This window comes from Balaenoptera ricei, chromosome 8 (genome assembly GCF_028023285.1).
Source record: "Balaenoptera ricei isolate mBalRic1 chromosome 8, mBalRic1.hap2, whole genome shotgun sequence".
Lineage (NCBI taxonomy): Eukaryota > Metazoa > Chordata > Mammalia > Artiodactyla > Balaenopteridae > Balaenoptera > Balaenoptera ricei.
The window spans coordinates 113,663,046-113,802,725 of NC_082646.1; the positions used below are offsets into that span (position 1 = coordinate 113,663,046).

General features: G+C 59.4%; 3 protein-coding genes across 7 annotated transcripts in view; 2 read left to right on the forward strand and 1 right to left on the reverse strand.

Moving 5' to 3' along the window:
- Nucleotides 1-16,822: 16,822 nt before the first annotated feature.
- On the forward strand, nucleotides 16,823-42,939 carry MUC6 (mucin 6, oligomeric mucus/gel-forming). The gene is made up of 35 exons (XM_059929983.1): nucleotides 16,823-16,880; nucleotides 20,084-20,146; nucleotides 20,554-20,794; nucleotides 20,864-20,990; nucleotides 21,292-21,382; nucleotides 21,463-21,572; nucleotides 21,746-21,953; nucleotides 22,141-22,263; nucleotides 22,699-22,819; nucleotides 22,927-23,065; nucleotides 23,154-23,258; nucleotides 23,402-23,474; nucleotides 23,562-23,699; nucleotides 23,979-24,140; nucleotides 24,219-24,313; nucleotides 24,406-24,538; nucleotides 24,625-24,874; nucleotides 24,952-25,004; nucleotides 25,096-25,205; nucleotides 25,660-25,811; nucleotides 25,960-26,101; nucleotides 26,198-26,308; nucleotides 26,659-26,844; nucleotides 26,929-27,168; nucleotides 27,292-27,448; nucleotides 27,619-27,762; nucleotides 27,989-28,051; nucleotides 28,306-28,317; nucleotides 29,036-29,269; nucleotides 29,365-29,592; nucleotides 32,764-33,275; nucleotides 33,372-33,849; nucleotides 39,805-40,209; nucleotides 42,333-42,435; nucleotides 42,762-42,939. Exons 1-35 carry the CDS (start codon nucleotides 16,823-16,825, stop codon nucleotides 42,937-42,939), a joined length of 5,745 nt encoding a protein of 1,914 aa, XP_059785966.1.
- Nucleotides 42,940-45,449: 2,510 nt separating this feature from the next.
- On the reverse strand, nucleotides 45,450-108,207 carry AP2A2 (adaptor related protein complex 2 subunit alpha 2). 3 transcript variants are annotated; one of them, XM_059932355.1, is made up of 22 exons: nucleotides 108,112-108,207; nucleotides 82,327-82,395; nucleotides 73,967-74,109; nucleotides 72,383-72,576; nucleotides 69,247-69,376; nucleotides 66,123-66,224; nucleotides 62,994-63,102; nucleotides 61,526-61,676; nucleotides 60,463-60,631; nucleotides 59,190-59,327; nucleotides 58,021-58,203; nucleotides 57,373-57,470; nucleotides 56,752-56,983; nucleotides 56,470-56,643; nucleotides 53,263-53,423; nucleotides 50,589-50,671; nucleotides 49,000-49,091; nucleotides 48,205-48,326; nucleotides 47,139-47,255; nucleotides 46,981-47,050; nucleotides 46,702-46,836; nucleotides 45,450-45,849 (listed from the first exon to the last, which is right to left on the reverse strand). In XM_059932355.1, exons 1-22 carry the CDS (start codon nucleotides 108,170-108,172, stop codon nucleotides 45,772-45,774), a joined length of 2,811 nt encoding a protein of 936 aa, XP_059788338.1. In that variant the 5' UTR covers nucleotides 108,173-108,207; the 3' UTR covers nucleotides 45,450-45,771. The 3 variants fall into 3 exon arrangements, with proteins under 3 accessions (XP_059788338.1, XP_059788337.1, XP_059788335.1); XM_059932354.1 differs by lacking the exon at nucleotides 108,112-108,207 and adding an exon at nucleotides 107,565-107,764 and having other exon boundaries at nucleotides 61,526-61,673; XM_059932352.1 differs by lacking the exon at nucleotides 108,112-108,207 and adding an exon at nucleotides 107,565-107,764.
- Nucleotides 108,208-116,369: 8,162 nt separating this feature from the next.
- Nucleotides 116,370-139,680, forward strand: part of CHID1 (chitinase domain containing 1) — a 24,331-nt gene continuing 1,020 nt past the window's right edge. Inside the window, exons 1-11 of one of the 3 annotated variants that reach the window (XM_059932371.1) lie at nucleotides 116,459-116,552; nucleotides 119,250-119,403; nucleotides 119,928-120,077; nucleotides 120,337-120,469; nucleotides 121,024-121,068; nucleotides 121,860-121,966; nucleotides 122,380-122,441; nucleotides 125,438-125,530; nucleotides 131,534-131,635; nucleotides 132,161-132,316; nucleotides 139,552-139,680. The exon at nucleotides 139,552-139,680 is cut by the window's right edge and continues 392 nt beyond it. In XM_059932371.1, coding sequence (XP_059788354.1) covers nucleotides 119,293-119,403; nucleotides 119,928-120,077; nucleotides 120,337-120,469; nucleotides 121,024-121,068; nucleotides 121,860-121,966; nucleotides 122,380-122,441; nucleotides 125,438-125,530; nucleotides 131,534-131,635; nucleotides 132,161-132,316; nucleotides 139,552-139,680 — 1,088 coding nt within the window. In that variant the 5' untranslated portion in view covers nucleotides 116,459-116,552; nucleotides 119,250-119,292. The other 2 variants (XM_059932370.1, XM_059932369.1) reach the window with 2 other exon arrangements.

Genomic DNA, 139,680 nt, shown 5'->3' on the forward strand with positions numbered 1-139,680 from the left:
GCCCGTGTGCCTGCCAGGGCTGTATAATCCCCCACTCCCCCATAAGCTCCCCCTGTTCTTCATAAATCTCATAGTGCTGTTCTTCTTGGCGTGGAAAATACATATTCAGATTCAACACAGATTCTTCACTGGGTCTCTCAGGTGTACACCAGGCAATTCAGATTCATGAGCATTTGAATAAAAGAAAAAAAAATCAAAAAAAAAAAAAAAAAAAAATAACATTTTTACCCCCCAAAAGTATATTTTCAAAAAAAAAAAAAAATTCAGTAAGAAGAGTGGCATGAATACACGTTTCTGCGAATCTCCCTGACATCAGGCTTCTCAGCGGCAGCTGGACGTCGTCACCACGTCTGCCTTCGGTCAGTTGCGAAACGTCGTCTTGGTCGAAGCATCCGGAGAAAATCCGGCCTCGCCCAGACTTGCAGCTGGAAAGGCAGGAGCACGTGAACAGCCTTTTGGGATCCTCGCGGACTTTCTCCTCTGCTCCGACACCAAACCCCGGCACGTGGCGTCTCTCGGGGCGGCTGCAGTCTGGACCGGGAGCCCACCCCGTGCACGGCTCACTGGGGCCCCGGGGACCCTCGGTCCATCTCGCCCCGTGGACGGGTCTCTGGCCGCCGTGATGCTGTAACATCGCGCATCGGTCGTTTGGAAAACGCTGGTTCAGAGTCTCCCATTCCATGTCCATGTGGAACTCACACTTACATCACAAGCTTGGAGAAAGGCCTTCAGGTCGGGAAGCTGTCTCGCTGATGCTGGCAGGTTCCAAAATTCTCATTCCCACTAGAGAGCTCGAGTTTACCGTGGCAACAAAGACTGTCCACTGTTTTTCTCGTTTTGGAGAAAACGTCTGCCAAGAACCCCGGTGTGAACAACCACGGCCCGTCGGTCAGTGGTTCTCACCCCTCGCCCGTCGCCCGAGCCCAGCGCAGCGGGACGCTCGCGCCACCCGACTCCTCACGCGCCAGGGCCCAGACTGAAGTCAGTTAAATTAGGAACGTTTGCTGAAAGCGCTTCTTTCCTTGGGAGTGTGTGGTGAGGAAGACGGGGGGCCCTGCCCCGTGGCGACACCGGGATCCTTGCTGAGGAGCCAACAGCTTTGCACACTGGGGCTTTTGCACCGTCTGTGCCACGGGAGCCCAGTGAAAAAGGCAGATCACTCGGTCTTGTTATGAAAATAGTTTAGAGCTCTCAGCCTTCCCCCAAAAAATGTCTCGGGGACCGTGCTGGGGAGTGGCTGAGACGATGCATCACCTGATAATATTATTAGAATCACCCAGGTGAACACTGATGCCTGGGTGGGGACCCTGTCCAGGGGCAGTCAGCAAGGAGCTGGAAGAAACACTATAACCTCCCCCGATGTGGCCCCTTTCCAGACTAAAATATGAAAGTGATCATTTCTGCCTCAACTGACCCCACCTTCCTCAATCCAAGACGAGGCCAGGCCATGGAAGGGATGGACCCCGGGCCCTGATCCCAGCTCAGGGCTGGCCAAGTGGACACACGCAGGCCCTGCCTTTTCTGGGCCTGTTTGCCTGCCTGGTCACTCTCCAGGCCTGTGCCCCACTGTTGGGTTGGGGGGGGGGCCTGTGTCTGCAGCCCCAGGGCCCCCAGGGGAGCCCCAGCCCCCACCGGCCCCCTCCCCAGGCCCACAGAGGAGCCTGCCAGGGCTTGGGCAGGCAGGCAATGCCACCCACACTCTCAAGGAACAAACAAAGGTGGCCATTCCTGGGAAGAGCTGACAGCTGGGGGCCAGGCTGGGGGCAAAGTCCGCCAGGGAGGGTCAGCAGTCCACGCCAAAGCCCCCACCCCGCCTGTTTATGGCCAGGTCCTGTTGGGGCACAGGTCCAGCGCCACCACCCTCCCTCCTCCCGGCATCTTCCAGAAGCCAGCCGGGGATCCCGGGGGCCAGGAGGCCCCGGCCAGGAGGACACCCACTTCTCACTTCCCAAAGATGGAGGAAACAGCCAGCTGTACCCCCATCCAGCTCACAGAATCGGGGGCAGTGTCACAGAGAGCAGAGGACAGGTGCTCCCATGGTCCAGGCTGCCCTCCGCCCCGGGTGGACGCGGGGAGCAGACGTCCTGGACGAGGCACATGGTCACACACTTGGGGTGCAGCCACAGTGGGGACCCACCTGCCTCCCCTGAGCCTCCATGTGTTAAGTCAGCTGAGGCTAGGGAAGAGGTGGATAGGGGAGGGTCCGGAGAATTGGGGGATCAGCCCAGAGTGCTGGGGGGGGTGGATTTAGGGAGGGAGGTGAGAATGGGGTTGGGGGTTAAGGGGTACAGCTTTGGGCACAGGGCAGGGTCTGAGGGCTACAGTGTTAGAGCCAAGGGGACCTGGGGTGGGAACTTAGGGCAGGTGTAGCAGGGGTGAATTCCCCCTGAATTCCCTGAAGGGGGGGAATTAGGATCCAGAACCCGGGGTCACCGTCACCCACTAAATGACGGGACGCACTGCTCTGGGAAGCAGTGAGGGCAGCAGGGTGGGACCCAGGCGCCCACCCCTGCGGCAGGGCCTCCAGTGGTCAGCTGGGGGGGGGCCTCCTCGTCCCTGCATCCTTCGCGAGGGCGGGGGAACGCCAGCCACATCCAGCCGACCCCTCCCTTCAGCCAGGGCCCAGGCAGCCACCGGGAGACCAGCTGCCCTCGGGCCCAGAGCCACCAGGTGGGGGCCACCAGGCATCTCCTTAACAGCTGGATGGGTCCTTGGTGCCTAGGCAGCCCATCTTGGCTCTGCCCCAGGGCGGGCCTGAGATGCAGAGCCTGGTGGCCCCACTTCTCCAGCCACAGGTAAGATCACCGGGGAAATCATTTCCTCCAGGCCCATCTATGGGCTGGGGCCGGGGGGACGATGACCATACCCACTCCCAACACCGCCCCCCACCCCGAGGCTCCTGCAAGTATCTCAACCAGGCAGCCCGCAGGGGCACCAAACAGCTGGGGTAAGGTGGGAGGGGGAGGGGGGGAGAGGAGCTCCGCCCAGGCGGCCCGGGTTGGGAGTGGACGTCTGGGGGGGATTCTGGAACCGCAGGTCCTCGCCGGCCCTCAGAGCCACACAGCCCGCTGGTCGAGCCCGGGCTCCCACCCTCAGCGTGCTCTGCGTCCAGCTGGCACTCAATAAAAACCTGAGGTTTCGGACGGCGGAGGGCGGTTCCATTGCACACTGTGGCACTTCCGGGCCCCCGTGTGGGCTGCCACTTCGTGCCCCCACCTGTGCCCTCTGGCCAGCGAGTGGCCCTGGGAGTGCGGGCAAGCTGCAGGGAGGGAACAGGGTCCTGGGGGGGAATCCCCGCAGACTCAGGCGGAACCTTAGTCTGGGGTGCAGGGGCGGGGGCTGCTGCCAGCCTGGGGGTCTTCAGGGACCTGGCGGTGGATGGGGGTCAGCTCTGAAACCGCACGTCACCCTGGGGGGGCCATGAGCAGCGGGGGCGGGGAACCGGCCTCCTGTGTCTGCGGTCTGGTTGGTAGCTGCCCCTTCTGCACGTTCACAAGCAAGGGGGGGCTCGGCACAGCCATGGGGAACTTGGGACCCCCCCACCCTGGAGCCCGACACAGGGCCCGCCAGGCCCAGAGGTCCCAGGAGCCGGGCGGGCCCTTGCCCCCCACCCCCGGCGCCACCTCGTCTGCCCACCTCAGTGCTTCCTCTGGGCACTGGGCGCTGCTGCGGCCACACGTGCAGGGAGCTCGCCCCCCTCCCAGTCCCGGGTGTGCAGGAAGGGTCTCAGCATCCGGGAAGGCCCACACCTCGGCCCGCGTGACCGGCCCACGGAAGGTTCGGGAGGCGGGAGGCACGCGGGATGCCGATTTTGTGCAGCAGGTGGCGCCCAGCGTCCGCACATCTTCCGGGAGGAGAGCTGCGCGTGCGCCCTCGTGTGCCGGAGCGTGGGCGGGCCCGAGCGTGTGTGGGTGTGGCTGTGACTGAGCGGGTCACGCCCACTCGGACGGACCTTCGTGGGTGTGGCTCGAGTGGAACACGCCCACTCGGAGGTCCCCTGCGTCTGCATCTGGGCCTCAGTGGCCCTGGAACGGAGTGGGGGGCGGTCGGTCAGAGGGCTTCCCGCGGTCACCTGACCCCACCTGTCTCTGCACCGCGGCCCCTGTGACAGGTGGGCGCCGTCTGCTGCCGGGTCTGCGTCCTGCATGCGAGGCAGGCACACAGGCTGGGCCGGAGGGAGTCGGCCCCTCCGCTTCCTCCTGCCCGAACTTGGCCTCTCTCATCTGCACAGTGATGGTCAGGAAGCATCAGTCACTCTAAGCATTACACCCGGTGGGGACCCTTCCCCAGCTGGGCAGCCCTGCCCGTCCTGGCCCTGAGCCCTCCCTGCCTGGCCCTGCCCCACAGAGGGCCGCCCATCTCTGACCCTGTGCTTGGGGAACTGGGCGGCAGCGGGCAGGTGCAGGGGAAACTCCTGACGTTCGGCCAGATGAGCGCACGGAAGGCCATTGGGCATCCTGGCGGCCTCCCTCCTCCAGAGGGGAGCCCTACTCCACCCGGAGGCCCTGGGGCTCTGCCTGCAGCCCCCTGGGGATAGTCAGGGCTCTGAGGCCTCAGCCCACACCCTAGAAGGCCCTTCATGACCAGGCTACCTGGGGCCCACCTGGCCTGAGCCCTTCCCTGGGAAGCCAGGGGGCAGGATGAAGGCAGAAGGGCCACGCTGGTGGCCAGCCCCTGGGGCAGGGGACGCGGGAGGGTTCAGAAGTGCCCAGAATGATAGCCCCAGCTCTGGGGGTGGGAAGAGGTGGGACCCTGCCTGGAGTCGGCCACAGCGCCAGCCCCGCCCGTGGGCTGTGAAGCTTGGATGACTGGAACCTGCCCCTCCTTCCCTCAGAAAGGGCGCCTGTCCTCCCCAGGTGTGGCCACGTCTGGCCTCGGCACAGCGGCCGTACAGAGAGCCTCTGGTGTCCCAACTTCCTATGGTGGGGAGTGCAGCTGTGAGTGGTGACCCCCCAGGAGGGGCCAGAGCCCCGCACAGCAGGCCCAGAGCTGGACCTGGAGCCAGGCCTAGTGACGCAGTGCCGCGGGAGCAGGGACATGCCTTGTGCGCAGGCCTCGAGGAAGCGGATCTGGCCTCTGCACTAGCCGATTACAGAGCTGCCGAGGGGTAGAGTCAACAGAAAGCTCTCAAGGAGCCGCTGGGGGGGACTGCCCTACCCGTCACCTGTGGGCCAGAGTCACTCCGGGGGCAGCAGCACAGGAACGGGGCCCAGCGGGCAGGGCCGGACTCCAGGTGCCCCCACCAGCCACAAACACTCAAAGGGCAGAGCCCGGCGCAGGGCTGTAAGCGTGGACTGCAGTGGCAGCCATTGCCGTGTTTCTTGTTATTATTGCTGGGAAGCCTACCCTTGTTCTACAAGCCGTGTGTGCCCAGTGAGGCTACAGCCAGAGGGCTGGGGGCTGACTCAGGCCAGCAAGGCCCAGGCCTGGGGGCACCGCATTCATCTCAGTGATACCCAGGAGGAGGGGAGGGGAGACTCCTACCCTGCGTGGTCCCCCAGCAGGTGGGGAGGCCCGAGGGAGAGAGATCCAGCTCAGAGGGTGTATCCATGGCCTCTGGAGGCCCCCCAGCAACTTCGGGCAGGACCCCCTGAGATGGGCATCTCCTTCGGGAGAGTGGTCCAGGATGTTGGCAGGATGGAGGGTACGGGCAGAGCCTTGGGAAGAACGGGCCTGCCCCACCCGTTCCCCACAGAGATGAGCAAGGTGCACAAGGTAGCCCCCCAAACAGTCTCCAAAGGAGAGAGGAGTCCCTGTACGTGGCCTCCTGTGGAAATGCACAAATTTCCAGGTCGAAGTCCTGACCCCCAGCACCTCAGAATGGGACCTGACGTGGAGGTAGGGTCCTTGCAGATGTAATTGCTTAAGATGAGGTCACACTGGAACAGGTGGGCCCTAATCTATACGAGTGGTGTCCTTATAAAAAGAGTGAACATTTTAGTCAGACACGCACACGTGGAGAAGGCCACGTGAAGATGCAGGCAGAGATGGGGGTGATGTGTCCACAGGCCATGGAACTCCAAAGGTAGCCAGGAAGCAGCAGGAAGAGGAGGGCTGTGGACCAGATGCTCCTCCCAGCCCCAGGGGACCCAAATCTGTTGACCCCTGATCTCAGACTTCAGCCTCTGGAACCGGGAGACAATAAATTCCAGGCATTCGAGGCACCCTGGAAAAGTAAAACAGGTGTCACGACAGTGCTGCCCAGCGTCTCACACACAGAAGACAGCCAGGAGGAGACACCGCAGAGGGCTAACGGCTAACAAACAGGGCGTGGGTGTGGGCAGAGGGACCCCGCGGGGCAGTGCTTCTCTTCTGGCTACTTTTCTGCATTTGCCCACATTCTGTTAGTGACTATGAACCACATTATAAGGTTTTTAGATTCCATCTCTTCAAGTTCTTCCAGCTCCAACCTCCAAAAAGAGTAACACAGGCTGAATGCACTCCCGCCTGAAACAACTAAAAGATGGGACGAAACATGGGAAACAACAGTGGTCAAGATGCTGGACATCAGGCAATGAAGAACAGGGATCCCAGGGGAGATGGGGCATGCACCAGGGGCGCCCTACAATTTCCCGGGTCACTGCCCTGAGATAGCTTCCAGGACAAGGTGCAGGGAGGGGACCAGGAGGAGCTCAGCTGAGGCCCCTGGACACCAAGGTAGCTGGAGTTCAGGGGATGCCGGAGAGGACAGGGCTGCAGAGAGTGAGCCCTGGGTGGGCAGAAGCTGCCCGAGCCCCACGGGGCAGGACACACAAGGGAGGATATGCCCGGGCTGGGAGGAGCCACTTGCGGGGACCGGAGAGAGCAGTGGTCGGGGCTCCCACAGGCAGGGAGCAGCCACCACCTCCCCCCGAACCAGGCAATGCTGGAAAACCTCAGCATCACAGTGCAGCTGGTAGACACTCCCCAGCCCTGCCTGGACAGAGCACTGCTCCAGCCCCATCTGATGGTTCACAAAAGTAAGAGCTGAAAGACCGAACTGCATCCACGTACCTTAACCGTGTCCCAGAACAAAGCTCAAGAAGACAAAAATATCCAGCCCCCACAAGGTAAAATTCACAATGTCTGGCATCCAATCAAAAAGTACCAGGAAGGCAGAGGAAAAGGACAATTCAACCCGCAATCAGGAGAAAAATCAGTCATTCGAAACCAGCCTAAATCTGACATGGATGTTAGAATGAGCAGACAAAGACATTAAAACAGTTATTATAACTGTATTCCCTGTGTTGAAAAAGCCATAGAAAAGACTGACCATGTTAAGCAGAGACCAGAAAGATATATAGATAGATGGATGGATAGATAGATAGATGGACGGATAGATAGATAGATGGATGGATGGATGGATGGATGGATGGATGGATAGATAGATAGATAGATGGATAGATAGAGATATATTTTAAAGATCCAAATTACAGTTCTAGGGATGAAAACCATGACCACGTATGAGATGAAAAATGCACTGGAGGGGTTAATGTCCAATTAGACCTGACAGAAGAAAAGATTCGTGAACCTGAAGACACAGCAATAGAAACTACCCAAAATGAAACACAAAAGACAAAAGATTCCAAAAACAAACAGCTCATGAGTGAACAGTGGGGCAAATTTAAGCAATTTAATTTACATGTAACTGGTTCCGCAAAGGAGAGAGAGACAGAAAACAGACTGAAGAAATAATGGCCAAAATTTGTTCAAAATAATGAAAACCAGAAGCCCACAGATGCTCAACACTCCCCAAGTACAAGAAACATGAAGAAAACTACACGAGACAAATCATCAAATTGCTCAAAACCAGTGATGAAAAGAGAATCTTAAAAGAATCCAGAGGGGGGAGCACACAGATGACGACGGAAACCAGCAGAGAAAAGGACAAAGAAGCGACCATCCTGAAAAGTATCTTCCAAAAACAGAGGCAAAGTGACAGTGTTCACAGATGTGCCACCATCACACAGGAGAGGTTCAGGCAGAAGGAAACAACACCTGATGGTTGCGCGGGTTCACACAGAAATGGAAGCAGCTGGAATGGCAATTACACAGGTAAATATATAGGATATAGGATTTTTTGCTTATTTTATTTAAATCTCTTTAAAAGATAACCGACTAAACAAAAATAATAACCACGTAGCTAGTGAGGGTCTATAACATGTGGAAGTAAAGTGCACACAGAGCACAGGAGGAGGGAGAAGGGGGCACAGCACTGTGGGTTCTCATCCCACATGCTGTGTCTCTAAAGGTGGGATCTGACAAGTTAAGGCAAACACTATAACCCTGACGGCGACAAAAATAACAAGACGAAGGATTCCAGCAAAGAAGGCAGCAAAGGAGGTAAAGTGGATTGTGAAAAACTGCTCAGTGGATCCAAAACAAGGCAGAAGAGATGGAAGAAATAGAAAACAAACAGCAAGATGGTGGGTTTTAACTGAACTGTGTCAATAATCATATTCAGTGTAGCCTCTGAAACCCCAGTAAGAAGGTATGTGTTGTCAGCATAAAAAAGCAAGGCTCCTCTATCAGCTGCTCACTAGTCATTCAAAGTAAAAGGATAGAAAAAGACATGCAAACAGATGGGAGGAAAATGGAGCGGCAATGTTAACATCAGACAGAGTAGATTTCAGAGCAAAGGGTATCACCAGGGATAATGGAGGTCACTTCATCATGATAAAATCCGATTTCTTAGACGCAACGCTGGAAAAGCACAATCCGTAGAAGAAAACTTGGTAAATTGGGTTTTGTCAAGATTAACAACGTCTGCTCTTTGAAAGATACTATTCAGGATAAAAAGACAAGCCACAGACTAGGAGAAAATCTTTGCAAAGCCTCTATCTGGTAAAGGACTTCTATCCAGAATAGATAAAGAACCCTCAAAGCTGAATAACAAGTAAATAATCCAATTTTTCTAATGTGGAAAGATTTGAAGGACACGTGACCAAAGAAGACATATGGATGGCGAGTAAGCACGTGAATGCGAGACACCACTATCTGTAAGAATGGCTAAAATTTGAAAGACTGAGGTTGTCAAGTGCTGACGAGAATGTGGAGGAACCAGAAATCTCATCCGTGGCTGGCAGGGATGCAGATGGTGGGGTCACCCTGGAAAACAGTTTGGCTTAAAAACTCCAACAGATGCCAAACGTGCAATCCAGCCATGCCACCCCCGGGTATTTACCCGAGAGAAACAGGAGCATATGCCCAAGTGAGACCAGACACACCTGTTCCAGCAGCTCTATTTGTAATGGCCCCAAACTGGAAACATCCCAGTGGCCACCAGTGTGGGACAGAGAAGCAGGCCGGCTCACCCAAACCACTAAGTACTGCTCAGTGATAAAATGGAGCCAACGATTGGATCAAACTACGACATGGATGAATCTCAAAATAATTTCACTCAAAAAGCTGAGTCAAAGAAGCCAGAGCAAAAAGGTACATATTGTATGATTCTATTTACATAAAATTCTAGAAAATGCAAACAAATCTGCAGTGACAAAGAGCAGGTCCACAGCTGCTGCGGGTTTCGGACGGGTCGTTCCCAAGGGCACTGGACACTTCTGGGGATGGAGGTGACTGCTGTCCTGGTGGCGGTGATGTTTTCCCGGGTGTGTGCTTGGGTTGAAGCTGATCACACGGAACTCTTCAAGGACAGGCAGACTCATTTTATTGAGCTTGGCAAATATCACACTTTTTTTTTTTTCTTCTAAACAAACTAAAGGTTTGAGGCAACCCTGCGCCGAGCCAGCCTATTGGCGCCATTTTTCCAACAGCATTTGCTCACTTTGTTTCTCCGTGTCACATCCTGGTAATTCTCGCAGTATTTCAATCTTTTTCGTTATTATATTTGTTGTGGTGACCTGTGATTAATGATCTTTGCTAAGGGCTCCGATGATGGTTAGCATTTTTTATCAATAAAACATTTTTTCGTTAAGGTATGTGTAACGTGTGTGTGTCAGAAATCATGCTGTTGCACACTTAATAAACTACAGTAGACCATCCCTAAACTCTAAGATCACAGGGTCACAGGGACCCAGCTCCAAGCCTGGAGCAGACCGGGCAGCAGCTGGGAGGGGGCGTGTCGTGCCTCTGCAGCTCGGCTGGGACTGGGGCCCCAGCAGCCCCTGAGCCCTCCTGCACCTGCCTCCCATCTGAAACTCTGTGGAGTGAGGCCACGGCTTGTATACAGCAGGTGCTAGTGCCCCGAGCCAGGTTCCCAGGTGAACCGGCCCCCCAGGTCCCAGGGCTGGGCCATGGGGCTGCCTTCCCTGCGGCCCAGGCTTGGCCCTCCGGTCCCGCGAGCGCTGGAGCCCCTGGCAACTGCCTCCGTGCCCACAGCCCAGCGGCCACTCGCTGTCTGAGGCCTGCAGGTACCTGCATGACACCTCCCCCAGGTGACCAGAGTGACACCATGGCCGCTGGACAGCAAGTCTGGGCCCCAGGACTCCCCTGGGCCAGTGCCTGGCATGAGTGGCCCCGGAAGTCCACCTGGTCCCATATGGCACGTGCTGAATCCCCATGATCAGCCAGGCAGACTGGCCATTGTAAGCCTGGGAGCCTGGACCTGGGATCCTCCCCACCCGGCCCGGCCTGCTCTCCCTGCTTCCTGCCGGGTACCTGGATCGCTGCCCCACCACTTTGTGCAGGCCCCCCACCCTGCCATTCATCCGCAGTTTACCCACTTCTCCCAGCTCACGCTAGGCCCAGGACACCCTCTGGCCTGGCCCCGGCCCCCTCACCAGTGTCTCCACAGCTAAGCAGGCACTTCCGGCCTCGGCAGGGCCTCTCCCCACCCCAGATCCAACCCTGGGCCTTGAGGGTCTGGCTGCCCCTCCTCTAGCCCACCTCCTCCAGGAAGCCTTCCCGGGCTGCTCAGGGCCCTCCCAGCTCTGAGCTGTGTCTGCCCTCAGAGACCACTTGACTTGTGCTTCTGGGGTTCCTACCGGGCCCTCCAACCTGACAGCCCTCCACAACCTGGTACCACCCGTTTGGGGCTGCATGTTTGTGTTTCCCCAAAATTCATACGTTGAAGCCCTGACCCCAGGGTGATGGAATCGGGCCTTTGGGAGGCGATGAGGTCGTGAGCGTGGGGCCCCATGATGGCATCAGTGCCCTCCCCCCTCTTCCCACCAGACCCAGGAGGAGCCCTCACCAAAGCCCGGTCCCGGGGGGACCCTGACCTCGGACCTCAGTGTCCAAGGACTGTGAGAAGCGGTGTGTGTGGGCGAGCCACACGGTCCGGGGCTCTGTTCAGCAGCCCGACTGACCTGGACACCCTGCTGAGAACGCCCCCCATGTGCTCCCCACCGCCCTCCCACCCCCCAACGGAGGGACGGATCGTGTGCACCAACCGGCACCACCACCTGGCCACCAGCTCCCAGGTCACACCCACGGCGGCCGGCAGCCCCTCACGGCCACCAGCGGAGGGCAAACACTCAGTACCCGCCACGTCCGCACCTGGAGCCACAAGCAGCCCGATAACCCCGGCCTGGTGTGAGGCTCCCGTCCCGCTGCTCCTGACCAACCTTATCTGTTTGCTTTTCACCCAACATCCGCTGGCACTCAGCACAGCACAGCACCGGGCGGGGCGCCGGGGGAGCCCGCTCAGCCGGGGGGGCCAGGGCGCGCTCTGAGCCGGCCCACAGCTGAGGGGCCGAGGGGGCAGGGGGCAGAGGGGGCAGGGGGCTCTGGCCAGAAGCTGAAGACGTCATAGTCTCCTCCGGCACCTTGGAGGTGGAGACTTCGGGACCCTCAGCTCAGGGCTGGAGGCGGGTGGGTGGCAAGCCAGGCCCAGGAGAAACGTGACTCGGAGCCCCTGAGGGGCAGCCCCGGGTCCCCGAGTGGGGTGGGAGTGGGAGTGGGTGCTGGTCAGGAGGGGCCACTCCACCGCCGTGGGGTCAGAGGTGCCCAGACTCCGAGTGGAGGAAGGATCGTTCAGAGCACAGGCCGGGGCCGGGGGGCACCCCGGGTGCTGACCGAAGAGCTGGGCCGGGCACTGCCTCCTGGGAGCACGTCTCCCCGACCCCAGCGCCGCTCCCCCCTGGCGGGAGGGGCAGGTGGCCAGGCCCCCATCCGGCCGGAGCTGCCTGGGCAGCAGATGGGCATCCAGCCCCAGGCCTGCTTTCCCAGCCCACCGTGTCTCAACCTGCCCCTCGGTCCCCTTGTGGTCCCCCCATCAGGCCCCAGCCCGGGGCCAGGCACCTAAAATATACACAAAGGACCAGAGGCCCTGGCCAGGAGCGGGGCGGAGGTGAGCCCGTCCAGGAGCACGGCTCCACCAAGCCTGTGGCAGTGACTCCCCCACCCCGGACCCCCTAACCTGTCCCAGCGCCAGTCCCGCGCCTCAGCCCCGCGCCTCAGCCCCCTCCTGCTGCCGCAGCCGTGAAGTTCTGCCCGTCTGACAGCTACACGATGGGGCTGTGGGCGGCAGTCAGCACTGGGGCTGCCCTGCAGGGGCCCGCGTGGTGGGGGCAGCACACCCCCCAAATCCAGGCCCAGGAATCTGGGGGGAGAGCTGGGGCCCAGGGGTAGGCGCTGGGCTGGCGGGGAAGCCCTGGGCCCCCGGAGGAACGGCCTGCCCCAGCCCCTTGCAGCACCCTCCCTGGGTGCCCAGGCCGCTCGCCTGTGGCCCTGGCTCAGTGGTTTCACTTCTGCCCGGCAGGGTTGATCCCAGCAGCTCAGGATGGCGGTCTGGAAGGGCCAACGGGAAGCAGGAGTTGGCCGGGGAGCGGACAGGAGGCCAGGGAGCTGCAGGTAAGGTGGCTGGGACGTGGCGGGGAGAGCCTGGGTCACCCTCTCAGCCCTCAAGCGGCTGCTCCCAGCTGGCTCCAGGGTGGGGGTCTCGAGGAAGGGGCTGCAGGTGACTGGGGATCAAGAGCAACAGTGGGGAGGGGGGCCGGCCGGGACCCCAGCGGAGCAGCCTGACCAGGACCTGCCCCCCCGGCCACACACAGGATGTTAGGGCAGGGCTGGGGCTGGGGTGGCTGGTGACTCCACCCCCAGGCCGAGGCCCCTCGGGGAATCTTTGCTCCGGCTACTCTGGACCCAGGGTCTCCTGGTCTGCACCATCTTCCCAAGCATCAGCTCTCAGGAGGGGCCCAGGCTCGGGGCACTGGCCACTCGAGGTCTCACAGCTCCCGCATGGCAAAGGCTCAGCCAGCCAGCCGCTCAGCGCTGGCCTCAACGCCGGGGTCCAGGACAGTTGCAACCTTGTGTCCCGACTCAGCAGGAAGTCACTGCTGGCTCTGCAGTGAAAGGCCCGTCATCCCAGCGCTCCTGTCCTTACAGTCCTACCTGCCACCCGGCCCACTCCCCAAACAGGCAGTGGCCACAAGGCTGACTCCCCTCCAGGCTGAAATCTTGCCCCAGCATGTGCTGAAGCCACCGCCCTCAAGCCTCAGAGGTTGAAGCCCCCCTGCCCTCCCCCAGGACCACCGCATGTGCGGGGGGCGCCCAGAGGGGAGCTTCTGGAAGCACCTGCTGGTGTCCCCACCCAGGCCCTCGGCCCCAATCCCAGGGAGCCACGGCCTAGGGGACAGGGCCCACCCTCCCAACTGAGCCAGGAAGCTGGAAACGGTGTGTAGGGCCCTTTTCCTGGACAGGAAAAGGCTCTGGGGCTGGGGGTAGGCTCAGGGCAGGCTTCGGCCAGGGCTCAGGCCCCCTCGGGCTCCCTGCCTCATGGCGCCGGCGGGAGCCCTGGGGTGACCAGCGCTGCTCAGGACCGGCCACACAGGCGGAGGGAGCGAGGGCAGACAATCACCCGTGTGTCCGGGGTTCCGCTCCCCGAGGCCGGCCAGCGGGACGCACTCCTGTCGCCCAGGCTGCAGGGGCACGATGGCGAACAATGGCCACACACATGCTTATCTCCCCGCCACTGTTTGCTCAGCGCATTCCAGCGCCCCCAGGTCAGCAGGCAACAATGCCATGCTCTGTGGTTTCCCGCCAAACCACTGTGTAGAAAGGGAAAAGGGGCCTCAGCCCTGCCTTGCTGGGATGGAACTGAACCCGGGTGCCAGCAATGCTGAAAGGTCAGAGCTGTCCGCTAATTTCAGGGCCTGGGCCGCCTGCGGTGACAGATCCTGGACCGCACGGCATAACTTTCCCAGGAAACTCAAACCAAGTCACACGCACACATACACGGGCCTCTGATCCAGGCCCCGGGGGCAGCCGATTGCAATCCGGTGACATCCCACACCAGCAAGGGCCACGCCTGCAACCCTCAGGCTGCTGGGAGGTGACCCTGGGCCCCAATGAGGGAGCCCCTTGCCTGCCACAAGCCCCGCCCCACCCAGGACACAGGAGTGTCCGGAGACCACAGTCTGCCCCACCTGTCCCCTGATGTGTCCCGAGGCGTGGGCCCCCTGCAGGTGCTGGGACACACTGAGAACAGGCGGATGGGCCCGTGGGGGGAGGACCTGCTGGGAGACACAACAGCACCCAACGTGCAGGGTGCAGTCTGGAGAAGGGGACAGAGAAGGCTGTCAGGGGGGAGGGGAGGAGCCAGGGGACATCTGGGGGCCGTGTGCAGGACACCAAGGGCAGCAGACGCCAAGGCCCTGTGGTCGGGCGCCTGCTGGGCAAGGGCTGAAGCAGCTGGGGACCCGGAAGGGTCCGGGCAGAGGGATGGAACGGGGGCCATGAGAGAGAAAGGCTTGGGGCTTGATTCCACAGCCAGTCCTGGTGGCAGGGGGACCTCTGGGGGACAGCCCCACCCGGCCCATTCTGGAGCCTCGAACTGCCCACCGTGGGCTGCACCCAGGCCCCGGGGATGGCTTTGCCTGGTGGGAGACGGCCCCGGGTGGCCTTTGGAGCCCCTGATTCCCTGCTTGTCCCGAGGCCCGATGGGCCGTCTCCCTGCAGCCCCCCAGTGTGCTCACCCTCGCGGGGCCCTGGCCAGGGCTGAGGCCGGAAGGGAGGGCCCAAGGGCCCACCCTCTTGCCCCTGAGAGCCCCCACCCACCAGCCTTCCCTGGCCCTCCGTCTGGAGCTGCATGAGTCCCCCTGTGAGCGGGAGCTCCCCGAGGGCAGGGGGAGCCCCCACGGAGGCCCCTCGGCAAAGCCCGGGCAGATGGCCACGTGAGCCCACTCATGCTCAGACCACAGGCCCCTTTCAGCACCATCCCTCCTGCAGGGACCCCAGCCAGGAGGGTCCGGGGTAGGGGCACCCAGGGGGGCCTCCCTGGGACCCCCTTTGCCCAGCCCTGCCTGGGCCGGGAGCATTCCTAGGCCTGGGGTTCTCCAAATGGGGTGCCAAGAGCATGGAGGAGAAATGACAGAGAACTGGGTCCCCAGAGCAGCCCACGTGCCCGCCCGCCCACCAGGGCTGAGGCACCCCCCAGGCCAGCAGCTTGCCGAGAGCGGTTTCCTGTTAAAACAACTTTCTATTAAAACTAAAATGTATTTAAGGTAAATAACACATAATCTTCTGCATCTGTGAGCCAGGAGGGGGTGGCCCCGCAGAGCTGGGTGGTCTGTGAGGTATGGGAAGGCCCCAGACACAGAGTCTCTGTGGAAGGAGCCCAGGTCCACGTGGGGCAGAACCGCCCCAAGAAGGCGGAAGCCCCCTGTGCCAGGCCCCCCGGGCTCCTACTCAGGGTCAGGATGCCCTGGAGAGGTCGGACCCACCCTGCTCCCTGACTGCGAGACGGTCCCGTGGAGAATTCAAAACACCTGTGCCCCGACCCTCGCCTCACCCTGACCCTGACCCTGATCATGACCCTCACCCTGACCCCTCGCATTGCGGGCGTGTGAGCTGCCCGTGGACAAGTGCCCACTGGCCCCACCCGCCTCCTGCTCCCCAGGGTGCCTCCCCCAGGAGCCATGTCCTTCTGTCCTTCTCCCCTGGGGGTGTGGGCACAGCCCCTGCTCCTCTGCCTGAGCGGGCTGGGCACCCTGAGGCTGGCACAGGAGATGCCCCCCCAAGGCCGCCTCACTCCTGCTGTGCCTGAAGCAAGCAGCTCAGAGCCATGTGGGTTCAGACAACCGTAATTAGGGGGCCCCAGGGTCCAGCAGGACCACTCTGCCCCTCCCACGACCCAAAGTCCCAGGGGGCCAGCTGAGAAGGGGGCCTCCAGCAACGAGCTGGCCAGCCAGGGCCCTGCACCCCAGGGATGTGGTGTCAGCCCCACAAGCTCCTCAGGCCTCCAGGGAGGCATCCATCTGAGTCCCAAGGCCAGCGGCCCATGCATGAGAGCCCCCAGCCTGGACCCCACCCCGAGGGGCAGTCTGGACTGGCTTGCCCTCTGGAGAGTCCCTGCCACTGGGCAGTCTTTCCTCCCAGGGTGGGGGTGGGACCCAGTGTGCTGGCACCTTGTAGGGGTCCTGGGTCCAGGTGAGGATGCAGCGCCCCGCCAGGAGCTCTCTGTGTAGCACCCTGGAGGGGGTGCCCAGGCGTCTCCCCCCACATGTCCTGGACAAGCCCCCTCTCAGTCCCCAGGTGCCCACGCTGACTCCCTGGACTGAACCCCAGGGAGACCCCTGGCAATCGAGGTTTACCCCTCGCCTCGAGTAAACACCGGAGATGTTTGCAGGACCCCGGAGGGTGTGTGCCAGCCCCCTGCTCAGAGGTGAGTGACAACGGGGCCGCTGCCCGCTGAAGAATTTTCCAAAGGCCAGGTCCTGATAAAGCAGCGCCCCAGATCCTGTTTGGCCACCACTGGACTGGCTGTCCGTGGCAATTACCGGACGGGAGCGTGGGGGACAAGCAGGCGTGGCGGGGCAGGGCCCTTGGCCCCTATATAAGGCGTCGGGGGAGGCCACTCAGGCCGCACAGGTGCGGCGAGCCTGCCCAGTGTCCCGCAGTGGGAGGTGTCGGGTCCGGCAGTGACCGCTCTCCTCTCCGCGCCATGCTCGGGCCCCGGCTGCTGCTGTTCCTCTCCTGCGGGGGTGCCCTGCTCAGCGCCGGTGAGTGGGGGGGGGGCCTGCAGGCCGTGCACCAGGGTTGGCCAGACACCCTCCGAGGGCCCCTGCGCGTGGGAAGTTCTCCCAGGCCTTCTCGCCTCTGCGGCTTGGCCGTGGGGACACTGACGAATGGGAACGGGAGGGGAAGCCGGGCCCAGGAGGCCTCTCCTCGCTCCGTGGCTGCCCCACACTTGCCGAGGCCCCGGTCTCCGCCGGCGGCCTCGGAGCCTGGCCCAGCCCGTGGGAATCAGAGGCGACAGACAGTCTCCTCCACAGTAGTGGGTGCGGCAGGCACGGGCGTGCGAGGCAGGGACAGTGCTGGGGCCTCAGCGCTCAGAGCCTGGCCCTGTCACTCTCCCCACTGGGCCCTGGGTCCCGAGATGCCTCTGGGGGTCCCCAAGGGGCAGCCAGAGGGCATGTAGGGGGCCTTGTGGGCCTTGAAGTCAAAAGACTGAGGAGAGATCCCGGCTCCACCGGGTCCTGGCTGCGAACAGACAAACCACGATGTGGGCTCTGGGCCTCAGTTTCCGGGTCTGTACAAGCGCGGGCGACGCCTCCCTTTTGTGTGGCTGCCGGGAGGATTGAAGACCTGGGAGGCTGGAAGGGGCCGCCCCGCCCGAGTGCCCCCAGCCTCACCCATCAGGCTGTTGGGACGGGGGTCCCCTTCCTCCTCCCACAGGTCCCTTCGGCCAACTCCCCCAGGCACGGCAGATGCCGCAGGCCTAGGAGGCGCTCACCCCGGCCCCGCCCCCCAGGAGGGGCCAGCCCCAAGGGGTCCCCAATGGCCAGGGGGGAAGCCCCTTCCCGCTGACCGCAGGCACCCGCCCCAGAGCCCCGGTCTCCGAGCCAGCGGGACTCGCTCCTGCCTGCCTCATAGGTCCTTGCCCCGCTGCCCTCTCCTTGGCGGCCCCAGAGCCCCACCAGCCTCAGCTAGGAGCCAGGGAGAAGCGCCAGGCCTGCCGTCTGGCCATGGCCCAGGCGCTGGGGGCAGGCTGGGGGCTCCGAGTAGAGCAGGCCCCCCCGGGCCCATTCCACCCCTTGCCTCCCACGAAGCCCCTTCCCCGCCCCCCAGGCACCAGCTTTCCCACCAAGGGTGGCTCTGAGCACTCAGGACCCCTGCCCATCTGAGGCCACCTCCCTGGGCCCACCCCGGGCCCTGGGGACCCCCAGACCTGGACCCAGAACCAGGGCGAGGAGGGAGGTGCCCAGGAGCCACGCAGGGCGGGCTGTAGGCCAGCAAGTGTAGTGAGGGGCGTGGCTTTGGGGAGCCACGGGGGTCCAGGCTGTGAATGCTGCACGGGGCGGGGGGGGACAGGGGCCTCTCCACATTTCAGCAAACACTCTTGGAGCACCGATTCCGTGCTGGCATCAGGGGGAGCGAGAGGCAGGCCCTGCCCTCCTGGACCAGAGGCCTCAAAGCACCGGTTCAGACATCAGGGTCTTGGGGGCTGGGGATTCCGGGACAGAGGCCCCTGAGCAGGGCCAGGGTTGACCCAGAACGGGCAGGCCACGCAGGGCTGCCAAGCGTGCAGAAGGAACAAACAGCGCGTGCCCCAGCCACCACAGGGCCCGTCCAGGGGCTGAGAAAGGCCAGGGGTGGCGGACCAGCCCGCCCTGCAGGCCCCGCGGGTCCCAGCCAGGGACCTGAGCGCGATGGGAAGCTCAGACAGTCCTAGGCGGGCAGCAGCAACGCTGCTGGGGGGCTGTTGTTCAGACGGTGGGGCCGCAGGGCCGGGCGGGGACTGGGCAGAGCCGAGGGCCGGAACGCAACAGGGCTCGGGACGCTGGTGCTGGGTGACAAGGCGGAGAAAGGAGGAGCCGCTGCGAGGGGGCACCTGGAAATGACCCTCGGGGGCACAGTGGACGCGACTCTAGGCATCGTGGGGGCCAGCGGTGAGCCGAGAGGCGGGGCCCCAGGCGTGGACGTGCGTGGTGGGCACTGCAGAGGAAGGGGGCCAGGTGTCACCACCCGCCCAGCCTAGGGACCCTGTGCCATCGGGCAGGCACCCCTGCTCCCTGGCGTCACCCAGAGAAACAACACTGGCAGCGACCAGCACCGTGACTCGGGAGGTCAGTGTCACCCAGGAACGCACAGACCCCGGGGAAAAGGGGGCGCGGTGGGGAGCAGGAGGGACGGGACCCCGGGGGGCCGCTTTCAGCGGATGACCCTGCCGCCCGCCAGCACCGGGCCTCATCTCCCACGGGGCCCACGGGGCCCACGGGGCCGCAGGGAGGACTGCAGCAGGGCAGGGATGGGGGAGGCGAGGCTGGGCCCGTGCTTCCTGTCCCGACAGTCACCGTGAGCAGCCTCACCGGGCATTTCTCTGGCGATGGCCAGCGCGCCGGGAGGTTGACAGGGAGGAAGGAAGCAAAGAAACAGCCACTTTTAGGGCCCAGAAGAGGGAGAAGTCCTCCGTGGGCCTCAGCCTCACTCAGCCTCTGAGCTGGCGGCAGAGCGGGCACGGACCCCAGAGGGAGTGGACCCGAGGTGGGCTGAGCTGGGAACTCGGCGGGTGTAGCCGGACAGCGGCACGCCGCCGGCCAAGTCACCCACCGACGCCCGGGCACCCCTGCCCAGCTCTCCCTGACCCTCCCGCCGCTTGCAGACCACCGAGCCCCTCTGGGCTCAGGGCTCCTCACCCCCACCTGCAGCTACCGCCCCCCACGAGGCCCACACGGGAGCCCACTGGGAGCCAGCGCAGCCGGGAGCCCCTTTATCACGCGCCACCTGCGTGCGCAGTGCCCGGGCTTCTCTGGGGAGCGAGCCAGTGCCTGGAGCCCGGCAGGCAGACCTGCAGGTGCTGCGGGCCAGACGCCACCACGGACAGCCGGGGCGCAGCTCGCCCAGCCCTGAGCCCCACGCTCGGGACCCCGTCTCCCCAGGGACCTCCCGGCTCCCAGCGCCTGCGGCTGCCCCCTCCTCACCCTCTGGCCCCACTCACCACCCTTCCACGCGTGCGTGTGCCTGGGGGCAGGGCCTCATCCCCACTGTGTCCCCAGCCCCAGCAGGTGACAGCTCAGAGAGGTCCCTCTGAGGCGACCAAAGGAAGGGACGGCGGGGACGGCGGAGCTTGTGCAGCCCAGGAGCGGCCCCGCTGGCGCTCCCCGCCGTGCCCCGGGCCCGGCTCACCCCAACCACGCTGCCGGCCACAGCCCTCGAGCAGGGCTGGGCAGCCCCACACTGACCGCGGGCCCTGTCCACGCAGGTCTGGACGACAGCTCCTTGGTGCCCCCAGGCCTCCAGAGGCTGAAGGACTCCCCGCAGACAGGTGAGGGTCACGGCAGCCCCCTGTCCCCGTGTCCACCGGCCACGGTCCTGCTACAGGGTAACCGTGTCTGGGGTTTCCACGAGAGGCTCCAGCTATGGAAGAGCCTCAGACCACCCTCGCCTGGGGGAGACAAGCCCCTGCTGCCCCTGCTGGATGGGGGCTAAGTTGCAGCTTCATGTCCTACAGACCCCAGGGCTGATGGCGCCATAGACCCCAACCACAACAGAGGCCTGCGCTCCCGTAGGCAGGGGATGGGTGTGTGGGGCGGGGCCTTCTCCCGCCCACCCTAGGAGGGCCTAGAAATTGGGAAGCCTCTTGTCTCCCAGTGTGGGCTCCCCGGGGCCCCAGACCTGCCCCACCAGCCGGGAGGACGCAGGGCTCCGAGACCCCGCCCGCTCTCTCCGCAGCTCCAGACAGGGGCTGGTGCTCCACATGGGGGGCCAGCCACTTCTCCACCTTCGACGGCCACGTGTATGATTTCTCGGGGACCTGCAACTACATCTTTGCGGCCATGTGCAAGGATGCCTCGTCCACCTTCAGCGTGCAGCTACGGCGAGGGCCGAGCGGGAACATCTCCCGGGTCATCGTGGAGCTGGGGGCCTCTGTGGTCACTGTGGAGAAGGCGGTCATCTCCGTCAAGGACATGGGGTAGGCTGCAGAGCCGGGCCGGGCGGCTGGGGGCCCGAGGGGCGCCCGCTGACTGCTGTCACCCTGCAGGGCCGTCAGCCTGCCCTACACCAGCAACGGGCTCCAGATCACACCCTTCGGCCAGAGCGTGCGGCTGGTGGCCAAGCAGCTGGAGCTGGAGCTGGTGGTCATGTGGGGTCCGGGCACCCACCTCATGGTGAGGACGCGGCAGGGGTCGGGGGACCGGGCTGCGGAGCTGCCCTCCTGGGGATGGGGGCCCTGACCCCGGCCAGGAGCCTGGGCTTTTTGTTGGCTCAGTTCCCTCCATCGAGCAAGAATGGAGGTCCCCTGGGAGGAGCCGGGCGGGCAGACCCTGGGGTGGCGTGGCGCCAGGACCCTCCCCGTGAGGGGTGCTCTGGGCCCCTGGAGCAGGCGTGAGCAGCTTCCGAGGGGTCCTGGGGCCCTGGGAGCCCTGTGCGCCTCCCCGCCCACCCGACGGCGGTGCCCGACCCCTCCAGGTCCTGGTGGAGAAGAAGCACATGGGCAAGATGTGTGGGCTGTGTGGGAACTTCGACGGTGAGAAGACAAATGAGTTTCTGAGCGAGGACGGTAGGTAGGGGGAAGTGGTGGGGAGACCCGTCTGTGGCCCAGCAACCATGGTGCTGACCTTGCCCCACCCCACACCGCAGGCCGACCCCTGGAGCCCCCCAAGTACGCCGCCCTCCAGCAGCTGGATGACCCCAGCGAGATCTGTGCCTATGAGGCCAGCCCCAGCCCCCGGGTCCTGCAGGCAGGGAACGTAAGTGAGGCGGTCAGGCTCCCCGGGGCCGAGGGGGCCCTTCAGCCAGGGTGGGGCCGGCTCACGGGATCTGGCAGGGTCCCGAGGCCAACGACGCCCCCAGACTTCCAAGTCACATGCGTGGTGTGGGATGTGGCCTTGACCCCTATGACCCTGAGTGTCCCTGTGCCCAGGCCCAGACCTGCATCCAGCTGCTGACCCTGGTGTCCCCCGAGTGCAACGTGCCCAAGGAGCCCTTCCTGCTGAGCTGCCGGGCGGACATGGCCACGTGTGCCCAACCCGGCCGGCACAACTGCAGCTGTGCCACGCTATCTGAGTACTCGCGCCAGTGCAGCATGGCCGGCCAGCCCGTCAACAGCTGGCGGGGCCCTGGCCTCTGTTGTGAGTCCTGGGGAGGGTCGGGGGGAAGGGCCAGGGCTCCAGACACGATGCCCCCAATCCCCCCTTGTCTGTGAGACAGAGGAGATCCAGGTGGAGGAGCGGCTGGCCTAAGTCCTCGGCCAGGGTGGGGCGGGTGGCCAGGCCCTGGGCGCCCGACCCCTCTCACGAGGGCCACACGGGCCTGCAGCTGTGGGCCAGTGCCCAGCCAACCAGGTGTACCGGGAGTGCGGCGAGACCTGCGTGAGGACCTGCTCCAACCCGCAGCACAGCTGCTCCAGCTTCTGCACCTTCGGCTGCTTCTGCCCGGAAGGTGAGGACAGCTGCTCTCCCAGGACCCTTGGAAAGGAGCCCAGAGACAGGGCATCAGCTCCGCCCACACCCATGCACGGAACCCCCGGACCCTCTGCTAGGACTTAGCCCGGGGAGGGCTCTGCCTGCACTGTGCTCACAGCCGCCCCGGGCCACGGCCGCATGTGCCCGTCCACGGGGAGTAAGGTGGTGGGCAGAGGCGGGGTCGGAGCTGGACAGGGCCCGCTGCCCAATGAGGAGCCGCACCTAGCACGAGGGGGCGGGAGTCTGCGAGGCAGGCGGGGCTGAAGGCGGAGGCTCTCCTGGGGCACGCCCCCAGCCCCGCCCCAGCCCCGCCCCCAGCCCCCACCGCAGGACAGGGTGGGGGAGGGGCTGCCCAGCAGGAGGGCGGGAGGGGTCTCCTTGCCCGCGGCCCCAGGGAGCCCCTCTCCTGCAGGTATGGTTCTGGACGACATCTCCAAAAACCACAGCTGCGTGCCTGTCCCCCAGTGCCCCTGCATGCTCCGCGGGGTGGTCTACGCCCCTGGGGAGGTCACGACAGCCGCCTGCCAGACCTGGTGAGTGCAGGGCAGCAGGAGAGGCGTGCAGGCAGGCAGGGGACAGGGACGGGGACGCGGCGGCCTCAGCCCCGGGGGCCACCTGGGTCATGCCTCCTCGCCCACAGCCGGTGCTCCGGGGGCCACTGGGAGTGCGTGGAGCGGCCCTGCCCCAGGCGCTGTGCCCTGGAGGGCGGCTCCTTCGTCACCACATTCGACGCCAGGCCCTACCGCTTCCACGGCACCTGCACCTACATCCTCCTCCAGGTAGGACACGGCCTCCGCCCGGGGGCCCGCCACGGGGGGTCGCCGTGAGCACGCCGGGCCCCCTGTGCTGAGCCGCCCCTCCTCCCAGAGCCCCCAGCTCCCCGACGGGGGCTCGCTCATGGCCGTGTACGACCAGTCTGGGTACTCACGCTCGGAGACATCGCTGGCCGCTGTCATCTACATGTCCAGCCAGGTGAGGCCACCCCGCCTGCCACCTGCGCCCACCCAGGGCCCCGAGCAGATGCGTCCCAGCTTCCCCTTCACCCTGCCTGGCCCACGGGAGGCGGAGGCCTCCGCAACTCCTGGCCCCCCGTAACTCAGCCACCCTCCCCGCAGGACAAGATTGTGATTTCTCAGGACGAGGTGATCACCAACAACAGGGACACCAAGTGGCTGCCGTATAAGACTCGTACGTCCTCAGCCCCCACCCGGCACCCAGGGCCCCACGAGCCGGGTCCCAAAGCAGGCCGCCTGCTGAGGCCCCCTATCCCCTCAGGCAACATCACAGTCTTCAGGCAGACATCCACCCACATCCAGATGGTCACCACCTTCGGGATGGAGCTCGTGATCCAGCTGTGGCCCGTGTTCCAGGTGTACATCACTGTCGGGCCCCAGTTCAGAGGCCAGACCAGAGGTGAGTCCCTCCCCCGGCTGCCCAGGGTCGGCCCAGCTGCCCCGTCCCCACCCGGCTCGGCCACTCCAGAGGAGGAGGGGCCCAGCAGAGCCCTGCACTGACCCAATGTGTCGGGCGCTCACGGCCCAGGCCGGCTCCACCTAGCCGGCTGGTCCTCCCAGGGGTGTAGCCAGCCATGGCCTCTCACCCTGGGCGTGGTTAGGGGCGAAGACGGGCTTTGGGGAGGGCGAGGCAGGACAGGGGCATGGGCCAGTCCACCCTCACGCCCGGCCGGCCCAGGGCTCTGCGGCAACTTCAACGGGGACACGACGGACGACTTCACAACCAGCGTGGGCATCGCCGAGGGCACCGCCTCGCTCTTCGTGGACTCCTGGCGGGCAGGAAACTGCCCAGCCGCGCTCGAGCGTGAGACTGACCCCTGCTCCATGAGCCAGCTCAACAGTGAGTGCCGTCCAGGAGGGCTGCGGGGTGGGCGGGAGACCCCAGCGGACGGCTGACCCACGCCGGCCTGCCCCCCAGAGGTGTGCGCGGAGACCCACTGCGCGGTGCTGGTGAAGAAGGGCACGGTGTTCGAGAAGTGCCATGCCGCCGTGGACCCCAAGCCCTTCTACAAGGTGGGCGGCCCCGTGGGCAGCGGGGGTGTGGGGGGCGCGGGGGGCACCCTTGGGGTCCTGGGTGGGCACCCACGGCCCCTGTCTGCCCACAGAGGTGCGTGTACCAGGCCTGCAACTACGAGGAGACCTTCCCGCACATCTGCGCCGCCCTGGGCGACTACGCCCTCGCATGCACCTCGCGGGGCGTCCTGCTCCAGGGCTGGAGGAGCAGCGTGGACAACTGCAGTGCGTACGGGCCGGCGGGGCTGGCGGGGATGGTGCCACCCCCCCCACACACACACACACCGGGCCTGACTCCGGGTCCCCCGCAGGCACCCCTTGCACAGGCAACCAGACGTTCAGCTACGACAGCCAGGCCTGCGACCGCACGTGCCTGTCGCTGTCCGACCGTGAGGCTGAGTGCCACCCCAGCGCCGTGCCCGTGGACGGCTGCAACTGCCCCAAGGGCACCTACCTGAACCACAAGACCGAGTGTGTGCGTAAGGCCCAGTGTCCCTGCCTCCTGGACGGCTCCAAGTTCATCCTGGCCGACCAGTCCACCATGGTCAATGGCATCATCTGGTGAGCGAGGGGTCCAGAGGGCGGCCCCCGGCCTGCAGCCCAGCCCAGGCGGCGCTCACCGGGCCTCTCTCCCGCAGCTACTGCGTCAACGGGCGGCTGAGCTGCCCGGCACAGCCTCAGATGCTCTTGGGTACGTAGCTGCGGCCGAGGCTGGCGGAGCTGGACTGTGGGTGCCTCGGCTCCTCCAGGCCCGCCTCACCCCAGGCCCCTTGTCTCTGCAGCAACCTGCTCGGCCCCCAAGACGTTCCAGTCCTGCAGCCGGTCCTCGGAGGACAAGTTCGGGGCGGCCTGCGCCCCCACCTGTCAGATGCTGGCCACCGGCACCCCCTGTGTAAGACCGGTGGAGCGAGGGGCACGCGCGCTCCTCAGAGGGCAGGTCCCACTGCCTGGGGGTGCCGGGGACACCCTGGGCTAGATATTCCCACGGCAGACGCCCCAACATCTTCTCCTTGGCCCACAAGAAGATTCCCACAGACCCCTCATGAAAGGCGGGCCGTGCTCCATTCCCACCATCCCGTGATGCACGTGACCGGTGGCGTGGCCGCCGTGTGCTCCTTTGTGAGCTCCCTGAGGACCGTGGGCCCTGCCAGTTTGGGGAGGGCATACAACAGCCCAGCCATGACGCAGAGGTGACGCCCCTCAGAGAGGGGCAGCTGTGCTAAGGGAAGGCCCAGAGCAGGATGGACGCAGGGAGCAGGTCTGGGGAGAATGCCGGGGAGTCTCAGAAGGTCCCAGGGCTGCAAGCAGGGCCACCCTCCAGGGGCCACTGACCCTCCTCCCTGCAGGTGCCCACCAAGTGTGAGCCTGGCTGTGTCTGTGCCAAGGGGCTCTACGAGAACGCCAACGGGCAGTGTGTGCCCCCCGAGGAGTGCCCGTGCGAGTTTGCAGGCGTCTCCTATCCCAAGGGCGCCGAGCTCCACACGGACTGCAAGAGCTGGTGAGCCGCAGCCCTACCCGCAGACCCTGGTGGCCCAACTGCCCGTGAGCCCTTGGGGCGGGCAGGGGTCCCTACCAACCCGTGAGGTCAGGGCCCTGCGGGGGTGCGTGTACCCCGGTCACCCCAGAATGCCCTGCTCCTCCCACAGCATCTGCTCTAGGGGGACATGGTCGTGCCAGCAGAGTGCCCACTGCCCATCCACCTGTACCCTCTACGGGGAGGGCCACGTGGTCACCTTCGACGGGCAGCGCTTCGTGTTTGATGGCAACTGCGAGTACATCCTGGCCACAGTGAGTGCCGGCCTGGGCCCCAGGGGACCACAGGAGGGCCACGGGGGGCCCGGGGGGCCGCAGGGCCGGCTCCTCCTCAGCGCCGTCTCCCCACAGGACAGCTGCGGTGCCAGCGACTCGCAGCCCACCTTCAAGATCCTTACAGAGAACGTCGTGTGTGGGAAGTCAGGCGTCACCTGCTCACGGGCCATCAAGATCTTCCTGGGGGTGAGCAGGCGGGTGGCCTTCCCAACCTCCCCCTGGGGCCCCAGGGCCTGGCCTCTCGGGGCCCTCACGGCCCTGTGCCCTGGCCTCCACGTCCACATCACGGCAGCAGTGTCCCCGGAATTGGACAACCGTGCAGCAGGGAGGGGTTCTCCCACAAGCCTGACCCTCAGCCCTTGGCACAGTTTCCAGTATGTTCTGGAACCTTCTGCCGGCAGCAGGCTCTAGAGGGCAGACCCCCCAGGCCAGGGCTGGCCCTGCCACGGAGAGCTCAGGCCGGGAGGCAGAGCCCAGCGGCACTTAGCGGCCACCCAGGACGTGGGCAGGCATCCTGTGACAGCCGCACCCCACAGGGCCTGTCCATCGTGCTGGCGGATAGGAACTACACGGTCAGCGGGGAGGACCCCAGCATGCACTTCCGGGTCAAGGCCAGCTCCCTGCACCTGGTGCTGGATGCCACCATCAGCAGCACATACCACCTGACCCTCATCTGGAACAAGCACATGACCGTCTTCATCAAGATCGCCCGTGCCTCCCAGGTACCGCCGCCCCTGCCCCACAGCCCCAGGGAGTGGTGAGTCCCTGCCTGCCGGCCACCTGACACCTGACACCAGCCCCCGCAGGACGCCCTCTGCGGCTTGTGCGGCAACTACAACGGGAACATGAAGGACGACTTCCAGACACGCAGCAAGTACCTGGCGTCCAGCGAGCTGGAGTTCGTGAACTCCTGGAAGGAGAGCCCGCTGTGCGGGGACACCACCTTCACGCTGGACCCCTGCAGCCTCAACACCTTCCGTCGCTCCTGGGCTGAGCGCAAGTGCGCCATCATCAACAGCCAGACCTTCGCCGCCTGCCACGGCCAGGTGCCCCCCCAAGTGCCCCGTCCTGCCCTGGCCGGCGCCCCGGGCTCCGCGGCCAAGCCGTCAGGGGAGGGGTGGCCGCGAGGAGCTTGGCCCCGGCCTGACGCTGAGGGCCGGCCCCCACAGGTGTACCGCCTGCCTTACTATGAGGCCTGCGTGCGCGACGCGTGTGGGTGTGACGCCGGTGGGGACTGCGAGTGCCTGTGTGACGCCGTGGCCGCCTACGCCCAGGCCTGCCTGGACAAGGGCGTGTGCGTGGACTGGCGGTCCCCAGACTTCTGCCGTGAGTCCCGCGCCTGCCCAGAGGCCCCCGCGGGGCCACAGGCGGCATGTCCGGCTGCAGCGCTTCTCCCGGGCGGGCGGCACCCCCAGGGAGGCACAGGCGCCTGGGGCCCGCTGGCAGGTGCGGGCTCCCGGGCCAGCTCTGCCGCCTGATGGTGCCCTTCCCCCCAGCCATCTACTGCGACTTCTACAACACCCACACGCACGTGGGCGGCGGCAAGTACCAGTATGCCCAGGAGGCCAACTGTACATGGCACTACCAGCCATGCCTCTGCCCCGAGTGGCCGCAGAGCGTCCCGGGCGCCAACATCGAAGGTACTGGGCGCAGAGAAGGAGACGGGAGGAGGGGCGGGCCTGGAGGGATTGGGAGTGCTGGCGGGCAGGATGTGGAGGCGTGTCGGACAGTGGGGACCCGGGCGGGCACCTGTGCCTGGGGATCGGGGGAGAGGCCGGCAGAGAGAGGGGAGGGACCAGGCCTGGGGAAGAGGGGCTTCTGGCTCTGGACACTGAGGTCTGCCTGTTCTCTGCACGCCCCCCTCAGGCTGCTACAACTGCTCCCAGAACGAGTACTTCGACCACGACAAGGGGATGTGCTTGCCATGCAGTAAGCTCAGCCCACTGCCCAAGAGCCCCCCATGCCCCCCCCACAGAGCTCCCAGCTCCAGCCCAAACCTCTGGCCAGCCCCCCGGCACCCCCACTCCCCAGGGGCACAGCCAGAGACCAGGGCAGCCAGAGACACAGGGAAAGGGGTTGACCCTCGCCTCCCCTCCCCTCCCCAAACATCCACTCACCCAGCCTGCGGCCACAGGGCACACCCGGGTCCTGCCAGCCTGCTGGGGTGTGTGGGTGCAGAGCAGGACCTCCTGGGAGTTCGGCAACAGGCGGCCTGGTGGGCACTGGACACTACCTGCAGCTACCCTTGGGCAGCACCCCGGCTGGCCCCTCCACTCCCTGCCAGGCCCATCAATGCAGAGGTGGGGGGAGGGGAGAGAAGATGGGGAGGGGAGGAGGGTGGGGAGCAGGGGTCCCGGCACGTCTGCGGTACGTCCATCCCCCGTGTCCTCTGACTCACACCCTGGGGACACAGCCGAAGGCTCTGAAGGGCCCAGGCAGGCGGAGGCGGGGCGGGAGGAAGCACCCCCGACCACCCCTCCTCTTGCAGCGTCATCGCCCACCGTGCCGCTGCCCACAGCAGGTGATTGCACACATGCAAGGTGCCAAGGTGAAGCAGGCTCTCTCCCAGGGCTCTTCCCCGGCTCCACCAGCCGGCCTGCAGCCGGCCCAGCCTGTGTCTGTCCGCCCAGCGGCAGCAGCCAGGCTTGTGGGTGTGGGGCGGGGCAGGGTGTACCTGGGCTGGCCCTGGGCTGCTCGGCACCGTGGGGCCAGCAAGTGCTGACCAGGAAGTCAGACAGGAGGGGCTCGGCAGGCCCCACTGGGCCCTGTTGCCTGGCCACCGAGCACAGCAGGGCCAAAGGACACATGCCCTGCCAGGGACCCCCACTGCCCTGAGGGCTCCTGCCCAGCCTGCGTGGCTTGGGGGCCCAGCAGGGAAGCGAAGGGCTCCTCCCAAAGGGAGTGCCAGAGCAGCTCCCTACCCCACAACAACAGCATGTGTGCCACACTCAGGCTTGCCTGGCACAGAAACCAGGCCCACCACAGCCACGGCCAGTACCACAGTGACCCCCAGCACCACTGGGCTGAGCTCCCCCAGACCCTCGCCAAGCTCCCCGGCCACACCTGAGGCCCCGACCCGGACACCCAGCCTTCCGGCCACAGCCACAGCCCCCACCACCCGGACACAACCAACATTCTCCTCGGGAGGTAAGGCCCCCGGGCCAGGGCCCCGGGGTGGGTGAGGAGGCGCCCGCGGCAGTGCGGACGGGGCTGAAGGGGATGTCGGGCGTTGTTCTCTGCAGAGTCGTCTCGAACCACCTCCACTGTCACCACACGGGCCACAGCAGCGCCGACCGCCACGGCCACTCGAAGGTCGACAGCCACAGCACCCACCGTGACCCGGGCCACAACGCAGCCCACAGGATCCTCCCCCAGCACAGCCACGCGGTCCACAGCTCGGTCCACGGCGCGAACCACAGCAGCCCCGCCAACCCCGGCAACATCAGGGACCTCCACAGTGTCCCCCGCAAGTAAGCATGCCACCACTGCCTGTCCCCACAGAGGGGCCTCGGCGGGGCAGCCCCAGCGCCCAGCCCAAGCTGTGTGGGGCCGCGTGGAAGACGGCAGCCTTGGGCCACCCCCACGACCACACAGGGCTGGCTCAGGCCCAAAGGAGGGGGCAGCCTGGCTGGCTAATCACACTCCTCTTTGCACATCTCCCCAGCCACAGCACCCAAGCCCCCACCCACCACGGCCACCCCCACCAAGGGAGTCCACAGGCCCCAGGGCAGACCAGGGCTCCAAAAGGCCCCTGACCCAAGTGCAGGCACCGACCCTGGGGCAGGGCCACAAACCTCCGATTCCCCTGACAGCAGGCGAGAAGAGAAGCCCTTTCCCGAGGCCAGTGGCAGGGGAGCCATGGAGGGACAGCCGAGCCCACCCGAACAACGGCCGCCCTGAGAGCAGCGTTGAGGGGGCAGAGCCATGCAGGGCTGCTGGGGAGGGACCCCAAAACCCACTACAAGCAGCTAAGATGCAACAAGGGTCCACAGAGAATGCCGGGGTGGGGTTTGGGAGAGGAACGAGATAGTCATTCAGAAAACTCCTGGACACACCACCAGGGACACACAGAAGCCACATGTGAGAAAGACGATGTGGAAGGTGTGGGTGATGAACAGGTCACACCCCAAGATAGGGTAACGAGGAGGAGGGAGTGAACTGACCACCACTGTTTTCTACAGCGTCCTCAACACACCGTTGGACCCCTGAAACCCCCGTCAGCCAGGAGACACAGCAGACGGACGCTCCACAACCCCCGGAGAGCACCACAGGCCACAGCACAATGCACACCAGTCCACTGTCAAGAGCCACCACTGCTAGGGCCGAGGAGAACACCAGTCACACCACACACTCTGCATCCAACCCCCTAACACACACCACCACGGCCACACCCACCACGCCACACATCCCTTTCAGGACTCACTCCACCCCCACCCGTTCTGTCCCCACTACCACCCACACAACAGGTCCGCCCACGGGAACGCCTTTCTGGACCACCACCACCTACCCCACCCCATCACACCCAGAGACCCTTCCCATCCACGTGTCAACATCTGCCACTTCCTCGGCGGCTTCAACCTCTCACCAAGTCATCACCCCAACAGAGTCCCATGCTACCTTCTCCACCCCAAAGCCAACTGTCACCCCACCCACATCGACACACGTCCCTGTCACAGAAACAGAGCCCACACCCAGAACCCCGCCACGGACAAAGACCACAACAAAGACCGCCACACCCACAGCCCCACCACTGACAGAGACCACAACAGGGACCGCCACACCCAGAACCCCGCCACTGACAAAGACCACAACAGGGACCACCACACCCACAGCCCCGCCACTGACAAAGACCACAACAGGGACCGCCACACCCAGAACCCCGCCACTGACAAAGACCACAACAGGGACCGCCACACCCACAGCCCCGCCACTGACAAAGACCACAACAGGGACCGCCACACCCACAGCCCCGCCACTGACAAAGACCACAACAGGGACCGCCACACCCAGAACCCCGCCACTGACAAAGACCACAACAGGGACCGCCACACCCAGAACCCCGCCACTGACAAAGACCACAACAGGGACCGCCACACCCAGAACCCCGCCACTGACAAAGACCACAACAGGGACCGCCACACCCAGAACCCCGCCACTGACAAAGACCACAACAGGGACCGCCACACCCACAGACCCGCCACTGACAAAGACCACAACAGGGACCACCACACCCACAGCCCCGCCACTGACAAAGAGCACCACACCCAGAAACCCGCCACTGACAAAGACCACAACAGGGACCGCCACACCCACAGCCCCGCCACGGACAAAGTCCACAACAGGGACCGTCACACCCAGAACCCCGCCACTGACAAAGATCACAACAGGGACCGCCACACCCACAGCCCCGCCACTGACAAAGATCACAACAGGGACCGCCACACCCACAGCCCCGCCACTGACAAAGACAACCACACCCAGAAACCCGCCACTGACAAAGATCACAACAGGGACCGCCACACCCAGAACCCCGCCACTGACAAAGACCACAACAGGGACCGCCACACCCACAGCACCGACACTGACAAAGACCACAACAGGGACCACCACACCCACAGCCCCGCCACTGACAAAGACCACAACAGGGACCACCACACCCAGAACCCCGCCACTGACAAAGACCACAACAGGGACCGCCACACCCAGAACCCCGCCACTGACAAAGACCACAACAGGGACCGCCACACCCAGAACCCCGCCACTGACAAAGACCACAACAGGGACCGCCACACCCACAGACCCGCCACTGACAAAGACCACAACAGGGACCACCACACCCACAGCCCCGCCACTGACAAAGAGCACCACACCCAGAAACCCGCCACTGACAAAGACCACAACAGGGACCGCCACACCCAGAACCCCACCACTGACAAACATCACAACAGGGACCACCACACCCACAGCCCCGCCACTGACAAAGACCACAACAGGCACCGCCACACCCAGAACTCCACCACTGACAGAGACCACAACAGGGACCGCCACACCCAGAACCCTGCCACTGACAAAGACCACAACAGGGACCGCCACACCCAGAACCCCGCCACTGACAAAGACCACAACAGGGACTGCCACACCCAGAACCCCGCCACTGACAAAGACCACAACAGGGACCGCCACACCCACAGACCCACCACTGACAAAGACCACAACAGGGACCGCCACACCCAGAACCCCGCCACTGACAAAGACCACAACAGGGACCGCCACACCCACAGACCCACCACTGACAAACACCACAACAGGGACCGCCACACCCACAGCCCTGCCACTGACAAACACCACAACAGGGACCGCCACACCCAGAACCCCGCCACTGACAAAGACCACAACAGGGACCGCCACACCCAGAACCCCGCCACTGACAAAGACCACAACAGGGACCGCCACACCCACAGACCCACCACTGACAAAGACCACAACAGGGACCGCCACACCCACAGCCCCGCCACTGACAAAGACCACAACAGGGACCGCCACACCCAGAACCCCGCCACTGACAAAGACCACAACAGGGACCGCCACACCCACAGACCCACCACTGACAAAGACCACAACAGGGACTGCCACACCCACAGACTCGCCACTGACAAAGACCACAACAGGGACCACCATACCCAGAACCCCGCCACTGACAAAGACCACAATAGGGACCACGCGAGCCCAGAACTCGGTCAGCACAGCCACAACCTCCACGGCCCCGGTATCACACTCTACTTCAAATGCCCTCCATGTAACCACGTCCCCACCATTCACCACCAACTCCCGTAAATCCACCACTAGAGGTGCAGGCGTGACACACACCACCACCGCCATCCACACTGGGCCACACACCCCTTTCACCACTCACTCCACCCCTACCCGTTCTGTCCCCACCACCTCCCAAACAACAGCTCCATCCACGGGAACACCCTTCCAGACCACTACCACCTACCCTATCACATCACACCCAGAGACCCTCCCCATCCATGTGTCAACATCTGCCACTTCTTTGGTGACTCCAACCTCTCACCGAGTCATCACCCCAACAAGGTCCCACACTACCTCCACCACTCCAAAGCCAACTGGCACCCCACCCACATCAACACACGTCCCTGCCACAGAAACAGAGCCCACACCCACAGCCACACCATTGACAAAGACCACAACAGAGACCACAACACCCACAACCCCGCCACTAACAAAGAGCACAACAGGGACCGCCACACCCACTGCCCCACTGTTGACGAAGACCACGACTGGGACCACGCGAGCCCAGAACTCGGTCAGCACAGCCACAACCTCCACGGCCCCGGTATCACACTCTACTTCAAATGCCCTCCATGTAACCACGTCCCCACCATTCACCACCATCTCCCTTAAATCCACCAGTAGAGGCACAGGGACACCCGTGACACACACCACCACGGCCACCCACACTGGGCCACACACCCCTTTCACCACTCACTCCATCCCCACCCGTTCTGTCCCCACCACTTCCCACACAACAGCTCCATCCACAGGAACACCCTTGCAGACCACTACCACCTATCCCATCACATCACACCCAGAGACCCTTCCCATCCACGTGTCAACATCTGCCACCTCATCGGTGGCTCCAACCTCTCACCGAGTCATCACCCCAACAGAGTCCCATGCTACCTCCTCCACCCCAAAGCCAACTGGCACGCCACCCACATCGACACACGTCCCTGTCACAGAAACAGAGCCCACACCCAGAACCCCTCCACTGACAAAGACCACAACAGGGACCGCCACACCCAGAACCCCGCCACTGACAAAGACCACAACAGGGACCGCCACACCCACAGCCCCGCCACTGACAAAGACCACAACAGGGACCGCCACACCCAGAACCCCGCCACTGACAAAGACCACAACAGGGACCGCCACACCCACAGCCCCGCCACTGACAAAGACCACAACAGGGACCGCCACACCCAGAACCCCGCCACTGACAAAGACCACAACAGGGAACGCCACACCCAGAACCCCGCCACTGACAAAGACCACAACAGGGACCGCCACACCCACAGCCCCGCCACTGACAAAGGCCACCACACCCAGAACCCCGCCACGGACAAAGACCACAACAGGGACCGCCACACCCAGAACCCCGCCACTGACAAAGACCACAACAGGGACCGCCACACCCACAGCCCCGCCACTGACAAAGACCACAACAGGGACCGCCACACCCACAGCCCCGCCACTGACAAAGACCACCACACCCAGAACCCCGCCACAGACAAAGACCACAACCGGGACCGCCACACCCAGAACCCCGCCACTGACAAAGACCACAACAGGGACCGCCACACCCACAGCCCCGCCACTGACAAAGATCACAACAGGGACCGCCACACCCACAGCCCCGCCACTGACAAAGACCACAACAGGCACCGCCACACCCACAAGCCCACCACTGACAAAGACCACAACAGGGACCACCACACCCAGAACCCTGCCACTGACAAAAACCACAACAGGGACCGCCACACTCACAGACCCACCACTGACAAAGACCACAACAGGGACCGCCACACCCACAGCCCCGCCACTGACAAAGACCACAGCAGGGACCGCCACACCCAGAACCCCGCCACGGACAAAGTCCACAACAGGGACTGCCACACCCACAGCCCCACCACTGACAAAGTCCACAACAGGGACCGTCACACCCAGAACCCCGCCACTAACAAAGATCACAACAGGGACCGCCACACCCACTGCCCCCCCACTGACAAAGACCACAACAGGGAACACCACACCCACAGCACCACCACTGACAAAGACCACAACAGGGACCACCACACCCAGAACCCCGCCACAGACAAAGACCACAACAGGGACCGCCACACCCACAGCCCCGCCACTGACAAAGTCCACAACAGGGACCGCCACACCCAGAATCCCACCACTGACAAAGACCACAACAGGGACCGCCACACCCAGAACCCTACCACTGACAAAGACCACAAAAGGGACCGCCACACCCAGAACCCCGCCACTGACAAAAACCACAACAGGGACCGCCACACCCACTGCCCCGCCATTGACGAAGACCACGACAGGGACCACGCGAGCCCAGAACTCGGTCAGCACAGCCACAACCTCCACGGCCCCGGTATCACACTCTACTTCAAATGCCCTCCATGTAACCACATCCCCACCATTTACCACCATCTCCCTTAAATCCACCAGTAGAGGTGCAGGGACACCCGTGACACACACCGCCATGGCCACTCACACTGGGCCACACACCCCTTTCACCACTCACTCCATCCCCACCCGTTCTGTCCCCACCACTTCCCACACAACAGCTCCATCCACAGGAACACGCTTCCAGACCACTACCACCTATCCCATCACATCACACCCAGAGACCCTTCCCGTCCATGTGTCAACATCTGCCACTTCCTCAGTGACTCCAACCTCTCACCGAGTCATCACCCCAACAAGGTCCCACACTACCTCCACCACTCCAAAGCCAACTGGCACCCCACCCACATCGACACACGTCCCTGTCACAGAAACAGAGCCCACACCCACAGCCACACCATTGACAAAGACCACAACAGAGACCACAACACCCACAACCCCGCCACTAACAAAGAGCACAACAGGGACCGCCACACCCACTGCCCCACCGTTGACGAAGACCACGACTGGGACCACGCGAGCCCAGAACTCGGTCAGCACAGCCACAACCTCCACAGCCCCGGTATCACACTCTACTTCAAATGCCCTCCATGTAACCACGTCCCCACCATTCACCACCATCTCCCTTAAATCCACCAGTAGAGGCACAGGGACACCCGTGACACACACCACCACGGCCACCCACACTGGGCCACACACCCCTTTCACCACTCACTCCATCCCCACCCGTTCTGTCCCCACCACTTCCCACACAACAGCTCCATCCACAGGAACACCCTTCCAGACCACTACCACCTATCCCATCACATCACACCCAGAGACCCTTCCCATCCACGTGTCAACATCTGCCACCTCCTCGGCTCCAACCTCTCACCGAGTCATCACCCCAACAGAGTCCCATGCTACCTCCTCCACCCCAAAGCCAACTGGCACCCCACCCACATCGACACATGTCCCTGTCACAGAAACAGAGCCCACACCCACAGCCCCACCACTGACAAAAACCACAACAGGGACTGCCACACCCAGAACCCCACCACTGACAAAGACCACAACAGGGACCGCCACACCCAGAACCCCACCACTGACAAAAACCACAACAGGGACCGCCACACCCAGAACCCCGCCACTGACAAAGACCACAACAAAGACTGCCACACCCAGAACCACGCCACTGACAAAGACCACAACAGGGACCGCCACACCCACAGCCCCGCCACTGACAAAGACCACAACAGGGACCGCCACACCCAGAACCCCGCCACTGACAAAGACCACAACAGGGACTGCCACACCCAGAACCCCACCACTGACAAAGACCACAACAGGGACCGCCACACCCCCAGCCCCGCCACTGACAAAGACCACAACAGGGACCGCCACACCCAGAACACCGCCACTGACAAAGACCACAACAGGGACCGCCACATCCAGAACCCCGCCACTGACAAAGACCACAACAGGGACCGCCACACCCACAGCCCCGCCACTGACAAAGACCACAACAGGGACCGTCACACCCAGAACCCCACCACTGACAAAGACCACAACAGGGACCGCCACACCCAGAACCTCGCCACTGACAAAGACCACAACAGAGACCACAACACCCACAACCCCGCCACTAACAAAGAGCACAACAGGGACCGCCACACCCACTGCCCCACCGTTGACGAAGACCACGACTGGGACCACGCGAGCCCAGAACTCGGTCAGCACAGCCACAACCTCCACAGCCCCGGTATCACACTCTACTTCAAATGCCCTCCATGTAACCACGTCCCCACCATTCACCACCATCTCCCTTAAATCCACCAGTAGAGGCACAGGGACACCCGTGACACACACCACCACGGCCACCCACACTGGGCCACACACCCCTTTCACCACTCACTCCATCCCCACCCGTTCTGTCCCCACCACTTCCCACACAACAGCTCCATCCACAGGAACACCCTTCCAGACCACTACCACCTATCCCATCACATCACACCCAGAGACCCTTCCCATCCACGTGTCAACATCTGCCACCTCCTCAGCTCCAACCTCTCACCGAGTCATCACCCCAACAGAGTCCCATGCTACCTCCTCCACCCCAAAGCCAACTGGCACCCCACCCACATCGACACATGCCCCTGTCACAGAAACAGAGCCCACACCCACAGCCCCACCACTGACAAAAACCACAACAGGGACCGCCACACCCAGAACCCCGCCACTGACAAAGACCACAACAAAGACTGCCACACCCAGAACCACGCCACTGACAAAGACCACAACAGGGACCACCACACCCACAGCCCCGCCACTGACAAAGACCACAACAGGGACCGCCACACCCAGAACCCCACCACTGACAAAAACCACAACAGGGACCGCCACACCCAGAACCCCGCCACTGACAAAGACCACAACAAAGACTGCCACACCCAGAACCACGCCACTGACAAAGACCACAACAGGGACCGCCACACCCACAGCCCCGCCACTGACAAAGACCACAACAGGGACCGCCACACCCAGAACCCCGCCACTGACAAAGACCACAACAGGGACCGCCACACCCAGAACCCCGCCACTGACAAAGACCACAACAGGGACCGCCACACCCACAGCCCCGCCACTGACAAAGACCACAACAGGGACCGCCACACCCAGAACCCCGCCACTGACAAAGACCACAACAGGGACCACCACACCCAGAACCCCGCCACTGACAAAGACCACAACAGGGACCGCCACACCCAGAACCCCGCCACTGACAAAGACCACAACAGGGACCGCCACACCCAGAACCCCGCCACTGACAAAGACCACAACAGGGACCGCCACACCCACAGCCCCGCCACAGACAAAGTCCACAACAGGGACCGTCACACCCAGAACCCCGCCACTGACAAACATCACAACAGGGACCGCCACACCCACAGCCCCGCCACTGACAAAGACCACAACAGGGACCGCCACACCCACAGCCCCGCCACTGACAAAGACCACAACAGGGACCACCACACCCAGAACCCCGCCACTGACAAAGACCACAACAGGGACCGCCACACCCACAGCCCCGCCACTGACAAAGACCACAACAGGGACCGCCACACCCAGAACCCCGCCACTGACAAAGACCACAACAGGGACCGCCACACCCAGAACCCCGCCACTGACAAAGACCACAACAGGGACCGCCACACCCACAGCCCCGCCACGGACAAAGTCCACAACAGGGACCGTCACACCCAGAACCCCGCCACTGACAAACATCACAACAGGGACCGCCACACCCACAGCCCCGCCACTGACGAAGACCACAACAGGGACCGCCACACCCACAGCCCCGCCACTGACAAAGACCACAACAGGGACCGCCACACCCAGAACCCCGCCACTGACAAAGACCACAACAGGGACCGCCACACCCAGAACCCCGCCACTGACAAAGACCACAACAGGGACCGCCACACCCAGAACCCCGCCACTGACAAAGACCACAACAGGGACCGCCACACCCAGAACCCCGCCACTGACAAAGACCACAACAGGGACCGCCACACCCAGAACCCCGCCACTGACAAAGACCACAACAGGGACCGCCACACCCAGAACCCCGCCACTGACAAAGACCACAACAGGGACCGCCACACCCACAGCCCCGCCACGGACAAAGTCCACAACAGGGACCGTCACACCCAGAACCCCGCCACTGACAAACATCACAACAGGGACCGCCACACCCACAGCCCCGCCACTGACAAAGACCACAACAGGGACCGCCACACCCACAGCCCCGCCACTGACAAAGACCACAACAGGGACCGCCACACCCAGAACCCCGCCACTGACAAAGACCACAACAGGGACCACCACACCCAGAACCCCGCCACTGACGAAGACAACAGGGACCGCCACACCCACAGCCCCGCCACTGACAAAGACCACAACAGGGACCGTCACACCCAGAACCCCGCCACGGACAAAGACCACAACAGGGACCGCCACACCCACAGCCCCGCCACTGACAAAGACCACAACAGGGACCGTCACACCCACAGCCCCACCATTGACAAAGACCACAACAAGGACCACCCAAGCCCAGAACTCGGTCAGCACAGTACTACCACAAAACTCTAGCTTTAGCTCTACATTATCTTCTCCAACTCCTCTAAACCCAAGCCAAAGTCCTTTCACCACTTCTGTTTCTGTATCGAATCTTCCACATTACTCCTCGTCTTCATCCAGCACCTCCACTCTCTCCTCCCTGCCCACGACTTCCTCTCTTCCTTCTCACGTGTCCTCACACACCACTCCTCCTTTTATATCATCTTCCCCATCACCTTCAGCGGTTTCCACTTCACAGAGCATCCCAACCGTTAGTTCAGCTCCGCACAGCACTTCCCCCTCTGCACCCGTGACCATATCACATACAGCCTCCCTGTCTACCAGCCCCTTTTCCCCAGCCACCATCATGCCTGTCAGGTCCTCCTTCTCACCTCCATCCTCTCCCACCCTGTCCCCTCTCCCCACTTCCAGTACCACAGTCCTGCCTACCTCCCGGACCACAGCCAGCAACCCCACCTCCTCAGCTCTGTCCTCTCGGTCCACTACCTCACAGCCCACCTCTCTCACGACCCGAGCCCCTACGCAGGGCCTCCTGTCTTCTACCCTGGGGGTGACAGCCATCCCGAATTCTCCAGCCACCAACCTCACCACCAGACAGCCAAGTACCACCGGGTTGCCGGCCACCGTATTCCTGACCAGCTCCATCACTGCGCATGGAAGCTCCTCCTTGCCCACTGCCGGGTCCTTTTCCACCAGGGGCCAATCCATCTCCTCTCTCATCACATCTCTACCCAGTTCTCCAGGTGAGTGACATCTCTGCAGCCACCTCATGACCTGTGGTGCACACTTTTTCTCAGCTTTGTCTCTCCACTCTGGACAACACTCTGGGTCACTCCCATGGGCTCTCCGCCTTTTCTCGTCCCCTCACACTTCCTGATGACCCTATGGGCACTGCCTCTCGGCCTCTGCTCCCACCTCTGCTGCGCCCCATCATGACCTGCACACACCCCCAGAGGCTGGCCCAGCCCTTGCAGCAGGGGTGTCTCCTTTCCTCCCCCTAAAGCCTTCACTTTCCTTGCCTGGGGGTGGCCAGGCAGCACAGGGCACTGAGCAGACTCGGGGTCGGGCACAGCCTGGGGGAGCCCCCGCTCGGCCTCTGACCAGCCCTGGAGTGCCATTCCAGGTCTCTGAGCTTTGGTACTTCAGCTGTGCCCTGGGGGTGTCTAGAAGGACAGGGCCCCCACCAGCAGGCGGTGGCCAAGTCACATCTCCCCCAACCCCCTCTCCAGCCTGTCCTCTGCTGTATGTTGCTTACGTGTCCTCGGGGCCTCTCCTCAGCCTTTCTTGGCCAGGTCCCAGATCCTTTCTCCCCTCTTCTCAGGGCTCAGCTCCAGTGAATTCCAGTCTGGCCTAAATGGGCGCCTGGCCTCCCCCAAGTGGCCCCCTTCCCCACCTCAGGGCCTGACTGTCCTGCACCTGCCTCCCTCAGCCCCCCGCCCCTCCATGTCCCTGCTGCAGTCCTGGCCTCCCTTTGAGGTGACCCCCTCAGCAGCCTTCTACAGCGACCCTCTGCAGAGCTCAGAAGGACCTTGAGTTTCAACTCTCGCAACCCTCCCCCTGGTTGCAGAAAGCAGGCACGCGCCTCACCCCAGGTGATCGTCGGGGCCCGAGCTGGGACTAGCGGCCGGGGCACCTGCACTCCAGGGTTGGCGCCCACCCAGGTCTCAGTGCTGCAGGTGCCTCCAGCTCTGCTCTACTTTCCTGCCCCAGGCCTGCCTAAGCCCACCCTGTCCTCCAGGGACACCCCCTCCCCTGCACAGCCCCCGTCCCCTGGAGCGGGCTCCCCCTCACACCCCCAGCCTTTCCCCGGCAGGACTGTCCACCACCGCATGACGGTGTTGAAAAAAGAAGTGTTTTCTCTTGTGGGACAAGGATGGGGTGGAGGCCGCCCATGAAGAGGGGACCCAGGACGTGGGGCGAGGGAGCAGGAGCTCAGGAGGGGAGGGGAGCTGGGGGCAGTGGGAGCCACAGCGAAGTACCCAGAGCCCCATCCCCGCTGGGCCTCTTGTTCCACCTCCACTGGAAAAGCAGGGCAGGCAGGGCTCGAGGCCACAGGGAGACCTTGGAGGGGGGCAGGTGGGAAGGCAGGAGAGACGGTCCAGTCTTTGCCTTTTCACTCAAGTCCCACACTGGCAGCTCCTAATGGCAACACTGCTCTGCCGACTGTCGGGGCACCCACCACAGTCTGTCCCCTGGGACAGATGCAGGACAGAGCTCACAGCCAGGTCCACACCCCTGCAGGGAGCTCTTGTGACGCCAAGTGTCCCCTCAGGGGATGCTGATATCCTACCCAATCCCGACCGCAGGTACGGAGCCCAGCAGACCAGAAACACCTCTGCCCACAGGTTGGTGTCAGGCCAGGAGGGGAGGTGGAGAGGGAGGCTGGGGCCAGTGCTGGGAATCTGCCTCGTCCTCTGAGAAAACCCTTGACCCTGGGGGACTCCCAGTGTAGCCAACTTTCAGGAAGAAAACACACAATGAGAGACTTGGTATCAGGCTTTGTTCCCATGCAAAGCCATGAGGTCTGAGCTCAGTGGGGCTCGGACAAGGGGAGATGGCCTGGGGCAGGGGCCCAAGTGCAGGGTGGGGGCCCAGGGAAGATGCCACTGTGGGCACGAAAGTGCTGGTGGGTGCCCACACGGCCACATCCAGATCATCTAAGCTGTCGGGCACCTGGCAGCCTTCCCTTGGTGGAGCCGGCACTATCCACCGTGCCACAGGAAAAGGGATTTAAAAACCCGAGGCCCAGAGCCAGGTATGTCAGTTCCTGCCCTTGAGAGGGCCAGGAGCGGAGCCCCCAGAGGCCACACCTGTCCTCCAGCCCCACCGCGGGGCCGCCGTCTGATGCCTGCCTCTCGGCTCCCAGGGACCTGCAGCGTGAGGGAGTTTGAGGAAGAGGTCACTTACCAGGGGTGCACGGCCAACGTGACGGTGACCCGCTGCGAGGGCGTCTGCGCCTCCTCAGCCAGGTGAGTTGTCGGCCCCGTGCGGTCCTTGTCCAGGTCCCAGACTTGGAACCCGCCCTGCTCGACAGAGGCGCTCCCAGTGGAAGCTGGGGAAGATCCACCGAGAGCTCCCGGCCCAGGCAGCGTGCCGCCCCATCGGGTGGCCCCGGCCCGCACCCACCTCCACCACACCTGCCGGGAGCCGGGGAGGTCAGCGATGCGAGGCCAGCCCCTCCCCGAAGGCGCAGCCTGGGACCCTGACGTCCACCTCTCCGAGCGACCGGGGAGGGGCAGGAGCGCTCCCGAGGCAGCGGCCCTGACCTGCGCTCCCCGCCGCCGCCCCTCCGCAGCTTCAACACCGACACCATGCGAGTGGACACCAACTGTAGCTGCTGCCACCCGCTCAGCTCCCACGAGAAGCAGCTCGTGCTGCCCTGCCCGGACCCCAGGGTGAGGGGACAGCGGCTGACGCTCACGCTGCAGGTATTCAGCAGCTGCACGTGCCGCTCCCAGCGCTGCAGAGACTAGAGACCTGGCCCCGGGAGTGAGGACCAAGCCGCGCCCCCGACACCCGCTCACCCCGACTCACTGTGCCCAGCAGCCCCTTTCCTAGGCACAGGGCATGGCCTCAAAGAGCCCTCAGATGCAGCTCCCCCGGGCATCTGAAGAGAAAGGGGCTGCAGGCGGGGGTCCTGCAGACCCTGACCAAACCCAGCAGGCTGCACTGGACTGCCAGCCTTGGGACTGCACGGGGCACTGCCCACGCTCCTCCACACAGCCTCCCGGCCTTTGAGGGCAGCCGTCCGGTCCTGCCGGGACCAGAACTCCGCCCCCGATGGCAGGAGCTGGGAAGGCTGCTGCAGAGGGGGTTTCTGGGGAGACAGGGGCTGCCCAAGCAGAGAAGGGTTGGGGAGAGGCTCGGGTCACAGCGAGGAGAGGGGCCCTGGAGTCGGGGAAGGGAAGGGAGAGGCCAGCGTCACCGCCTGCCCACCAACAAAGCTCACCCTGGGGAGGGGACACCAGGCGCCTGTGCACCATGAGCCCCGCGTGAACAGACAACAAATAAACTGGCACTGGTCAAGGCACAAAGGCTCCTGAGCTCTGTTCCTGCTGTCTCCCACGCCCCTCGGGCATTCCTGAGTCCCCAGACCCACGGCCGGCCCATGGGGCTGGACCCGCACCAGTCTGGACCAAGAAGGGATGCCACTGCGGGCCCCCGGCCTTCCCCTCCCCTCCCCTCCCCTGCAGGCCCTCTCACCCTTCCCAGCTCAGGACTACTCTCCTGTGAGGCCCTCCGTCCCGTGGGACCCTGCACCCTGCCTGTGGCTGGGGTCACCCCGCCTGAGCTCAGCAGGCTCACTCCCCAGGAAGGAACCCCTGGGCCCACTGGTCCCCTAGACCCAGGCCTCCAGAAGGCAGGCCCCCAACGCGCACCATGGAGTTGGGGGAGCCGAGGCCAGGCCGCAGGCCCCACCAGGATGAGTCCCACAGGCTCAACCCACGTCCCAAACCCAAGTGCAGAACAAAAGGCACGTCACCTCGACACACCTAAGCTTCCAGCCCCGTGACTGCGGAACAGGTTCCGGACGACGGGCCCGTGTCATCGGTTCTCAGCGCCCCATGCAGCCCCACAGGACGGGACCTCGAGCCGTGTGCCGGGCGCCTTTCCCTCCAAAGACCACACACATTCCGATCGCCATCCCAGCATTTGTTCTTCTTTGCTGATGGATGCTCACCCAGAACGGTGGGTGGAGAGAGGGCGTCGGCTGACATAAGAAACCAGCTCTGAGCTGGCAGTCCGAACACTGGAGCCCAAGCACCGCATACCTACCGTCCAGCACCTTGAACAAAAGCACGACGGCCACGCCATCCGTCTGCAGTGCAAAGCGGTGCCACCAGCGGCCACGCTGCCACACGCGCAAGGCCTCAGCCTCCACAACTGCGCACTGCAGGGGCCGCACAGGTTGGTGGGTGTGGGAACCTTGAGTGGGGCATCCGCAGCGCGGGGGGCCCCAGTACCCGCATGGCGACTCCCAGAAGCTGCCTCCCCGCGACCCACACCACGGCAGAGGGCCACTGTGTTGCCCTGCCCCACATGGTTTTCCCCACCGCGCGGCAGGGAGCCCGGTCCCTGCTGGAAAGCCAGGGTAACCAACAAGGGCCCCAGCTCTCCCTGGGCCCCTCAGTGCCGAAAGCAGACGTTGTCTGTCGAGGACAAACCTGCAGCCTGTGCCTGCCGCCCACCTGGTGCATCTGCCGCTAACAGGACACGGGCCCCCGCCTCGGCATCTCGAGGCGCAGGGGACGGCACGTGAGAGCCGCGCGCACGGGGCGGGGGCGGGGACAGGTGCCAGCTCATGCCCGCTCTGCTCTCTGCTTCCTGACCACACGCAGGCCTCCCTCCTCCCACTGCACAGGCCAAGGTCCACAGCACCCCAGCCTGCAATCATGACCCCGGCACATTTAGGCCACTGCACAGGGAAGAGACCAGCTCACCTTCCAGAAATCTTCTCTGTTGGCCCACAACAAACGCTGCCATCACAATCGGGAACCAGTCCTGGGCCACTGTGGTGACGGTGCACTCATTTGAAACCCAAAGATGCATGAGGTTAGGTACACACCCTCTAGAGCCACCAGGAACCCTCCCCCCAGCACTGCACACACAAGGTCTCAGTCAGGCGGCTTTACAAATCTCACTTTAAGAACACAGTGCTGGGAAAAAGGAAAATACAATTAAATCTAGCCAGGATACGTGTTTTTGTTGATTGTCATTGAGAACACAACCCTGTCTAACTTCTAGATTCAGAACCCGGCCCCGGCAAGCCCCCAGGCACTGTGCTCTCACCCTGGCCGAGGTCGGCGCTTGGGCCCCCTGTGGACATACCCATCAGCCCCTGGGCCACCTCCCCGTCTCCCATCCAAGTAGCCAAGATCTATTCCCATGGCAGACAGAATGCCGCCTCTCCTCTCAGAGCATCAGAGATGAACTATCAGTAAGATAGCACCGGCATCTTGATAAAATTTCAAAAAACTTTCCATTTTCATTCAAACTTCTAAATTCCCTTTAATTTGTAGACTTAGCCACAGAACTGTCTTGATTTCTATAAGAGTGGATCCCGGGATCCACGCCCCTCTCCTCCTGACTGGGCAGGCCGGCTGGGTCCAGGTTGAGCCTGTTCTTCCTCAGCGGCACACAGGCTCCCCATCCATCCCCAGAAGGGACGAGGCCAGAGAAGCAGGGCTGGGAGGCGCCCGGGCTGCGACGCTAGACAGGGCATGGACTTGCAGCATGGCAACGAAGACGATAGTGGAGATGAAGAAAAACGCAGACACAGGAGCCTGACCCTCTGTCCTTGTTGATTAAAACTGTTCCGAAAGCAATTCACACAATCTCTGAGAGACGGTTTCTCTACTCGTCCGCAGCGTGAGTCGGTACATCTGAAACAGAGGACACAGCAGGTCAGTGGCGGTGCCAGGGCAGACGCTGTGGGGCCAGCCCTGCCCCGCGGCCCCTCAAGGCCCCCTGCTCAGCCCTTCCCTGGAGGCGCCCACTGTTGACAGACTCAAGCATCGAACACGCTTTCAGTGGCAAAAATAAAACAGCTTGACAATAACAAGTGCTCGTGTGCATGTGGACCAACTGGAACCTTCACGCGCGGCTGGTGGGCGTCTGAGACCGCATCGCTGTCGGGGCAGCAATGCTTACCGTGCCTGGACCCCATGAGCCGGCAATCCCACCCTGACTGTTCCCCATGTGAAATGAAAACACGGGCTGGTGGCACCGCCGGGGACAGGCGCCACCTCTTCCCGTTCCCAAGCAGTCCGTGTCCTACACAAAGGCACGCCCGGATGTTTGCAGCAGCCCTATTCAATGCCTCCTGAAACAGGGGCAGCCTGATGTCCATCGACAGGAGGGCTGGGCAAACCAGCGTGGCACCTCCCCGCAAAGGAGGGCCACGTGCTCCACGAGGACCCACCGTGGACACGGCAGCAACACGGTGACTGCTGGAGCCCGGGGCCAGGCAGGCCCCACACTGGGCCACACGGCGCTGCCTCCTAGGGAGGCCGGGGCTGATGCGGGCGTGCCAGGGAACTTTCTGGGGCAGTGGAAATGTTACACGCACCAACAGGTGGTGGTGGTTACACAGGTGTACACATCTGTCGAAACACATCAAACTACCACATTTGGGATCTATCTGCACATCTCACTGTGTATGAATTACACCACAGTAAAAAAAAAAAAAAAAAAAAAATTTAAGCGTATTCAGCGATTCCCTCAAGGCGCTTGACCTGGGCTTGCAGATTCGGCTCCAAACGCAGTAAGCATCCAATCTGGGTGGTTTTGGTGTGTATGATACCGGCTCCCACAAAGTTTGCAGGATTAGGATCGACTTCCTCTAGGAGTGCAGAACCAAAGCCAATAATCTGTGGGAAGAACCGGGAGAAACAGGAGCCCCTTGCACCGGCGCCAGCAGAGGTGGAGGGTTCTCCGAGGGGAGAACCCGCCAGCCTCCTCCGAGGGCTCCGGTCGTGTCCCGACCCTGGGAACATCCACAGCAAGACCTTTACCTTGGCTTTGGTGATCTCTGTGTCCATTGGATGCTTCGCCTTGAAGATATTCTGCACTTCCTGCTGGGGACTGTGGGAAACAGAGGCCAGCGCGGGTGCCGTCAGCTGAGACAGAGCCGAGGCCCCCCGCCCATCCGGGGGCACAGGGCGCCACTCACTTGCTCAGCTGCTTCCAGCGCTGGAAGAAATCCTGAGAAGCCATTTCCGTGGGCTGGAAAAACTTGTTGAGTGTGATAGGCAGCTTCACAGACACATTCTGAAAGGTTCCCCCATACCTGTGAGCAACACAGAGGCATGCTGGGAAGAGTCCAGGTCCCGAGCATGCCACCTCCAGGGCACAGAGGGGCCGCGTGCAAAAGGTGGGGCGGAGAGATCTGGAAGGGCAGCCCGGGGCTCCAGGGAGCCTGGTCCATCTCCGGCGCACCGTCATCGATGGCCGAGGACGTCGGGGAACGTGCCCTTGCCACCCCCGGCCAAGGCTGCCGGGCTGGTCGCACCACCGGGGACAGGCGCCACCTCTTCCCATTCCCGAGCAGTCCATGTCCTACAACTCCAAGTTTAAATCATGTGGGTTTTTTCTTTTTTCCATGAAAAGACTAAAAGAAAACAGTGCGCCTACGGAATGAAACAAAAATTCTGCACGTCTATTTCCCTTCATTTTACAAAGTACACCATCTGCAGGTCTCTGTATACTTCGTATTTGGAAAGGTGCTTTTTCAAAATTTAACCTTACAAATAGCCAGCAGGGAAGGCTGGTGTGCACACTCTACCGCAGTCACTGAAAGATGGCAGGAACGAGCCGAGAAGCAACACAGACACGGCACAAAAAATCATCAAACCGGCCTGTGTGCTCAGAGTACAACACACAGGGGCTCACACACCCGACGAGGACCTGGAGGGCCCACCACCCTGCAGCTGACCTCTGGGGCAGCAGGCCGGGCAGCGCCGCGGCGCAACAGGCCCTCGGTCTCTGGCCTGAAAGCTCCGGGCCTTGGGAAGAAGGCCCCGCCCACCCGGCGTCCCAGACCCCGGGCACGCTTTCCCTCCCCCACTTCCCACACCCCCTGTAGCAGACGCCGGAGTGTGCACGGCAGGTCACCCCTCGGTCCTCACCACACCCTCTGAAGGAAGGATGCAGAGGTCCCACGTCACAGCCACGCACCAGCCCAGCCTGACACCCCCGCGGCCAGCAAGAGCGGCTGGTGCCTCGGCCGGGGCTCCCACCTGAACTGGATGTTGAGGACGGGCGCCTCGGTGAAGTCGGACACGCACTCTATGTTGACGGCCTGCTGCACCTGCGCGCCCCCATCCACGGTGGGGTCCACGGGCTTGGTCTGCAGGCTCAGATGTGCGTGTGTCAAGGAAGCTGTGGCGACGCTGGGAACACAGGCTGAGCCCCGTGAGCCCCGAGGTCAGAGAGGCTCCAGAAGGGGCCCGGCAGGAGTCGGCGCTCACATCCTGACCTCGGACGAAACCTGCCGTACGTGTGTTTTTAATGACTATCCCGAAACACTTAGCTTTAACGGTCCACGTTTAAAACGTGCTTATCTTAAAATAAAAATAGATCTGGCCTGTAGTAAGGAGGTTCCTGCTTCACACGGCTTTTCCAGGGAAGGCGGCATCCTTGGTGGTCAAGCTGGGCCTCCTTCTCCCTCACTTTACCCGGGCGGCCCGTCCTCGCGGGAACAAGACACCTGGATGGCAAGGCTGACGGGCTGGAGAAGCTCACGTCCCAGTTCTGCCGTTTATATGGGACTGTCTCCGGTCGCAGCTCGTCCCAGGTGGCCCATCACTCGCTCTGCCTGGGCAGCAGCTCCCTGGGAGACTCCCCAAGGAGACCAGAGCCCCAGCGGATGTGGAGGCCGGAACAGGCCTGCATGAACTTCACCAGCGTTATAAACAAGCAACGTTGAGTGTGGGAAGGTCCCCTGAGGCTGCAGTAACAGCACCTGGAAACGTCCTCCTAGTCTACCCTCCACCCGCTTCTGCCAGGGGCCGAGGGGCAACGGAACCAAGGATATTGGCCTGGAGGTCGTCCGAACAGATGAGCGTAGGAGTAAAGCTCAGGAACTGCGTGGAGGTCTTATTACCGTAAAATATGAACATCCGGCCTAGAAGGAAGCAGAGGAGCTTGTTCCCACGCCACGCCACAGCCTCCTGAGCTGCACGGAGGAACCCACAGCCCCCGCCCCACACAAGTGACGCCCCGAGCCCGCGGCCTCGGCACTTGGGGGGCTCGGAGCCAGCACAGCAGAAACCGCCACACAGACCTCTGTGAACGTCTTTACGCCCTCAGAATTCAGAATGGAACGTGAACTTCCAATCTCCTAAAAAGGACGCACAGGTGGGCATGCCTCTCCCACAGCCTAAGAAACACCACGGCTCCTGGGTGACGCCACCGTGGCCCGGAGTCTAACCCCTTCATCAAATGAGAAACCAACACCTCCGTCCGTCCTCAGTGAGAAGGAGTCTGAGGGGCCCTGCGGGGCAGACGCGCTGCCTTCCCACCCTCCACTCGTTTCCGCAGACAAGGCTCCACGATGGTGCCAAGAGGGAGGCGGGGCCAGCAGCCCACAGGGCCCCTCGGCAGCAGCCCCAGTAGTCAGTGGGCATAATTTTGGGGGGCTGGGGGAAACAGAAGGCTTTTTTTAAAAATGGGGTAAAACATACAGTATACAGCCTGCAATTTACCATCTCAGCCACGTCTAGGTGCACAAGGCGGGGCACGAAGCACATGCACATGGTCGTGTTACCTTCCCCACCATCATCCCCGGAACGTTCTGTCTTCCCAAACGGACGCTCTGTCCCCATGAAAACTCACTCCCCTCCCCTCCCCCAGCCCGGGCCCCACCGTCTACTTTCTGTCTCTATGGATCTGACTCCTCCAGGGACCTCCTGGGAGTGGAATCAGACAGCATTTGGCCTCCTGTGACTGGATTATTTCACTGAGTGTAATGTCCTCAAGGTTCACCCTGTGTAGCCTGTGTCACAGTTTCCTTCCTTTTTAAGGCTGAGTAGTGTTCCGTTGTGTGTTTAAACCACATTTTGTGTATCCACTCAAATGGACGGACACTCGGGTTGCCTCCACCCTTTGGTGACTGTGAACGTGGGCGTGCGAGTACCTGTTCCAGTCGCTGCTTTCCTTTCAATTCTTTTGGGTAAATACCCAGAAGTGGGATTGCTAGGTCATATATATGGGAGTTCTATTTTTAGTTTTTTAAGAAACCTCCAGACTGTTTGCCACAGCAGCAAATACATCCCCCCAGCGCACAAGCTTCCAATTTCCCTACGTCCTCGCCAACACTTGTTTTGTTTTTTACAGCAGCCGTGCTGATGCGTGTGAGCTGGTACCTCGACGGGTCTGATTGCGTTTCTCAGACTATTAGTGATGCTGGGCACCTTTTCATGCTCTTTTGGACATCTGAATGTCTTCCTTAGAGAAATGTCTAAGACTTTTGCCCATTTCTCAACTGGGTTGTTTTTCTGTTGTTGATTTGGAGTCCTCTATATATTCTAGAAACTAGACCCTTTTGAGATATGTGATTTGGAAATACTTTCTCCTCATAACTTCTAAGAGAAGTTTTCATTAAGTAAAGTAAAACACGTACCTAAATTCTGCCGAAACTCAGACTTCAGTCCAATCTGAAGAAGCTGGTTTTCAAACAACACACCATTATTTTTACAGACAAACCTGGGGGACAAGGGACAGCATGTGAGTCACTTAAAGCCACCCACCCACCGAAAATACCAAGATCAGTTTTGAAAAAGGGTTTAAAGAACACGAAGACCAGAAAAACCTCTCTGGGACATGAGGGAAGGGAAAAGCAGCAAATATTCCAACAAACACCATTAAAAGCGCCCGCTAGAGATGGGAGGTAAGCTGAGAGGGTGACACGGCGCAACCAAGGAATGACCGCAGGAGCAGGTCGTCTGCCTTCCATGAAGGTGCTGCTCAACCGTGAACAGCTTCCACTGACTCAGGACACGGGCGCCACGGCAAAAGCACACACGTCTGTTCAGGTCGGCCCACAGGCTCGGCCACCTGACATGCCACCGGGGCTGTGCGCAGGCCACGCACACCCACGCCTACACCCAGGCGGCCCTCCCCGCGCCTCCCGTCCTCCCCTCCCCTCTCCCCCGCTCCCCCTTCCCCTGGTGCTGGGAAAGCTGGACAGCTACGTGGAAAAGCATGAGCCTAGAACATCTCACGCTACATACAAAAATAAACTCAGAATGGATTAAAGACTGACATGTAAGCCTGAAACCATAAAACTCCTAGAAGAGAACACAGGCAGAGCACACTTTGACATAAACCGCAGCAAATATTTTCTTGGATCTGCTCCTAAGGCAAAGGAAACAAATGCGAAGATAAACGAGACCTAATTAAACTTAAAAGCTTTTGCACAGCAAAGGAAATCATCAACAAAACAAAAAGACAACCTACTGAATGGGAGAAAATATTTGCAAATGGTAAGACCAATAAGAGGCTAATTTCCAAAACATATAAGCAGCTCATACAACCCAATATCGAAAAACCAAACAACCCAATTAAAAAACAGGCAGAAGACCTGAATAGACATTTTTCCAAAGAAGACATACAGATGCCAACAGGCACATGAAAAGATGCTCAACATCACTGGTCATCAGGGAAACGGGGATCAAACCCACAAAGAGACAACACGTCACACCTGTCAGAATGGCATCAGCAAGAAGCCCACAAGTAACAAATGCTGACGAGGACGTGGAGAAAAGGGAGCCGTGGCACACTGTTGGTGGGGATGTAAACTGGTGCAAACACTGGAGAACAGTATGGAGGTTCCTCCAAAAACTAAAAATACAGCTACCACATGATCCAGCAATTCCAGTCCTGGGTATATTCAAGGAGAATGAAAACACTAATTTGAAAAGATACACACACCCCAATATTCACAGCAGCATTATTTACACAAGTGAAGATATGGAAGCAACCTAAGTGTCCGTCAGCGGATGAGTGGATCAAGATGTGGTATAATATACAATGGAATACACACACACACACACACATACACACACTCACTCAGTCAGCCATAACAAAAATGAAATTCTGTCATTTGCAACATGGATGGACTTGGAGGGCGTCATGCTAAGTGCAATAAGTCAGACAGAGAAAGACAAATACTGCATGCTGCCATTCACGTGTGGAATCTGAAAAATAAATGAATATAACAAAGCAGAAACAGACTCACAGATATAGAGAACAAACTAGTGGTTACCAGCAGGGAGAAGGAAGAGGAGAGAGGGAAGACAGGGTACGGGAGTAAGAGGTACAACCTGCTATGCATAAGACAGATAAGCTACAAGGACATATTGTACAGCACAGGGAAATACAGCCACTATTTTGTAATAACTTTAAACGGAATATAACCTAAAACAGTTGAGTCCCTACGTTGTACACCTGACACTAATATGATGTTGTAAACCAACTAACTATACCTCAGTTTAAAAAAAAGAGAGTCTGTTTTCAGCCAGAGACGGACAACCAGCGGCACTGCAAACCTGCCCTTCCCCAGTCATTTCCAACAAGCAACAGGAAAGACGAATTAGCACGCGGGGTGAACGGAGAGAGACTGGAGAAACTAGACAACCCAAGAACTCTTCCGTGGTCACAAAGACCGAGGACAAGCAGCCGCTCCTCGGAGACAACAGAACTCACACCCGCGCTCCTCTCGGAGGGCGGCCCCCACCTCCTGGCTGGATTTAGATCCGCAGAGACAGGGGGACACAGAGCAAGCAGGGAAAAGCGACAGGACCCGCGCAGCAAAGCACGGCCAAGAGCAGCCTGGGATTTCGCCTTCAAAGTGGGGGAACGGGGCCAAGTCGACCGCACGCAGGACTCTGCTGGCCCACAGCAGGGGTGTGAACGTCGGGACACCGGTCAGACAGAGGTGACAAGGATGGAACGGGTCAGCGGAGGAGCAGGAAGTGGGCCTTGGAAGCAGACCCCACAGGACAAAGCAGTGACTGTGAACTGAAGAGCGTTTCTTCAAAAAAAAAAAAGCTAGGTGCCTGGAGGGCAGACACGGGGCGTGATCAGAGAGCCCAGGGGCACAGCACGGAGAGCAGAGTACAAGCGTCCGGCAGGGCAGGCGCAGCCCACAGCAGCAGAGAGCACGCGGGGCGCCCGCCGCTCCCTCACCCGCCCAGAGCCTGAGCCTCCTTCCTCCCTGAGGGCAGGGCGCCCAGGGCGCAGGCCTGGCGGGGGCGGGGGGAGCCCCTGTCCTCGGGAGGCAGGCGGCAGACTACCTGGCGAAGTTGTCCTCGGAGCCGGGAGCCAGGGGAGCGACCGCGGAGGGTGAGTCTGAGAAAACGTCCACGAGCAGCCCGCCGGCGGAGGGTGGCGGTCCGGTGGGCACGGGGGGCGCAGGGCCCAGCCCCAGGAGGTCTGCTGACGGAGACGGCGTGGACTGGAAGAGAGGGCGGGGGGGGTCAGCGCGGAGGCTCCTGCGCCCCCCGCACCCTGAACAGGGGCGTCGGGCGGCAGAGAGGAGCCCGCGCACGTCACTGTGAACCACGTAACCAGGCTGCGAACACGACAGGAGTGAAAGCAAGCGGCTTAGGAGGGTGCGTCCTAATCGTTTCTATGTTCCATTTCGTTGCAGAGAAAAAGCAGATAAAACGCCTGCAGAACAGGGTTTTGTTTTTAAATAATTGCTTTTTTCCTTGTTTTGTCTTTTTTTGTTGTTGTTGAAGTATAGCTGATTTACAATGTTGTGCCTAAATAGCTGCTTTTTGATCCTAGGCAAAAGACAACGAACAAAGCCAAAGCCCTTCCCAAATCACTCTCCAGACTCACACAGGAGACACCACAGTGCACTCACCATACGCTCACTCCCCAGACATCCCCCCACCGGCTGCACAGAGAGCTGGCGCCGCCCCTGCCAGGGCGGACACGTTCCAGAAACGTGCAGGGTCCTGATGACCACGAGGATCGTGTCGCAGCAAGAACCAGGCCTGTGAGAACTCATCTGGAATGACGCTTAAATGTCCCACTGGACCGTCCTGAGGGCAAATATCCACTTACAGTCACCTGAGGCTACATCCGAGAGCTGCTTTTGGTCACTGCAGTGAACATCTTGCTCGGTTTTACGACACACTCCCTCATCTTTCCAGGAACGCGGCCACGCTGGCAGCCACGCTGAGAGCCGAAGGAGGCCAACGCCCTTTCTTTCTCAGGAGTGTGGATGCACCCACCCTGGGCACTGGCCAGTCCGCCCTCAGGCCATGCTGAGGACGTACACGCGGGAATCATTACGTTAGCATAAATAACTACTTGTTTCCCTTTTATATTTAGAGCACTGCACTGAATTTCTAGCAAGATCACACACGTCGGCAGACGATCTTCTGTATGGATTCCACGCTGAGACAAAAGAGGCGTCACAGAACACGTGTCCCGTCCCGCAGAGAGGACGCGGGCCTGAGCCGGCTGAGAGCTCCGCTCCGCGTGCCGGGCCCTCCTTCCCGGGGCTCCAGGGCAGGCAGCACGCCAGGCCCACCCTGCGGCCGGAAGCGGGCGGCTCCGGGTGCAAGGGGCTCCTGGGTAGAGCGGACAGGCCAGGCCGGGCTCCCCAGGAGAAGGGGAGGGGGCCCCAGAGGAGCTGTCGAGCTTCATCAGAAGCTTCTGCGCCGTCGGGGAGAGTCTGGATGAAACGGCCACGGGGGCTCTCGGCCCTGCACCTGGGACGACACTCCCGCACACACAGCCCCTCACAACAGCCTCCCGCCAGCGAGGCCATCTTCGGGAGCCCGGCCACCCAAGGTTAGGAGCTGCTCCCGGGGGGCCCCGAGCCTCCTGTGAGTGACGCGAGAAAGGCCTCTGCCTGGGCCGCAGAACCGCAGCCTGACGGGGTCACTGCACCTCTGCCACCTACTGCACAACGTCTCCACTGGTTCCCGAAGAACAGCGCAAATGCTTTTTAAAGTAGGAAAACCCTTCTGTCCCGTTAAGTCAAACACGGACAGACAAAAGCAAGGCTGCTCCTTGGGGAGGCCCCGCTAGGACGCCTGCTCCCTCCCCAGACCCCACGTGCAGGCTCCACCCTGCAGCACTGGGACCCCCCGCCTCTTCTCAGGACTCGGGGAGACCCTCCCCAAGGAGCCGGCCTGGCACCCACTCTGCACAGGTCACACCCGCTCGAAGCGCCGCACACCACAGGGCGCAGGGCGGCTCCGGGCTCCTCCGCCAGCCCAAAGCCCCAGGAGGACTGGCGGCCTCCAGACAGCCACCCTCAAGGCGCACAGACAAGCACCCCGAAGCCACAGCTGAGCTGAGCTCCCAGGAAGGCCACAAAGAAAATCACTTCCTGGCGTGACCTGTGAGCCTAAACAAAAGGCATTCTGGCCGATATTACACAAAGCAAAAGGCGTCACAGGTTTTCTTGTAAAATCCAGACATCTCAATGCCACTTTGAGGCGGGGCCTCCCTTCTGAGTTTGAAGACAGGAGAAAGAAGACACCAGGAGGAGAATCCCAGCCAGGAGGGACCCCAGCCTCTTCTGTCCTGCTGCTTCTGCCTCAACTCCCCAGCCCCGTCAAGGCCTTCCCCCTGCCCCAGCTCCCTGAGCCGCGAGGACAAACGGGAACTCACATCCACAGGGCCACGAAGGGCGCCCCTGGAGAGAAGGTATCAGGGCTCAGGTGAGAGGTCCTGACTATGACGGGGCCCCAAGTCAAGGGCCAGGCCAGGTCTGAGCACAGGCCGCACGGCGGGCCCGAGGCCCCGGGGCACACAGGGACATGTGGAGCCAGGCGAGCGGCCCCCCGCGGAGCACCAGGACTCAGACACGAGCACGCGCTGGATGAGCAAACCACCCGGGCCCCAGGCCGTCCGCACGCGGGCATGCGCCGCCCTCACAGACGCCGCCGGACAGTGTAAGCAGCACCGTCCATGGCGCTGGACCGGCGTCCTGGAGGGGAGACACAGCTCTCCAGGCTGCCTCCCGACGGGCCAAGCGTAAAGCCCAAGGTCCTCGGGAGCCGCGCGCAGGGCCACGGGGGCTGCTGCCCAGCCGGGCTCACGCACCTGCGCCCCGGGCTCCCTCCAGCGAGCCGAGAGAGGAAACCCAACTCTCCAAACGGCATGTTCCCCGACGAACGCCGAAGGACACGTTCTCAGGGCATCGTGCGCGAACAGCACGCGCGCTCTGATGTGCTCACTAGTGAAAAACCTCTGAGGACAGCAGGAGGCGGGTCCACTGGAAACCAGCGAGCGGCGCGGGACTATACGGCAGTCATGCAAGAGACGGGTGACCACGCCTTCTAAATCCAAAGCCGAGGGGAGACGTGGGAGCTGACCGCGGACCCCAGACAACCATCCGACAGACACAGTCTGGCCGACAGACACAGGTGTCTGGGTCAGCCCGCCCCCCAACGACAACAGTCCAGGGTCACGGATCTCGGGGACCAGGTGCCCCAGGAGCTCACGCAGGGTACGGCCCTCAGGAGGCGACCCACCGCGGCGCTGGTGCTGGACGGGGCGGGCTCAGGGCCCCCATTGACGTCGGCGCTCCTCTCCCGCTTGGCCTCCTCCAGGTCAGTCACCGTGCTGGGGCCCTTCTTCTTCTTGAGCTTGGCCAGGATAGAAGACTCACGTTCTGGAAACGGAGGCATCTCCTCCAGGACAGTCGCCTGGGGGGAAAGGAGTCCTGGGTGAGCGCAGCACAAAGCCCCATGGCCCCCGGCCCCCAGACAGGGCGGCCAAGGCGAGGCGGGGGGGAAGAGAGCAGCGTGGCGCACCAGGATGTCAGTGCTGGCGACGGTGCTGAGCCGCAGGTACTCGACGGCGCGCTGCTGCAGCTCCACGTCAGCGTTCTTCAGCTGGCTGTCACTGCGCAGCACGTCCTGGATGGTGCCCTTCACCTCCGGGAAGAGGTTCACGAACTTGATGTAGGTGGACAGGAGGAGCGCCCTGGTGGGGACGCTGCACAGGTGGAACTTGGAGTGCAGCAGGTGGAACTGGGTCAGGGGGCTGGGGGGGCACACGGGGCACGGCGTCACCGCCACGCCTCACGCCCCGCCTGGCCCACCCCGCCGGAGCCTGACCCCCGCGCGTCCCCGCCGGACGGGGAGTGAGCGCGGAGTGACGCGGGGAGGTGAGCCCACGCTCCGCCAGAACCTGCGCGTTCCGGCTCCAGGCCGAGCCCAGGCTTCCCTCTGAAGAGCGCTGGCCATCGGCCACGCCTCCTTTCCCCCCAGAATCCCCGTGTTCCGTACAGTCAACCAGAGTGGACGTGCCCTCGCTCCGGGCTGTCCTGGGGAGCTCGGGACATCAGCTGGCCTCTACTAGGCCATCGGGTGAGAACCACTGGGCACAGGCCCGGCACTGGACGCGGGACTCCCGGCCCCCGGGTGACTCACCTGGATCTCGGGTCTCCTGCTATCAAGTTCCCAAACTCCCCTAGGATGTAGCCACCGACTTTGACCAGGTTCTCGTGGCATGCTGGGGCCTGCAGCGCCTACGGAAGAGCACACGCGGTGAGCCTGGTGCCCAGGCAGAGGAGGCACCGGTAGCGCTCGGCCTCCGGAGAAAGCCACCGAGCCGCGTGACGAGCCAGGAGAGCGGGCTCAGGCTGCCTTCCCGGGGAGCCTGCTGAGCCCCTCCCGAATGCACTCCCCGCCCCATCCTCCCTCCTGGCCACTTCGGCAGAGGAATCAGTAGCAGGGGAGCCCCACGGGCAGGGCCGGGGCCGACCCCACCCCTGGAATGAGAGCTGCTCCCAAAAACTGACGCTTGGGCCCTGGGCAGGGGTGGGGGCACACGGCCCTCGCCGACGGAGACCGCGAACCCCCCACTGCGGCCCCACGCTTGCTCTCGGACACACAGAGGCCAGCCCGAGGCCCCGGCCCGGGCAGCTTGCTCAGGAGGCCGCTCGCTGACCGAGAGCCTCCCACCCGGGGCCGCCGTGCTGAAATCAGGGAGAGAGGGCACTGAGACTCCAGCGGAGGCAGGAGCAGTGCCGGAGCCCGGCCTGCGGGAAGGCTGGCGGGGGCGGGGCGGGGCCACACCTCAAACACCGTCTTGGCGGCGTAGCCCTGCACGTCGTCCCGGTTGATGACGATCTGGATGACGCGGTACCACACCTCCTCGCTCACGTAGTCGCCCGCGATGCGGATCAGGTTCAGGATGGTGTCCACGTACCACGTGTAGTCCACGGCGTACTTCTCCGCCAGGATGGCGACCTTCAGCACCTGCAGGGCACGGCCACTCAGGGAGGGCCTCAGAAGGGCCTGAACCCACGCCAAAGCGACCCCCACCTCTCAAAGGCGCCCGTAAGTCTAAGGTTCCAGGAGCAGACGTGGAAAGACGTGTCGAGGGAGAACAGGCGAGACGGGCACAGCTGCAGGAGGCACGGCGAGCCCCGCCAGCCCCGCCCACCCGGCCCGCGGCCCAGGCAGCCCCGCTGGCAAAGCGCCGGCCGCGCTCGCTGGGCCTCCTGCTCCAACAGCCCTTCTCACCGGCTCCCCAGGGCCCCTGCTCCGGGCTGTGGAAAGGAGACCCCTCACCTCCCCAGGGTACAGCCTCCTCCTGCACTGAGCCTGCCCTGAGCAGCACTGCCGCCGACCTGGAGCCCGGCCCCCCGCGCTGCCGCCCTCACGCCCACCTTCCCCAGCGTGACCTCCTGACCGCGCCCCAGAGGCCCCGTCCACCTGCTCTGCACACCCTCTGGCCTCCAAGTCGACCCTCCGTAACGACCCCAGAGCGTCACTCCAGGACACCCGCCTCGTCACCGCCCTCGGCTTCAAGTCCTTCAAGCCCAGAGCTGGCCCCAAAGCTGGGCGCTGGGGGCCCCTCACTGCCACGCCGGCCTGTGTCTCCGCTGTGCCCACCCCCCACGCACGCCCTGCTCCCTCCGTGCTGAGCACCTGCCTCCTGGGACCTCTGCACAGGAGGGGGAGGCGGAGGAGGGGGAGGAGGGGAGGAGGGGGAGGGGGAGGAGGGAGGAGGGGGAGGAGGGAGGAGGGGGGAGGGGGAGGGGAGGAGGGGGAGGGGAGGGCCTCTGCAAAGTGATTCTGAAAGACCGGAAGGCTCCACTGAAAACGCTGATAAAAAACTAAAGCAAAGGACTCTTCCATCCAGTATGCAGTAGACTCCCAACAAAGGCTGTAAGAAGGCACCTCAGCTGAGCCACACAAGCATCGGTGCCGGTGACGACACAGAGGCCGCCAGAACTCACAATCTCTTCTCGGATAGAGTAGTCGGCCGTCTCCAAGTAGCTCAGCATCTCGGCCACGATCTGCTGGGCGTTGCTGCGGTCGCACATGGCGTAGAGGAGGTCCACGGCCCGCTGCCGCACGCTCACGTCCCGCTCCGTCTGGGGAACGAGCACAGAGCCAACAGCCACATGAAAGGAGCCTGGGCAGGGGACGGTGGCAGTCCGCTGTGACACATACCCTCCCATGGTCCCGAGCCGGGCGGCTCAGGCACACCCCCCCGACCCCGTCCCAATGCTCACTCGGAGCTCTCCCCACTCACCTCCCAAATCCAGGGCCCCGAGAGCCCCTCACTTGCCACCCCACTGCCCCCCTCACTCCGGCACTCGGACCAGGCGGCTCTGGACCGGCCAAGATCACGACCCCGCTCCATCCCCAGGGGGTGGGTCAGAGGCCGGCCCCTTCCGCGTCGCCTGAGAGCCTGTCCCCGTGCTGGCTCCCAGCCCCACCGCGGACCCTCAGAAACAAGAGCACGGCTGCTCCCCAGCACAGGACAGCATGAGAGGCGCTGCCGTGGGCCCAGCCACAGGCACGGCAAGAGCAAGTCTTTCTCATCCAGGCAGTGACTGAAAGAGACGCCAAAACCACCCAGGAGGAATTCGAAACACCAGAAAGCGAAATTCCAAACCTTTGTACGGCCTCTTGTTCAAAACACACACCAAAAATGTCTATTAAATACATGCAAACCCAAAGGAACAGGGTCAGACGTGTTCTCAGCAGTAAGCCCAGGACCAAGACAGTGGGTTCTGTGGCTTCCCCACCTGCCTTCAGTTTTCTAACACGTAGGAATGCAGTGGATGTGGCTATGTCTGACCCTGAGGAACCAACCCTCATTAGAGCAGAAGACCTCAGCTTGGCTCTTCCAGCTCTGGAATTTCAATTCCCTGGAAAAAGCAAATATTCTTCTGCAAGGAGTGAGTTTTCTCGGAGACGTGGACAAAATATTTCATCCTTCTACCAAAAAGAACAGTTTCTATTGATCCCAATTTTCATTGCGACTCTGCTCACGTCACGTGCCTGGTCCAGCGGGAGATGCCCTGTGTGGTCATGGTCTCTCGCGGGCAGAACCCAGAACCGCCCGGGGACGCACGCAGCCGGCCAGATTGCCCGGGGCCTGAGAGCACAGCCCCAAGTGACCGCGGGACCCCCCCCACCGGTAGCTCATGAGTGACCGCATGAGTGACACAGGGACAAGGCGCCCCCGTGGCCAGGCAGCCCCCGGAAGGGCACACTTGCCTTCAGGGCGCTGATGACCGTCTCGATGTGCGTCTTCACGGCCTCGTGGGAGAACTCGGAGCTGGCCAGCGCGCACATGCTCTCCAGGGCCAGGTAGCGCAGGTTGGTCTCCCGGTGCTGCAGGAACTGGCCCAGCTGGTTACAGGCGCGGACCAGCAGGTTTGGCTCGCTGTGCGGACGGGAGAGGTGGGTGGGCAGGGGTCCCCCATCAGCCTAGGCCGTGCCACGTTCACGGCCACCACGGCCTCCCGGGGCGCAAGGCCTGACGCTCACTCTGGTTGGCACCACATGAGGACCCGCGCCTTGCGTCCCCCAGAGCATTTCTGAGTGCATCTGCAGAACCCCTGACTCCAGAGGGTCGAGGGCAGCTGAGACCCTGAGCCTCCACGCCAAGCTGGCGGGGCGGGGGCGGCAGGGGGACCCGGCTTTCACCAAGCCTCACCCAGGGGGTGGCTCTCAGCCAGAGAACCCGCTTGGCCGACAGCCGGACAAAAGTCGCGACGCCAAGAGACAGACGCACAGACAGAGATGATATAAAAGAGGTTACTGGCTATTTAAGTACCGACTACATGAAACTTGGCGTTAAGTCTCTGCTCGCTCTTTACTCTGCCCTCTGAACACAGTTAACAAGGACAAGGAGGCCCCTCCGAGAGGGACAGTCTTGTTACCGGTGCCCAGCCCCGTGGACCGCAGAGCTCAGGCAGCTGCACCTGGCGGAAGCGCTGCAGGAAGGCGGGGCCGCAGGAGCACCCCCCACCCCCTCCCCTCCCTCCGCCTCCCCCTCCCCTCCCCGTGCCACCTCCACACGCTTTCCCACCACAGCCTCGGACCAACAAAGCCTACAGGGCGCACGTGCTCACGCCGCATTCCCAGGTGGCCCTGGGAGCAGCGGGTCGGGCAGGACGCCCAAGAGAAGCCGGGGAGCCCTCTGGGGGAAGTGAGACCACGGCAGTCAAGCTCACGGCGTGGAGGCTCTGAGGCCAGAGCGCGCGCGGGGCGGCTCAGAGCGCGGCGCCCTCAGGCCGCCGGGGAGGGCGGCGCGGGGGGCAGGCGCGGGGCCCACCTGTCGTGGTGGATGATGAGGCTGATGGCCTCGAAGAGCACGGCGTTCTTGGCGTTGGAGTGCTGCACCTTCTTGGACTTGGGCGGCTCCTGGGCCTTGTTCAGAATCGTCTCCAGGCACTCGGTGAGGCGGCCTCGCACTGCAGGGTCTTCTGGGCGAGACAGACAGACGTTGGCCCGGCTCCCCTCGGCCCGCACGGCCGCCCCACCTGCGTACTGGTACCCCTCATCTCACAACCCCAAAACGAAGGGCGAGGACCCCTACTCAAACCGTGTGGCTGCTTAAAATAAGAGGATTTAACAGCCAGGGTAACTACACGTACATTTTAACACAAATAACATACACAAGTTTTTGCTGAAATATAGATTATGTAAGTCAAGGAAAATAAAATCTCAGAGACGTGGACAAAACACATGATATGAAAGTCTGAGGGAAGGGGGAGCAAAAGGTTTTTTCCTCTACCTGCTATTACCAATAGAAACAGAGAAAACACTATGAAGAGCAATAAAATGAGAAAGAAAATTTTAAAGTTCTAGTCAAACCAGAAGAAAAGAAATAACGGACCAAAAAAAGACTAAGAAAGCAATAAAAATACCAAAACTCCAGAAACTGTTGCAGCACATCTAAGGCACCTACCCAACCACCAGCTGCTCAGGGAGGGCAGGCCCTGCACACCTGAGCAGACGGAGGGCAGGGCCCCCAAAGCCGCCCCGGGATGGGGGGCAGGGGCCTGAAAGGAGGAGGAGGGTGATGAGATTCACCCCCATCGGGGGTCGGAGTCGCCCCAGGTCTCGGAATAAAGGAGGCAGAGGTCAGTTCCACGGAGAGAACTACTGCCGCAGGGGAGACGGGGGCGGCCGGCAGGCGGGAGGGGGAGGCAACGGTGGGGTCCCGCTCCCGCTCCCACGTGAGGGCTCTGCCGCAGGGTGTGCGGCTCACGCTTTAGCATAAAACAGACTCAGAATGGAAAGTTACTGGAATTTAACAAAGACATACCTTGTACAAACATAAATGAAGATTAAAATGTAAAGGTTACAACAATAAAACCATCTTTGTAGAGGCAATTTGGAAGTATTGAACACAAATTCTCTTGTGCATTCTTCAACCAGGAAATTCTATTTCTAGATACCTATCACACTAGTCAAACGTAACGTTTTAGAATAAAACACGAACATAACAATATCCGTGATGTGTACTTTAAGGTTACACAGATTGTTAACAACTTAGGATGTAAGGTGTCAAACAGTTTCCAGAATTACTCATAAAAACAGAGATCACCCCGAGCCGTACCAAAATTGTGATTTCTCTACCAGCTGCTGGGGAAAGCCAAGAGCCATGGCAGCATCACAGAAAGATCCCGAGAACAAGAGCCAGCACCGGAGAGGACTTTAAAGATAGCAAACAAGAGACCTAACCCTAACGCGCTGCAGCAAACCCCTGCGGAGAGGCCTCTGCTGCACGCTGTCACCTGGGGGCGGGTAGCACTGCAGGAGCCGCAGAAGTTTGACCGACAGCCAGGGAGCCGGGACGAAATAGTACGTGTAATCCTGGAGGTCTGTGGAGGCCGACGTCACGATCTGCAAAACAGCACGGGGGATGAGACACCGTGGGCAGGTGTGCTGAGAGCGTGCGGCGCACCTGTCTGTGTCTGAGGGGCAGGAGCACAGCCGCCCAGGCCCCAGGAGGAGCCACTGCGCGATGACGCCCCTCCCCCGCGGGACACAAACCCTGAGCACCGGACCCTCGAGAGCGCCACAGCGACCCCGCCCTCGGTACAGCGTTCTCGGAGCCTGGACTGGGAAAGTGCATTAAACGCAGAAGGGAGGCCTTCGGTCCCGGCCCTGCACCCACACCGCCCCGAGCACAGGCCCCGCCGCGAGCTGCCCAGGCCCGAGAGCAAGCGGCCTCCCATCACGCTGCCACCCGCCTGTCCCACACAGTCTGGGCAGGACAGACACCCCCTCAGCCTCCTGAACACGGGACTGTCCCTAAGGCAGCACACGCCCACCAACACGCAGCCTGGCGCCTCCCCACGTCCTGCGTCTGGGAGCTCGGAGCGGCTCCTGTCATAAAGCTCGCAGTGGAGACACTAGGTCATGAGTGACCTGAGACACGGCCACTCCTGCAGTGGGTGAGCTCCAAGCCGTGTAAAGCACTGACAAGACCAGCAGAAGCGGGTGCGGGCGCACCGAGTGGAAGAAGGACCGCGCCACCACGTGGACACAGCCGGCCAACAAAGGCTGCCTTTCGAATACGTCTCATGCAGCTAATGCCACACTTAGAGACAAACTTACAGCTTTAAATGCACACAATGAAACAAATACAAAAACAAAAGCATTGAAGAATTCATCTCAAGGGTTCAGAAAGAGACTAGCAAATTAACCCAAAGAAAGTAGAGAAAACAATAAAGATATAAGCAGAAAGTAATAAGGTAGAAAAATCAAAATAGGACCAACAAAGTCAAAAGAAATTCTTACACACTTGATGAGATTAATCAAGCAAAAAGTGAAAAGGGCAAATATCCAGCATCAAAATGGAGAAGAGAGACCTCAATATGAAGCCGACACACAGAATAACTTCCTGCCAATATGCCTGAATATTTACACAAGTTAGCAAATGTCAAGAATTGAATTTGAATTGAATGCATAATTAGAAGTTGTCTCACAAAGAAAACCCTAAATTCAAATGGCTTCACCAGTTAATCAATGATAAAAATGTTAGCAAAGATATAGAAAGGAATTTCCTTAATGTGGCAAAGAGAAGGAACACTGACAAAACCAGCCTACGTCGTACTTAACAGTGAAACATCGTAGACCTTCCCCCTTCAAGAGTAGAAACAAGACACCAATTATCCCTCATGTTCAACACTGCAGTGGAGGTCCCGATTGGAGCCATAAAGCAGAAAGTATAAACAAATATGGACTGGGAAAGGAAAAAAACTGTCATGGTCCACAGACCACATGATGGAATACGAGGAAGACCCAAAGCAATCCACGTATCAATTACCAAAAGTAATAGGTGAGTTTGGCAAAATTGCCAACATCAAGAGCAATAAACAAAAACCAACTGTGCAAACCAGCATACGCTATTGTATAATAACATTTACAGGGTGTCATTGAGAACAGCATTTTTTAAATAAAGTATATAAAGACAAGACGAATAAAATATAAAAGAACCTCTACTCGAGAAGTTGAAACATTTTTGAGAGAAATTAAAGATTAAGTAAATGGAGAGAAATACCATGGTCATAGATTGAAAATCTCAATACTACATAGATTTGAATTCTCCCAAAACTGACCTACAGGTTAAAGGCAGCCCCAGTAGGATTCTGTTGAGTGGGGGAACACTGGCCCCACGAGGCATCAAATTAACCCAAAGTCACACCACTGGTGCAAAGATGTACAGAGAAACCAAGGGAGTGCAGCACAGACTCAGCTGCTGGTGTGGGACCAAGGGGCAGCACAGAGCCTGCGGGGAGGAAGCAGCACCACACAGAGACACCTGTCCCAGGTGGATCGTCGCCCTGCACGCGAGCCCTCAGAACAGGGAACAACTTCAGACATGTAAGGACACGAAGGCATCAACCATACAGGAAAGGATTAGTAAGTCTGACTATATTAAAATGTGGAATTTCTGATCATAGAAGACTTCATAAGAGACTGAAATGGCAAGTTACAGAGCAGGACAAGATTTTTAAACAGAGTAGGCTGAACCATACGAAGCTGGCATTTTTGTAGATCAATAATGGTTAAAAGTTGGCAATTCTGTTTGGTTCAACCCCATCTAACCAACAAAGTGCTCATATCTAAAATATATAAAGGGGACTTCCCTGGCGGTCCAGTGGCTAAGACTCCTCACTTCCAGCACTTCCACTGCAGGGGGCCCGGGGTCGATCCCTGGTCGGGAACTAAGATCCCACACGCCACATGGCGCGGCCAAAAAAATAAGTAAATATAAATGTAAAAAGAAATACGAAATTAAGGTAAATTAACAAAATAAAACAAGAACTTCTATAAAACGAAAAAGACAACGCCATGGGAAAGTGGGTGAAAGACTGGACAGGCTCTTCACAAAAGAAGGTATTCCAAGAGCTAGTAAACGTGCAAAGCTGCCCAGCTCGTAGGTAATCAGGAAAACGCAGACCAGATCACAACGCGCGAGGGCGCCCAGCGCTGGGCGGGGCCAGGCTCCTCAGTCACCTCCGGGGGAGGGCTAAGTGCTGGACAAGACAAGGCACAGGCGGAACAATTCGCCAACTTCACGTGTCGAGCAAAGCAAGCCAATCACAAAACAACATATGCTGTGTGATCTTGCCACACAAAATTTAAAGCGCAGAGCTGAATGCAGTTTGAGGACGCTCCCTCCCCGTAGCGGGGCCAGGGGCTGAGCCGCTCCGCTCTGTGCACTCTGCTGCGCGAACAGGGCACTTCTGACAAAAAGGTCGAAAGAAAAGCCGATCAGCTATTAACCGAGACACGTCCACCCCTGAACTTACAAACTGACCCAAACCTCTTGCATTTCAAAAAGTACATATATTAATTAAAGAAAATAACTAAGACCAAAACCCACCGAGTTCTGTTCCCCTCGACGGACTTACTCTGCTTAACCTGGAGACGGCCAGAGAGACAGAGGTTTTAAACTCTTCCGGGTTCTTCTGTGCTAAGGTGGTGATGAGGCTGGCGGCGGCGGTCACCACGCCCTGAGAGGAGACACACACACATTTAGACGCCAAAGCTCCTGACGACACCCCCTCATTTTAAACTCATTTTCTAAACAGAACTTTAAACTCAGAGGAACAAAGGTAGAGGCAGCCCAGGGCCACCTCGGGCCCACTCTGATCAGCTCTCAATGTGCTTAGAAAGCGAGGTGCACACATAGGTTGTTTTCTTGTTCTAGTTTCTCTCTGAAAACCGGGAAATCCAGCACTCCTCTAGCCCAGACCCTGCCTCAGTGAAGGCCAGTGCGGGGCAGCGGCTCCGGGCCCCAGTCTCCACCCGCCCATCGCCTGCCTCTGCACTCGCTGCCCCAACCTAGATCATTCCGGGTGGGCACACCGTGTTCAGACTCACATGAATCTTTACAACCCAAAACTGAGATCGTGTAAAACGGCAACTGAAAAGCCCATTCTTCCCCATTTTGAAGAGTGGTCCAAGCCGTGTCTCTGCCCTCTGTCCTGGAAGCACCACCGGGCCCGGATGAGACCCGACCCTCCCCACGGAGCCCCGCGGCCCCTGGCCTCAGCACACGGGGACCTTCCACGCAGCCCAGGGGAGTCTCTACCGACGTCCTGGGACACTAGTATTTACTCCCAGTAACTCACGTCTCCTGGAGGGAGACACTGGCTAAGTAGAGAAGGTCTCTTGCAAATATAAGAAAGAAGAGACAAAACGAATGACACCCATTGACGAAAACGGGCGTAAGGATGCCAACAAAGCTCCCTCGAATCATCACATAATCCCCCCAGTCCCTCCCCCTCCCCCACTCCTGAGCAGGGGGGAGAAGGCGGCAGAGTTTCTGCAGCGAGGCGGGGTCAGGCCTCACCAGAGGCCACCGCCGTGCTAGTCTCCCGTCGTTCTGATGGAAGCGCGAAAGCCACGCTACAGAAACGGACCTAACTGGCCTCACTGTCCGCTTCTCAGTGTGCAATAAGGGCCCAACACAGAGCTTTAACAAACAGGCATTTGCAACACGCGGCTTCCGCAGGGCAGAGTCTCTTTCACCGTGGCTTCTGAGTGTTTGGGACACAGCCTGCTTCCCCAGGAAGATTCACCTGCGGGATGAATCAGGCAACATTCTGACAAAAGTCAGTTGGGGCTGGTTGGCTCCCGAGGCGCCGTTCCTCACGTTCCCTGCGCGCCCGGTGGGTCTCCGCAGGAAGGCGGTGTGAGGAGAGGGCTGGGGGCCCACGCAGCCGTGGCTCTGCCGGCCCCCAGCCCCCCACCCCCGACCCGGGCCGCCTCCTCTCCCTGCTCGGGACACGGCTCGGGCCGCGCAGGACTCAGGGCGGGCCAGGCCTGGCACAGGGCTCCGCGCGTCACAGCCCTCCTGCCTCCTCCGCTGCTCTCAGAAGGGCTTGCTCCCTCTGGGTGGGCGAGTGACACTCTTCCTGGGGTTTCCTGACCTTGAGACCAAAGAAGCCAAATCTCACGCCTTTGGTGGCAAAGTCAGGAGGTGTGTGACACAGAAGCCACGGCCCCGCGGAGGACAGAGCGCAGGTGCAGAGAGCAGCAGAGGTGAAGGGAGAGCTGGCCGGCGGGCACGGCCTCACCCTGGGCTGGCTGAGACGCCCCTCCACCTCGCCCAACGCAAGCTGGGCTCCTGTGGCCTAGAACCACAAAGGTGCCAAGCGGTGCACCCGGCCACAGAGCCGGGTACGTGAAAATACAAAAGTGAACCAAACAGCCGGGCACAGAAGCGTCAAAGGAGGAGAGCCTCCTGGCCGGCGAGACACGGCTCCGCCACCCTGGAAAGCGCTCGGCGTGGACGTCGCTGGCCTTGGGCCTCGGCACCTGTCGGCGTGTGGCTGCAGAAAGCTCCCCCGACAAGGCAGGAGTGATGACAACTCCTGGTAAAATGCCACGAACCGTACCCAAGAACGCCTGCTCAGAGCACTGGGCCGCGTCCCCGCCACACCTGGGCTCTGGACGGCCCTGCCTTGCCGTCGGCTCCGGGTTCAAGCCCGGACCTGTGCGAAGCCGTCCAACCTCTCTGAGCCTCAGTTTCCTCGTCTGCAAAACTGGAAAACGCCCCACGGCCTCCAGCCTGGCCTCCCGGCTCCACGGCAGGGCCTGAACCCGAAGAGATGGAGCACGGCCCGGCCCGAGGCCCCCGGCCCCGCAGCACGGCCTGCAGACGCCCCCTCCCCCCCGAGGAAGGGCTGCCCTGTGCAGACTCGAACGTTCCCGGTAAGCGTCGGAAACGACGGAGGGGCAGCGCGCCGGGCAGCGCAACAGGCGAGCCGCCCAACCACCAGCTCTCGTCTCTGAGTCGACATGTGCCGATGGGTTACTTTTCATTTAATCTTTAAGGGAGATTTCTCTTCTGGGAAACAACGGAGTAACCAGCTAACGTGCTAACATCTATCAGCTCAGCAGGAAATTCTGTGTGGAACCTCGATTCTCTCGTTTGTACAACGGGATTCCGGCAGGACAAGGCCACTCTGTCCAGCGTCATTTCCTACTCGGCCCCGCCTCCCGGTGTCAGCGTGGACAAGGGCCCGTGACTCACGGCCAACCACAGCCACCGAATGGCTCCACGTCTCCCTGCCCTGGCCTGCGGCGCGGGGAGGGCGCGGGGAGGGTGCGGGGAGGGCGCGGGGAGGGCTCGGGCCTGGCTCGGGCGCCAGCTATGTGCACTAGGCAGCCTGCACGCCAGAGCCCGGGGGGGCCACAGGACGGCCCTCTGACAGCCTTGAGCAGGGTGCAGACAGGCACGCCTTGTGAAGCCCTCAGTGGACGCGGGGTTTCCAGAAGATGCTGGGCTATGCCTTGTTCGTCCCTGCAGCCGGCAAGCTGGAGACCCCCCAACGCCTGGGGACCGGGTGAGCCAGAGGCCCTGTCTAGCCCACCCTGTCTGTCCCCAGGGCAGGGGCTCCCGGGCCCGATGGACGGGTCGTGGACGTCGCCCCAAGCATCCGGAGTCACACGCAGCTGCTCGCACGGCGCTGGCCCGAAAGAGGCTGCTCCACGGGAGGGGCGGCAGCCTGGCCCAGGGGCACCTACCAAATGCTGGTCGTTGAGGAGGTGCACCACGCGGGACGTCCAGTCGCCCATGGGGACGAGGTCGGGGGACGTCCTGTACAAGCGCAGCAGGCACAGGGCGGCGCTCTGCTTCACGCTGTCCATGGCGTCTCTGCAAGGCAGACAGCAGTCACTCCTGTGCCCAGCCGGCGGCCCGGCCCAGAGCCCACGGACAACCGCCAGAGTCACCACGGGAGCAGAGGCGCACCCGTGCGGGGGCTGCAGGGACACTCAGGGCAAGGCCGCTTCAAGCTCTCCACGCAACAAGCTCAGGCCCACCTCCCGCGCTGGGTCTCGGTGGGGACCACGCCTGCACAGTGACAGACAGCCGTCCGCTCGAGGGGCCGCCTCCACGGACGTCGCCCCGAACACGGTGGACGGGAAGGGGTCCTGCCACCGTTAACCTGCCCCTCGCCGAAGCAGCGATCCCCAAGTGCCGTGCACGACCTCAGCTACGCAGGCTGACAGCTAACGTTCCAAGGACTGATTAACTGAATTACAGTATTTTTTAAGCTCACTTAATAACACACAGTCCAAAGGGGAGAGTATCAGAGAGCCTTGCACGGCCATGGAGCTGCGTGTCCACCTAGAGATCTCCTCCGCTACACGCCGGGCGGGCGCGGGAGCACACGGGAAGGCCCGGGAACAACTGCAGCTACGCCGGGCGAGGGGCGTCTGGAAGGTTTCCTGCCCTGGTTTTCGTGCTGACCGAGGACAGAGGCGGCCCCAACGCTGTTTCCCCTCCCCCCCTCCCCCTCCTCCCCCTCCCGAGCCCCCGCCCAGCGCTGCCACGCAGCCAGGCGAGCAGCAGGCCCACCGAGGAGCGCTCCGGACGAGGCCGTCAAACTACGCCTGAGGAGAACCTGTCCACGCCCCCAAGTGCTGACAGAAGCAGTGGGGTTCCTGTTCCGTGGAGGGAAGAGCCGGGTCTGGGGGCTGTCATTACCATTTACCTCCTTTTAGCTTTTTTGTTCCTAAATAACTCCCAACGGATATGACAAACCCCTAAACTGCCCCCCATTCCATGCCAAAGAAAAATTCCTTCAGTAAAAACCTCTCTCTCGGATGTAAACCCTCTGGGGAGCAGGGGGAGACGCGTGTCCCTCTCTCTGGCCCCGCGCCGCGTGCACCAGGAGCAGCGGGCAGCGGCAACCTCCAGGCCTCGCGGCCTCCTGGGCGTCTGCCGTCTGCGCCCACACACATCGGCTGAAAGAAGCCGGCAGGTTTCTACCACGGGGCCTACCAGCTGGCGGCCCACCCTGCCCGTACAGCCTCTCCTGGTGGGAACACCGGAGGACGGTGCGAGGCAAGGAGACCGCTGCCCCCTGAGCTTCAACTCTGTCTCCAGTCGGGGCCCAGAGCTCAGTCCCGGCCTGGAGGGCGCCCCATCGTCCCTCCCTCCCCGACCTCCCAGCTCTGCCCCGCCGCCCTCAGCCTTGCAGCTCCACGCCCGGGCACCTCCGTCCCCACAACTCCACTTTGAGTCTATTGGGTCGCTGGATTTCAAGCGTTGGTCGTTTTTTTCAAGGAGGGCTTGCAGGTCCACACAACCTGAGCTTCTGGGGGGAAGAGCGGCTGCCTGTGATGCTGACGCTGAGAGAACGAGGCCGGCTCCCTGCACACCCGTCGCGATCTTCCTGCTGCAGGCTCTCTTCCCCACCTTGGGTTCGGCCCCTCCAGGCTGTGTCTCAGCACGCACCCTTCTGTGTCCGTTCAACCCGCAGTGCAATCCACCCTTTACTTCAGGGAAGTGTTCTGGAATTATCTGAACACTTGCAGAGATTACCTCTATTTTACATTTCACTCATCCAACAGGTATGTATTTACCGAGCCCAGGGAGCTTGCTTCTGAAAGCAGAGACCGGCAACACGCAGCCAGATTAACTGTGCCCCGGGCGGGGGCGGGGGCGGGGCTCGGGTGGGCGCAGGGCTGAAGGAGGGGGTCCGGACACAGCCACCTCCTGACCGCCTCCAACCTCCAGCCCGGCCTGCCCCTCAGGCCCACTCTGATCACACCGCGTCTTTCTCCCACCTCGGTGACTTGATTCTCGGGGCACCCGCTGTGTTCTCTGCGTCTTGCGGTTCACAGGCATGTAACGGTGTCGCCTTGGTTCTCCATGTGCTTGCTCAGCTCTGCCACGCCTCTCCTGTGCTCGTGCTACTGGGGGTCCACCACCTCTGAACTCTCACGTCCGGGAACGCTTTTTCCGTCAGGCAGTCCCGCGGCCTCTCTTCCAGCCTGGCTCCTCCAGGCCTGCAGCCACACAGCCGACACTCCTCGGGCCTGTGGCCACCCTGCCACCGCACTGCTTCTTGCTCACGGCCAAGGTGCTCAGCCTGGCACAGCTGCCACCTCGGGCTGACCATTCTCTGTGCACCGTAGGGGGTGTAGCTGCATGCCTGGCCTCCACCCGTGAGATGCCAGGAAGACACCCGTTGTGGTGACAACCAAACGTGCTGGGGCAACAGCACTCACTGAGAACCCCACGTCTACACCACGTGCTCTGGCGAGGTGTGGGCGTGCTTCCCGACACCCCCCGGCCTCTCCACGGCGCTGCCCGCGGGTCGTTCCCGCGTCCCCGTGGCCAGAGGCACTGGGAGGTGCCGAGCCCCGCTCCATGTGCTCGCGGGTCGTCCCAGAGAAGCCAGTCCCCTGAGTCCGGACGCGCCCCCTGGGCTGGGACCCCTATCCAGCCAGGCGTGCCGCCCGGATGTGGGCTCTGGCTCACCCTCCCAAGGCGCAGAGCGTCCTGGAACAGGACGAGGGGCAGGGCAGAGCCCAGCCCGGCACAGCACTGTTGGAAACTCTTCCAGACCTGCCTGCTCAGCCCGACTCAGCCTCCCTCCAGACTGGAGAGGATGGGGGTGCGGGGTGCTGGGAAGTCTCAGGATTGGGGTGCGCGAACGCTTCTGGGAAAGGGCGAGAAGGGGCCCCGTGCCCGCAGGACGGCCGCGCTCCCTCTGCCTGGACGGAAGGTCCACCTGGCCTCCCCATCTCCCCACCACGTAAGACGTGAGACGGGGAGGTTAGCGCACTCCGTAAATCCTTCAGCAGTCACGCAGTTGATCTACTTAACATGAGAGGTGGCCACACTCTCAACAGGGCACCGGACACATACCCGGCTACGAGGATTTTAGGGATCTCCCCCGCGAACGCCTCGGCCATCTCCCGGCTGCCCACGTTGGCGATGCAGTGCAGGGCCAGGCCCGTGAAGGTGGGGTTGCGGCTGCCCAGGTCGTTCTTGACGGCGTTGTTGATCAGGCGGATCAGCTCCGAGTTGGAGTTCACCAGCACCGAGATGAACAGGTAGCCCTGGGTTCCAGAGGGGCGAGAGAGCACAGCACTTGCGACGGCCCGCGCGCCCCACACTCCAGGCAGACGTGCTCGGCCCTCAGCGAGCCCCAGCACCGTCTCAGTCTGCTTGGGGCGCTGCCGCCGGCAGGCCACGGAGGACCCAGCTGCCTTCCGCTGAACGTGCCAGCTCTGCCCCCGGATTCCGCCGCGAACGATTCTGTGGGACGAACCTAAGAGGCACTGTCCCCACCGGCATCAGACACCTTGGTGCTCCCCATCCCACTCACTCATCCACGGGGACCTGTGCTCACCACGGCCTGACCAGGACGGAAAGGCCTGCCTCAGCTGGAACAGGGACACTATGGTGATTTCCAGCAACCCGGCTGACTGCCGTTCTCCCCTCTCTCCACTCCGTCTCTGGGCCCCAGCTTCCGCTTACCACCAGGCCAAATTCCAGCCCCTTGTCACCCCCACTGTCCACGCCCTCCCCACGCAGGGGCACGCTGACCTCTCAGCCCCTGTCGGTCTCAGGAGGGGCTCGCCTCCTTCTCTGGGTTCCAGCCGCTCCACCCTTCCGCGTATGCGCCTTGACTGGGTGCTGCTGCTCTGTCTGCCCTGGCCCCCGGTGCACCCCTTGGCCTCAGTCTCAGCTCAGGACGGCCCCCCGGAAGCACTCCCTATTAGCCACCCGCCTCTCAGGGTCCGGAGGGTTCTACACGCCTCTTTCACTGGGCACTGCCCACAGCTCTATTCTCTGTGTACGGGGCTGTCTGATGCCGTCTCCCCCCTGGAACAGAGCAGGGTCCACACCTGCTTATGGGCATATGTCCCCAGGGACCCCCAGCACACTGCTGGGTCCGGCAGACACTCGATAAATTCCTGTTGAGTAAATACCAATACTTAACAGAACTCCTGGGGCATTTAGGGTATTTTTTCACTTTCTGTAACTTAAATTTTTGGACAAGAGGAAAATGTTACTTTGTAACACTCAAGAAAACATACAAATAACGTTACTCCAAGAGAATGCAGGGCTACAATTACAAAGCCTGGGGTGGGCAGGGCCCAGGCACCCGGCCAGCTGGGAGCAAGGCGAGGACCCCCACCTGCCCTTGGCTCTCAAACCATGTGGGTGTGGGGCCTGGTTCAGAAACAGGCAGTGGCCGGAGGGGCCACTGGGTGAACTCATCTGGGACACGCATCAGCAAGGCGCTGAGGGGAAGGAAACGCTCTTCTCTGCCCTCTAAGGCGGACCCATGGGAAACGGCACCCCTCGCGTCAAACGGGGGTTTGGTGCAGCTCCCGCCTAAACCCACGGGAAATCCCCAGACTAGACGGAAGGTGCGGAGAAAGAGCAAGACACTGAACGGCCACCTGATGAGAAGAAACCCCCCCGCCCCCGCGCACTCACGATCTGCTTCTCGGTGTATCTGTTGGAGCTGAGCAGGTTCACGGCCTCCATGTGCCCAAAGTCAATGTCGTGGCCCAGGAGGAAGATGAAGAGCAGCTTGCACACATACTTCTTCTTGCTGTAGCCGTCCAGGGCCTTGTCGCCTGTGGAAAGGAGGCGGGGGCAGGGCAGAAACAAGACAGCGGGACATGCGGGGCCGGCCTCCAGGAGGCCAGCGTCGTGCGTGCACGGTGTTGCTAAGCCAGGTGCTGCACGTCGGAATCCTAATGTCTGGCTTCCCTGACAAAACAGAAGCCAGAACCCCTGCCTGGCAGCCGGAGCGCGGCCTTCCCAGGACGGCCCCGGGGCCTCACTCCCACCCGCCACAACCTTGCCAGGGCCACCCTGTCTTAACCAGCAGCTTAACCTTTTAAACACGTTTACTAATTTAGGCAGGCAGGTGAACACATTCTAAATAATCTTTCATTACACCCCGTTTTAGAACAAATCACCCACCCTAAAAGTCGCACACAAAAGGACCAGAAGGGCTTCTGTGTCTTCACCCTAATCACAGCACGACTACGCCTCTCACAGGAGACCACAGCAAGGCGGCTTCATGACGTGTCGCTGGCAGAATATAAGATGCCATTTTAAAAAGGACCACTAAACACTGCCATTTTAAATACCAGAGGTTCTTATTTCCCCCGAGAAGTGTAAGACGTTCCTTAGCAGACTACAAAGATGACAGCCAGAGAGTCTGGCCGTCTTCCGAGCTAGGCATCACAGTGACGCCACCGCCACGCCATCAAGGGCCGGACACGGGAACCAGGACGACAAGGAGAGCAAAGCTCCTCATGGTAAGGGGTCAGGTCGCTCGTGCTCCAGGGACAAGCGCTGGCCGACCTCAAAGCGCTGCCTAGAAGAAAGACCCCCCACCAAGATTTCCCGGGTTGACAGTGGATCACGAGTCAGCCAGCCAGCTGGACACCTTACACTGGGGAGCTCTGAGAAACCCTCCCTCCTTCCCAGCAGCAAACTGGCATATGGTTTAATGACCAAACAACATAACGTCAGACCAGGTCTGGCTCCCACCCCCACCCCCACTCGCTCATCTGCCTGCTGCACTCGAGGAGCCCAGCTCTGTCACTTCCTGGCTGGGACCCGTCCCCGTCTCCGTGGGAGAGCATCTGCAGACGCAGGACACGCAGCCCACGGCAAGCAGCAGCCCCCCATCTCCTACCCACCCGGCCACCCCTCAAGAACCAGCCTGAGTTCCATCACCTCTGGAAGCCTCCTTTGACAAACAAGCCAAAAGTGCCGCCCCCTCCTCTCACCCCCTGGAGAGTGGTCCCTGCCACTCAGAGCCCAGGGAACGGCTGGCCAGACTGTGTGCTGGATGCGGCCTGGAGGCCCAAGGGGCTCTTTCTCTGCTGCTTCAGGACCTGGACCCAGGGTCCCTCCCACAGCCCTGCCCAACGCTGGGAGACTTACAGATGCACGCACTTGAAGGCCAAGCGCACAGGAAGGTGAGGGCCACAGCGCAGGCAAGAACAGTCAAGGGTCTCGGCCCCGGTGCTGCCGTGACACGGGATAAGAGCCAGTGTCTCTAGGGAAACGCATCTGAGCCCTGGTGACCAAATCCTTCTGGAGGACTTTTAACTGTGATCCTTTTTCACCCTTTCTCTCACTGAGACTGGCGTTCAACCCTGACCCTAACCCTCAATGAGTATCTTCTTATGTTCAAAGAAGTAAAAAGACTAAGATGCCGAGGATGGACAAGGAGGGCGCCCCTGTCGTTTTCCGGAGCTCAGTTGAAGCACCCCGTGGGCTGTGAGATGCTTCAGAACTGCTGGCACCAGGGTATTAACCCTTCCCTCCCCGGCATCCCCACAGACCTGGGTGTCTTCTTCATTCTCCATAGCGCTTAACTGAATTCAGTCGTTAAAAAAGGGAAATGCAAATTAAAACCACAGTAAGGTGTCACTGCACACCCACTAGAAACACCAAGATTTAAAAGATTAACCATACCACGTGCTGGTAAGAATGTGGAGGGACTGGGAACTCACACACGGCTGGCGGGGGCACAGAATGATGCAGCCACTCTGGAAAACGTGTGGCAGGTTCTTAAAAGGTTAAACATCCACCTTCCACGTGGCCCGGCCACTCCATCCCCAGGTCCCTTCCCAATGGGAATGACACGAGGCGTTCACACAAGTCCCGCACACCAGGACCCACGGCAGCTCCACGCCTAGCCGTCAGCACAGGAACAAACCCAGACGCCGACCCTGGCGAGCCAGCACACCGTGGGGCAACCCACCACGACGTGGGCAAACCCCAAACGCAAACACAAGTCACAGCAAGCAGACACCAGAGGCCTCCCGCTGCCCGATTCCTTTCATGAGAAATTTCTAGGAAGAGCAGAAGTGCGGTGACAGAAAGCAGATCAGGGGCTGCTGGGGGCTAGGGAGGGGGTTAGGTGCAAAGGGACACGAGGGAACATTATGGGGGTGGGAATGTTCTCTGTTTTGTCTGTGGGGGTGGGTGCACGAACACATGCATTTTTGCCAAAATTCAAAGCGCACGCTTAAAACAAGTGAACTTTATTGTGAGCAAATTGTATATCAGAAAACCAATTTTTAAAAAATTACTCTGTCAAAATATCCCAGGAAAAAAAGAAGAGCAAAAGATGAAAGAACACGGGCAAGGGGCTTCCCTGGTGGCGCAGTGGTTAAGAATCCGCCTGCCAATGCAGGAGACATGGGTTCGAGCCCTGGTCCGGGAGGATCCCACATGCCGCAAAGCAGCTGGGCCCGCGCGCCACAACTACCAAGCCTGCGCTCTAGAGCCCGCGAACCACAACTACTGAGCCCACGCGCCACAACTACTGAAGCCCACACACCTAGAGCCCGTGCTCTGCAAGAAGAGAAGCCACCGCAACGAGAAGCCCGCGCACTGCGGCAAAGAGTGGCCCCCACTCGCCACAACTAGAGAAAGCCTGTGCACAGCAACAAAGACGCAACACAGCCAAAAATAAATAAATAAAATAATAAATTTATTTAAAAAAAAAAAAGAACATGGGCAAAATGACGGCAAGCGGTGAAGCCAGGTGACGGCCGCCAGGCGGGGAAGGGAACAGCGCCCCCCCATACGTATACGTTCGCATTCCCTCGATAAAATGGGGTGGCTTTTCCAAGTCTTTCTATACCTGTAAAAACATACATTCTTTACGGAAACGCTTTTTATTCATCTTTCTACCCCTGGCACCTGGGACTGAGTGAGCGCCCAGCAGTGAATGAGCAAGTGAGCGTCTGTTACCTGGTAAACCTCCGAAGGCCACCAGCCAGAAGACATTCTCCCACCTCTGGGCAGGACAACACAACAGCTGTTTTCTAGAGGTTCCAAGGTTGAGGGCAGGCCCACTACAGCCCTAATGACCTCCCACTCGGCGGCTTCCACAAGCAGGCCGGCCGGGCTGGCGGTGTGCAGAGCAGGGCAGGGTGGGCGCCCCACCCACAAGGGGCTCTGGGCCTGCCCAGGGAGACGAGCTTAGGCTAGAAGGTGACGCCACGTCCTCCCTCAGCGGTCGACAGCGCACGTGAGGGCATGGCCCGGCTCTGTCAAGGGCAAGGCTTTCACACGGGCGCTGCCCTGAGGCCCCGGGCCCTGCCCCAGCGTCACCACCTTTGTGTGTCTGCCGTCAAGGACTCCACCAGATGCCACGGCCACCTGCAGCCTGTGCACTCACCTGCACGCCCACTTCACCTTTCCTCTGTCTGCGTCCGGGACCATTTGTCTCTGGTCCGAAGCACATCCTTTAGACTCTCCTTCAGCAAAGGCCTTCTGATGGGAAACTCTCCTTTTCTGTCTGGCAAAGGTCTTTTTTGGCCTCATTCTTAAAGGACATTGTTAGCCAGCTGCTACTGTCCAGCACTTTGGGACCATCCTCCGCTCCGCTGCCCCTCGCCCCTGTGACAAGTCGGCTTCCACGAGGCCCCTGTGAAGACGGCCCATCTCTTCCCCCTCTGGCAACTTCAAAGATTTCCCGTCTTGGGTTTCTGCATTTTCACAATAGCGTGTCTAGGTGTAGATTTCATCTTATTTATTTATTGTAACTGTGTTTATTGAATCTGAGGTTTAGTGCAGTTCATGAATTCTGGAAAGTTCTGTCACACCAGCCCCCCTTTCCTCCCAGGAGGTCACTTAACCCTGCAGGCCTTTGGACCACACGCCTGTGTCTCTCACCCGCTCTGCTGCTTTGCATTCAGGACGGGCTGTTTCCTGACCCATCTTTCAGAACACGCCTGTGGTTATAGCCACCCGAGTTCTTCATTTTAGTTCTGCATCTTTCAGTTCTAGAATTTCCATTTGGTCTTATTTCAAAATGTGCTATGTCACTTTTCATACTTCCCAAGCTTCCCACTGAACTTTTCCAGTTCGTCCTTTATTTCTTTAACCACAGTAAACCTAGTTCTTCCCTGTAACCGGAACCCGGCCTCGGAGGCCCCTGTGATGCTGTTCCTGCCGTCTCTGCGGTTCCTGCTGTGCAGCCTTGACTCTTTGCGTGCCTGACTGTCCGTGACTGGGTGCTGGACAACATCCTTGAGAAGCTACCTGTAGGAATCACTCAGCCTGTGATGGTAACCTCTTCCTCCAGAGCACTGCGTGCGAAGTCCCGCTGCAGGTCTGGGGCAGGACGGGCTCGCTCCCGGGTCTCTTCTGCCCTAAGGGCACCGCCTTTAGGGCCTCAGTTTAAAATGGAAGAAGGCCTCACACTGTGGGCTCTGGGATGACTCCCCTCCTAGACCCCAGCTACTCAACCTCAGCGCTGGGCCTCCTCAGGCCAGCTGGTTCTGGGGGGCTGTCCCGTGTGCAGTGGGGTGTCCGGAGGCCTCCCTGGCCTCCAGCCACTAGATGGCAGCAGCACGCCCATCCCCAGTCCCGATGGCCTTTGTCCCCTGGGGGCAAAATCACCCTGATGGACAACCGCCCCTCTAGACACTGAAGGTCACCCAAACCAGGCTCTGTTTCAGGGCTGCTCCCCTGGGGTTAGCAAACTCCCTCCCGGCACAGAGAGACGAGTGCTCTGCTTGCTTCCGTGGGCCACGACTTCTCTTCTCTTCTTGCCCTACGATGCTTTCAAGATTTTTTTAATACCGTGTCTCTTTTTAAGCCGCTTCCAGTGGAAGAGTTGCTTGAGGTGTGCGCTAGCCGACGTGGCAGCTTCAGCCGCATGGGGCTACTGAGTACTTGGCCTGCACTGGTCTGAACTGCATGTGTTCCATGCGGGACGTTCCAAAGACCGGGCATGAAAAACATGTAAAATATCTCAATAACCTTTTCTACGCATTACATGCTGCAATGATAATATTTTAGGTACACTAGATTAAATAAAATATATTAAATTTAGCTTCATCTGCTGCTTCTTACTCTTTTTTAATGTGGCTACCAGCAAACTGAGAATTCAGCGTGTGCCTGCGTTTCCGGTGGACAGCACGGACGGAGAAGTGCACGTGCAGCCCCCAGAGCGCATACTTCTGAGAACAAGGAGTAGGTTTTCCCTTGTCTGCTGCCACTCGGGGCAGACACGCTCCATAAATGCCAACTGGTTAACAGAGAAGAGCGAGCCTCCTTCCCTACCCAGAAGGGCTCAGCTGAGACAGGCTCGGGGGCAGAAGAAACTACAGAAGTCTTGTTTGTCCCCAAACATTTAAAGACAGTTTGAAGATTCACCCTCTTCTAACCACATGGTGAACATCTCTTAGGCGCTGTGTTCCTCCCCAGGAATGCGCCCGTGTTTCCACACACACGCACACAGTTGCAGCAGCGGACACCACCCGCCCCTTCAGCGGAGGCCTGGAGGTGCCAGGAGTGGGTCAGCTCTGTCGGGGTCAGGATCTGCCTTCCTCGGCTTACGAGCCACGGCCAAGCAACGTCCCCAGCCCGTGCCAGACCCTCTACCAGGCAGTCTGCACTCCGAAGCTCCCTCGAGGGCTAGTGACAACGCTGACAGACCAACACCTCTATCTGCGGCGTCCCCTGCCTCCAGCCAACCTGCTTCCTCTGTTTCTAATCCGCGGTGTCACTCTCTAGTCAATCTTCCGTCCTCCAACCCCATCGCAGGGCCTGCTTCACAGAGAACCCAGCCTGAGGCCATCAGCACACCATTTACCGGCTGGGAAAAGAGGCGCAGAGGGGTTAAGTCACTCAACAGGGTAACCCAGCTAGTAACTGGCTATCAGAGCAGGTGCGAGCTGGGGGTAGTCAGGGCAGCCCAGCTCTCACCACCACATTATACGCCCCCTTTCAGGAAGCAGTGGACGTTCCAGACCCCTCACCAGAGAAGATACACAGACGGCAGATGAACACGTGAGAGGATGCTCCACATCACAGGTCATCAGGGGAATGCATATGATAAAATATTATAAAATGCATATGATAAAATGCATATTATAAAATATTATAAAATGCATATTATAAAATAGTGTGTAGAGACACCTCTACACACTATCGCAGCAGCTCAAATCCAGACACTGACGACACCAAATGCAGCGAGGACGTGGAGCAACAGGAACTCTCGTCCAGCGCTGGTGGGGACGCGAATGGTGCAGCCACTGTGGGGGACAGCTGGGCTTTTTCTTACAAAATTACACATACCCTCACCATGTGACCAGCAATCATGCTCCTTGGTATTTACCCAAAGGAGCTGAAAACTTACGTCCACACTAAAACCTGCACACTGATGTTTTTAGCAATTTTATTCATAATTGCCAAAACTTGAAAACAACCAAGACGTCCTTCAATAGGTGGATGGATAAAGAAACTGTGGTACACTGGACAGTGGAATATTATCCAGCTAAAAAGAAATGAGCTGTCCGGCCACTAAAAGACATGAAGGAACCTTTAATGTATATAACTAAGTTAAAGAAGGCAACGGGAAAAGGCCATACACCATATGCTTCTAACTCTATGACATTCTGGAAAAGGCAAAACTACCAAGACAGTAAAGAGGTTAGTGGTTGCCAGGGGTCGAGGGAGGGAGAGGTGAATAAGGAGAGCCAAGAGGATCCTAGGGCAGTGAAAGTGCTCTGTGTGAGACTATAATGCTGGGCACTGTCGGCGTACATCTGTGCACACCCACAGAACGTACAACACGAAGGGACCCTAACGTGAAGTATCGATTTGGGGTGACGATGACGTGCCCATGTAGGTTCATCACTGTGACCAATGAACCGCTCTGGTAGGGAAGCAGATAATGGGGAGGCTGTGCATGTGTGGGGACGGGGTGGGTACAAGAAATCTTTGTACCTTCCTCTCAATTTTGCTGGGAACCTAAAACTGCTCTACAAAAAATTAAGTCCAAATTTAAAAAAATTTTTTAAGCAATGAAAGTTATAGACCACCCCCCCACATACACACACACACACACACACACACACAAAACCAAACCATTTCACATACAATTTCAGAGTTTCACAGACCTTCTTAGCGGATCCTTGGGCCTGGTTAACAGTAAAGCATAATACCTTCCGAGGGCTCAGCAGGGGATATATGTTAGTAACAACTCAAATTCCACGAGTGTTCGCATCATCTGATCACACAGGACGTCCATTCTCAAACCCTGAAAAAGCTCCCACCCCAAGAAACCCTGTCTTCTGCTGCCCCCCGTTCCCTGGGGCTCGGTCCTGGCCCCCTCCTCTACTCATTCTTTCTGGGCAATTTCAGCCACTCCAGTGGCTAACGTCTGCTCAGAGACTTGAACGAGGTCTCAAATCTGTAAAACTCAACTGAAAAATTAAGGCTTAAGGGATTAACCGGTCTTTCATAAACATGTCCCAAGACTGAAAATCTACACTTGACAATTCCTCAAAGTGAGGGTGCTCAGGGGAGGCGCCCGCCCCAAATCCTGGCTCGCAGAGCGGCTGTCTCCCTGAGCGGATTCGACAACATGGTGCGTTACCCACTGCCGCAGAGGAAGACACGTCCACGTTGGAAGAGCTTAGGTGACCGTGCAGGACTCCTACGCAGAGCAGTTCCCCCCCCGAGACACACACCCCGCATCGGGTCCACTGGCTCACGCGCTCCGGCACCCTGTGGAGCCGAGTCCGGGGCCAGGGGGAGACAGCCGCTCTACACAAGCGTCCTTCCAGCTCCAGGAAAAGGCAGGTCCCAGGAGGGGACCCGCTGTCTGATCAATTCTACACAAACCATCGAACGACTCCAGACTAACCACTGGCTTGACTTGAAACGCCAACAAAGCCAGGGCAGTAACGGTGCTGCCACCTTCACTTTGGTTTGAAGCGAAAAAGAAATAAAGATGAGATGAAGTCCCTACTTTATAAACTTGACAAAAGAACATTTCATGACAAAGATTCAACACTTACCTTTAAACTTTGATCTAATGTTTGCCAGCTCTTTGTTTATTCTCTTTATTTCTGCTTCTTTACTTTTGCCTAAAAAAAGAGAACACAAATGCATCTTGCTTTAACTGATTTCTAAACAAACACCCACTCCCTGACAAAATGGACACATCAGAATTAAATGCAGAATCACGGCTCTTAGGAGCCCAAGGAAAGAAGCAACCGGCCTCCACCTGAAGCCAGGCAGGAGGTGGGTGAGGCAGAAGCCGGGCTGTGACCCAGTCTGGTGCGGCCCCTCCCCGCCAGGACCGGCAAGTCCACGAAGCCCCCAGGGGAGAGGGGAGTTGCCACCCCACAGCACACGTTTAACTCTGCCTTTTCGCCACAGTCCTGGACCTGGAGACTCTCAAAGCAGTGCTAGCTATCGTCATCAGCTACTAGTTTACTCCTAAAATTGACTTTTACTGCCACAGATAATTTTTAAAAGTATAAAGGTTTAACTACTGTAGGCTTCGAATTTTTTCTTTATGAAATTCACCAATCTACAAAATCTGATAGGTTCACTTTTATAATATTCAATGAAGTTTGGGAATCATCCAATACATTAAAAAAGGATGGAAGGTACATTAAACAAATACATGACAGTCACACTTCCCCTACGCCCTGCATCCAGTGCTAACTCGGCCTTCCTTCAACAAGTGTCGGCACGTGTGTTCCGCTTCAGCCCACCTTGACTAGGTGTGGAAACAGGCCTAGAGAGCAGAGACCATTTTTCCAGGGCCACACATCTTAACAAGTACTGTAAAAATGTAAGAAGCTGTTCATCACACAGGGCAGGTGAGTTGTAAGTTCACACTTGTGTAAATTTCCATCGCTTCTGGAAAGCAGGAATGAAGTTCACTATTAAAGGCCCTCCCCAGGCTAGCCCCTGGCTCGGTGACTCTATTCCCAGGGGAAGGAAAGGCTGCCACAGCAACCGCCCGCACTGGAGCACTGCCAGGCTGGGGCCTCACAGGTGCCCACACGCTGGGCTCGCCAGGCAGTCCTGCAGACTCGCCGCCCACCCGCCCAGCCTCCATCACTGCCGCTCTTGGAGCTTATCTCACCTCGCAGTGAGGCAACCTCCCACTCCCCAGGGCACTCCCACAACACATTATCTTTCACGACTAACTCGCTAATAAACAGGGTTTAACATCTGCCCAAGTGTAACGGAACCCTCCTTTGAGCCACTCCTACCCTAGAAAGCCCCTGGCCCAGACAGGGCACAGAGGCAGGCTACCCCCCAGGTGCTGTTCAAGGTGCCAGGACTTAGGTTAAAACAACACATCCTGCCCTCGGGAGCTGCCGTTCCAAGTGGGGGGGAGGGGGGGGCTGCAGATCTTTAACAAAACAAGCCCGGCAGGCGGCTCTGGGGAACCAGGGGGGCAGCCAGGAGGGGACCCTGACCCTCCTTCTCAGCCCTGAGTGCCCTGCGGGGAGACAGCTCCCAGCTGTGCCCACTTCCTCATCTGGAAGAGGCGCCCCGAGAACCCAAGGGGGCACCGTGTACAGCAGCGGGCCTGATGCCCTGGGGCGGCGGGTTAAGGGCAAATTTTTTCTTAAGTTTTCCTGAAAAAGTAACACCTTTGCTGAAGTAGGCTTTTCTGACCTGACTGAAAGGGCCACGAAAACAAGGTCATGGGCGCCTCCTGCCCACAGCCTGGCTTGAGTGTGGACGGAGCACGGCGCACAGGAGGGCCCACGTGTGTGTGCAAGTGTGCGTGCCTGCGTGTGCACATTTGTGTGCGCGTGTGCTTCTTACAAGGGTGCAGGAACCTGTGTGTCTGTGCTGCTCTCCGGTACTCGCACTCTGCTCTACCCGCCCAAGCCCAAGGGAAACAGAGACCCCTGCGTGGCAGGAACTTGTGTTGTGCAGCGTCAAGACGGGTCCCATCCAGAGCAGAAATCATAAAAAGATTAGGAGGCACTGGATAGGGGGCATCATGCTAAACAAACTACAGGGATCTATAGCTATTACCCGAGACTGGTAAATCACAAAATAAAACCAAAAGCATGTAGTTTGGAGTTTAGGGGTAACCAGCAGGAGAAACAGAAGCCAATGCATAAGCTGCACTCCCTCTGTGCAACAAGACCAGGGCTGGGCAAGAAGCTAGGGCTTTCCAACCAAAGCTTTTTTAAAATCAGCCCATTTACAGCAAACACACACACATCTGTTTCAATCAGGGGAGGTCAGGCTCCCCCAGAGGAGAGGCACAGGGGTCCGAGGACAAAAGCAGACTCTGATTCACTCTGCAACCAAGGGGAAATGACTCCGCATCTCTGAGCACAGTTCCCTCAAAAGGGAAACCACTAAAAGCCACAAGACCTCACAGCAATACATCTGGGCAAGGGGAGGTAGAAGGGAGAGCCCCAGACAGATCCGGGGGACTACACGGGGCGAAGCGTGAGCACCGGGGGCTGGCACAGTGACAAGGGACAGGGAGGGCCACAGAGGCCGGTGGACAGGGCCCAGGAGAGCCCGGAAGCACCGCCTGGTGAAGACGGTGGAGGAGGGAGTCTGTGCGGCAGGAAAGCCACCTTGGACCTTGCCCCCCACCCCTGCCACAGCCCAGAGGACGAACTCCACGTGAAACAAGCAAGTTACACTCCACACACAGACGGCAAGCAAGAGGCGGAAGAGCAAAGCAACACCCAGCAGACAGACAGCACACAGACCAGAGCAACACTGGGGCCTCCATCTCCAAACAAGCTGGAGAACAGTAAGAAAAACAGGGAAGACACTTAAAACTCCATAGAAAAACTCAGATGTTAGGTAAGAGAAATCAGGTAAATTAGAAATTTAAAAAATCATTTCAAAAATGCAGAATAAGAGGGACTTCCCTGGTGGTCCAGTGGTTAGGACCCTGCGCTCTCACTACTAAGGGCCCAGGTTCAATCCCTGGTCGGAGAACTAAGATCCCACAGGTTGCGTGGTGCATCCAAAAAAAAAAAAAGAGGAATAAGAAACAGAAGGAGGGCTTCCCTGGTGGCTCAGTGGTTAAGCATCTGCCTGCCAATGCAGGGGACACGGGTTCGAGCCCTGGTCTGGGAAGATCCCACATGCCGCGGAGCAACTGGGCCCGTGAGCCACAATTACTGAGCCTGCGCGTCTGGAGCCTGTGCTCCGCAACAAGAGAGGCCGCGACAGTGAGAGGCCCGCGCACCGCGATGAGGAGTGGCCCCCGCTCGCCGCAACTAGAGAAAGCCCTCGCACAGAAACGAAGACCCAACGCAGCCATAAATAAATAAATAAAATAATTTAAAAAAAAAAAATCTTTTGAACATCTGGGAAAAAAAGCAGCTGATACAAGGAAGAAACTCAGCTTTCCTCAGACCTCAGCCTGGCGCGGGCTCGGGTGTGGGCTAGACACCTGGTCCACCGACTGGACTATGCCTGAGTGCCCTCACCACACAGGGGAGACAGGACCTCGGGGGCCAAGGACACAAGCCCACAAACGCTGGCCCCTGCTGGCTGGTGGGGCTGCTTCCACCCGACGGGGCGAGGCTGTGCCTGAGCGGCAGCCCTGGGAACACCCTTGGGAATTGCTCCGGTTGCCACACTCCCGTCCAAGGTGAGGCTTTAAAGAAAGTCGAGTATGGCCATGGGGGGCTGACACCGCACACAGATCAACACGTTCAAATCAGACTTATGCCCGAAATTTACCGAACTGCCATCCTCCTCCAGGTGGTGAGGACACCTGGGAGAAACGCAAGCGCTGGGGCCCTGGGGGTCTTCCCCACCCCCAGTTCGTGCTCACTCAAGCTGCACTTCCCTCCCGACAGAAGCCCAGCCACCCCACACTGCTGGCAGCAGATCTAGCAATAAATCCGATCTTTCTAGATGAAGAATCAGCTCTGGGAGAACGGGAGAGGTCACTGCCCTACCCTGACTTCTGAAGCCCATTCTAACAGGGTAAAGGCATCAGCCAGAGTAGCTGGGACATGGTGACAAGCCTCGCCATGCCTGTAGCTTGACCTCTGTTCCACAGTGAAGAGGCTCTGGTCTCTGCCACCCTGTGCTGTCTCCACCTAAAACGCGGCAGGTCTGTCGGCCACAGAAAATACCAAGCTTCTAACAGGCAATTCCCACAGTGGATGTCGGCGCTCTGGTAGCTAATGAGTAACCTAGACTGTCCCACAACCACTGACCGAAAACAAGCTACAATTTGGTCCAGTAAATAGCAAAGAACGCACTCTAGGGGGACAAGCTTTGAAAAAAGCCCTTGGATTTCTAGAATGACCGCCCCTGGTCATTCTTCCGGAATAACATGCTGGTTGACGATTTCTTCTGGCCTGCAAGCTGAGCTCATCAACTGACAGGGCTAGTGTTCTGGGAACAGCCTGATTCCAGACAAAGGGCACAGGGGCCTATCACAGCTTATTATAACTAACACACCAAACCGCCAAAATCGCGCGGCAGGAAGTCTGAAATTTACAGTAAAATTTGGTCGAAATAAAGTTTAGTCTCTATATAAAATGATTTCACTGAGTAAGCCCAAAGCCCAAAACTGAGCAAACAAAAGCCTATTTTTGAAGGACGGTATCACTGTTAAAATGATACCGAAGGCGGTCAGCACAGCAGGAAGCAGAGCAAACTCTGGAAGCAAGCCTGCCCTGGAATGCCCCTCCGTGTCCCCAGGCCAGCAACCTAACCTCGCTGAGCCTCAGTTCTCCTTCTTCACATGAGGCACCACAGAGTGCTGTGATGAGGGCCGCACAGACGACCATCAAAAAGCACACACAGAGCAGCCTGCACGGGAGGCTGTCATGCACATCATCGGGACTATTCTCTCTGTTTTCTCTTTACTTGTGCACAGGAAGGATGGGTCTCCGAACAGAAAGCCTCAACAACAGCAGACTGGAACAAAAGACTGCAAAGAAGATTAAAAGCTGCTATGCCACAGAAGATAAAACCACGTTTGACCCTGACAAATGTTAACAGGTATATCTTATTTTAACAGCTTTAGTGTGATACAATTCACGTATCAAACAATTCACTCATTTAAATCACGTAACTCAATGACTTTGAGTATATTCAGAGTTCTGCATCCATCACCACTATCTAATTCTGGAAAATTTTCATCTCCCCCAGAAGAAACACCACACCCAACAGCAGTCATTCACCAACCCCTCCCTCCTCAGCCCCTAATCTCCTTTCCATCTCCATAGACTTACCTCCTCTAAACATTTCATATAAATACAATCTTTATATGTTCTTTTGTGATTGGCTTCTTTCACCACTTACAAAAGATAGCGTGATTGTTGTTGTTTTTTTTTTTAATATTTATTTATTTATTTGGCCGCGCAGGGTCTTAGTTGCGGCATTCGGGATCTTCATTGCCGTGTGTGGGATCTTTAGTTGTGGCATGCAGGATCTTCAGTTGCAGCATGTGGGATCTAGTTCCCTGACCAGGGATCAAGCCCGGGCCCCTGCATTGGGAGCTCGGAGTCTTAACCACTGGACCACCAGGGAAATCCCAATGATTGTTTTCAAGTATAGCGTTTTCAAGGTAGCATGAATCAGTACCTCATCCCTTTTCTCTGTTGAATAATACCACATTATATGAATATACCATATTTTGTTATCTGTTCATCACTTGATGAATTTGGGGCTTGTTACCACTTTTTGGCTATTAGGAATAATGTTGCTATGAACATTCGTGTACAAGTTTCTGTGTGAACGTACATTTTCATTTCTCTCGAGTGGACACCTAGGAGCAGAATTGCTGGGTCATATGACAATTCTGTGTTTAACACTGTGAGGAACTGACAAGATGTTTTCCCAAAAGGCAGCACCATTTTACATCACCACTATAAAAGAGCAAGGGTTCCAATTTCTCCACTTGCTATTGTCCATCACTTTTATTCTAGCCATCCTAGTTAGTGTGTGTGAAGTGGTATGTCATTGTGGGTTGTTTGGTTTTTTTTTTTTTTTTTTTGGGCTGCACCACACAGCTTGCAGGGATCTTAGTTCCCTGACCAGGGATCGAACCCGGGCCCTTAGCAGTGAAAGCGCGGAGTCCTAACCACTGGACCGCCAGGGAAGCCCCTGGTGTGTTGTGATTTTATTTTCACTTATTTTTTTAATCTCCCTTGTGTTTTTTTCTTTGACCCACTGGTTATTTAGGAGGGTGTTTGATTTCCACATATTTGTGAATTTCCCAAATTTCCTCCTGTTACTGATTTCTAATTTCATTCCATTGTGGTTGGCAAACACACTTCATATGATTTCAATCTTTTTAAATTTACTGAGGCTTTTTTTTTATGGCTTAACATACAGTCTATTCTGAAGAATGTTCCATATGCACTTGAGAAAAACGTGTATATTCTGCACTTGTTGGGTGGAGCAGTCTATAGATGTCTGTTAGGTCTAGCTGACTTAGTGTTGTTCAAGTCTTCTATTCATTGCTGATTTTGTCTACTTGTATCTCTTACTGAAAGCAGGGTATTGAAGTCTCCAATTATTATTGTTGAAGTGTCTATTTCTCCCTTCAATTCTTCATGTATTTTTTAAAATTTATTTTATTTATTTATTTATTTTTGGCTGCGTTGGGTCTTCGTTGCTGAGCATGGGCTTTCTCTAGTTGCAGAGAGCGGGGGCTACTCTTCATTTCGGTGTGGTGGCTACTCTTCTTGTGGAGCATGGGCTCTAGGCACGCGGGCTTCAGTAGTTGCGGCACGCGGGCTCAGCAGTTGCAGCTCGTGGGCTCTAGAGTGCAGGCTCAGTAGTGACGCACAGGCTTAGTTGCTCCGCAGCATGTGGGATCTTCCTGGACCAGGGTTCAAACCTGAGTCCCCTGCATTGGCAGGTGGATTCTTAACCACTGCACCACCAGGGAAGCCCCTCTTCATGTATTTTGCTTCATGCATTTTGAGCTCTGTTATTAGGTATGAATATGTTTAGAATTGGGAATTCCCTGGTGGTCCAGTGGTTAGGACTCGGCGCTTTCACTGTCATGGGCCCGGATTCAATCCCTGGTCAGGAAACTAAGATCCTGCAAGCCTTGAGGCTCGGCCAAAAAAAAAAAAGAAAAAAAAAGAATGGATATATCTTCTTGAGGGGCTGACGCTTTACCACAGTAAAATGTTGTTCTATGACTCTAACAACAATTTTTGTCTTAAAGTCTATTTTGTCTGATATTAGTATAGTTGCTCCACCTCTCTTCTGGTTACTATTTGCAAGGCACATCATTTTTCTTCCTTTCACTAGTATCTTTTGTTTGTATCTTTTAATCTATAGTGTCTTTCGAAGAAAGCATTTAGTCGGATCATGTTTTTTTTAACCCATTCTGCCAATCCTGCCTTTTAATTTGAGGGTTTAATCCGTTTACATTTAAGATAGTTTCTGATAAGATAGGGCTTACATCTGCCATTTTGCTGTTTTCTATATGTCTTCTGTCATGTTCCTGCATTCTTCCATCATTGTCTTCTTTTGCATTAAGAAGAATTTTTCAGTGCACCATTTCAATTCACTTGTTTCTTTTACTTTTTTTTTTTAGTTACTTTCCTAGTAATTGCCTGGGGATTATAATCAACACTTAACTTAAAACAATCTAGCTTGATACAAACTTAATTTTAGGGAATTCCCTGGCAGTCCAGTGGTTAGGACTTGGTGCCTTCACTGCCGTGGCCTGGGTTCAATCCCTGGTCAGGGAACTAAGATCCTGCAAGCCGCGCGGCGTGCCCAAAAAAAAAATTTTTTTTCCTCTTTCTTTCAACAGTTTGACTATGATGTGTCTAAGTATTGATCTCCTTGAGTGTATCCTATTTGGAGGTCATCTTGGATATGTAGATTAATGTTTGTCACCAAATTTGGGGAGTCTATGTCTTCAAATATTCTTTCTGCGTCTTTCTCCTACTTCTTTCTTTATGGGACTCCAGTTATGGGTGCGTCAGTACACTTGATGGTGTTCCACAGGTCTCCGAGGCTCTGTTCATTTTTCTTCATTCTTTTTACTTTCTGTTCCTCAGATTGGATCTGAACTTACCTTAACAGAGATCTTAATTTAATTATATTAACAAACCTATTCCCAAATTCACTGATTTCTTTCTTCTATCAGTTCAAATCTACTGTTGAGCCCCTCTAGTGAATTTTTCATTTTTTCATAGTTATTTTATTTTTCATAGTTATTGTATTTTCAACTCCAGAATTTCTATTTGGTGGTTTTTTTAAAATAATTTCTACCTTTTTATTGATAGCTTCTACTTGGTAAGATATTCTCATACATTAATTATTTAGACATAGTTTCTTTTATCTTTTAGTTCTTAGAACATATTTATAGTAGCCAATTTAAAGTCCTTGCCTAGTATTACTAAGTCCAACATCTGGACCCTTTCAAGGATAGTTTCTATTGACTACTTTTTTCCTGTGTATAGACCATATTTTCCTGTTTCTTTGTGCATCTCATAAGTTCTTATTGAAAACTAGTATTTCAGGTAATACACTGTGGCAACCCTGGAATTCAGACTCTCCTCTTTCCCAGGGACTGTTGTTGCTATAGTTATTTGTTTAGTGACTTTCCTCAACTAGTTCTGTAAAGTCTACAATTCCCTATAGTTTACAGTTACTATAAGTCTTTGCTCAGTTAGCTTAGTGGTCAGTTAATGATTGGTCAGGAATTTCTTTAAATGTGTTGAACTAATAAGTGTCCCAGACACTGCCAAGAAACTGTGCGAGTACTGAGGCACACCTTCGATACTCAGGCAGCTATAACTCTGCCTTTGCCTTCACTTCTTATTTGTGGAGGGACTCAAGATTAGAGAGAGGTGAGAGACTATGGCCCTCTCAAGTCTTTCCTAGGCATATGCACAGTCCTGCCTCTGTGCAGCCTTCGAGATCCACAGGAATCTATCAGAGCTTTTCAAAGCCCCCTAATAGCATGTCATTCTTCGTATCTTTCTTCTAAGATCTTGGCCAGGCTCTTGTTTGCCCCCAACTGTGATATTAACTGCCACTGATCGTTTGCCACAAAGACACTAAGGGTAGGGCTCTTCTCAGTGAGTGAGATCAAATAATGACAGCTCTGCAAATGGGGCTTTTCCAGAAAGCTGCAAGGACAGTCAGAGTAACAACACTCTGAGAAGAGGACTTTTGAGGGGCTCCAAATCTCATCTGTCCCTTCCAATGGCTGCAAGGCTGCTGGTTTTCACAGTTACCATGGCTGTAAGGCTGACGGCTTTCAATGCTACCACAGATCATGGGAGAGGAGAATGACAGTAGGTCAGGTTGGAGGTTCAGCAGTTTTTCTTGAATAAATCTTCCTGAGATTATGTCAACCTTTGGTTCATTTCCAGAGTTCCATCAAAGTTTATTTTGACCATTTTTACCAGTGTTTTCACTGCTTTTCTGGAGGAGTAGATTTACAGAGGTCCTCACTCCACCATTCTTACTAAATGGCGTTTCTGCTATACAGTCAAAGCCACTATGAGTAAAGAGTACTTTACCATTCGCCCCCCTGTCAATTCTGATTTCTGTATCTCCAAAATCCACCCCTACCTTTCCACTCCTACTGCCTTGATTCAGACCCTTGCCATCTCCTCTAGACCAGAGCAATCAATCTTCTCCTAACTGGCTTTCCTGCCTTTAAACCTAGTCTAAAATCCATCCTTCACATTCAAAATTATTATTCTACTAATAAAAAATAAATTGTATAGTGTCACTCTCCTGTTTAAGATATATCAATGGTCCACGTCCCACAGAGGAAGTTCCCCATGATCTGGTTATGGCCTGCTCCTCCCACCTTGTTCTCCTGCCACATCCCCCGACCCACCAGGCACTACTCATTCCAGAAACCACCCACAACTCCTTGAGTGTGTCCCGCTGCCATTCACGCCGCTCTGCAGTGTGACGCATGGTGCTCCCCCCTTTCATGGACCACCCCCCTACACCCTGTCAGCTCAGCAAGACCTGACCAAGGCCAGGCATTACCCCACGTCACGATGCCTGACCACCCTCTCCTGACCATCTGCAGCCCATCCTGCTGAGTTGACCATCCCTCACTTTCACTATTCATCTCACACACGTACCACTCTGCGATACAAGGGCTTGAGCTACTCTGAGGAGAGAGATCATGTCTCATTATCTTCAGTGTTTAGCATGTGAGAAGAAAACAGCCACGACCTTTACAATGCTCTACACAGGCCCTATGACCCCTGTCTCCCCACCTCCAATACCCCCGACCTAACCTTCTACCTAACCTCCTTCTTGGCTCCCTATTGCAGACACACGGCCTCCTACTATTTCCTCCATACACTGGTTATCTCTCCCCCCCAGTGAAGGCCTTTGTACCTGCTGTTCCCTCTGTCTAAGATGTACCCCACCCCAATTTCTACATGACCCAGTGCCTTCAAGTCTTTTGCTCAGCTGTTACCTTTAAAGCAAGACCAATCCTGGTCAGCCTATTTGAAGTTGAAAACCCACAGCCCCATGTTCCCCATCACCTTCTCGCCTTAATTTTTCTCTCTTGTACTTATTGTCTTCTAACATATGATACGATTTTCTTTTTATTTTCTATCTCCATCCACCAGAATGTAAGCTCCATAGGAGTAGGCAGTTCTGTGTGTTTTATTCACCACTATAGCCCCTGGCATTTAATAGGTGCTCAACAGATATCTGGTGAGGAATGCACACCCAGTGTAGAGTGTGTGCTCAATGACAGCAGCAGACATCTGAGTACTTGTGCTAAAAACTGCCCCAAGAGCTTTTAAGCAGTTGAGCTAGGAAACAACTAATATTTACTGAGCACCAGAATTGCCACCAATGCGGGTGACGTTTTCATCTCCAACAGAAAACTCTCTCGAGGCCCTCCCTCTCCCTCACATCCATCCTATCAGGGAGTCTTGTCCATTTTTCCTCCAGAAAAAGACTCTATTCTCACCACCTCCACTGCCACCAACGTCTCTTGTGTGGACTGTAACAACTTCCACCTTCCACTCCGGCCTCCTCCAATCTATTTCCTCACAGAAGCCAGGGTGATCTTCACATACAGGTAGACCTGTCACTCACCTGATTCTCTTCAGCCGCCTCCTACAGGACACCTAAGAGGAACTCAGATTTCCCGTCAGGGAAGGGCCTCCAAGGCCCAGCAATCTGGCTCCTTTCTGCTCCTCTCCCTCTCACTCAGGATGCTCCAGCTGCACTTGGCTTTCAGGTCCTGAAGCAGAACTAGCCCTAGACTACCCCAGGCCCTTCTCCCCTCAGGACCCAGCTCACATGCTGCGTCCTCAGAGAGGCCCTTTATGAACACCCTACCTAAGGGAGTCTCCCTTCCATCCTCCACCATGATGAAGTATATTCTAAAAATATTTCTATTTTTAAAAGTTTCACTTCAGGGTTTAAAGTAACTCTTTGGAAAAGTTAAGTATCCAAACTCTCCTGGATTGACTCATCATTACCCATAATAGAATCCACTGACTTCACCACAAAAACAAATTTCCATTTACTATATTCCACCACCGGCAAGAAACTGCCTCATTAACACAGACCATGTCTATGAAACAAAATCCTATGAGATGCCTATCTCCCCTGCTTTGATTTCTGGGTCTCAGAGTCCTATAAACTGAACCATAAGAAGTAGGTGTGCAGAAGTACAGGCTGCGGTGTTCTGTTAGCGGAGAACAAGGCCCACCCTGCTTGCCTTCCTCAGGTAAGAAGTAAGTGCCACAGAGTCACATGTTCTCTTTAAAGTTCTGCTTAGAAACTCGTGCCAAACGAGCTGCATAGTGAGAACCACCCACCCAAATTAATTTAATAATAAAAGGTATTATTGCTCCACTTAGGAAGTATAGAAGGTAAAAAGTGCAGAAAGTCAAATTATTCTCTCCCAAGACCTTCCCTCAAGGAGTGGTTAATCCAAAGTATAAATCCAAAGGTTATGAAGGTCTGCATGGTTGGTGGGTGTGTGTGTGTGTGTGTGTGTGTGTGTGTGTGTGTGTGTGTGTAACATATAAAATTAGTCAAAAACTTATTTAAAAGGAGAAAACTGTATGACAGGAGCGCAAGAGCAGTCGCCACAACAGCTCTGGACACTGGAAGGATGGCCAAGTGCTTCACTGACTCAGCCTGACAGAGCAGACTGGGACCCAGCCGCCCGCAAGAGGGGGAACCAGTAAAAAGCAAACCTTGGGGCTTCCCTGGTGGCGCAGTGGTTGAGAATCTGCCTGCCAATGCAGGGGACACAGGTTCGAGCCCTGGTCCGGGAAGATCCCACATGCCACGGAGCAACTAAGCCCGTGCGCCACAACTACTGAGCCTGCGCGTCTGGAGCCTGTGCTCCGCAACAGGAGAGGCCGCAATAGTGAGAGGCCCGCGCACCGCAATGAAGAGTGACCCCCGCTTGCCGCAACTAGAGAAAGCCCTCGCACAGAAATGAAGACCCAACACAGCTAAAATAAATAAATAAATATATTTATAAAAAAAAAAAAAAAAAAAAAAAGCAAACCTTGTCCGTCACAGAACCTGACGCCAGGTGCCTCAGGAGGCGGCTATCAGGAAGTGGCCTGGAAGTCTACGTAAGGAGCCGCAGGCCCCTCCAGCGGACCCCAGAGCCAGGCCACCTCTAGCCCTAATCCCAGCAGAGGGCAACAGGCCCGCCCTCTGGAAAAGCAGGGACACAGGAGCTCTAGGCCTGGTGACGCCACCGCGTGCTGGGGTGAAGCTCCACACTTGGAAAACACGAGTGAGCGATGGACTCCCTGAATGGCGAGACGCCCACACCCAGAACGACGGCCGCCGGACTCCCCACACTCACTCTCCCCACCGAGCCGGAGCGGAGCCCGGAACGTCTTCTGGAGAACACGGCTGCCACGCAGCTTCCCTCCGTGAAACCGGGAGCCCTCGCCCGTCACCACACAGTGAGGCCTCCCCCAAAGCCCTACCCGTGCTGGCTGACACTGGTCCACGTGAGTGGACAGACACTGACCACCAGGCGCCCAGGACGGTCTCACAGCACGAGCCAGAGACCAAAACAAACCTACAGGAAAAGAATGCAGAGTAAAGAGGCTACGGAGAGAAGGAAACTCCAAAACAATCAATATTCTTACATAAATAAAAGAAAACACAGCTTTAAGAACCAGATGCCACCAAAAGAGGAGCACTCAGACAATAATAAAGCCCTCAGGGGGGCAGGGAGGGATAAATGAGGCGTTTGGGATTAACATATACACACTACTATATATAAAATAGATAACCAACAAGGACCTACTGTATAGCACAGGGAACTATACTCAATATTTTGTAATAACCTATAAGGAAAAAGAATCTTCTAAAAAATAGATATATATGTATGTATAACTAAATCACTTTACTGTACACCTGAAACTAACACAACATTGTAAATCAACTATACTTCAATTAAAAAAAAAAAGAGAGAGAGAGAGAGAAAGCCCTCAAAATGTGGAGAAAAGGGGGACTTCCCTGGCAGTCCGGTGGTTAAGACTCCACACTTCCAATGCAGGGAGCACAGGTTCAATCCCTGGTCCCCCGGTAGAGGAATTAAGATCCCACGTGCCGCACGTGGGGCCAAAAAAAAAAAATGTGGAGCAAAGGGAACCCTCTTCCACTGCTGATGGGAATGTAAATTGGTGCAGCCACTATGGAGAACAGCTATCACATGACCCAGCAATCGCACTCCTGGGCATACACCCAGAGAAAACTCTAATTCAAAAAGACACATGCAGGGCTTCCCCAGTGGCACAGTGGTTAAGAATCCGCCTGCCAATGCAGGGGACACGGGTTCGAGCCCTGGTCGGGGAAGATCCCACATGCTGTGGAGCAACTAAGTGCGTGCACCACAACTACTGAGCCTGTGCCCTAGAGCCCACGAGCCACAACTACTAAGCACATGTGCCACAACTACTGAAGCCCGTGAGCCTAGAGCCTGTGCTCTGCAACGAGAAGCCACCGCAGTGAGAAGCCCACGCACTGCAGTGAAGAGTAGCCCCTGCTCGCCGCAACTAGAGAAAGCCCGCGCGCAGCAATGAAGACCCAACACAGTCAAAAATAAATAAATAAATAAATTTATATTTAAAAAAAAAAAAAAAAAGACACATGCACCCCAATGTTCATAGCAGCTCTGTTTACAATAGCCAAGACATGGAAATAACCTAAGTGTCCATCGACAGAGGAATGGGTATACATATGGTACATATATACAATGGAATACTACTCAGCCATGAAAAAGAGTGAAATAATGCCATGTGCAACAACATGGACCGACTAAGAGATGATCATACTAAGTGAAGTAAGTCAGACAAAGACAAATATCACATGGTATCACTTATATGTGGAATCTAAAATATGATACAAATGAACTTATTTACAAAAAAAAAAGACTCACAGACATAGAGAACAGACTTACAATTACCAAAGGGGAAGGGCAGGAAGAGGGGGGATAAATTAGGAGTCTGGGATTAGCAGATACAAACTACTGTATACAAAATAGATAAACAACAAGGTCCTACTGTATAGCACAGGGAACTATATTCAATATCTTGTAATAACCTATGATGGAGAAGAATATGAAAAAGAATATATACGTATAACTGAATCACTTTGCTGTACACCAGAAACTAACACAACATTGTAAATCAACTATAGTTCAATAAAAAAAAAAAAAGAAAGCCCTCAAATTGTAAAAGTGATAGGCGAAAGAAAAATTCAAAAGGGCTAGAGTCACAGAAAAAAGAATACCACAAAGACAAAGAAATGGAAGACGAGAGATAAAAGAGTAAGAAAATGTAAGCCAAGAGGTCCACATTTCAACCATTATTAGAGGATTACTGAAAAAGGAGAAAGTGAAAAGAAATTATCAAAGAAATAAAACAAAAACATTTCCCCAAACCCGAAGGACATGAATTTCCAGAATGAGTAAAGCCACTGAATGCCATACCTGGGCACAGCATGTTAACATTCCAAACCACTAAGAACTAACTAAGAGTAGAGCTATGCCTTCAAAACTGAGGAAAAGTTATTTCCAGTCTAGAATTCTACCCAAGCCAAATTCTCAATTAAGTATGAAGGTAAAAAATGCTTTTGTTTTTTCAAAAACGCAAAACCTCAAAACCATTTTACCTCCTATGCACTCTTTCTCACGTGCACAAAAGATGTGCACCACCAAATCGAGTGCAAACCAGCACAAGCCCAGAGGACAGACAGGCGGACTCCAAAAAAACAGGAGTTCAGCCAGAGACAAAACCCTCAGGACTATGTGAAGGGAAGTCCCCAGAGGACAGTGTGAGCAACAACGACCTGTCCAGAAGACAAGAGAACTGACCACTCAGGAAGGGCGTTCCCGCCAGGGGAAGGAGGGGCTGAGAGGCCACCTGCTGTGTCCAATCACATTAAGGGGGATCTTACAGTCGTGTCCGAAAGCTTGGGGCTGAAGAGCAATGGGTGCGTTAAAAGGTAAGCAAAGTCAGGGACTTCCCTGGTGGTCCAGCGGTTAGGACTCTGTGTTCTTACTGCGGAGGGCCTGGGTTCAATCCCTGGTTGGGAAACTAAGATCCCATAAGCCGCGTGGCCCAGCCAGGAAAAAAAAAAAAAAGGGCAAGAGCTAACGCCAAACAAATTAAGAGTTGACCCATTAGATAAAGACGATGGTGTGTATACATATACACAATGGAATACTACTCAGCTATAAAAAAGAATGAAATAATGCCACTTGCAGCAACATGGATGCAACTAGAGATTATCATACTAAGTGAAATAAAAAGAGAAAGACAAATACCGTATGATATCACTTATATTTGGAACGTAAAATACGACGCAAATGAACTTATTTACGAAACAGAGTCACAAAAAGAACAGACTTGCGGTTGCCAAGAGGCAGGGGGTTGGGGAGGGATGGATTGGGAGTGTGGGATTAGCAGATGCAAACTATTATATATAGAATGAATAAACACCAAGGGCCTACTGTATAGCCCAGGGAACTATATTCAATATCCTGTAATAAACCATAATGGAAAAGAATATGAAAAAGAATACATATGTATAACGGAGTCACTTTGCTGTATAGCAGAAATTAACACAACACTGTAAATCAAATATAGTTCAATTAAAAAAAGTCAAACCATTATTCTCAGCTAAGAAGAATATTTTCAGACATTAATTAAATGTTACAGATTAATTAGGTAAAATATCGTGACCTACTAGAGAATGGGAAAAGGAAAGCTTAGGTAAGTTAAATCCTCATCTTCCACAGTAAGAAGTTAATAAATAATGACTAAATGGGGAAAAACACCCATGAATGGTATGTAATTTAGAATAATCACATTTTTTAAAGTAAATATTAGAAGAGATGGATAAAAATGAAAATAATTGACTCAGAGGTTAGGAATGGGGGAATGAGGTGAGGGTCAAGTGTTTTATAATTAACTTCTTAAACTACATTCTTGATTTTAATTTTTTTCATTTTTTTAAACATTTAATTGAGGACAAGAAAATAGCAAAAATGAATATAATTCGGAAGACCTGCCCAAGTACTTACTATAACCCTACCCCTCTCCCTGCCATACCAAGATGAATGACCCCCCCAAACCCGCCAGCCCTGATCTTGGCTCCTCAGAAGATCTGGTCCCGCCAGAGCCACCGCTCCAACAGTCACCCTCCCCACGCTCCACTGCAGGGACCCCACGGGCCCATCCTTTCAGCTCACTACATCAGGTAAGCAAACTCTGAACCCCACTGCCCCGCCCCCAGGACTTACGACCCACTCTCTCTCTGTCCCTCTCCCCGTCCTCACCCCCTCTTACCAGCCTCAATCCCATAACATAAACCAAGTCCCGACCCTCCTTCTCCATCTAAGCACTTGCTGGCCAAACCCCTCCCTGCTGAATCCAATTCATGGTCAACTGGCAGGTGAGCCTGGAGATGTGAGCGTGCCTGGTGACACACCCCCAGCTCTGCTGGGCTGGCCTCACATGTGAAGCCCAGGGAGGCCCTGCCAGCTCTTCCCAGGGGCCCCCTCACAGCTTCTCCTCCAACACCTCCTCCCTCCCCCATCACTGGTGGCTGGGGCACCTGGTCCCTCACCAGCACCACCGCCCCCTGCACCTCTGCCGCTCTCTGCCTCTCCACTTTCCCCCTGGCCCCTGTCATTCCCATCAGCCAACAAACACGGTCTACCTCCCACCTCCTAGCAGGTCCTCACCTTTCTCACCTGGTTCAGAGCCTCCTAACCGGTCTCCCCTGCTCTTCTCAACCCAGCAGTCAGGAGTTCTCCCCAGAGGTAAGTCCCGCCTCTGCTCACCCTGCACTGGCTCGGCCTGGTACACAGGGTGAAAGCCAGAGTTCTCCTAACCGGCTCCGAGATCCGCACCACGCGCCTCTCCCCATCCCCCGGCTCTGAAGTCCAGCCCCTGTGGCCTCCCCACCTGCCCACCAGCACCCCAGGGACACCTGACCCTCAGCTTCTCTATCTGAACTGCAACCCCCCTTTATTTTTCCCTTTATTTTCCCTTTAATATAGTATGTGATGCACTGTACGTTACACTTATTTACTTTATGTCTACCTCACTAGAACGTAAGCCACATGGGAGCACTCTTATCTGTTTTTTTGCTCCCTGTGTAAAATAGGAACCCAGTAATTTGCTGAGCAAATGAATTAATCTTAAAAAAGCGTTCCTGACCCCACTGTGATGGGAAGAATGCCCCCCGCAAAGACACCCACACCCCAGTACTAGGATCCCGTGAGTTACCTTGCAGGGCAAAAGGAACTCCGCAGATGTCACTAAGGCTGGGGAATGAGCCAGCCCACGCAAGCAGCCCAGTCTAATCGCAAGAGCCCTCCGAGCAGAGGCTCCCCCCGCCTGGAGGGAGAGGTCACGGAGAGCCAAATCTGGAGAGGGACTCCCCCAAGGGGCCCGGGGAGGGGCCGCGAGAGAAGGCACGTGGGGCCTGAGTGCAAGCAGCGTCACCCACAGAGTCTCCAGAGGGGCCCTGGTTTCAGCCTAGGAGACAGGCAGAGCACCCTGCTGCCAGGCCGTGCCCACTTCTGATCCACAGAACACGAGATGTTACAGGAGTGCTGCTGGACGCTGCTAAAAGCGTGCTCCTGTGTCAGGGCTGCAACAGGGGCCAACCTGCCTTCTACCCTCTGCATCACCACCTCTTTACAGCAAAGCTCCGAGAGACCTGAGACTCTAGTTTCCCAATTCTTCTCCTGTAAACCACCCCGTCGGGCTCAGCCCTGCTCAGTTCTCTCCTGTGACCCGCCTGACCAGCCCTCCTCACTGGCCCAGGCTGCCCAGCTGCTTAGGGCTGGCACGTCGGTAGCTCTGGCCGTCCGCCTGGAGAGCTGGCCCAGCACTGTGGTTCAGGGGAAAGACCTGGAGCCCAGCAGCTTGGGTCTGGGTCCTCGCGCAACCACTCCAGAGACAGGGCCCTGGGCTCCCGGGCCTCGGCTCCCTCCTCCGTAAAACAGGAAGGAACTCAGTGCCTGCTGTACAGTATCATCATGAAGATCAGATGTGTAAACAAAGGTAAAGCGCTTGTGATGATTTCCACCCCCTCGGTCAGCTTCCCAGGTCAGCTTCCCAGTCTCCTGGTATCAAAAGCCACCTATAAACAATGCAGCCGTGGTCTTACCTCTAGCCCAGACCTTGCCTCTGAATTCCAGTCTTGGCTGTCTAACTCCCCAAAACCTACTGGCCAGAAACAGGGATAGGATTTACCCTCCCACCTTAGGCAACTAAAAACCTGAACAAAATTATATGAAACAGTAGCTTTCAGACACTGGACAACAGACTATGGAAAACAGCGGTCACTGAGAGTCAGAAAACAAACAAGAGGAGCCTACGACTGCCCAGCTCACTGCCTGGGGACAGGGGACCCAAATGGAGCCCAGAGGTGTCACTGAAGTGAGGAGACGGGCACAGGAGGCTAGAATGCACATTCTTGCGAGAGCAGACAGACAAAATAGACGAGAAAAACCCATCTTGTCATTTATTCTGTCTGTCTACTCTCACAAGAATTTAAGTTTCTGAAAGTACAGAGATTTTGTCCATTTGGTTAAGCACTGAATCCCCAGTGCCTAGAATAATGCCCGCACACAATGGGCACCCAAAAGATTTCTCAAATGAACGAATGAATTAAACAATTATGTCAAAAAATAGAATCCAGAAAAATAAAGAAATAAATTTTGAAATACACACCTTCAAAACACCCTTCACTCTTGGGGTTATATCAAATTATAGCAAAACAACAAGAACATAATATGAAAAACAATGTTTCCTTGGCTACTTATAAAGCAGATTTATATTAGATCTACAGCAAATGCTACATCAGAGAACGCACATCAGACAGACGTCAGCTCCTACAAAAGAGCATCTCCTCCCTCTGTGACCAGCTTTCCCGTAAGACAGTTCAGGAAGCCACAGACGCAAGGGACCTACGGCCCCACCCCATGGACGACAACCTCAGAAAAGCCAAGCCTCGGGAACTGAACGACTCAGCACCAACGGACCCTCAGACAATCACCCTCCTACCTCCCTCTTCCTCCACGTTCTCAGTGCTGGGAAAGCTGGCTGTGCTACTCCAGGCAAGGACGACTCAAACTGTAGTAAAGTAATGAGGCGACGCAAGTTTGAACCCGGGAATGAACTGAACAGAAGCTGCCAGCTAACTGACAGAAGTCCCTGAGACTGTGAGAAATGTGCTCCAGGGAAGGAGGGCTTATGCAGACTACTTGGCCCAAGTCAGCACGCGCTCCATCCCCGGAGACGCTCGCTCTCACAGGCACAGTGAGGTTCAAAAGAAGGTTCTGATCTGGTTGTACTGTACAAGACTCCCTCCCCCCCAAAAAAGCTACTGAACTGTATTTTTCAATAGCAATAAATGCAATCTAAAAGTATTCCAAAATACTCATTTTCTTGCTCTATTTTTCCTACTGTGCTTTAAAAAAACTATTCAACATCAACATAGTGCCCTTTTTCAATGCTGTTTAAACTGCAATAGAAACACATAATTGCCCTCTGAATCCCATCACACAAAGGAAGGCCGGCCACAGAAAAAGTAAAACACAAATCCCCACACAGCACTGCCCGCCCTAAGGAGCTCAAGGTGCTGTAAGTACACTGAATAACTAAACCTCACGACATCCTTCTATTGCCATCAGAAAGCATTTTAAAGGGAAAAAAAAAAAAAGACCTTGCAATGCAAAATACAAGCCAAGCAACCCAATTTGGATTCTGGTCTCCACACTTTTAAGCAATCCTGCAGATGGGGGTAGGTGGAAAGAACCACACACGGGAAACATCCCGAATACAAGGAGAGGGCTGAACGCAAAACCACTGCAAGTCTCACTGGGGTTTTTTTGTTTGTCTGTTTGTTTGTTCTGGCCGCGCTGCATGGCTTGCAGGATCTTAGTTCCCCGACCAGGGATCAAACCTGGGCCCTCGGCAGTGAAAGCACTGGACCGCCAGGGAGTTCCCTCACTGGGTTTAAATGTCGGGCAAAATCAAGACTCCAGGCTGTCTAGGGCCACAATTTGCAAAAGTGAGAAAGAAAAAGGGACAGCATCAGGATCTGACCCAAACCACTGGCCAGAAGTTTCCGCCTTAATGAACACATCCAGCAGTCAGCCAGCCACTCCCTGTTTCCTGAGGTGCCAGGAGGCTAAGGGAGCTACACGGGGCCAGAACTGCGCCAGGGAAGAGGGTGTCAGCCTCCCTGCAAAGGGGCTCCTCTCCTTCTTGGGCACAGGGCAGCTGCAGGCACATCACTGCCCTCCTTAAATCTGTAGCACCCGGACTCACACAAACTGCAAGGACCAGACCACGGGCCCACCCCACAGCTGTGTGTCTCCCACCGTCCCCACTGGCGGCTCCCGCAGAAGCCTCGGTGGCCCCGCTTCCCTCGCCGCATCTAGGTGCTGCGTAGAGGGGGTGCCCCATGGGCAGTGACGGTGCCTGGGGCAAGGCTGGGCCTCGCCTCTCCCTTGCTGGCACCCCACAGCACCATCCCCATACCCTTCTAGGTCCTCTTCCCAAGTCGGTCTCCAAGGCACCGTTTTAAAACAGGGCCGCTTCCTCCTTACGTGGTCTTTATTTGACGCACCTTGGCTGAACCCTTACGACCCTCTCTCCAGCACAGAGGGCGAGAGCTGATCTCTTCACACAGCCTCAGCTCCCACCTCCACGAGGGAATGCCCACTGGAACCTATCCCTCAATTCTCCTCCTAATAAAATGACACGTTTCAACTGTGCCAACCTTCATACCAAAGTCAGGAAGATTCTGAAAAGGGAAAACGCCAAAATCAGTAAATACAGTTTTGTAATCCGACGTTGTAGGCGTCACGTGGCCTAGCGGAAATTGCTCATTTCTGTTTCCCAGTGAGTACCATCCCGTTCACCGTGCTGAGCTGGCAGCGAAGTCATTTAACTTACTCCGCGCTGCAGCCGCCAGAGGCTGACAGAAGCCACTGACGTTCTAGCTCCCCATGCGGCGTCCATGTCCAACGCCAGCGCTGACCAGAGGGAGGGGCAGGACGGGAGGGGCGCACGCCTGTCGCGGGAGTCCTGAGCACAGGAGGTGCTCGATACACACGGACGTGCTGGTGGGAACTCACCTCCCACCCTGTCTGTCCATCTGTCTGCAAGCACCTCAGGAGACCAGGGCTGCGTGCTCCATTTCTCAGAACCCCAGCAGCATTTCCACAACAAGCCCAGATGCCACCCATTATCCAAAACCTGAGGCCCACCTTGTCCCAGAACTCAGAACCACTCAGCCTTTCGGAGGAAGCACAGCATGTGACCGTGGGCCCCCAGGGTGTCCCGGAGGCCAGCTCACAGGGAAGGGACCCCACAGCTTCATGGCAGCACAGCGCCAGACAAGTCTGCCACAGACTCACAAAAAGACTTTCCACCCTTGGCGGCTTAGAAGTTTTGAAATCTGAGCTCTGGGAGGCCGGCCTTGTGCCCAAGAACCTGCAAGTGACATTCAAGGAACACAGAGCCCCTCCTGCTCAGAGCTCCCGCCAGAGCCCCTCTCTCTGGTCACAATAATGCAAAACGCCTTTCCCCACGGCACTCCTGAATCTTACCCTCGGGTCTGACCCTATTCGATTTTTTTAAAGCCCAGAAATGCCTTTTAATCCCACAAAGACAGCCTTTCCAATAATTCCGCAACTACAAAATCCTGACACATGTCGGTGCCAAAAAAAACAGAGCGAAAATCATTTTAAGAGGAAAGAAAAGTAATGCTGAGTATGTGGCATGAGAACACTTATCACCAGGACATTTCAACGTCTCGTAAGAGAAGCAGAGTGACCCCCCCCCCCACCCCTTCAGAAGAGCCAGAAGGGAAACACAGGGAAGAATACACAGGTATTTCCTAGAAGCAGCAACCACCAGCCTTAGCAGAAACGTTCAACCAGACCAAAGCCTTCCTTCCTCCCCCAGCCTGGTGGTCCGTCCCTCCCAGGAGCCTCGTCACATACTTCCTAAATCGGTTTCTAAGGAATGTAAATTATGCAGAAGAGTGCAAAAGAAAACATGCAAGAAGAGCAATTTTTTCAAAAAGTCAGCATTTTTTAAATGTACAGACAAGAGTAAAATGAACCTTAATTTTTTTTTTTTTTTTTTTGGCTGCGTTGGGTCTTCGTTGCTGTGCACGGGCTTTCTCTAGTTGCAGTAAGCGGAGGCTACTCTTCCGTCGCGGTGCGCGGGCTTCTCACTGTGGTGGCTGCTCTTGCTGTGGAGCACAGGCTCTAGGCGCGCAGGCTTCAGTAGTTGCAGCACACGGGCTCAGTAGTTGTGGCTCACAGGCTTAGTTGCTCGGCGGCATGTGGGATCTTCCCGGACCAGGGCTCGAACCCGTGTCCCCTGCATTGGCAGGCAGACTCTCAACCACTGTGCCACCAGGGAAGTCCCCAAGTTAATTTTTGGGGCACGAAATTGGTTCGCTACCTGAGCCACAAAGCTCCACGGAACACGAGGACACGGGCACCTCTCAAATCCTGGAGCACAATCACAGCCACCAGCGCAAAGAGGCGCAGCACACAAGCCCGTCCACTGAAGCGGATCCCAAAGTGAGGCACAACCCGAGGCAGAGCTCGCTCCTAAGGCGGACATTCAAGAGACTACGTTGTGCAGAAAGGGAAAAGGGAGCTGCGATTTTAGGGCTGAAACGCTTCAGTGATACTTCAGCTCCAAATCCACCCATCCGTGTCAGTGGAGAAGACCAAGCTCCGTGGCCGTGGCCCCGGCTGCCCTCTCCCCACAGAGCCCGGCCACCTGGCTCACCCTCACAACAGGAAAGCAGAGCCGGCCAGGCAGGGGGCAGCAGGGACCCCTCTCCCTGCTACTAAGGGCTCGGCTCGGGGCAGCTCCAGCCAGGGCACGCTGTCCGATCCCATCTCCCAGTCAGACCTGCTCCTCCTCCCCGCTGTGTGCCCGCCGCCCAGCCTCGGCCCGCGATGCCCTTCAGCCAGTGCAGGCCCCAGATGGGCGCTGTCTCCTCATCCACCGGGTGCCGTCTCACGCCAGACACTGCCAGCTGGGGGGAGCACCGTGGTGGGCCGGACAGACGTGGCCCCCACCCCGTGGGGCTTCCACTGCGGGCCACGGGGCCACGAACTGCTGACGCTGCTCTGAGGGGAGAGGACAGCACCGCGGCCGACAAGGGGGTAACAGGACGGAGAGGAAAGCTGGCTCTGAGGAGGGGGCCGTACTAAACAGAACCCCGCCGCCCACCCGCGCCCTCCGAAGGATTAGGCGCATCTTCTTCTTACAGATGCTCCGTCAAGGAAGACACTGTCTTATTCACGGGTCTACGCCAGGGACTCAGGGTGGACGTGGGGGGGGCAGGGGTTGTGCCCTGCAGGGTAACAGCGGGAAACACTTTTGGTTGTCACAACTGAAGCATTTAGGCGGCAGAGGCCAGGGATGCTGCAAAGCACAGGACAGCACCGCACAGCCAGTGACCAGCCCCAAATGCCACCGTGCGGGGTGGGGACACTCTGTCTACACTCAGTCCACAGCCAAGTCTCCGCTATGTGGCAGACCCAGCACAGAACACATCTAGTTCGTAGATGATCACTTGTCCAAGAAAATGGGTTTCAATCTCAGTGACCTGCCCAATGCAATTTTCTTCCAAAATGGAAGGACAGATGTGATGGCTAATTTAAGGCGGCTAAGCTTTGGCCCAAGGGGTCTCCTGAAGCAGTAGCACACTCACAATTAGCTTTCCAAGATGCATTACGATTACGAATATTATTGTCTATGAAATCACATTACACAGCAAAGAAAGAGAAAAAGGATACTGCCCGACTTGTAAAAACACAGACCTCAGGGTGTGCTTCCACACCGATTTCTTGCAGAGAAAGGGAAGGGACAGAAAATCTAACCTTCCACAGTCTGGGTCCTCCATCCCAGTCTAAGGAGGTGACGGGATCAAGGGAGGGTTCAGGACAACAGCATTTACCAGTAGATGAAGTCACAAGCATTCTTTAAAACATACCGAAACCTCAGGTGTTGAAATCCACAAATGTCTGGTGGATAACAAACAAGAAATAAAACCAGACAGGAAACTGGCTTTGTGTCTATCTTTTTAACTACATAAAGGGGACAGCTACCTGAAAAGCAACAGGAGTTTCTGCGCACCAAAGTCAAATGTATCGGTGGACCAACAGTGCACCCACCGGCCTCCCGGCCGTTGCACTTTTTGGGGTGGATTTTTCCACTCCGAGGGGACACATATCGCTAAGAACCCTGGCCCTGACGGAAGACGGCGGGCAGAGGAGCAGTTCCCCTAAGCCATCCCAACCCCCCACCGCCCGGTGTCCAGATTCCCTCGGGAACGAGTCATTTTAATCAGGGCCTAATAAGCCGCCAGAACCCGGGTCAAGGAGCTGCTTCCTCGGCAAGACGCGGGTTTCGCTAGTCCCACTCCCAGGGAAAAGCCACGCTGTTTTGGAAAACGCTGGGTTAAATGCTCCATTGCTAGAAAGACGGGCCGACTGCTCGAGATGACATCATGCTGGGGAGGGGCGCCTTCGCCAGAAGCCCCTCAGCGGTGCCACAGACCCCGCGCGGCTGCGGAACGCCGCCCTCACCCCCGCACCCCTGACCCCGCCCCTACGCCAGGTCCTCACCTCGCTCCCCACCCGCCCCCCGCCCGCCAGGTCCGCGCCCCGGACCCCAGCCCCCGAAGGCCCCCGCCGGCCAGCCCTTCACCCCGGCCTGCGCCCCCACCCCACGCAGGCCGGGTCCGGGTCCCGGCCACTCACAGTTGCGGATGTCCGAGATGAAGACCGCCAGGCCCCGCATCCCGTCCCCCTTCGACACGGCCGGCATCTTCGGGCCCGGGGAGCGGCCTGGGCTGGCGGGCCCGGAGCAGGAGCGGGCCGCGGGCCGCGGGAGCGGGAGCGAGAGCGGGGAGGAGCCGCCTCAGCCGAGCCGCCCCAGGCTGCAGCGCCGCTTTCGGGGCCGCCGCCGCGCGCGCGCGCACGCACGCACGCTCGCAGCCGCACGCACGAGCACGCTCGCTCGCGCGGCCACAGATGGCGGCCGGGGCGCGGGGGCGAGCATGTCGGTGGCGGGCCCGTAAAGGCAGGCACGGGGCGGCCCCGAAGACCGATGCCGCGGGCGGGGCTGCGCTAGGAGATGCGAGTTCTCTTGCTCTGGGCCACCTCCGCCACGACCCCGCCCACCAGTCTCCACCGAGCCGGATCCCCAGTACCCTGATTCCCACCAGAGAACCCAGCGCCCGACCCCTGCCTGGGACGCACCGCCACCCTGACCCCACCGCCCCGACCCTTACCCCAGACCTCTCACCGCCCTGCCCAGCCGAAGTCCTGGGGCAGCTTGCTGCCGGCCTTGGGGGACCAGTCTCCATCAGAGCTCTGGGGGCCTGCTGCACATCACCTGGGCTGTCCAGAGCCAGCCCCTTCCTTTACAGAGGGCGAGCCGAGAAAACTCTCCACCCCCATCCCTTAACAGCACCAGGTGACCAGGGCCCAGTCTTGAATCCGATTCCTCACTGACCAACCACACCCTTTGCCACTGTTGGCACCATGCACCTCTGCAGCCTGGGGAGGTGGAGGTGAGGACGGCCACTGCGGCCCACCTGCAGCGCACTGCAGGGCCCTAGGCAGGCACAGAATCCAGGGAGTTTGGAGAGCAAGGGGCCCTCCCTGCTGAGCTCTCCTTCATGAAGTAGAATGGATTTGAAGAGGATCCTTCCTCATCTGGGATCACCCAGGCCCTGTACCTGGAACCAGCCCAGACCCACCCTGGCTCACTTCCTCAGTTCCCACTGAGAGGCCAGGCCCGGGTGGACCCTGGCCAGGAGGACAAAGCACCCAGGCTCTGGTCCTTTGGGACCCCTGGAGGGGAGCCGGAAGCCATGGAGACCCGAATCCTTATAAGGCAGCAATTTCACCACCTTCCAAGACCTTCCAAAGGGCTGGCCGGCAGAGGGCTTCCTGAGGGAGAGACCCCTAGGGCCTGCATCCCCAGGCCGGAAGATTATCCTACCACAGCCAGGCCAGGGGACTCAAAGGAGGAAACTGTGACCCACCCCTGGCAGCCACTCACAGGGCGGGGCAATGCAGAGAGGCTGCAGGGGCTCATGCAGGGCATGGACAGAGGGCAAGCTCAGCCCACGGTGCAGGGGCTTCTGGGAGGAGGGGCTTGGAGATGGGCAGGCATCCCACCTCCTCTCACTGCTGACCCTGGGCTTCCCAAGCCTCCTGGGATTCCTTCCCACCAGTGTGTGTGTATGTGTGGGGTGGTCCCAGAGCCTGATGAGACACACAGCTGGCAGTGCGAAAGCCCCTAACCTCCTGCCTCCTGCCCCGCCTTCACTGCCCTGCAGATCACTCAGTCGCCAGGCTTCGGGCCTGAGTCGATGCAGCCCTCCCTGAGCACGGTCACTCCTCAGTGAGGGACAGGTCACTTTCGGCAGCATGCAGTGCTTCGTTTCTTGGGTTGTTTGAACTGGACATGTGTCCCATTCTAGCTATTGCTGGTTCCCCGGCTCTCCTTCTGTGTCTAGCAGGAGGGGAGGGCCCCAACACTTGCATCATAAAGGAGAAGAAATGAAAGCCAGGGAGCCCAGAGCCCGGAGCCGTGGTGTCCAGGGGGCTCCTGTGGCGTTAGCTGGCTGTGTCTCCACTTGTACCTGGGCCTGTCAGTTTTATGAGTGACCCAGTTTCCTTTCCATAATCTCTGGAGTGCGTTGCAGAAAATAACCTTCCAGAAAATTGGGGTTGGCAGCCTGGTCCAGGCGTGGCTAGAGGCCCTGAGCAGCCATGCGTGTTCAGGGACAGGATGTGGCGTCCTGGGCCCCCAGTGGCTACCTGTGCTGACCAGGAATGATATGCCAATGATATGAACTCTGTGGTGGGTGGGGACTTCGAAGGAAGCCCAACCACCTGGCGGACAGGGACGGGCTCAAGCCCCTGACCGCTCACCTTAGGGAGGTGGGAACCTGCCTATGCCAGCGGGTCTCATCTCTCGCAGCCATAAAACTGAGCCCAGAGCCACACACGGCAGATTCAGATTGTTACAAAAGAGACACAGATGGGCTTCCCTGGTGGCGCAATGGTTAAGAATCCGCCTGCCAATGCAGGGGACACGGGTTCGAGCCCTGGTCCGGGAAGATCCCACATGCTGCGGAGCAACTAAGCCCGTGAGCCACAACTACTGAGCCCGTGTGCTGCAACTACTGAAGCCCATGCGCCTGGAGCCCGTGCTCCGCAACAAGAGAAGCCATCGCAATGAGAAGCCCGCACACCACAACGAAGACCCAACACAGCCAAAAATAAATAAATAAATGAATAAATTTATTTAAAAAAAAAAAAAAGAGACACAGAAGGTGAATCTGTGGCCTCCCCGGCTGCACTCAGGAAAAGCTGGTGCACTGGTGGGGCCCAGAGAAGGGGGGTAGGGGGAATATGGCAGACCAGGGGACCCCGACCCCTACTTTCCAGGAGTCCCCATCACGCTTCACAGCCCCTTTCCCCTCTCTGGGCAAAGTTGTCCCCATACTTGAAGACCCTGTCATGACATCCCTTGAAGAGGTTACTTTGTAAGAGAAAAGTCAGTTCCCCCCAAAGCTCCCTGGCCCAGCTCCATCCCTTACGACCTGAGAGGGCCAAGTCCCAACACAAAGTCAGACTTGGGGACTTCCCTGGTGGCGCCATGGTTAAGAATCCGCCTGCCGGTGCAGGGGACATGGGTTCAAGCCCTGGTCCGGGAAGATCCCACATGCCACAGAGCAACTAAGCCCGTGTGCCACAACTACTGAGCCCACGAGCCACAACTACTGAGCCTGCATGCCACAACTACTGAAGCCTGTGTGCCTAGAGCCCGTGCTCCGCAACAAGAGAAGCCACCACAATGAGAAGCCCACACACTGCAACAAAGAGTAGCCCCCGCTCACCGCAACTAGAGAGAGGCCGCGCACAGCAACGAAGACCCAACGCAACCAAAAATAAATAAATAAATAAATAAATAAATAAATAAATAAATAAATAAATTTATTTTAAAAAAAAAAAGTCAGACCCGGATTGGAAAGACTTAGCTGCCAGGAGAACTGCAGGAAGTTGAGTTTCTGTTGACCAAACTCTGCAGAATGTGTGTAGGATGGATTCTGAGAGAGTGGACCAGTCCCACAGGGCACCCAGCGATCTGGGTCAGCTGAGTCTGCCTGGGCAGCCGACTGCCTGGAAGCTGGACTCAGTGGCCCTGTGTTAAAACAAGGTTGAGATGCCAGAAATTCCTGCATATGCTGTAGAGAAAGGAATTCAGAGATGTATTATCTCCCAGTTCTGGAAGCTGGAAGTTGTTGATCAAGGTGTCAGCAGGGCTGGTTCCTTCTGAGGCTGTGACTGAGGATCTGACCCAGACCTCTGTCCTCGGCTTGTAGACGGCCATCTTTGCCCTGTGTCTCTTCACACCATCTTCCCTCGATGCATGTCTCTCTCTGTGTCCAAATTTCCCCTTTTAACAAAGACACCAGTCATGTTGGACCCGGGGCCCATCTTACCCCAGCACGAACTCATCTGAATTAATTACATCTGCAATGACCCCAAATAAGGTCCCATTCTGAGGACTTCAACATGTGAACTTTCAGGGGACACAATTCAACCCAAAACAGACGTTTGGCGACATGATTTTGAATCCTTGCCCCTCCTTTTCCATCCTACCTACTTGGAGCACGGTTCTGATGGCTGAAGCTCCATTTTGGACCACACCCTGCACTGCGCTAGCCCGCAAGCTGCCCGTGTTTGTGCCACTGTGGCTGGGGGCTCTGCTACACCGGCCAAACCTAGATACTAATTAACACCTATTCCCATGCCTGAGGGTGCTGTGTCATTGGGGTTTCTGGTGCTCTAGGGGCCTAGGACATGTCGGGATGCCCCCCACCATCCTGTCCTGTGGCCTGTCATCAAGACCACTTCACGTCCATTCCCCTTGGGCTTGAAGGGGCCTTACAAGCACTGTCAATCATCAGCCTCAGGAGCAACGCAGCTGATGATGCCAACCAGGGGAGGGGGGGAGCATCCCCCCAGGATGCTGCCAGTTCAGGCATCCTGTTCACCCCCAGAGCAGGGAATCATGACCTCCAGTCTCCCTAAGGTACCTGTTGAAAAATACACCCCTTGACCTTAAAGGCTGGATCAGCCATGCTGGTAGCCAGCCAGCCGTCCATCACTGAATGGGCCTCATATTGGGGTGTTTTGTGGCATCGCAGGCCGACATTCACCCACTGCAGCTCCTTCCTCTAAGGGCCCAGCCAGGGTGGGCTGATGGAATATAAGCCAATTTTAAGATTAGCCTGAGAAAAACAGCTTTAGGAAAGAAAACATACCTAAAAATATCAGTTCAGGCCTTTCAGCACCACTGTAGTAGTTTCCTGCAGCTGCTATAACAGATAACCACAAGCTGATGGTTTAGGAACAGCAGAAATGGATTCTCTCACGGTTCTAGAGGCTGGAAGTCCAAGATCAAGATGTGTGCAGGGTTGTTTCCCCTTTAGGCTCTGAGGGGGACTCCATTTCCCGCCTCCTCTAGCTTCTGGTGGCTGCGGGACCCCTCAGCCCGTGGCCTTCTCCCCTGCGTCTGCATCTTGGACCTTCCTCTCTCTCCTCTTACAAGGATCTCAGTCACTGGACTGAGGTCTCACCCTAAATCCAAGATGGACTCCTCCCGAGATCCTAAGTCACATCTGCAGAGACTCTATTTCCAAAGAAGGTCACCGTCACAGGTGCTGTGGGTAGGGACGTGGACAACCTTCCAGGGTCCACCACTCCACGTGCCCCGTGACAGCCACCAAGAAACGCTGCCCATTTGGCTTTGTCGACACACGTACCACCCCTCCCCTTCGTTATGGGATATTTTCACGTGGGTTGTGGGATGGCGAGAAGCATTAAAACCCATGACTGACACCACAGAGCACGCAACCCTGTGCACGGCCACTTGTCCATCGCAGAAGCCTACCTCAGGGCTTAGCACCTGCCCGGCCACTGGCTGGACACCTACATGCCAGACAGCACATGATGCCCAAGTCACGGCAGTCACCCCAGTCCTGGTCAGATGGGCTGGTGGGGGTGCGACACAGCATATCTGCTGTGCTGGCTCTGGAGCCATATCTGGAAGCTTCCGCTGCACATGACACACCCTGTTCCCTCTCCCTTCTTGCTCTGGACTTTGCTTATCCCAGCACCCAGAGAGGGTGTCTCCATCCACGAGCTGGAGGAGGACTCGGCAGCAGGAAATCCTTGCATGCGTCCCTCTTCCTGGCCCTCCGGCCTCAAAGCTGAATGTTTTGCGGCCCAAGAGTGACAGGACAGTGATAGTGGCTTGGGCCCTGCCCTTGGCGTGACCCCCGGCCAAGCCTTCCCCATTAAAATAGGACAAGTCACGGGTGGCCCCTGCCAGGAAAACAACTTACCTTGTGCTGACTTGGCAAATGAAGAGAGGCTCAGGGCTGCCCACGGGGCCAGGGACCCCACCCTCGCCCTACCCGGGAGTACTGGCCACCCCAGGGAAGACACAAGCCTGACCCCAGAAGCCCCACGGCCACCGGGCACCTCCAGCAACAAGGTATGAGTGCTCTTGGGGTGTCGACCAGGTACTGGGCTCCCCATAGTAAGACAGGGATGCCCTCCAGGCCCTCCTGGAGAGGCAGCCTCAGACTGGGGATCCTCGGCTGGCCGGGTGCCCCCGAGGTGGGGTGCTCTGGCCATGCAGGTGTCCCCAGAACATGGGGGAGGGGCCCAGTGGCAGCAGGAGAGCTTGTCTCTGAAGGCCCTCTTGCTCCACGGGGCCTGTATCTGCCCTTGCGTGTCCTCTGGTGCCCATTGCAACAGGCGGGGGACAAGGAGGAGGATGGAGAAAGGGTGGGCCAGACCTGGGGTCGCAGCTCAGAGCCTGGACCTGGCAGGGCAGGCTGTTCCTCAGGCAAGAGGGCCAGGGATGGGGGCTGAGGGTTAGGGTTTCGGGCCTGAGCGAGGAGTTTATACTCAGATTTACATTAAATTTAAATAATTAGGATTTGATTTATTAAAGTTATAATTTCAAAACCTAATTTTTTAACCTGCTAAGTTCAGTTTTACAAGTCCATATTCCCTTCATAAGCCTAGCAGATTTTATAGTTGTTTTTAAGGGGCCTCTGAATAATATTTGGTCCCATCGACAAACTCAAGCATTTTCAGCATTTCAAACTGAATTTATAAATTAAGTATCTTTCACTTCCATTTATGTACTCTAGCTTGTCTGAACTGACAACAAAATCTCAGGTGCTTCAAGAACGCTTACACTCAATAGATTAAATATTTAAAATGGTGAACCCCAAGTTGTCTCAAATGTTCCAGAAACATGCACTACCAAATGTGTTCAAGTTTCACTTCATCTGTAAATGCTAACACTTTGGTTCAGATTCTCTTAAACCTTCCTATGCTTCATTCTAAATCTTCCTGTGGCTGGACCCATTTAAAGAAGTCACCTTTCAATCCAGGTGCTGGGGCCCCTTGGCACCAGCTCTGCCAGCTGGGAGGCTGACAGCTTTGTGCTCACAACTCCGAAGACCCCCAAACCCTGCCCAGTGGGGGCTCTGGAGAGGGGGGCTGGCGCCAGGTTCCCTGTCACTCCTTCCTGCCTGCTCTTGGGGTCTGCCGTGCTGGACCAGAATGAACCCTGAGTGGATTCTGCAATTCTTTTTTAATTTTTTTAAATTTTTATTTATTTATTTTTGGCTGCCCTGAGTCTTCGTAGCTGCGCTTGGGCTTTCTCCAGTTGCGGCGAGTGGAGGCTACTGTTCGCTGAGGTGCACGGGCTTCTCATTGCGATGGCTTCTCTTGTTGCGGAGCACAGGCTCTGGGTGCTCGAGCTTCAGTAGTTGTGGCGCATGGGCTTAGTTGCTCCGTGGCATGTGGGATCTTCCCGGACCAGGGCTCGAACCCGTGTCCCCTGCATTGGCAGGTGGATTCTTAACCACTGGACCACCAGGGAAGGCCAACTTTGCAGTTCTTTAGCTCCAAATATCTCTGCTCTCAAGGGATCCTAAGGCGACTAAATGTCTTCCTCACTAAGAGAACTTTGCCCTTGCTGGGATCTCCTTGGCATTCCTAGGGCTGCATCCAGCATTGCCTCCTGGGGCCCTCTCCAGAGCTCTGCCTGACCTGGGGTCACTACCCACAGGTCAGGCCTCAGGGCTGAGCTGGGTGCCAGGAACGCAGAGATGCCCAGTGACATTTGACGGTTGGTACATGACATGCTTCATCACACCCACCAGCCCCCAGCCCCTCCCTGGGAAGACCGTGGGGGTCGTCTGGCAGAAATAGGAGGAAGAGAAAGAAGGAAACCTGAGTAGGAAGAAAGAGAACGAAGTTCAGTTTAGGGAGTAGCCTCTTGAGCAGCAGAAATGGGGAAACAGCCGTGCAGCAGGTCCCAGGGCTGGCCGAGCAGGGACGGGCTATGCGGTTTTCTGCAGGAAACTGCTGGGAACAGCTAGGGATGGGTGGAGGATCTGTCAGCATGTATCAGGTGTAAAATGCCTTGTGATTAAAACTGCTGGCCACTGTGCCCTCAATCCGTCCCAGAGGCGCACTGACTCCCCTTGCTGGGGCTGAGATGTTGGCGGGGGGTGGGGGGGGGAGGTACTGTTAGCCTCTGGAGGGTTCCAGCTTTGTGGGATCTGCATGTGAGAAGTGCCACAATTCCTGGAGGCGAGGACAGAGAGAGCACTGACTCTAGAATATGTGGGATTTACGATGTTCAGGGGCCATCCAGAGGGCCTGGAGCACGTGTCCCTGCTCCAGACAGCGTTGTGGGCACCACCGGCCCATGGATGGTGACCAAAACCAAAGAGTGAGAAGAGCTCACCCAGGGAGACGTGGGGGCTGACGGAGGAGGGCTAGGCTGCGGGGCGGCCACCAGGCGGTAGGAGGAAAGCCTGGAGAGGCGATTCCCGCGTTCAAGAGAAAACGTGGAATTCCGGATGTCGAACCTGCGCGGCCCTGGAACCCACGGCGCTCCCTGGTGGTCACCCACGTGGTCGCAACGCGGACGTCGCACCGGGAGCCCAGCCCTCCACCGAGCGTGCGCTGGCGGGGCGTGGGGACCGCGCGCTCCCTGGAACCCAGACCCCCGCGCCAGCTGTCGAGCGAGGGCGTTAGGTTCCCGGGAGAGTCCGGGGCTCGCGGAAGGCCGGGGTCGGCGCGCGCAACCACCTCTCGGTCCTCCCATCACCCAAGTCTGGACCCCACCCGCCCCGGGCGCATCTCCTCATCTCCGCCCGCTTCCCCGCCCGGCCCGGCCCGGCCCGGCCCACCCCGCCCCTTAGCCTCCTCCGCCCACATCATCAGCCCCGCCCTGTTCACCAGGCTCCGCCCCGCCCCGGTTCCGCCCCTCGACCTCGCTCCGCCCCACTCCCGCCCCTCTGCCCCGGCCCCGCCCTCCCCGTCCAGGCTCCTCCCCTCGGCTCGCCCCCACCCTCCCGCTCGGCCCCGCCCCCAGCGTGCCTTGCGTGGCGGCGGCCCGGAAGCTGGCGTGGCGCGGCGGCGTGCGGGCTTCCTGAGGCGGGACTTCCGACGGCGTTCGCGAGCGTCTTCCGGCAACGTTAGAAGGAGGTCAGTCGGGTCTCCGGGACATGAAGGTGAGCGGCGCGGCGGCGGCTGGCCCGGGTGGCGTCCGCGTCCCGCGTTCCGGCGTCTGCTTCCCCGCCTCCTACGGCCTCCGTTCTCCTTCGCGGAGTGAGCGCGTGAGGGGTGCGTGTGAGAGCAGGAGGCGCGGCACGAGGGAGAAGGAGTGTGACAGCGGTGTGGACGAGAGGGAGTGTGTGAGCGGGTGTGTGTGAGGGCGTGTGAGAGGGGGTGTGACAGCGGGTGTGGACGAGAAAGGGGTGTGACAGCAGGTGTGGACGAGAGTGGGTGCGAGAGCAGGTGTGGACGAGAGGCGGTGTGTGAGTGGGTGTGACAGCGGGTGTGGACGAGAGGGGATGTGAGAACGGGTGTGAGTGAGTGTAAGAGCGGGTGTGGACGAAGGACGCGGGGCGGGAGCTTGCGGGCGCGAGCGGCAGCACATGGCGTGGCCGGCGTGGGGCCGGGACCCGGGGCGCGATGGGCCGCGCCGGGCTGGCTCCTTCTTGACCTCGGACCCCGGCCCTTGGAAGCTGCGGCCTTTGCCCGCTGGAAGGCGCCGCCTAGGCCTGAGCCCGGAGGCCAGGGGGCGGTGGGCTGGCGGGCGGCGAACCGAACCCCGTCGAGCTAGTGTCCTCCGCTCCCCCTGCGCATGGCAGGCTGCCTCGGGCTTTCTCCGCTGAGGGAACAAGACGGTGGCCCGCAGTGTGGACAGAACCCGAGGTTAACGTCCGCCGGGGCTGGAGTCTTCCTGCTCTTACGCCGCCTTCACTTCTAAGTGCACTCGGCCCTCCCCGCAGGAACATAGCTAGCTCCAGAGTTTGTGCTCACAGGCGAGAATCTGTGACGGATTTTACCCGCGCTGTGGGGACGGCAGCATTCTGTTCACGGGTCAGTCGGCTCGGGGTCCTCCCAGGTGTTGGTGATGGTCGCTCAGGGCATGGTGGTCAGCATTTCTCAAATTGCATGTCACTGAGCAGAGACAGGTTTGATGGATTAAAACCAGTATCTTAAGAATGAAGTGGAGGGCTTCCCTGGTGGCACGGTGATTAAGAATCCGCCTGCCAACGCAGGGGACACGGCTTTGAGCCCTGGTCCGGGAAGATCCCACATGCTGCAGAGCAGCTGGGCCCGTGCACCACAGCTCCTGAGCCCGCGTGCCACGATTACTGAAGCCCACGAGCCACAACTACTGAGCCTGCATACCACAACTACTGAAGCCCGTGCGCCTAGAGCCCGTGCTCCGCAACAAGAGAAGCCACCTCAATGAGAAACCCGCGCACCGCAACGAAGAGCAGCCCCCAGTTACCGCAGCGAAGAGCAGCCCCCAGTTGCCGCAACTAGAGAAAGCCCGCGCACAGCAACAAAGACCCAACGCAGCCAAAAATAAATAAATAAATAAACTTATAATAAGTAAACAGGACCCTGCTGTGCGTGTGCACTTTGTGCTGGTTGTACTAGGGGGTCGTGAGCACCGCGGTGCCCTCTGTGTTCTGGCATCTGGGAGTGCAGGGTATCAAACAGCGCTGCGGTGAGCATCTTCGAGCGTTTTCGACATAGGCGGGATGTCCCCCAAAGTGGGATTTTTGAAAAAAAAGAAACATGTTGGAAAGTAATATTTGTGACCAGGTTGTCACCTGAAAAGGTCTGATCAACTTGAATTCTCAGGAACAGCTCTGAGAGTGAAGCTGCCCCAGGTCCTCAGGTTGCATCATTCTCTTAGTCCTTGCCAGTGCCTGGGGGCCGGTGAGGGGGGTGGGGACCAAAACGCACAGGTCGCTGTGCTGTCTTATCTCAGCGTCCGTTCCTTTGGTTGCTGGTGATGCTGCAGTGCTGTTTCTGTGGCTTGGGTGTGGGGGTGGGGTCTGTGTGTTATGGGGGGGTCTGTATTATAGGGTGTCTCTGTGTGTTACACCTTTTCCCGTCCTTTCTGTATTTTATAGTGGGGCATTTTTTATTGGAGTGTCTTTTATTTTCAGTTTGTAAGAGTTCTTTGCATGTTATGTGTAGATAAGGAGTAGAAATTCATTGTCAAGTGTGGTCCAAGTATTTTCTTGTTTTGCGTATTATTTCGTTAAATTTGCTTTTTGTTGGGACTTCCCCGGTGGTCCAGTGGGTAAGACTCCGTGCTCCCTATGCCGCGGCCCGGGTTCGATGGCTGGTCAGGGAACTAGATCCCACATGCCTCAACTAAGAAGTACGCATGCTGCAACTAACAGGTCCCACATGCCACGACGACGATCCCACATGCTGCAACTAAGAGCCTGCACAGCCTAAATAAATAAATATTTTTTAAAAAAGCAAATAAATAAATTTGCTTTTTGTTTTCTAAGTGAAAGCTTTGCATTTTTACGTAGTACACTCTATTGATGTTTCCTATCATAACCTTTACTTTTGCTGACTGAGGTGGAAGAGCCTCCCCCCCTCCAGCCCCCGTCCCTGAGTTTATGTACACAGGCACCGGTGTTTTCTTCTAGTCCTTTCCATGGCTCTGTTATTTTGCACTTAAGCCAGTAGCTCGTAGCCAGAATATATTTGGGTTTGAGGGGGGTGGAGAGCCAATCTTTTCCTAGCTGGCGGGCTGTGGTTAGGGCGGCCCTGAGGCAGTGGGGCAGGGCTCACCGGCCTGTAGCAAGGAAGGCCCTTCCTGGTGTCTGAGGGGTGCCAGGGCCCAGCAGTGCTGACATCTGGACTCTGGCCATTGAGGCTGGCTCAGTGCCCAGCTTAGTGCTGGGAGGCCCCAGGCACCGTTAGGACCATTGCTGCAGTAGGCGGAGGGGACACCCTGCCTGCTGGGGGTCTCCACGGGCTCTGCTCTCTGTGCAGCCCCCTGGACCCCGAGGTTGGACCCTGCTGTGACACGCCCACCATGCGGGTGCTGCTCGGCACGCTCTGGCTTGCCCTGGCCTGCGGCTCTGTTCATGCCACCCTGTCGAAGTCAGATGCCAAAAAGGCTGCCTCGAAGACGCTGCTGGAGAAGGTAGGGGCAGTCTGGAGGCGGGCCGAAGGGCAGAGCCATCGCGCCTCCTTGCCCGCTGGGGCTGTGAGCCGAGAGCTTGGCCTCTGGGCAGCCTGCGCTGTGCCACCCCAGGGCTCTGGCTGGCTGGCTGGCCTCGGCGGGAGCAGCTTGTGGTGCTGGGGCCCGAGGGTGCACCTGCCCCGGCTGGGCTGGCCTTCTGTGACGTGCCACGTTTCCGCCCTCACCCTGCCTCTATTTCTTTTGACTCCTGCGCTCTTCCCTGCTTCACTGAGCAAATCAGACAAGAGCCACGCCGGGTTTGGCTGTGTCTTTGTGCCTTTTTTCTGGGGCAGCCCTGGGGGGGCAGAGTGAGTCTTCGGGGACTGTCAGCTCCTCAAGGCAGGCCTTTCCCTGCGGTCTCCTGGTCAGCAGCTCCGTGTTGATCCTGGGACACACCCCTGCTGAACAAGAGGACCGCTGCTGTCCCTGGGGTTCTGCCTGGGGGGCGAACCCTCACAGCTTCCTCCTTGCTCCTTCTGTTTCAGACTCAGTTTTCAGGCAAGCCCGTCCACGAGCGGGGTCTGGTGGTGACAGACCTTAGAGCCGAGGATGTGGTTCTCGAGCATCGCAGCTACTGCTCAGCGAAGGCCCACAAAAGGCACTTTGCTGGGGACATCCTGGGCTACGTCACGCCAGTAAGCCGGGCCCTGGGGTGGGCAGGGAGGTCCCAAGGACAAGGTGGCTGCTTGGGTCTGTCTTCGCTCTCACCTCCCCTGGCCGCCGCCGCCATGGGGGTGCGGCGGGAGCCATGCCTCCCAGAGAAGCGGCCGGGATCGCGCCAAGCGTCCTGTTCCCCGTGGCACGGGCAGCCTTGCAGTGCCCCAGTCCCAAGGTGGCTCTCAGGCCCCCTGCCCCAGCTGCAAGCAGGCTCACCCATTCTCCGTTCTCTGCCAGTGGAACAGACACGGCTACGATGTCGCCAAGATCTTCGGGGGCAAGTTCACCCACATCGCGCCCGTGTGGCTGCAGCTGAAGAGGCACGGCCGCGAGATGTTTGAGGTCACGGGCCTTGACGACGTGGACCAAGGTGCTCGGCCCGCTGCTCGTCTGCGCTCGCCCCAGGGGTCGGGGAGGGTGTGAGTGTGTGCAAGCGCGATGACTCCCTGGCGTCGGCCTGCGTCCCTGTTGCCCTTGGGGGTTTGCACGCAGTGTCCAGGGAGGAGGCGTCCGGGACGGTGTCCAGGAGGGCGCGAGGCCTGGCTGTCCTGACAGCCGTGTTTTGCACCTTCGTTTGCACAGATGTCCTCCCTTTCGGGTTCAGAGGGAGGAGGTGTTAGCTGGCGGTGGGGTTCCCCGAGCTGGGAGGGCAGTGTGTTGGAGGACACGGCCGGGCAGCATCAGGGCCTGGCCTCTGGATGCCCCTCAGCTCTGCGAGATGGTCCCAGGCGCCTCGGAGTCGTCGCCCCTGGAGCAGCCACTTGCCCCTGGCCCTGGCCGTCCTGCAGGGCAAGGACGGGCAGTGCAGGGCCCGCAGACTCTCCCCTGCCCCCTCCCTTTGTTCTTCTCCTTGCGGGTAGGTCAAGTCTTCACGTGGGCAGGGGTTTGTGTCCCCACCTTGACTGGCTTCTCCACGTCCCACAGGGTGGATGCGGGCAGTCAGGAAGCAGGCCAAGGGCCTACGTGTGGGTGAGTCCAGTGGGCCGGCGGGGTCAGGGTTGTGGGCCCTTAGGCCATACACCACGGGTGGAGGTCCTGGAGCTCCCTGTGGGTGGGTGAGTGGCCCCGGAGTCTCCAAGCCTGTCTGGTAACCCAGGCTATGCTGTCTAGCACGTCGGTCACTCTCCCAGCGGCTCAGAAATGAGGCCGCCCCAGCCCAGCATTCGTGGCCCTCAGTCCAGCCAGAGCCCTGTGGCCCTCCCGCCCACCCAGCTCAGCCCACCAAGGCCAGCCCGCCTTCACCTGTGGTCTTGCCCTCCCATCGCTTCATTCACCCACGAGTGTTTATCGAGGGCCCCTGGGGGCTGCGCCCAAGGGTGACGCTCACCCTGCCCTGCCCGGCCGGGAGCTCATGGCTGGCGAGGGAGGGACCCATTGCAAAGTGCAGTGGGGTTTGGGGAGGAGGCTTGGGGGTCTAGGGGCACATAACAGCTGCGCAGGAGAAGCTGGGGGGGCAGGGGCCAGGAGGGGACCTGCAGTTGGATCAACAGGGAGCTGGTGGAGGATGGTCCAGCCAGAGGTGGGCAGCGAGGAGCCGGACGAGCCAGCATCTGGGCACTCGGAGGCCTGGTGTGTCGGGAGGAGAGAGTGCGCGTCTCCGTCCTTCCCCAGCGCCCCCTGGTGCCCCTCCCTCGCCCAGCCACCTTGCACTGGGATGACCGCACTGGGTGCTTGGCTGTGGTCACTCTGCTCTGGAGGCCAAGGGCCAGCCTGTGGGCAGGGCCGGCACAGGGGGTCACAGTCTGCGGGTCTGTCCCCAGTGCCTCGGCTCCGGTTCGAGGACTGGACGTACGAGGACTTCCAGAACGTCCTGGACAGCGAGGACGAGATCGAGGAGCTCAGCAGGACCGTCGTCCAGGTGGCCAAGGTGACTCGCGGTGCCTGCGCGGCCACCACCGGCTGCCCTGGGCTCCTTCTGGCCACCACGCGTCTCGGGAGCAGGGGCTTCCCTTGGGCAGTGCCCAGCGGCCGGCTACCCTCCTGGGAGGGAACCCATCCTGGTAGCTGATGCTGGGCTGCAGGGAGGGGAGAACTCTTCAGGACCCTGGGGTCAGGTTTGGGGGAGGCACACCAGTGGACGGGGCACACGAGAGCCCCAGCCCCTCTGCTCCTGGCTCCTTTGGGGATCCCCACGCCGCCTCCTTCAGAGAGGGGCTTCCACGCCTGCCACCTGGCCCTCGAGCTGAGGCCTCGTTGGGTGGGAGGAAGCGGGGCTGGCCCTGCGCCTCCCTCCCGCCCCTTCCTCCTGGGACCCTCCTCACCAGCTCCCGTTCCTCGCAGAGCCAGCACTTTGACGGCCTGGTGGTGGAGGTCTGGAACCAGCTGCTGATCCAGAAGCACGCGTGAGTGGGCTGTGGGCAGCGTGCGGGCCCCCAGGTGTCAGGAAGAGGCTGGAGGAAGGATGTGGGGGGACCTCGTGTGGGAGGAGGGCCTGCTTCCCACAGGCTGCCCCTGGGGGTGGGGATGGCACCCCGAGAAAGTCGGACACTGGCTCCAAGAGGCCTGGGAGCAGCTGCGGGCAGGTGGCCAGCTGAGACGCCCATGTGGTTGGCCTGGTGGAGCCTCCAGGGGACTTTGAGAAGAGGCGGCCGTGCAGGGCCAGGGGCCCTTGGAACAGGTGGCCACGGAGTCCTCTGGGAAAGAAATCTGCCGCCCAGTCCCCCAGGCTCTGCATCAGCCGGCCTGGGAGGGTGCCGCATGGTCCCCTCGAAGCAGTATCCACCCTGCGCGTGAGGCTCACGGCCAGAGTGACCCGGCAGGGCGGGAGGGGGGCAGGTCCCCTGCAGGAGCGACTGCCCCTGGTTCTGTCAGGGCCATGGGGTCAGCCCCACGGGAGGCGGAGGAGAGACTGAGTTCCGCCCGGGGCGGCCTGCGTGCTGGGTGCCGCCCAGCGGCTGGTGCCGGGGCAGGACAGGCTGCAGCCGGTTCCGGAACTGGCTGTGCGCTCCCTTTCCTGCACCTGAGCCCCCACTCCTCCACGTGTGCCAGCCCCCGGGGGGAGCCCTGGGCAGGGCTCCTCTTCTACTCTCCTGCAGCTGCAGGCGGCGCTCTGCCTGCTCGAAGACGGCGTCCGTGGGGTCTCCTGCCTCTCAGTGCAGAGGGAGGCGCATTGTCGAGGGGTCTGTGCGGGGGGTCAGGCCTCCTGCCCGAGGCCCAGAGGAAGCTGCGCCTGGAGCCAGGCGTGCCGGGGGCTCTCTGCCTGGGTGGGGGTAGGGAGACTCCGCTACTGGCCTCGGGAACGGGGGTGGCCTGGGCCCAGGCCCCCAGCCACGGCGCCTGCTTCTCGGTGCTCAGACCTTCGCCCTGGTGGGTGCTTCTGAAAGGCTCCCTCCCTGTCCACTTCTGCCCCGGGAGAGCCCCAAGGCTGGAGCTCAGGAGGAGGGTGGGCGGAGACAGGCAGGTTGAGAGCATGGGGGATACCCATGTCTGTCGGGAGCTGACGTGGCACCTGCACGTCGGGCGCCCGGGCTTTTGGCCGAGAGACAGCCCCCGCCTCCCCGGCTCTGCCTCTGTGCTTGCTGGATGGTGGCCCTGCTGAGCAGACCGTACGGCACCTTCTGAGGAGGGGGTGCAGCTGGGCAAGGAGGTGCCGGAGCAGCTGGCAGCGCCTCTGCCCCGGGCGCTCCTGGCGGGGGCGGGGGAGGGCGGAGGCTGGCCAGCCTGGTAGATGGCTTTGGACACTGCCGCCTGGGAGCTGCTTCCCAGGACAGGCCTGGCCATGGCGGGCGTGACAGGGACGTCCGTGCTCCTGTGCCCACCTGTCACCCTCTTGAGGCTTTTGTTTCCTACCCAAAGTGCCAGGTCACCCTGGAAAGGCCTGTTTGGTGTGATGCGAGGCAATGGCACCTTGTCCACGTGCCACCCTGGGCTGCGGGTCCCCCAGGCCCTCCCGGGGAGGAGCGTGCAGGGGCTGCCTGGCGCTGGCGAGAGGCTTGCCTCCTGTGTTCACACCCAGCGAGCGGCTGGGCGGGCAACCGAGGGGAGACCCCAGGGACTCCGTCCCAGCAGACCACCCCCAGTCCCCGCCGAGCAGGTGCTTCCCCCGGGCCGTGAGACCACCTCCCCCTTCTCTCAGAGAGGCAGTCCCCTGGGTGGTCCCAAAAGCCAGGAAGGCACCCAACAATGACAGGTGCTGACAGCTTCCGGCCTCAGGGAGGTGCCGGCCCCCTCCAGCCTTTGTGCTCCCCCGAGGGCGCCCCTGACCACCTACAGTCACGGCCAGAGTGGAGTGACCTTGGCCCGGGATCACTCCCGCTGAGCGGGGGCCACCTGGGAGGCTCTGAGAGGCTGCCGCAGTCCAGTGGTCAGTGCACACCAGGCCCCACGGCAGCCTTGGCAGGATGACGGGCAGCTACGCGTGCCCCACCCCGCTTGCTCTTTGCGGACTTGCTCTGGGGCTGGGGGCCGGGACAGCTCCTCTGACCTGCCTGCGCTTGGTAGCGACGGGGGCACTTGCTGCCCGTTCTCCAGACGGAGGTGGCTCCTGAGGGGCTGCAGCGAAGGACCCAGGTCGGTCACTGGGCCCACAGCCTCCCAGGCACAGTGACGAGGGCCTCCGGGACTAGGGTGTCCTGACGAGTGCTCCACTGTCCCACCAGACGTGCTGCCCGCCAGCCCCGAGGTACTGCCACATCCCACACACCTAGGGTCCAGGCGGCCCCGTGACACTGCTGTCTCCTCTGCCCCCTGCCTGGTGGCCCGCTGCCCACAGAGACGCTCCTCCCCCGCATCCCGGCACTCCCGGCCGAGCACACGCCAGTGCCCCCTCCTTCTTCCCCCCTGGGGCTGAGGCACACAGAGCTCTGCGTCCCGGTGTCTGCAGGGCCGGGGGTGGCTGTGCGAGGGGGCTGGGCCGGCCGCCGCCCTGGGGTGCGAGGTCAGGGCCCCCTGGGCACAAGGCCTCATCAGTGGAGCCGCCCCAGCGTCCTCATCTCAAGGCACCTCCTGGGTGCAGCAGGGCCCTCAGCACGGCCTGAGGCGTTTCGTGGCCCAGACTGACCTGGCCACCAGCAGGCCAGCAGGCCAGGTCCACGTGGGTCCTTCCTCACTCCCTGCCCAGCTGTGTGTCTGGGAGGGTCCAGAGGTGATGGGGCACCACACTGACCCCCCTCTGCTCTCCACCCTGCTCTTGTGGGGAGGGAGGGGGCTTGAGTGTGAGGACGGATGGGGGCTGGGCAGGCAGTTGAGGTGGAGGGTGACCCCCGCGGTGTCTGGCAGGCTCCCCTGGTGCATCCCCCCTGGAGCGCGTACCTCCAAGGCAGAACGCGGCCATGAGGGGCATCTGCCTGCAGCGGGTCTTGGCCCAGCTGCTCCTGACCTGTCCTCTGTTTCTTTGCAGGGGCCTCATTCACCTGCTCACCCACATGGCCGAGGCACTGCACCAGGCCCGGCTGCTCGCCTTCTTGGTCATCCCGCCCGCTGTCGCCCCTGGGTAAGTGCCGTGCTTGCTTGGCCAGGGGAGGCCCTTCCTGGTCAGTGTCCAGCCCCGTCCAGGTACATACTGGCCACCGCGTGTGTGGCCGGGGCTCCCCATCAGCACAGTCGGACACCTCAGTGGCCTCAGCATGCCCTCATGGGTCAGCGGGTCAAGGCTGCGTCCTTACACCTGAGCACTTGAAACCGTGTTGTCTAGACTCGCTCCCCGCTCCCGCTGGTCCCCGGCGAGGCCCCGGGCACCGCGGTGCAGGGCCTGTGCCGCTTTAGGCCCCAGGGGGTCAGGGCTCCCGCAGCTTAGCCCAGCTGCCCGTGTCCTGCCTTGAGATTAGGACTTGGGCGCGGCTCCACCGATGAGGCCTTGTGATGAGGGGGCCCTGACCTCCCATCCCAGGGCGGCAGCCGGCCCAGCCCCCTCTCACAGCCACCCCCAGCCATGCACACACCGGGACACAGAGCCCGGTGAGGCAGCTCTTCCAGAACCCCCGGGACAGGGAGGTACGGGTCCCGGGTGCCAAGTCAGGTGGCCTGACTCCCACGTCCAGCCTGTGCTGGGCGCAGAGGAGGCCAGATCACAAAGTGAGGACCGAGGGCAGGCCCGGAGCCAAGTGGCGGGTCGATGGCGCACAGAGGCCCAGGGGTGCTGCCTGTCCTCTGCCTGGTCTCCGCTGGCTCCCGGGGCAGCCTGGGCCCTCAGTGCACTGCTCTGGAAGGACCGTTGTCCATGCATCTCGTCACCCCTGGCTGTCGGCTCGCTGTGCAGCGCGGGCCGGTTAACAGGAGCAGGTGGGCAGCTCTGGGACCCGAGCTCTCTGGCGGCCCTGACGCTCACAGGCCGATAGCCCCGCACAGAGGAGCCTGCGGGTGCTCCGAGGCCAAGGCCGCGGCCACCACAGCCGGCGCCTGCTGCTCCCAGGTTGGCTGCCCGCCCTTTGCTTGGCGCTCACGCCCCCGGACCCCCCACGCATCACCGGAGGCCTGGGCTGTGGTCCCACCCAAGCCCAGGGGCCTCAGCCTCCCCCCCGACTTTTCTCCCCACCTTTCCAGGGCCCTCAGCCTCGTGTGTGCTCCTGTGTGCAACACACGCGTGTGATAGGCCGGAAGCAGCAGGGGCCAACAGTCTTCCTAGGATGGGGGGCCCCGTTCTGGAAGAGCCGGGGGTGGCGGACACTCAGAGAGCCTGTGGGCTCGGCTGCAGATGCGGGCACCCGTTTCCGGGGTCTCCTGGTTTCTGTGATGGTTCGGGGTGGGATGCTGTGGCTGGTGGAGCCCCGGTTGCCCTTTGTGGTCGGGGGCCGTCGGTAGAGACAAGCTCCTTGGAAGCTGGGGCAGCCCTTCAGGCTCGGCTGGGGAGAGGTCGGTTGCCTGGTTGGGGGTGGGACCCGGGGGCCCTGCTTGCAGCCCCTCCCTGCTGACACCCCTCCACTCCCCAGAGCCTCGGGCCTCGCAGCTTCTGATGGTGCGGAGAGCAGACTCCCAGCCCACGTGCTGGAGAGAGTGTGTGTGTGTGTGTTGAGGGGGGTGACTGGGCCGGACGCCCATGGAGGGGCTGGTCTCTGGGCTTGGCCTGGAAGGGCAGGAGGGCTCGGGGCAGGGTGGGGAGCAGCTTTCCGGCTGGCACCCTCTCTGCCCAGGCATCCAGCCTGAGCTCCTGTACCCTAGGCAGGAAGTAGATGGTGTGAGCCAGGGCCGCTCTCTCACCCTGCGGAGACCAGGGGAGGAAGTGCCGTCCACCTGGCAGCTGAGGAGGTGACCGGCAGGAGGAGACCGTGGCCAGGGCTGGAGGCATGGGTCCTGGGCACTGCCGCTGAGCTGTGGCCCAGTCTGGCCTACCCCTGCTGGCAGCCAGGGGTGTGTTTGGGGGGGCACAGGCCTGGGCTGCACCCCCGTGGCTGGCGAGCAAGCCCTGCTCTCTCCAGAGGCTCTGGCGGCTTCGGAGTTTGTCTCATCGTTGACTTCTGTTCTGCCACGCTTCTAGACAGCAGCCCCAGCAGAGGAGCCAGGGAGCCGTAAACAGTCTTTCTGGGGTTTTCTGCAGTACCAGTCGCTTCACAAAGGCTGCGCTGCCCCCCACGGGAACAGCAGCCCCAGGACGGGCTATGTGTGTGGCGCTGGGGCCGGTGTGCCTTTGCTGTTGTGTGCCTTGGTCTGGGGCCTCCCTCCAGGGGCTGCTGGCACAGCGGCCATCCTGACCTTGAGCCCTGCTCCCGAGGTCGCGGCTTGGCCCCCATCGACGTTCCAGCACCAGTCAGCTGGTTTAATCAGAACCCTGGGCCGTCCTCGCTCCGGAGGGGGCTCTGAGTTAGTTGTCGCCCCGGCTTCTCAGGCTGTGTCTTCTGAGAATCCAGCACTCCCGGAACCCTCGGGAAAGGACTGGCCTCAGGCATGGAGGGCTGGCTTCCTTCCCAGGACCTGCCCTGCGGTGAGCTCGCATCCTCACGGGCAGGTGCCCACCTTGACGGGTGCTGCAGCCACCCCCGTGGTTTCCCGTGGTTTCGGGCAGGCTACCTCCCCACAGTCAGGAAGGGGATGGGTGGGGGTCCTTCTCTGGGTGGGGTTCCTCTGCACGGAGGCCGACCCCCGTTGGCATCCCCCGGGGGCCAGGGGTGGCCTGCAACCAGAGCGTGGGCTCGGCGGGGCACTGGGCAGGCGCGGACGCTGGCGGTCTAGGCTGGAGGGCTGGGGGCCGCACTCTGACGGGTGGGGCCGGGCCTGGGCCTGCGGGCCGGTGGTTCTGCTCCGATCCTGTAGGGCAGCTGGGGGCTGGGGGGCTCGTGTTTTGGAGGCCCCCGTGCTGCCAAGCAGAGCAGCCGTGGAGGGACAGCACAGGAGGTGCTGCAGGGAGCGAGCAGGCCTGGGGCCTGGGGCCTGGGGCCTGGGAGACTGGGGCCTGGGAGACTGGGGCCTGGGAGACTGGACCCGCGGGGAGCAGCGGTGGGGGCCGACAGCAGGCCCGCCTTCTGCACGTGCCTGGCTGGGTGCCCACCTGGGCCACTGTGCGCGAGGCCCTGCAGGCGGTGTCTGGGGACCAGACAAGGTCAGGCAGTGTGGCTGGTGGCAGGACCAGTGACCGTGCACGGAGCCTGCACTGGTCCTGAGGGTGATCAGCCTGGAGCAGGCTGGCCGGGGCAGGACTGGGGTGTCCAGCTCAACAGGCAGCGTTTCGGCCTCGAGGGTGGATAGTGGGGGTGGCTTCGTGGTGTCGGGAGGGATGCCCGTAGGGGAGAGGGGACAGAGGGTAGAGCCGTGGGTTTAAGCAATGGGGAGCTGTTATGGGATTCTCTGGGGCGGGGCACTCAGCACCGCATAAGGAGGGGTCTCCAGCAGGTCGGGGGCAGCAAGGGGTTGATGTGCGCCTGTGGCCCTGATGCCCGGCCCATGCTGCTCCAGTGAGGGGGTCAAGCCCTGAGATGGCGCCGGTTAGGGCGATGGAAGAGGGAGGCGTCCACCGTGTGGGTGAAGCAGGAGGGGCAGGGGGCTAGGGGTCTTGGGGAGGGGCGAGGCCCTAGAGGCAGGCCGGGGAGGGGACTGACAGACCCTGTGCCTTCTCCCCCGAGCAGGGCTGTAGGGTCCCCCGTGCGGGCGAGCCGCCTCATGTCTGGGGGGAACCATCTAGAGCAGCGGTCCCCAACCTTCTTGGCACCAGGGACCGGTTTCGTGGAGGACAGTTTTTGCACGGGTGGGGGGCGGGGGGTGGCTCAGGCGGTCGTGCAAGCGACGGGGAGCGGAGCGGCAGGTGAAGCCCCGCTCGCTCGCCCACCGCTCGCCTCCTGCTGTGCGGCCCGTTCCTGACAGGCCGCGGACCAGTTGCCGTCCGAGGACGGGGGGTTGGGGACCCCTGGCCTAGAGGCCACACCGTGTCCTTTGTCCGTGGCCACGTGGAGAGGGGATGCCAGGCCACACGACGTCCACCAGGGCCACCTCTCACTCTGCAACGCCCGAGGAGACGCGGGCGCTGCCCCAGCCCCGCCTCTGGCAGCTCCAGGGTCTCGGGGTGAAGGATCCCGCACGGCAGCCCGGCCTTCTGGATGGGAGGGGTGCCTGCAGTCAGACGGGCGGTGACTCGGTGAGAAGCACCTGGCAGCCCGGGGCGCCCGGACGTGAGGCGTGGCCGGAGGCCATGAGGTGGTCAGAGCCTTGGGAAGCAGAGGGGCTGGTGGGCCAGGGCGGCCCCTGCAGCCCTTTGGGCCGCGCGCTTGATGTCGGCAGGAGCGGCGGCCCCCGGCCTGGTGGGCGCAGGCCGCACAGAGCAGAGCCTGCCTCTGACGGGGCTGCAGCTGAAACCAGCAAAGGCGGCGGCTCGGGGAGTCATGCGGGATGGGAGCCTGCACCAGCCTCCTCCCAGCAGCGGACTTCTTGGAACAGAGTGTGACTGGGAGAAGGGGCTTGGAAAACTCCACCCTCCCTGACCCCCGTGGCCGTGTTGAGAGTGTGTCTAAGAAGTAATCGGCCAGTGAAAGTGAGGCTGTTTGCTGTGCTGAGCGGCTTTGAGCAGAAGAGTTTCTTTTTATGGGGTGAGCGAGGCCGGCAGGGTAGCAGGCCTCCTGGTGCCCGCCCCCCCCGGAGTTCGTTGCCCCCTGCCCCTCTGCCTGCCTTAGTCCTGTCCCTCGCCGGCCTCCCCTTCACACCTGGTACCAGCACTTCCAGGACCTCTGCGGGTGGGGTCCCCTCTCCCAGTTGAGCAGGGAACGCCTCCTGGGAGGCCCCGGTGCTGCAGTGACCAGGACATGGGACACAGGGGCATAGTCCCTGCTGGGCCACTGCACTGCTCAGCTCGCAACCCTGCCTCCCCTTGTGAGCCATTGAATCCAGAAACGGTAGGGCTGGATGTCCATGGGTTCCTGAGCGAACGTCCACCTGGGGACGGGTGAGCTTTTGAATTGTGGAAACATCTTCCTGGAGCTGATGGCATCCGCTTTTTCTGGGGTGCCCCAGGCCCCGAGGTCCCAGGCCCTCCTCACACAGGCCCCGTCTCCATCTCTGGGGCTGAGCCGGGAGGAAAACGCCATCTGCCGGGCCTGGTGTCTTCTAGCTGACTTTAGGGGCCCGGTCTGGAGTGTGGCCACAGGGAGCGTGGCTGTCGCTGCCTGGTGAAGCCTCTGCTCCCCAGGCGTGTCCGCGAGCTCCCTGCCACGGCAGGTGCCCGTCACTGAGTCTTGCTCTATCCACTCAGGGGCGGCTTTGGGGTCCCGGAGTCGCTGGCTGGTGCTGCGGGTCTTCAGGTTCCACAGGTGCCTCGTGTCTCGGGGGGCGGCCTGGGCCTGGCCTCCTGGCTGCTCCCTCCAAAGGTGGCGGCCCGGGCAGGCTTTGCTCAGCTGGAGTGGGCAGCCTTGAGATGGGGTATCTCAGGGCTGCCTGGACCCCGTGGAGCCGGTGACCATGGCTGAGGTGCACGCAGCGGGCCGCCCCCGCCCCGGGATTGGAGGTGTTGGCTGAGAGGAGGGATCCTCTCTCTGCCCACATTGTCGGGGGAGCAGAGAGCCCCGCCACCCTGGGACAAGGCTGCAGCCCTAGGGGCTGCTGCAGGCAGAGCGGGTGGGCTAGCGGACCAGGTGTGTCCAGCAGACAGGCCACCTGGGCTCCCGCCTGCCCCAGGCCTGAGGCCTCGGGAGGGAGGGCGCTCTGCTCATGGCACCGTGCTCGCAGCTGAGATGAAGCGGGGCTGGCCTCCTGTGCCCACGTAGGGATGGGCCCTCCCGGAGCTGGGCTGATCGCGATCTCCAGTGCACTGGGCAGGAGGGGAGCCGGGTCTCTGCTGGACCTCCGGCAGCAGGCTCTGCCCGTCGGGACCCAACTGCGGGCCGTCCCCTGTAACCGAGCGCCGGGTCACTCTCTAGGGAAAGTGACCTGAGGTGTCTTCCTGGCATGGGGGAGGAAGGGGCGTGAGCTGGGAGCCCGCACGGCCGGCTTGCCGTGCCCTCTGCTGAGCCCAGGTGTCAGCTGGGGCGGGGCTGGAGGGGCTGTGCGAGCTGGGTGTGGTGACCGTGCCGTCTCACTGCAGGACCAACAAGCTGGGCATGTTCACGCACAAGGAGCTTGAGCAGCTGGCCCCCGTGCTGGATGGCTTCAGCCTCATGACCTATGACTACTCCACAGTGCAGCAGTGAGTGGGGGCACCCCGGGGCCCCGTGCGCTCTGGCTTGGCGCAGAGATGCTCCCCCAACCGGGGGCCTGGACGCTCAGGCGAGGTCCAGCTTCCCACAAGCCTGCTCAGGGCCACGCTGTGTCAGCTCTTGGTTCCAGGCACATGAAGGGCCCGGTCTCTTCTTCCCAAAGCCCACAGTCAGCCTTGCATTGGGCGACCTTCTCCTTTTTGGGGTCACAGGGCAGCGGGCACCCCCATGGGAGTGCCATCCCGGGGTGTCCATCCACGCCTGTGCGACCCTGGCTGCCACGTGGTGGCTGCGGTGCTGGGCCTGCCTCTCTGCCCAGGAGAAGGTGCTCCCGTGGCCGGGGGCGTCATGCTGCTGCCTCTGTCCATCTCGGGCCTTCACCTGAGCCTTCGGCTGGCTGCAGGGGCCCGCCTGTCTGCTGCCGTCCTTCCCACTCCGTGTGTGGGCCCCACCCCAACCTGGGGCACCCTGAGGCCTCTGCCTGCCGCTGAACCCACTTCTCCTTGGCCCTACAGGGCCGGCCCCAGCGCACCGCTGTCCTGGGTGCGAGCCTGCGTCCAGGTCCTGGACCCCAAGTCCAAGTGGCGGAGCAAGATCCTGCTGGGACTCAACTTCTACGGCATGGACTACTCAGCCTCCAAGGACACCCGCGAGCCCGTCATTGGGGCCAGGTGAGCAGGCGGGTGGCCCGTGCCAGGTGGCTTCCTGTGCCGTCTGCCACGGCGCCCTCGTGTCAGGAGGTGTGCGTCTCCCAGAGGTGAGGGGGTGCGGCGAGGAGGAGGCCTGGCAGGGTCTGACCACGTACCGGGCACCTGCAGGGTGCTGTCGCAGTGCCCTTTCTTCCCCTGGGTCGGTGGGGGTGTGGCCCCCATCTGGCAGGAGCAGCATGCGGGCCCCCCGGCCTCCTCTCCTTCAGCCTGAAGGACGCCCTTTGTGTTGCTTGCTGTGCATTTCTACCAGTGTTGAATCCTCTTCCATTTTATCTTGCTGGGTTTTGGGGAGATGTTTGTGCTGGATGTGGGGTTCTGGGTTGCCAGCTTGTTCCAGGACCTTGACGGTGTTGCTTCGTCATCTTCCTGTGCATTCTGTCCCATGAGACACTCGTCACCCGGTTTCTCCACACGTATCACCACCAAGCGCCTCCACGTAGGCTTCTTTACATTTTTTCCTCCTGGTTTCCCTTGAGTTTTTTAGATTTGTGCATTTATCCTTTTCATCATATTTGGGAAGATTATAGTCTATTTTTTCTATTATTTTTCTTGTCCCTCCCTTTCTCTCCTCTTCTAGGCCCATAAGTACTCGTGTGTTAGGCCAGTCTGTTTGTCCCCCCATCCGCTGACACTCATTTTATTTTTTTGGCCTCTGTTTTCTTCTGTTCAGTTTTCCTTGCTGTCTTCAAGCCCACAGACCATTTCTTGGTCGCGCCTCGTCCGGGGCTTTTCCTTCCCACGTGTCGTAGTAGCTCTCTTGTCAGGCAGTGTGTGTGGGGCTGAGCCTCTGCGTCTCCTCTCAGCACTGGGTGAGGATGGTTGCCTGGCGTTGGGCCCGTCTGGGGTCCACTCAACCCTGTCCCCTTCCCGTGGTCCCGTCGAGCCAGCTCTCTGTGGGCCTCTGCTCCGGGCTGGACGCTGTGAGTTTCGCTTGGCTAGGTGTTGGGCATCTGGGGTTCCTGACCCTCTGCTTTCGCGCTGGGTGCTGTCACGTCCCCTGGACACCAAGAGTTGTACGCTTCTCTCAGGGACCTGGTTCCGTCAGCAGAGACGGTCCCGAGGCCGTGACCTGAGCGCGTGTGCCCACTGTTTCCCACCGTTTGCAGGGTCACTTGCAGGCCCACTCGCCGCAGGGACACACGTGTCAGCCCAGGCAGGGGTCAGGCGCCGAATGCCAGCTGCCCGCCGGGCTGTCCACGCCCGTCGTCCACAGTGACTCCCTCATGTCTGCCCTGGGGGAGGGACAGAGGCTGCTGGGTTGGCCCGTGCCTGGACTCGTGGGTCCTGGAGGGCTGCTCCCAGCCCGCCCCCCCAGTGGGGTGGGGCTCCCGTTGCCTGGGTCCCTTTTGTGCTGAAGGCAGGGCCTCCAGGACAAGGAGGAGCGGATTGGGCCCCTCCAGGGGTGGGACATCGGAGGGGTGGGACATCGGAGTCAGCCGTGCCTTCCCGACCCTGACCCGTGCACACAGCTGGTGCGAGGGCCTGGGCTCCAGCGCAGGCCTGCGAGCCCCTCCTCCCTAGGGCCTGGCCCTCTGCTGAGGGAGCCCTGTGGATGGCGGGAGCCAGGCCGGTAGGCGCTGCCCTGGAGCAGCCCAAGCCTACCCCATGTCCCCGCAGCAGAGGGGCTCTCGGCCCCCGGCACCTGTGCCTCGGATCCGCCCCGCCCATCTGTCCTCCCGGTCATGGCTGCTGTCTGCTCCTCGTGCGCTGCCCCTTCCCCACCACAGCCTTTCCGGATGTGGGGCTCCTGGGAGCGTCCCTGACAGGGTCCCCGGCTTGGGGGGCGTCGGGTGGAGCTGCGTCTGGAGCTCGGGCTCCCGGCACCAGGCCCTAGGGTTTCAGGAGCTGGAGCAGGAGGGCGTTCTCTCCCGCTGCAGAGGCAGGGTCAGCAGCCAGGGCCGCCTGGCGCCCCACTTCTCCAGTCCCCGACTCTGCCGGCCAGGGCCTATGGGCAGGGCAGGAGGTGTTGGCCTTGGGGTGCCACCCACCTCTGCTCAGGCCGCCACACAGGTACCACGGCCGGGCTTGAGCCACAGAAATACGTCGTCTCCAGCCCTGGAGGCTGGAGTCTCAGACCCAGGTGTGGGCAGGGCTGGTCCTCCTGAGGCCTCTCTCCTCGGCATGTAGACGGCCGTCTCCTCTCTGTGTCCTCGTGGGGTCGTTGCTCTGTGTGTGCCTGTCTCCTGACTTCCTTTTTTTATAAGCACACAGTCCTGTGGGGTTAGGGCCATCCCAGGGTACCTCAATCATCTTACATTAAACATTTCTTTAAAGGCCCCACTTCCAAATATAGTCACATACTGAGGTTTTGGGGGTTAGGACGCAACATATGGACTGGGGGGACACGGTTCATCTCTAACACCGCTTGAGGAGTGAAGAGCTGTAATTTCCTCACTAAATGTGGGCCTAGCAGTAACTTACGAGGTGGAGTTGTTGCAGCCATTAACCCAGCTCGTGGGGCCCGGTGACAAAGGTACCACGCGGCCCCTGCCGGTTCTGAGGAGAGGCTGGGAGGCGGGCGGGGGGAGTCTGGTTACGAAGACGTGTGTTTAGCGAGAGCACAGGTGCGCACGTACACACACGCATACAGACTGCCCCCAGCCAGGGACGGACGGCTGCATCGCCCCATCCGGGCCCCACCCCAGCTGAGCGGGTCCGCCCACCAGTCGTGCCCCCACTGATGATGGCCAGGCCTGGAGGCAGAGGAGGGAGGTGGGCCTGTGCGGGGGCGGTGGAGAGGGTGCCCCCAGGCCTGGGGGCATGGCTGGGCTGTGTGTCAGGGACTGCCCTGCCCAGACCTCCTGCAGGCCGCCACCCACCTCACCTGGACCTAGCAGGTGCCGGCTCAGCAGGGCCTCCCAAGGGTCCGAGCAGGCTGAGTGCCGGGCGGCAGGGCTGCGGCTCCCACCTCAGGGGTGCGTGGAGGTCAGGCAGCGGCGCCCGCTCAGGTCCTACCCGGTGAGTTTGTCCTGTGGACGGGCTGAGGGGGGCCCGGATGGAGTCGACAGGCCCGTGAAGGGCTGACTGCTGTCCCCGGGGGTCGTGTTGACATCTGGGGGGGGAGGGCCGTGGTGTGGGGATGCCCGGAGTCCCCCCGTGCGTGGGCGGTGGGGCTGCTGCCGGCCTGAGCTGGGGGACCAGGACGTCGCCGAGCCCCTCTCCTCCCCAGGCCTCAGCCGCTCCGCGGGATGGGGCCGAGGTCAGGCCGGTGCAGTGAGACCAGGCCGGGGGCACTGTGCGTCTGGCGGAGGCTCCCTGACGCTCCTCATCCTGTGGTGGGTGGGCGCCGCAGGACCCGCCACACCCGGAGCCTGCACCAAGGCTTCGCCCTCCAGCAGCCCAGGTGCCCCCACCCCACCGCTTCCTCCTCCCTCCCAGGGCCCTGGCCGGCCATCTGCCGCCTGCTGCCCGCACCCTGGGTGAGCCTTGGACAGGGGATGGGGCCCCCAGCTGGCCCCTGGGGTTGCACTTGACCTCCTTTGTCCACAGCCTGATTTCTTCCAGCCCTCCCCCGGCGTGCAGGGCGGGGTTGACCCCTGGGCTCAGGGCCTTGCGGCTCTGGGGGTCGTGGGGAGAGGCCTCTCCCAGGGCTGGTCAGCAGCCCTCCGCCTCCCAGGGCCGGGTCATTCGGATCTGGGGAACCAGATGGGCAGGCTTACCGAGGCCGCCTGCAGATGGGTGCCTGTTCCGTGGGAGAGGGGAGGGCTGCCTCTGCAGCGGGTGAGCGCGCCCACCCAGGTCCGGCCCCCCCCAGAAACACAGCTCACCAGGGTGCGCCCCTCAGCCGGTCTCCACCCCGGAGCTCACTGCAACGGCCTCTGTTCACTGGGCAGATGACAGGCCAGGTGCGAGGGGCAGGTGAGCCTTGTGGCTGCCGGAGTCTCTCCATCTCTTCCGCTGCCAGCCCAGGCCAGCCTGGCCAAGGATTACCTGCCCTCCCGCCTCAGCCTCTCCAACGCTGAGACCCTGGCCTTCTGTGGCAGGTGTCCCCGGTCCCCTCAGGCAGTGGGGGATTAGCGGCCTCACCATCTGCTCCCGCGCACACGGAGCCAGGACCCCGAGGCAGGGGCGGGAGGCCAGCTCTGTCAGGCCGGGGTTGGCCTTCTGGCCTCCACCAGCCAGGACCACATTCTGTGCCTGCCACAGGGGGAGGGGGTGGAGGGCAGGCTGTTTGTGCACATTCTGGGTTCTCCATTGACCTCCCAGCTTCTGTTCGCCTTCCCTGGGTGATACGCAGACCCTATCGTGACCACGGCCAGGCTCCTGTGTGCGTGGCCTCGTCACTCCCCAACTTTGAGGAGTCTGGGCGGCTGTGAAACACCCCAGGAGGGGCCAGGGCTCCCCTGCCTGCAGGCTCACGTCACCCCACGTGACGCAGTTCTGGGTGTTGATCCGTGGGTCCCCACGGCTGCCAAGCCCCCATTCTGGGAGGCCCTCACACTGCCCTGGCGGCCAGGGTGCCCGGCTAGCCCCGTGAGCGCCCTCAAGCCAAGTGGGCACCCATAACTCCTGCATCTTTGGGACCCACAGCCCCACGCCGCCGGGCCTGCCCTGCCCCTGCCTCCCAGGGACCTCGAGGAGAGCCAGTCCCAGCAGAACACGGCCAGATGGGTCCCCGAGGGTGGGCCACGTCTGGCAGACCTCCTGCCCCTGCTCAGAGGACTCTTCTTGGGCCAGGGCGCCAGTCAAGGGCACAGAGGCTCGGGGAAGCTCTCCCTGTGTGGCCGTCCTGCGCCGGGGTCTCGCTCTGCCTAGGGGCGACTGGTCCCAGGGCTGCCTGTCGCAGCGCTCTCCCGTGGCTCTGGGCCTTCTCCGTCCCTGCGCCGCGCTCTTTGCTGAGGTCCTTTGCTTCTCCACTGGCTTGTGTGATCTCAGAGCCTGTCCTGGTCCTCTGTGAGCATCCCGCTCTTGCTTCCCAGCCGGGGTCTCCCCGTGCACCTTTGACCCTGACCGCTTTCCCGGTGCCTCTGCTCAGGGTATCTGCTAGCCCTTGCGTCGGAGGCACAGCTGGGAACGGTCCCGCTGCTTGCAGGTGGGGGCCTGGGACCCAGGGGCGGGGGCGGGGGGCACCTTCTCTCGTCACCCGCAGCGGCACCCACTGGACCCCCTGTGTGGGCCTCCGGCGGGGGGGCCCTGCCCCTTCCACACGCCCCTTTCCGGCCCAGCCTGGGAAGGCCGTCACCAGGGGCCGTGGAATCCTGGCCACATGCTGCAGGGACTGCAGGGGAAACCGGGTCAGGGCTGACCGCTCTTCTCGGTGCCCAGGAAGGTCACCTGCCCAGAAGGTGGGCCAGCAAGTCAGGTGCCCCCCCGGGGCGTGCCCGACCCACGTCCTCAGGCCGGCTCAGAAGCGGTGCCATCCGGGGCAGGCTCCAGCCATGGGTCACAGTGCCAGCGGCCTCTCCGCCCAGGGCACACAGGTGGCTTAGACTTGGCCAGATGAGGTCAGGCCCTTCAGTTCTCGTGGGGTCACAGCGGAGAGCACCGGGCACCGCAGGCCCCGCCAGCCGAGGCAGAGGCCTCTCTAGGCTTTCCTCCTGGGGCGGGGTGCCCCCTTCCTCCTCCATCCCCCCATCTCCCTTCTTCCCCCTCACCCACACAGCCAGATCAGCTCTCTTCAGCTGGTCTCTGCTCGCTCTTCTGGAAACTGGGGGACGTGCACCTCGTCTCGGTGCCCTGAATCCTCCACCGACCCGTTGGGTGTGTCTTCGTCTACGATTCTGTCCGCCATTCCTTGAACCCTTCACTCCAAAGCCTGAGAACTTTTTTGAGTGGGGACGGTATGAGTCACGCACTGTAAACCCCCCACTGCAAAGCGCACACCTGCGCGGCATTTAGTCCGTTCTCAGGGTCGTGCAGCCGCCACCTCCAATTCCGGAACGCTTGGTAGCAGCCCCCGACCCCTGGGGCACTAATCTGTGTTGCCTGTGGACTCGTCTCGTCCGGACATTTCATGGAAACAGTCACCAGGCGTGTGGCCGAGGCCTTCCGCTTTAGTTCAGGGAAACGCTCAGGGCCCATCTGTACCGTTTCCCTCCGTTCATCCCCACCCCCCTGCCCCCTGCCCCCCGCCCCGCCCCGCCCCACCCCGGCCTCCTCCTCCTCCCAGTCAGGCCCCTGCCACCCTGACCCTCAGCCCCCATGGCCCTGCTCTTCCTCCTGGACTGCCTGCCTGGGGGCCGTCTGCACAGCTGTCTCTCCGGCCCCACCCTGGCTCACACCGCACTCTGCTGCTCCGTGTTCCCGGGGCTGCACTCAGGCGAGTGTGAGGGCCTCTGTGGCCCCAGCCCTGGCACCGCCAAGCCTCGGCCTTCAGAGGGGAGGGACCAGGTGCTCTCAGGGGTCTGGCTGAACCCCGAAAGAGACCCCAGCCTCGGCTGTCCCCACAGCCTCACCACCTCCAGCAGGTAGCAGATTTTGAGGGGCGGCCCCGGAGGAGGAGTGCACAGCCAGAGCTCCCCAGACGTGAGGGCCCAGAGCCACCTGCCCGCCAGCATCTGCCCTGGGACTCGGGGGCTCAGGGTCAGGCTGGGTCAGGATGCCCCGCCCTTCCCCACACATCCCGTCCCCCCACGTGCCACGTTTGTCTCAGCCACGTAGCCAACGTTGGATCAAAAGCTGCAGATGACATCAAGCATCCCAAGAGCGTTGTGCTAATTAAGTATAACGCAATAATTTTGGACGATTCGAGCTGGTTGATGGGGGTCGTGGCTGTTCCTGGCCCAGGCCCCGTGGGAGCAAATCCGGACGTCCCCTGGACGGCCACCACCTCATTTCCCACTGCTCTGTCCAGCCCCGAGCCCCTGCCGATGTGTAAGTTGCAGCCTGGAGCATTGCAGCCCCCTCCCTGGGCCCAGGCTGCAGGTCTCCGGCCTGTCTGGGCATCGACTGCGTGCCAGGAAGACACGGGGTGAGCTGGAGACCCCAGTTGTCCTGGCCATGCAGCACCTTGGGCACCGGCCTGTCCTCTGTGTGTCCTCTGTTGAGCGGGGAGGGGTTCCCAACCCCTGCTCCTGGCAGTGAGGCGGGGCCTCCCGTGGGCTCGGGGCAGCTGTGTCCACAGCAAGGAGGCAGGCCGAGGACAACTTGGCCTCTGAAAGGGCCCGGAAACCACTGCCCTGGACTGTTGTCCCCACGGGCGGGGGGGACGGGGGAGGGCAGTGCCGAGGCTGCCCCCAGTTCTCGTTCATCCTCAGGCCTGCGGCTGGCCCCGAACCTCCCCCGCAGCTGCAGAAGTTGCTGCTTCTGCAGCACCCCAGGCCGACCCCGGGAGCGCCTGCCCACACCACCGGCCCAGCAGGCGCCGCGCCCACAGCGCGGGGCCC

Bases quoted from the DNA above. Each gene is read 5' to 3' on its own strand.
- MUC6 (XM_059929983.1), top strand. From the start codon at position 16,823: ATGCTCGGGCCCCGGCTGCTGCTGTTCCTCTCCTGCGGGGGTGCCCTG. The intron at 23,066-23,153 runs GTAGGACACGGC...CCCTCCTCCCAG, and splicing joins GCACCTACATCCTCCTCCAG to AGCCCCCAGCTCCCCGACGG. The intron at 27,449-27,618 runs GTGAGTCCCGCG...CCTTCCCCCCAG, and splicing joins GCGGTCCCCAGACTTCTGCC to CCATCTACTGCGACTTCTAC.
- AP2A2 (XM_059932352.1), bottom strand. From the start codon at position 107,631: ATGCCGGCCGTGTCGAAGGGGGACGGGATGCGGGGCCTGGCGGTCTTC. The intron at 82,396-107,564 runs GTGAGTGGCCGG...CTCTTTTTTTAG, and splicing joins CATCTCGGACATCCGCAACT to GCAAAAGTAAAGAAGCAGAA. The intron at 60,632-61,525 runs GTGGGCCCCGCG...CCGTCCGCACAG, and splicing joins CTCATCATCCACCACGACAG to CGAGCCAAACCTGCTGGTCC.